The following is a 116,306-nucleotide window of genomic DNA, read 5'->3' as shown; positions in this document are numbered from 1 at the left end:
AAAAAAGCCAAAAGGACCAATTTCGAGATAAACCCTTAGTCCAGGGACTACTGGCGATATTTTTAAAGTCCAGGGACTATGAGCGAGATAAACCCATAGTCCAGGGACCATTTTTGTAGTTCACTCTTTTTTCTATATTGTTGATTGATGCAGTAGCATAGAGATGGATTTATTTGCTTATTCTGGAGTTAGATTGAAAAAAAAAATCCAAAGATGGATTTTTTACTTAATCGGCTGCGTAAAATTGAACAAAACAAATAATCAAAAGATGGATTTTTTGCTTAATCTGGAGTTGTATAATGTTGTGCCTGGTGTTTTGTTTATAGAGTTGGATTTTTTGCTTATTCTGGAGCATGGTAATCTGATTTTGTTGGTTGTTTTGTTACAAAAATGTAAGCACACGTTTGATTTTAGTACACATTTAGAAGTGCTTGTTTTAAGTGTTTTTGTTGCTTTGTACTATGTTGTAGATTGCTTGGTTAATCATTTAAATCAATTTGTTTGCTTATTCAAGATTGATATTTTGCTTATTCTAATGTTAGGAAGTGATGGGTGTCATTAAAAAGTATTTGTTTGCTTATTGAATATTCATTCTTTACTTATTCTAAAGTTAGAAAATGCTTGGTAACATTTTTGTTAAGTTTTTTTGTTCATTTAGAATAGCTTGTTTTAAGTGTTTTTGTTGCTTTATTCTATGATGTTGTTTGTTTGGGTGTCATTAAAATGTATGTATCAATGCTTGCTTATTTTGTTTGCTGGGTTGAAGATTCGTTTTTTTTCTGGGTTATTTAATTAAATTAATCGTACTAAGTTGCTGGATTGCATTTGTATGAATCGGTTTTTGCTTGGTTACTCTTCTGAAATACTGTATTGGATGCTTTGGTCTAGTTTATGGTTTGCTTTGTTCTATGTTGTTGTTTGCTTGGGTGTCATTAAAATGTACTATTTGTTTGCTTATTGAAGATTGATATTTTGCTTATTCTAATGTTAGGAAATGTTGGGTGTCATTAAAATGTATTGGTTTGCTTATTGAAGATTGATTCTTTGCTTATTCTAGAGTTAGAAAATGTTTGGTCTCATGACAAACCAAACGTTTTTGTTACGTTTTTTTTGGGCATTAAGAATTGCTTGTTTTTATTGTTTTGGTTGCTTTGTTCTATGTTGTTTTTTGCTTGGGTATCATTAAAATGTATGTGTTTGCTTATTGAAGATTGATATTTTGCTTATTCTAGAGTTAGGAAATGCTAGGTGTTATTAAATGTATTTGATTGCTTATTGAAGATTGATTCTTTGCTTATTCTAGAGTTTTAAAATGTTTGGTGTCATGATAGACCATGTTTCATTCATTTTGCTTCTTCCAGAGTCAAGAAATGCTGGCTGTTATTAAAATGTATTTGTTTGCTTATTGAAGATTGATTCGTTGCTTACGATTTTTTGGGCATTAAGAATTGCTTATTTATATTTTGTTGGTTGCTTGGTTCTTTGTTGTTGTTTACTTGGGTGTCAGTGCATTTTACATTTTTTCTTATTTATGGATGCATATTTGCTTGCTTTAAAGATAGTAAATGTTTTAGATCTCGTTTTCTTCTATTTTTTTACGCTTTCCTGTGAGGGGAACATTTTATTTAAGTCTATGTTGTTGTTTGATTGGGTGTTATCTCAGTTTATGTGTTTGTTTTTGCTTGTTTATGTATGACTATTTGCTTGTTTAAAAATAAGCATATGGTTGATCTTAAATTAGATCTTTGTTTGATTATTAGTTATTTTGGTTTTGCAACAGTGGAGTAAACTTATACGATGGTTAGAAATACCAAGACAATGGAAGAGGGAAGCCAAAGACAAGCTACTGATCATTTTATGACAGAACAAGAGGGTGGAGCAAGGAAAAAATCTGATGAAGACAAAGGTATTAGAGTCTGAGTGCTTAATTATGAATTATTGCTTGTTTACGTGTTAATTCGTGTTCATTTTATTCAATACTAATTGTTCCAAAAAGAAATTTCAATAAGTCGCGGAGGGAATGCTTTTCAGAAATTCGCCCAAAAATTTCAGCAATAAAAGCAATTTTATTGTCTTCCTTTTTCTCGCTATACTCTGTTATAGCCTACAAATTAAAGTGACAGATAGCTTAATTGTGTGTAGTATTATATATCGCATTACACCATAGTATTCTTTGCATTTATTATTAGTTGAACCGACGTGCTACTAATTTGGTATTTTCAGTTAGTGAGAAGAGGAAGTGAGTAGAAAATTTTTATTTCAACGAAAGACCTTCTGTGGTTCAAGTCCGAACACCGAAAGTGGTGAAGACCAAAGGTTCTGGCCAAAAATCGGCCAGCCATTTGGTGTTGTAAAAGAGAAGGCTATAAAGTTGCTAAGCAAACCATTGCGTAGATGTGCAAAATATCGGAAACTATGTCACCACGACTCTAGTAATTGCAACAAACAAATAGAAATAAAAATTGCCATTACTTATTTAGCAGTTAGTACCTGTATGTTTTCTTGGTTTAGTCGTTGTTACATTCCGTAGATTGCATAATTATGCATCGAATATTGCATTTTACTTTTATAGTATTTGCTTAGTAGTAAATTATTGTTTCCATTCAAATGTAGTTGTATTCTATTGCTGGCGTAAACAATATGACCACCAGATTGCAGAGTAATGCATTGGGTATTGCTTATTAATGCATTAGGTATTGCTTCTTAACGCATTGGATATTGCTTATTAATGCAATGGGTATTGCTTCTTAATGCATTGGATATTGCTTGTCATTGTTATATTAATTATACTAAAAATTATGAATAAATTTTAAACTACATTCACACTCACACTAATATGCAATTATATATACTTTGGAAAGCAAGGTCATTATACAAAATATAATGCAAATTCATATAGAGGAAAACTAATTATAATGTGAGGTTTTGAAAAGCAAGCAATTATTTCTGATATAATGCAAATTTGTATGAAGAAGCAAGCAAAATTTTAATTGTAATCTGCAAATCAAGAATGTAGCATCAATTGATCAACTTCCGTTATTTTACTTCTATAGTATTTGTTTAGTAGTAAATTGTTGTTTCCATTCCATATGTAATTGTTTTATGTTGTTGGCGTAAACAATATGACTACCAGATTGCAGATTGCAGAGTAATGCATTGAATATTGCTTGTTAATGAATTGGATATTGCTTGTTATTGTTATATTAACTATACTAAAAATTGTGAAAAAATTAAACCGCATTCACACTCACCGTAATATGCAATTATGTTTACTTTGGAAAGCAAGATCATTATACAAATTATAATGCAAATTCATATACATAGGAAAACTAATTATAATGTGAGGTTTTGAAAAGCAAGCAATTATTTCGAATAGAATGCAAATTCGTATGAAGAAGCAATTAAATTTTTAATTGTAATTTGCAAATCAAGAATGTAGCATCAAAAAGATTGATCAGCTTCCATTTGCCTACAGGCTTCTTCAAAACTACACCTACGACCTAAACAGAAGTGCCCTCTGAACCGCTATGGCTTTCATCAATAGAACCATTGTCATGTTCAAAACCTCGTCCATGTTCAACTTCCATTCTACTATATTTTGCCTCCCTTCCATCTAACTTTTGCGCGACATTTTGATTTTCTTGCCATTAAAGAAAATAACAGTGTGTTGCTAAATGAAAACAATTATTTGTGGAATTCAGAATAAAAAATGATGAACAATCTTATACACATAAAGCAAACAATTACTCCCTAATTATAAAGCAAGCAATTTCAAATCATAAAACAAGCAATTATCTAATAAAATTAACCCAAAAACCAGAATAGCAACAATTTCATAATTATCAAGCAATTACGAAGGGAGAAGCAAGCAGTTATCAAAATGAGAGCCAAGCAACTCAATATATACATTGTAAGCGCTAGTCATGCAATCCCTAATTATAGTCAAGCGCTTAATCAAAATAAAGTCAATGAATCAGTGATTTACATAACACCTCTTTCAAATTTAGCTATAACAACGATTAATAACAACATCATAAATCTAGAATAGATAACAAAATTGTGATAGTGATTCCACATACGTAAAACGCGAATAAAATCAGTGACAAATAAATCGAGTAATAGAGGAGTGGGGGAGAGAGAAATTCAGTTCCAATTCCAAATAAAATCAAAGAAATTCCAATTCCAATTCGTTTTCTATGGAGCGGGAACATCATTCTCCATAGATTGACCACTAACGGAATATTGAAGGAAGAATTACATAGAAGAGAATGCAAATAGCGCATAAGATTAAAATAATTGCATAAACTGAATATAGCGATGGCGGTTTTTGTCTAAAGATTTATGAGATTAATGCTGAGATTAAAATAATTGCATAAACTGAATATAGTGATGGCGGTTTTTGTCTAAAGATTTATGAGATTAATGCTGAAAATAGAAGAAAGAGAGAAGGAAGAAAGACCGTGATTTGCGTTTAGGCAGAAACGGGGTGCAATTGTGATTTCCAGTTATAGCCTTAAAGCATTTTTTTAATTCATTTTGTAAAAAAATCGTTTCTGCCAAATGGCATGCTAAAATTGCATCTTACCCAAAATCTAACGCCTCAGATTGGTGGCACAGTGTCATCCAAAAAACCGTTGTCATTTTAGCATTTCCCTACTACACAATCCTCATTTTTTCACTTTCTTTTAGTATCTTACTATTTGGTAGTATAATGTATTAAAAGGAAACAAAATTAATTGTAATTAAAATTTATAATTAATTACTCAAGTAATAGGCAAAATTGATGTTTACTCAGCTGTTTCACATCTTTTTGCTCTTCTACTTTTGGAAATCATTTAATTAACTGGTCTCATCATGCAACAGGGAAAATTTGCAGAATTAGAAGTAAGGAGTATATAATTAATGAAATACTCCTATTAAATATGGAAATAAGAATATAATTAATGAATTAAATTTCAACAAATTAAACTTGCTGCTGGAATCGACAACCTTACCTATGAAGGAAAGTCTGAAAGATCATACTATTAATTTAAACATATCTAGTTATCTACTATAATAAAATGATTGAGCAGTTGCAGTTGTATGTAAATTCAGTCGATTGTGGTCAAAGAAGCTAGTTAATTGATAGCACACTTTCAATTATGGATCATCTACCACAACATAAATGATTCATCTCATATCTCATTTCACTAATATTTACCAATACAATGGCCTTACTTATATCTCGAAAAGTTAATAACAATGATCAAAAAAACATAATTTCCAAGTAGATAAAGTACTAAAACTAACAAGGAAAGAGCAAGAAGTCAGGCTCTACATGTAATTTCCTATTCACAAAACTAATTGAACCTAGCTTGTTATTACACCATATCAATTGCTCCCTTGTCACTTTGGACATATTCAAAACTCTAGAAACTAACTTCATATCCACTTGAGAGAAAAAATACAGAACTTGGTCCGAATCATCTTCTTCCCTATACCTTCTGATCTTCCTTAAAATGCAATTCTCACTCCTCAGCACCTCCTTCAGCTTCCTCTCCTTCTGCATTCCGAGAAAACATGACGCGATAAGCAACGTTTTTCGACATAATACACGACATAAATAAAAAGGAGGAGAAGAAGACCTTGTGAAGATCTTTCCTGATCTCCACCAGCAACTTATGCTCCTCTTGGCTGGGAAGCTCGGGTGTTTTCTTGCTCGTCCCTGCAGCCGAACAATCCTTGTCCGCACGGACGAATCGCCAGAACGTTCGTATCGACTCCTCGACGATCTCCACAAGCATGTCGCTTGTAACAATGTACTCATCCATGTCTCTTTTCTCTGCCCTCCTCTTGTCTTTCAAGTTGTCCTCTGCAATGAAGCCATGTCATATTTAGCATTGTATAGTTAAAACTCGAGATTGATTAACTTCGTGTTCCCACCTCGTATGACGGGGACTTGAAGAAGGTTGCGGACAGCACACCGGGTCTTGACATAGTTCTGCACCCTCGGGCCTTGAAAGAGCTCGTCCTCGGTGAATCTGTTCATCAGCACTTGGAACTGCTGGAACTCGTTGGCGACCTCGTTGTACCTCCGCCTTCCACGGGGATCGGTGTCCCACAGGTCCCAGGCTTTCTCGTACTGCCAGTGCAAGAACTCCCACGAGAGGCACATCTGCCCGACGTACACTGCCTCAAGATCGCCCTGCAGCTCCTCCACGAACTTCTTCATCGGGTCGCTCCCGTGGATCTTGTGTTTCGACAGCCATAGGTTTTGGGACACGAGTGATTTGAGCGTTGGCGCCCGTTTCTGCTTCGATATCGACTGTAGAGGATCCTTTAGCTGCAGAAATCCTGCATTAAGCAATGTTTGAAACTATACTAAGAATCACAACTCACAAGATCAATGTAGCAATTTACAATATGTTCATGAAATTATTACTATACTACTAAAATCTAAATATCATAAACACAACATCGAATAAAGCATTTTTGCCATAGAAAAGGCTGCCTATTGACTTTATGAGTTTGACAGGGGAAAATTTTGGAAACTGGGAAAGAAAATTTGGTGTTTGAATTGAAGAGATTGTTAGGTCTCGTGATTCCACAACATTTATTGTGGTTGAGAAATTGGAATAGTCCAACAAAAAGCATTGGTTATTACATTGACTTTTTTTATATTTATTGCCTACTACCAACTACCTATTCAAATCTCCACCTCAAAAATGGTGTGTCATCGACTCATTCTTCCTATGCCTTCAACCAAACTAAGTCTCATGCTTTATCTGTTTCTAGACATTTCAACAAACAAGATCTCGTGGGGCCTCATTTTCATCCAAACACCAACAATATTCAAATCAATTCATCCATTTTCTTGCATAAACAAAGACACATTGCTGTTTAGACATACAATCAAGACAAGAATGTATTAACAACAAGCAAGATACTGCAAGAAAGAAGGCCGCAAACGGATAATGATCACATAAGGAAAAAACGGAGGGAGCAACGGGAACTAACCCATGGCATACATCTTCTGGTAGTTTATGATGTCGAATTTGCGCATTCTCTCCCTATAGCTCTTGTAGAACTTATGAAGCTCGCCTATGCAATCCTCTCGTTGGGACTCATCAATCCGCCATGGCTTCAAGTCGTCGCTTATCTTGGGGGACTCCGAATCCTCTAGAATGGTGGGGAGGCCAGTAGCCTTCACCTTCTTGAGCTCCATCTTCAGCTGCTCGATTAGCTCTTGATGCTCCCACAGCAACTCCAGCTTGCTCGGATCCTCAGAATCCAACACCGATGAATCCTTAGACGTGAACTTCTCATCATCATCATCATCACCATTGGTAGGAACAACATTGCCTACATTGCTATCATCAAAATCTTGTTCAAATCCATCAACATTGCTATCATCAAAATCTTGTTTCAATCCATCAACATTGCTACCATCATCTTCTAGCTTCTTTAACTCTTCCATTATATCACTATCTTCGTCATCAAATTCATCGGTTTCTTCGAAACCAGACACTTCACTCTCCGAATCCATCGCATCATCCACATCAAATCCTCCACCAAAATCTCCATCCGACAAGAATCCATCGCTGTAAGAATCCACCAAATGGTTCATAACCGAACGCAAATGATCAAAACTAGTCGACTCCGAATCACAATCCATAACCTCGGAACTTTTCTCCGAATCCAATCGACATTCCTCAACTAATTGCAACTTCTCAGAAAATCCCTCTTCCTCAATTTTCTCTCCATCACTGACCTCAATTTCCTTTCCTCTATCATCAACATGAACGCAACCTGTTTGATCAAAGTCCTCCTCCGAATTCCCAGCTTCAGAAGCCTCTGTTTTCTCAAACGAGCAGTCGATTTCACCCTCCTTAACCGGGAAAGTCTCAGCCTCGTCAATAAAAGCGCTGACGAAGCTCTTCCCAGATGAGAACTGATACATGTTAACAGTTGCACAAGGGACCACCTCCGAATTCAATGCATCACCACTTTCTTTACTGAGCCGGCTAAACTCATCGAATGTCGGAAACTTGAATTTTAAATGCTCCACCGTGTTCTCCTCCTCCTCTTCCTCTCCCTCCTCCGCCGCATCACCACCATCGACGTTTACACTCTCATCACCATTAATCTCATCTTTATCCTTCAAAAAATCCAGCCTCTCTGCTTCAACGAATTCTATTTTCTCGTCGCTCTTGTTCAAGGCACCACTCCCATCTCCTTGCAACCTGCGCAAAAAAAAAAAAAAAAAAAAAAAAAAAAAAAAGTGATTAACGGTTGAAATAATGAACGACCTAAAAAAAAACAGGGGAAATGAAGAAGCGGCGAAAACCTGAAAATAAAAGCGGAGATGAAGGTGAGAAGATAAAGGCGGATGAATAAGAAGAGCTTGTGAGGACTAAAACCGGCCATATCCAGAGAGAAACATCCGAATCGTATAAATTGAGTCGGAAGCAACGGAATCAATTTTGATGGGAGGTTTGAAAAAATCAACGAGGAAACCGACTCAACAGCTGCAAAAATAGTAGAATCAATCCGAGTCAGAAAGGAAGTTGAAATCCGACCTAATAGGAAGGGGAGATGAGATTTAGAGGGGGCAGATGGTTACGCGCCAGCGACTCGGTCTCCACGGTTACATGCAGCGACGCCTCAACCATAAAACTCACGCTACAAATATGGCTTTTTTGGGAGTTTCAGTGAAGATGGAGAGAGAAAGCAGAGAGACAAGTGTGAATGGAAGAGAAAATGAGAAACAGAGGAAGATAATTTTGATTTTTGACATTCAGAATTTTTGGACTTAAAAAGCTGTTTGTATTTAAAAATATAACTATAAGCTCCACGTGGGTCACTCCTTGCCTTTTTTATAAAATAAATTATTTTAAATTAGTAAAGTTTTTGGTTATTTTGTGCAATGTCAACTTTTTAAATGTTGAAAATATTTTTGTTGGTGAGCATTCCATTAAATGCTATACTAATAATAATAATTATATCCAACTCGGATTTGCCGAACTCGATGTTTAATTATTACTACAAGGGAAATATTTGTGCAATTTCGCTTTGATTTTTAATATATTTAATTAATTTTCCGTTCATGAAATAATTTCTCATTTTTTTTTTATTTCCATACAAATCAATTAATTTGGACAAAGAGATTATTTTTAATATTGTGTTAGAGCAAGACCAACAAATTTAAGACTGAGGAAGAACTAATAATTGGAAGTACCCTGTGTTCCACACAAATAAATATGGTAGACTTTAGTGCTTTTTCAAATTAGATTTAGGGAAATTATGGTACTTTTTGGAGTTGGTGTTGAAATGTGAATATTTAAGTGATAATATGTCACACCATCATGATTTATGAATTGATTTGTGATAGAGAATATGATTACAGAGATAGTAAAAAATTTTAACTAGTGGAGTAGTAATTAAATAATCTTAGATGTTTTCTCATCCAATATTTACTTCTCCAAAATCATAGTAAAAATCTCTCTCCTTTCCTTTCTTTGGTAACTACCGGATGCACGAATTAATACCTTCAATTACGTGCTAAAATAATGGTCTCTTTACTTTTCGCAAGATTTAATAATAATGTGATTTTCTAGTATTTGGTTAGTAGTTATAGACTTATAATGAGGTTGTACATTGTAATAATTGCGTGGATAATAATTTGCCGACTATTATAATAAGTCAAGGGGAATAATTAACCTTTGTTAACGTTATTGTACTATTGATATCAAATATCCCAGTCTAAAGATTAGGACTGTAGTATTTATTTACGAAATAAAAAGAACCTTCAAAGTGGACGAAGAATTTTCCAAGGACATTAAAATTTAAAAAAATTGGATCTCTAGAAAATTTATTAACATCTAGAAGGAATGCTGAATATTTAATCGTAGTTACACTTACACACACGCTTTGTTATAAATACTTTAATTTTGGAGTAATAATTAAATACTGCTCCCTCCGCAAAATAAGCAACTCATATTCCTTTTTGGAACATCCCAAGATAAGTAACTTATTTTCCTTCTTGGTACTCTATCTCTTTTTTTTCCTTACTTTAACTCTATTACTTTATTCACTTTCAACTTTAATAACAAAACTCCATTTCCTTAAATGTCGTGCTGAAAAGTTTGTGGTCACTTACCTTGGGATAGAGGAAGTATATATTTATGGATATAAATTTGCAGCCGTATTATTAAAAAAACATTCCCCACTTGTGATTGACGCAGTCAAAGTCCGTCTAAATTAGAGTCTATATATCTTTTAGCAATTTCTTTTATTTATTTATCTCGACATTCGTAAGTTATTTGGTGTAGTTTTTTTATTAAGATTTGGTATAAATTGTTATTAATATTTAGTTTTCACGAGCTTTGAGAAATACTAAAACTAGGGTTCTTCTAGAAATTGTATTTTTCCGATAGTTACCTTAAAAAAGAGATTAAAATTATTCATTTAATACCAGCATATATGGGTAGGCCAAATAGTAATAACTGTATGTCGACACGATGTAAAACGACGTCGTCCGCCCCCTACAACGGACAATAAATAGTCATGTCTAAAATCTGATTGGCTGTCTTGTTTATAATAGTTTTCAACCCACTAAATAATTTTGTCTACCATTCAACTATATTGCTGTTGGTAATTATTATTTCGCTCTCTAATATCTTGTCATTTATTATGATGTTGTTGTTTAGTAAATTTAATTTACATTGCCTTTTCATTCCTACCTGTATCCTTTTATAGTCATCTTGTATATTATTCTTGGTTGAAAACTAAATCCCACATATTTAACCATTTTAATGGATTTAATTTAGACTAGTGATGTACTGTCTTGCCAATTATCCCTTCAAATAGTTCGGGATAAAATAGTTAATGAATAAGAACAAATAGTTAAATAGTTAATGAATAAGAACAAAAGTTTTAGATTCGAGTCTATCGATATTTTATTCGTGATTATCAGTTATCCCATCTAAACATTGAACAGATTCCATTAGTCCACTAGATAGTGGTTTGGTGCCAAAACTATTCAGTTTTGAAAAATATAATTAATTAAGAAAAAAGAATAAAAATATTTGATATATATAGTAATTTGATTTGTATCACAAGAGACAAAGCCATGGTTGAAATCCCACGGCACAAAAACACACAAAAAGTTTTCAACGAAGTCAAACCATTGGAATGCCGCGTGGAATATGTTTTCGGAGTTTTTCAAATCATTTTTTATATAAGCGCTTTTGATACGACCAATTGCGCTTACTATGTAAATATTAACGCGCTTCTAATAAAGACAAAACGTTTTATAGGAGTATAAAAGGAGTAGGTACACTATTCATTTTCATAATTCACTCTTTTGCTATAGAAAAATGCAGTAAGGGGTTTGTCTTTTATAGATATTAAAATAAAATTCGAAATCAAGTTTTGAGTGTGTACTTTTGTTAGAATATTTGATTAATGCTTTTGAGGTAGATTGGAGTAATAAGTGTGAAAAGTCAATGTCCGGGTCAACAACTAAAATTTTACCACAAAAAAATGCCACAGAAAAAATTTAATTACTTGTATTAAGTTCAATAACGTCAATATATCATTAAAACCATCTATTGGTTTTTAGTGAATCCTATAATTTTTAAGTTAGAGATATAAAATACTAGTACTAACTTATCAGTTTTTTATAATTTTCTCATTATAGTCAAAATCAAATACAACGTGGCAACAAAACGCGTCATCTTGGATAAATCGATATTGTTTTAATTCACACTCAGAATAAAATACAGACGTTTTGTAATTACGGTCACAGTATCTGATTTTGTCATATTGGTTTTGAATTCAATCATGCTTGATAATTATGAAAAAATTGAAAATTTTGGAGTAGTAATTTTTTATTCTAGATTAAAAGTTAATAAAATTGAAAAACGAAATTATGTAATTTAAATGACAATTATTTAACTTTTTATGATGCTACTTGCCCCCTGGGCTATGGAATAGAAACAAAGAAGCATTGTGTACGCAAAGGAATTATTGCGACTGTGGGTTATCTATTAATGTTAGCAGAATTTAAAACGCAAGCATTGTCCTTTTTTTTCTGGATTAAGGCCCAACATTTGTTTGGGTTGCATTTTAGGTTATATATCTATAAAAAAAAAATTGTAACGTGCCTTTCTCATTTACTGACCCCTACTCATGTTTGTTAAATTAAGAAATAAATTGATAATTTTATACAACGAATTTTGAGTTTTCGACAATGATCTTATTCAATAAAGGGAATATATGGAAGCTCCTCACCAAGTAGTGTGTTAATCAAATATTTACTTAATTTATACATCAAAATGAATAAAAGGAGAATATGTAGTAGTATTTTTATGTGTTAATTACAAACACAATTTGAATAATTCTTTCCTAATTGATGTTTTGATCTTTTCCTGAATCTAGTGAGTCTAGTTCCAAATCCACGCATTTAATTTTGAGAAAATACAATATTTACACATAGATTTTTTTTTAGATTCCCAAAGGTATCTCTCCTACGATAGTTCAACGCTAAACAGTAGGGGACTGGTCATCGTTTCTATCGCTTTAATTGAGACGTCTCGAAAAGAAAAATGACTCACTTTAAATAGGACGAAGAGAGTATCATTGCACGAAAAGTGGGGTGTATTAGATTTTTTTTAGATTTGTTACGTTACTATAGAGTTGCAGAGTTGCGGTGGAGATGAGGGGCCCCAAAGACCATAGTCATTTTGGAACTAATGCAAATCAATCAACTCCATGCCCATCCTGTCTAAGCAATAAATCTGGTGAACACAATTCATCAATTTCGTAATCAGTTTTCTCATTCTTCTTTTCAAATATTATGGTCCTACTGCAAGACTTTTAAGGAAAATAATTAATTAAAAGGACTAGCTTGTCCTTGAAAATGGGAGAATGAATTGAAAACCACAAAAATAGAGAGATGGGAGGGAATGAATTGAAAACCACAAAAATAGAGAGATGGGAGGGAGGTTCGCAATTCATTAATACTAGTAAAATTAAACATATTTTTAAGAGCTTACAACATCAGTAACACGGTTCTTGTGGCTCGTCTTGAAGTGAGACGTGTTAGGACTGTGTTGCAAAGGGTGGGCGGGATGTGTGGTACGGAACGATGGGAAAGGGACGAGCTGGGCACTAGTATTCACCCTTCCCTTTCTGCTCCAACAGTGTGCGGAGTGATGGACTCTTGCATAAAAATAAAAATATAATTTGAGTTACATATGAATTAAATAAAAATAAGAATTTATTTAGGATATAGACTCAAAACTAGTACTCCCTCCGTCCCAGAGTATTAGACTCACTTCTTTTGGACACATGATTTAAGGAATTAATATTTAAATAGTTAAAGTGGAGAGAGTAAAGTATGAGAGAGGGAAAAAGTAGAGGAGAGAAGAGAGAAAAAAGTAGGTGGAGAATAAAATAAGATAGATGTTTTTTGCTAAAAAAGGAAACGAGTCTAATATGTTGGGACATCCCAAAAAGGAAAGTTGGTCTAATACCTTGGGACGGAGGGAGTACTAGTTAGCTAAATTAAACCAAGTATTAATCTAAATAACTAATAAATTATTAATTATCTTGGTAATCCATTAACCTTGTAAAATAGCATTCATTTAAATCTTTGAGATATACTCTTTGAGAAGTAGTATTATAAAATAAAAATGATTATCGTTTTTGACTTATCCTAGTGTAGGCCCAAAAACATGGTAATGGGCTGTATAACAACTCCGCTCAGTGCGCTTTAATTTTCAACCCAAGTACAACTGTACACATTTTAAAAAGTGGAATTCAATTTTTCCTTTTCCAATCTTATTTCTCCATCTCTATACAAAGAAAATAAAATTTTTGCTTCACCAAAAATGGAATTTGAAACCCAATAAATAGAATTTTGTAAGATCAAATATGCGCTAAAAGATTTTATGTACCGTGATATTGACGCTAGTTCAGTGTCCACATATTTTTATAATAATGAAAATAGTATTATTATTAATATTGTTATTTTTACTATTATTCCTATTTTTATATAGGCACATTAATTAGACAACTTCAGAATCAAGTAAGAAATTAATAAAGACAGAACTGAAATTACAGATGACAAAGCACATGATACATGATCATGTTTAAATCAAGAATGGACCATCAACAGTTAATGCTCTACATGTTCTTGCATCAATAATGGACCCATCAACACTTAATGCACTAATGTTCCTTCTGTGCCCATATAAAATATATATTTCACACATATCACACACATATCTATCTCAATATATTGTGAAATCGAAAAGTATTATTTTGTCCAAATATGAAAATAAAAATTGTTTTTCATGCATTCTTTAGATTTTAGTGCAAGAAAAATTATGGTATGCACTGATTTTGGACTGTATTGCTTAATGTACTATGTTATATTAGCTATTAAGATAAGACCAATATTAATGTATTTCCAATAGACGATCTTGATGGCGTTAAAAACATTGTTTAAAGGATGAATCTTTTTAATTATTTATAGAATTTATTTTTAATTTCAGTAATTTTTGTCTATGACATGTTTGCATCAAATATGCTAGTAGACTCTTTTGAACAATACAGTTCTTTTGATGATGACTTAGTAAAATAGTAATGTAGGGACTAATGAGTACTGACGAAGTTCGAATATCACCAATCTCTTATAAATTGAGCATGTCATAATTTTATTTGCTATTCTATATCAACAAGGTGCACACCTCAAATAGCATATCCATGCATTCTTGAAACAACATACAAACGCAAACCTACTACATATATGAACAAAGATTAAAAAATACTATAAAGAAAACTTATTATATATTTTGTTGTAATAAGTTTCAATTTTCGTTTAATAATCTTAGGACCATGTTGTAATCATGGCATTAATTAATAGAATTAGATTGGGATGATATTACAACATAACATAATGATCATCCCCGTGGATAAAGGGGTATAGTCGTTTCTAAGTAAGAATGATTACTAAATTAATTTTCGAATTAATTTATTAGCCAAGATAGAAAACATTCCATCCATGGGATGTAAATTAATTGATATGATACAGTGATACATGTTTTATGCCACAAAGTATAGTAATTACTCTTTTCGAGTACTATTCTAAATATAGATCCATCATTAATACTGAGTTATATCATAGACAGTAGTACATATATACCCCTCTATTCCGCCTTAATAAAAGCATTTTATATTCTATACTCATTTCGGAAAAATAATAATTTTATTTTTCACTTTGCTTTTTCTCTATTTTTATTATTTATTATTACTCCATTAATTATCCAAAATAAGACAGAAAACAAAACGCATCTATTAACATGAAACGAGGGGAGGGGATTATGATAATCATATGCCAATTGAAAAGCAATAGAATTATGTTAATAATTGTATTGTCAGTAAGGGTTATTGACTGATGCAATTTATGGATGCAGTAATTTAGCTTTATAGTCATAATATTGACAATATTGACAATCTTCACTTTTTCTGAAATTTTTGAAGAGGTACGCCTAACTAAGAGAAGAAACATGCAATAAGAGGTCCTTGACCAAACATAGAAATATGTTCCATCGATCACAATAGTACTACAAAGAACTTGAGAATATCAACCGAAAATGATGTGTTCCAGCATCTTGTCTTTTACTTCCATAAAATGCATGGATCATCTTCGATTCATTTAACCGAGCTCAGTGCAGGGCATGGTTATTCCAAGTCGTGGAGATAACATTCTCCAAATTTGTACTAAAATGCAAAACAAAGTTAGTGAGATAGAAACTATTAAAACGAAGGTTCCCAACGATACCATTCTCAAGTGAAGATTTCTTCGCCTAGTGAAAGTTTCATCCCATTCTCAATATTTCCTTTGTAACAATAATATATTTTCGGTATAAGAGTATTCACAATAGTGGAACATAATTCCGCGCTACAAATCCACCTATCTCCATTTTCTTATGCCACATTAACATTTTATCTCCAGCCCAAAAACCTGCAATAGCGCCCTATAAAAGTCTCCCCCTGTTTTCCACCTCACCACCATTTTTTATTTTTGTAATTTTGCTACGTTATCAAATAAATTTTTAAAATATCAAAATAATATAATATGAAAATGAGAGAATTGGAAAGAAGCTAGAGAAGTATGTTGTGAGAGAGAAGCGGGTGTGGGTGCAGATGAAATGAAATGGGAGAAGGTGCATTTATAGTGTGAATTTTGAAATTTAAAAACCGCGATCGGCAGTAGTCGCTCCAATAGGCGTCGATCGACCGCCAATCGCTGTTGGCACAGACGAGATGTCGTGCATTGGGGAGGGCCCGTGGATCGGCGGTCGTGATGCAATGGGGAACGATCAAATCACCGATCGATCAGCGGTGAGATCGTCCCCAATGCTCTAAGCTTTCAACATTGAAATATTTTTCCAAGTACAAAATGTGGAATTACTTCTTAGACGAACGTATTTATCGAACCGATATTAATTAAACACACTAATCTTTACTAGACTCTTGTAATTCCTACGTTTAACCACATTATAACTATTTAGTACTACTCCATCATTTAAGTTAAAACAGTAATACGCATGCAAGACTTAATTGCTTGATGTATGAATTCACCATTTAATAAGAGAGAGAAATTAGGGTTCATAATGTGGAGATATTGCAGAGAGAGAAGAGGAAAACGAAGGTCATTGAATGCCACGCGGTTTTGGTAAAGTAGAACAGACGAGGCAGCAACGCACGCAGCTGACTTCCATGGCCTCACTTAATGCTCTTGCTGTCACCTTTTGACCCCTTTCCTTTTTTCTATATATCCCCACTCTCCTTCACCACACACACACCCTCTCTCACCTCCAACACACACTCTTCACTCAACTCTAAATTAGGGCTAATGGGGAGGCCTCCTTGCTGCGACAAAATCGGTGTCAAGAAAGGCTCTTGGACTCCTGAAGAAGACATCATCCTTGTTTCCTATGTTCAAGAACACGGCCCAGGAAATTGGAGAGCTGTTCCTGCTACTACAGGTCTTTCAATTTCTCCTTTTTTTTAACCTAATTTTTGTGGGGTTTTTGAATTTTATGTTTTAACATTTTTGGGTTTTCAATTTCTAGGTTTGAGGAGATGTAGCAAGAGTTGCAGGCTTAGGTGGACTAACTACCTCCGCCCGGGGATTAAAAGAGGAAGCTTCACTCTTCAAGAAGAGAAGATGATTATTCAACTCCAAGCCCTTTTAGGAAACAAGTAAGAATTTTTTTTTTACCCTTTTATAGAATTAGGTTTATTTAGGTTAAACTATGTTAAACCTTAAATTTTTTTTATGAAGATGGGCTGCGATCGCGTCGTATCTCCCAGAGAGAACAGACAACGACATCAAGAACTACTGGAACACGCATTTGAAGAAGAAGCTCAAGAAGCTACAAAGCGCTTCAATCGTTGAAACCGACTCGAAATCACACTCGATTTCGAGGGGGCAGTGGGAGAAGAGGCTTCAAGACAATATCACCACAGCCAAACAAGCCCTTCGCGACGCGTTGTCGTCTGAGAACACCGCGGAGTCTCCCTCCTCCGCGGCCGTGTACGCCTCCAGCACGGAGAACATAGCTAGGTTGCTCAAGAACTGGGTTAAAACCGAGCCGAACGAGTCCAAATGCTCGAGCAATGTTTCAACGACTATCGATTCGGTGTGTAGCAAGGAAGAGGAGAGCACTGGGATGGATATGAACGGAGCTTTTGAGTCCATTTTCGGGTTGGAGAGTCTAGAAGCTTCGAATTCCGATGAGTTTTCGAGATCTGCTTCGCCTTTGGTTGCGAATTGTGAGATCAAACAAGAAGAGAATTCAACTTCTTTGTCAGTGTTGGAGAATTGGCTGCTTGATTTTGAGATGAAGGATTATTTGACTGATGTCTCGTTTGATGAGAATTTAGTTTAGTTTTTGGGTTTACAGAAATATTTATTTGGAGGTGGAATTTTTTATTCTTGGTTATTTCTAACACTAAGGATTTGTTTTTCATTTGTTGGGTTAAATTAAATCATCTCTTCTGATTTAGTTGTTTTACTATATCGATGTATATATTCTGTGCCCTTTATTTGTGTTCATTTCATTAAATGAAAGTAAGGTCCTATCTATTTCTTGCAATTTTTATGTCTGATGTTATTATATCATCTTCGATTTGATTTTTATGAGTGTGTCACGTAATATCACAATCAATATTGCTAATTCACATGTATTGAATAAGACTGGTGATGAAATTGCTTAATCGATGTTTCTAATAATTGTGGGAATTCATTTGCTACACAAATATTAAGATGGTGAATGCATCACAAGACTCTTTTTTATTTCGAGATATTTTGGTTTAATTTTAGGTACGTGCGGATAATTTTCGACCTTATAATGGATCAGGTCCGTGTCCGATGTAGTATTTCTCATTAACATAGTCTTTTCCAAATGTATTTGTTTCCATCAACTTTTATTTAACATTCACTACCAAAAAAAAAATATATTAAAAATATTTTAGTGCAATTAAGGATGCTAATTTATGTTTCATATATCAACGATTTAAAAAACGTCCTTAGAGCATTCACAATGGGAGCCGATCGCAAGGGCCGAGCAATCGGCCCCGATCGGCTCCCATTGTGGAGAGGGAACCAATAGCCACTCCCCATCGCCTCCGCCCCAAGGCTGCCCCATCGTCTTAGCTGATATGCAAATGGTTCTGCATCGGCCCTGCCATCGGCTCCCATTACCGGGCACCAAGGCTGATTTCATTTATTTTATTTTATTTATTAAATTTCTTCCCTTACTATAAATACCTCACAATACCATTCAATTCACACACCCACATCCTTCTCTACTCACATTTTTTTCTCACTAGAAATGTCTTTCAATTCCTCTTCTGATATTAAAAATAAAATAGTGCGGATGTGAAAATGAGATGTGCTTTGAGTTAAGCTTTGTGATGGGCTATCAATGCAGGGAGATAGGCTCTGATATGGGTCTGCTGACGTGGCATGAGAAAATGGTGATAGGCTCCGGAGATAGGACACCATTGTGAATGTCCTTATTGTTGATGTCCCAACTAAAATTAGAGGATGCAAATGAAAGCGTCTTTAGAAAAAACAGAAAATATAAATTAATTTATCTTTAATTTAGGGACACTTTCTTTTGCGTCCTAAATTATTACTACCTCCGTCCCTGAAAATTTGATACAGTTTACTATTTTGGTCCGTCCCTGAAAATTTGATACACTTTACTTTTATCATTTTTGATAGTGGACCCCATATTCCACTAACTCATTTCTATTTACATTTTATTATAAAACTAATACTTTAAAAGTAGGACCCATATCCCACCAACTTTTTCAACTCACTTTCCATTACATTTCTTAAAACCCGTGTCGGGTCAAAGTGTAGCAAATTTTAGGGGACAGAGGTAGTATTATTTTTTAAAACTTTCTAACGCAAGTAATTGCGTCTTAATTTTTGTGTATTTAAAAGATAAAGTTTTTTTTAGTGATTCATGTTACTGTGGTCATTATCTATGGATTTATTTAGGTTGATCCTTTTTATTTCTTTGAAAGTTTTGAATTCTCTTTGGTTTTATTTGCTTAATTGGTTACTTAAGACCTAATCAATGATCATTTAAATGAAAGGGCCTTGTTTTTATATTCGTTATACACACAATTATATCTGTATCCAATTAATGTCTAATTGTTTATTGATTGCAGTGCTGACTTTTCATTTCAAGTCGTCAACGCAAAATCAAATCTTAAGAAAACACATGTATATATCAAAATCTTTTAACGAGATCTGCAAATCCGATCTCCACCAATATTTGCTTGGCCGCCTCCTCAAATTTAATGTAATTGTAAACAAAGAATTAAATCCTAAATAATGCGTTTAATGACACATTAGATATGATATAAATAGCTTTTGAAAGTCTAATTAATATTGCTCTTCTCCCATAATGACATTAATTATAGTGTACTGTATTTCCACCAATTATTTAATAAACTTTTTCTACAACTTCTAGAAAACCACATTTAGGAATCCCATCTTAGAAAATTGCATTTAGAAAAAAGTCCTCATTTTTCTTAACGGCGCCTTCATAAAGATATGAAATATTTTTCACAATATTAACTCAATATATTCAAATTTCGTAAAATAAATTAGGAATTTTTATTAGGAATTTTGTTTTAATAAAAGGCGGTATGTTTTTTTTTATCATGTGAAAACTTAACATAGCAAATATACTTTTATTTTTTTTGGATTCAACTGACAAGATCATACATAAAATAAAGCAGACAAGATAGTAAGCACAGTACAAAAATTATGTGGAAATAATTCCTGGAGAGTCGCTTTAAAGAGCCCCAATAATATATAAGCAGATTCCTATTTGTGCAAGACTACATATATAATTATATACTAGCCAAATTGCCCATTAATAGTAGTAGCTATAATAATGATAGAAATAATAATTGACAACAACAATAATTAAAACAATACTACCTAAGACATTATTTTATACTACTCCTTAAATTTTGTATCCAAGGAAGTCAAATTTACTTCTCATTTGGTTAACACGAAATCAAATTGCTTCAATTTTCTTTGATTTTATGCACATTTTAAGTGATGTATACTCTGACGTGAATTAAACTGTAGCAATTTTTTGTACCGACTCAAATTAGTGGTAATTTAACGCCATGGATAATGTCTTTAGATAAAACTGACACAAGAACAAAGTTTGAAGTGAAAAAGGCACAAAATCAATTTCGCACAAACAAGTCAGGTGTAGGATAATAAATGACTACTCATCCATCTGTCATTTAAAACAATTTTGAATCGGCACAAGTTATATAAAATTGTTTAACTTTATTATAAAAGGAAATAGAGTGAAAAAATTTAGTGGAACATGAGTCTTATTTTTTATAATAATTATATAATAGAATGTGATTAGTGTGATAAGTTAGCGGAAATATGAGGTCCACTTATTAAAAAAAAAATCAATGATAAAAAGGTCAATGTCTTTAAATGGCGAACAATCTGAAATGACAAAATGTGTCAGGTTTTGGCAAACAGATGGATGAGTACGAGACTATTTGTTAATTATTTTAATTTATTACTAGTAAATTAAATATTGATGGGAAAAAAGTGAAAAGATGTGAAGTGGTTAAATCCCTTGGAAATCTTCTAAAGATTTGCCTTAAATGCGAGCATGTGAAGTGGTTAAATCCATTGGTGCGTAAAAGCTAGGCGTGGACATCATTTCCTTTATGTATATTAATTATCAAACATTTTGATATTCACTAGCACACCCAAATTTAATCGTGTCTACTCTGGTCATGTTAAAAAATGAATTTATACATGTACATGCATATAATATTTACGCATTATTTATGTTATTTAAAACAGAAATTTAGATAGGGGTAATTTATTATGATCACATGGGATTTGGGACCCTAGTGCAAATCGCAGTCGATGACTGTGCACACACATCTTCAGCACAGACAAATCCATGTGCACCCTTTGTTTCCCAATTCTAGTCCAACCGCTTCTATCTACACATCGCTGCTGGTGTCATATTTTATAATTTAATATCCAAAAAAGTTAAATCATATCATTACTCTTTGTTAATTTTAACAAAAGGGTCGAATGCTATATTATTATTTATAAGGAGAAAATGCTCGAATCAACATGAAAATAAGGCATTCGGCAAATTAGATATATCAATTAATGGCACAATAAGAAAATACTATCAATCAAAGACTATACTTTCTCCTTGCATTTCCTAGATCATCATAGGCTATAATGTCATTCAAAATTACAATCAAATATCCTAGTGGAAATAGGAATTAATTTGGGCTTTAGAAATGTTCTATAATAGACTCAACAAACGAGAATTTGAGTGGGCATGTTTTAATCAAATATGGGCTTTCTTTGGTTAGAGCCCAAACACGTCAAATAATATCGGTGTATATTTCGAGGAATTAGTATTTGCTAAAATATAAGCATCACTTTAAAATTTGGAACTCCACTAAAGATATGATGAATAAACTGTTGATTAGAATTAGAATAAACAAAGCAACAACCCAAGGCCTGGTAAGAGTCTCCTAAATTCCTAATTATATCCAATACCAATTAATATGTAAGATTTTCATTAATTAAGTAATAAGTATTTATTTAAATAATTCAGATAAGAAATGTTGCGGCTAAAGTCAAGACCACACAGTCATTATTTAACTTTTCAACAAAAGTGTATATAATTATGCACCTACTCACATGATTGCAACTGATTGTATTTTATAGTTATTTCGGAATTGCTTACTATAAGCAGCTAGGATTAATAATTACGAGAGCCTATTTCTGTATTAGCATAGCGGAATTAAGCACTGAATTATTGCTCAATAGTGTTTAATTAGTAGCCTTGCATACAATTTTAAAGTAATCATTATTAATCCATCGAAGTACATACTCGGCCGTCCGCGATATTAATTCGATAATACACTTTTACTTTTACAAATTAATGTACTCCATATATATAAATATTTTTGTTGCTTTTATAAAAATATTTTCTTCATTAAATATATATACAAAGAGAAATAATCAGAAAAGTTATTATAACAGAAGAAATAACTTACAATCAGAAAAGTTATTATAACAGAAGAAATAACTAACAAAGAGAAATAATTAGACAAGTTAAATATCCCCAATTCCCCATTCTACTAATACTTTCGGATTTATGTATCATCCTAAGATTTTTATTTTTATTTTTTGAAAAAATTCTCCAAACGTGTAGAGTACATCAAACTCATTAAGCATAAAAATTAAGCACACAATGTTCCTAAAATTGCTAATGATAATGTACTTATGATCATGTAATGTAACTATCCGTGAGCTTTGAGAAAGTTTGAAGTATGAAGATATTTGTATTGTTAAGTCCAAAAATAATTTTGTTTTGACATATCATTTCTCACTTAAAAAATAAGTGCCATGATTTTCTCATAAATTAGAATACTCTAGTATGTTAATTAAAGCACAAACGTAAATTCAAAACTATTTTCAAATTAATCAAAAGCCCAACAAGCTCAAAATGAACTTGTCAAAAATCTTTTACATGGGTGGAAATGCATATACATGAATCTCTTAGCTCAATTTTCTAGAAATAATATTACATTTGAAGCGATAGTTTTGAATTTTAGAAATTTTACATATAGGGGTGAGTTTTGAGGCAACGATGGCTCCCATTGCTACCGTTGCATCGCGCGCCACCATCGCCAGCATATTGGCGCACAACACTACCCCAAGACATATCACCTCCACCGCCCACTTGGCCGAGATCGAGAATTGCTTCTTGGTTAATTATAGACATTCTATTGTCGTTGAGTTGCTTTTGAAAGGAAGAGATTAAGATACTCAATGAGACATAATTACCTAAGTGATAAAAGTGCAACGTACTATTGTAATACATCAAAAGATAGGTACATTGTTTTAAAACATAATTTATGCAAATGGATGAATTAAGTTGCTTACACGAAATGAATTAGTATTAAATGAAAAATTAGAAGTACAAATTGTCAAGTTGCATCTGTCACACCAAATTTCCCAATTAACCTAAGCACTTCCAAAATTAAGCCCACCTTAATTATTGTCTTCTTTTAATGACATAGAAATGTGGGCTTTCTCTCTCCAAACTCAAATAGGAAAAATGTGTTAGTCCTTAGATGCTCTTACAAAGAATGGGCCCTACCGATTAATCTTTGCTTAAGATGGGTTGGGTTGGTAAGTAGCAAAGGCTCATCTTTCATTTTCCAACTTACAAATTAAATTAAAGCTTAGTCCCATCAAATCAACGTCCAAGACTAAATTAACTCATGGATTAAGTGGAGATTAGTGACTACTTAATACTAAAGAGGGTGTTTTATAAAGTCACTTTTTTGCCCTATTCTTTTCTTGATTTGACTTGTGTGCATATTATCACATTAGCACCAACTTCAAGCACTATAATTAGTCATAATCTCTTTTTTTATGGTGTTATTCGTAACATCTTTCATATCTAGTTGGGATATTAGTTAGGATCGTGGTTTAGGTGGTCATGATATTGGAAATTTGTTAATATGTGATAGTGAGATTTGAGCTAGATTCAAATGATCAATTGTTGGCATTAAAAAATATAAGTAAAAAGGTTAAAAAGGGTCTATTTACAATGACAAATGAATGGAAAGGGGTGAAATGGATTGGAAAAACTTGAAAATGACTAGTCTTGAATGAGCTCATAAAAGGTTTGAAGAAATTATTTGAAAAATAAAATAAAATAGAAACATAATACTCCACAAACAAACTAATGATATATTAAATTTATGAAATTGAAGGTGTTGATTAATGTTATAAAAATAAAGTAAGACTGAAGACAATACTTAAATTTTAAAATTTGATATGATCCTCTGACGGTTGATTGATGAAAATATCGATACCAATATAGCAAATTCAAGCTCTTCATTATTAACATAAAAAAATGTTGTGAAACTTTTCTTTCCCAACTCTTGTGATTAAATTTGTACTGTGCTTAATCTGTTCAATGGGGCCACTAGATGGATAAAACAGTGCGTCGCACTGCACCAACAATTAATCCTAATTAATTCATTTCCCAAAATTAGGAGGGTGAAATTAAATGGATGAATTTACTTTAGGGTAAATTTAATTGAAAGAGAAGACAGTAATGACTAATGACAGGTAAGATGGATTTTATGATTTTATCTAAGCAAATGTCCATGTTAAAAAAAAAAAAAAAAAGTATTTATAGAATTGGGCTGCCCCCATCCATGTGCACTGCACTAACTGTACAGGATTTCATTTAATTTAGACCACGAATTTAAATCATGTACTAGTACTATAATTACTGTGGTTAATAGGACACATCAAATTGATTTTGGTTGTTTTCTTTTTTAATTACCTTTTCTTTTCTTAGGATATATTGGCTATTTCCAATTCATTATTTTTTTTATAGGAGATTACATACTTACTATATATGGAAGGTGTCTAAAGAGTTATATATGTGTGTGTAGTGATCGATAGTGAAGCCTAAATATTGTAAAATTAAACTGAAACTCGATTTTATAAGGTGATTGTTAGGTTAAATGTTGAATTTTCCATTCAATAGACTTAGGCTGGAAATATACATGAAGTGAGAAGGAATTGACTCACACAATAAAGAACCACTTGAAGTTGCCTACTAATTTATACTGTCAAACAAGCTGCCTAATTTTCCCTCTTTACTAGGAATTATTTACGGTAATATACGCATCATATCTATAAATAATGAATTCATGGTGTATCTTCATTTTGTGCTTTAAATTGTGGCCCACTAATGAGAAATTAAATATATAAAAATTAAAACCGTACATTACAACTTTAAACATTCACCTTAATCGATATATTGGAACCGTACATTACAACTTGAAGCACTAGCTGACTGTCACCTTAATCTATACTTTTCAAATGGGTCAGCACGGCCTAGGCCAAATGAGACATGTTCGAGTTGAGCCCAAGTCGATCCAAACCTGTACTGAAGTGGGTTAGATTGAATTGGGCTATTATACTTTATATGTCTCAAGTTGCTTGTATTTTTTCTATTCTAACTCGTTCTAAACTACTTATACTATTTTAATTTTAAGTAAAATTTAGAGTATTTAATTAATATGTCTGAGTTAATTAAATGTTTCCTTATTAAGTGATCTCTCTCATTACACTAAAAATATATCTCAAATTTACTACCTAAAACGAGCTAATAGCATGGGATGAGATGGAGAGAGTAAATGTTAAGTCTAATCCAAAGTCTACTTGCTAAATGGACTTAAATGGGTTGGGAGTGATTGAATTTTTATTCAATTGACTTTTGTTGCTAAGTTGGTAATTAACTAGAGGTTAGTTTGACAAATTGACATCTAAGTCATAATTTTGATTGATTTTTGGTCAATGATGTTACTTCAGAACCATGCGAATCATAACTCTTCTATAGTTTGGTTGAGCCGTTCCATCAGAGAAATAGAACGGCCCAGCCTAACTCAGCATGGCCCGACTTTAGACCAAGCTAGATTGGGCTAGTCCGACCAAATTGACAACTACTAATAGTCATAAATTCTCAACAAAAGCAGACATGAACGATAGCAAAGAAGCCATATAGTTATTGTATTGAATATATAGATAGAGAATTGGACTAAGAAAATCTGATTTCTTGATGCAATCAATGGCGAGTCATACAGATTGTATGTGTGAACACTATTTGATAAACTTATGCGTAATACTCGGCGATCTTTACCATCCACACATTTATGTTCTTTATAAGTATTGATTTGAAATGACCTAATTAGAATGGAAAAATAATCATTTTGTTTTTAAGGTTCCCCCACAACTATTAAGGATCGCCAAAATTTCACGAAGATCAAAGTTATGGATTATGGAGTACTACTATATAATGTTTCAATATATGAATATATAAAATATCGCCATAACAATAAAACTAAACTTCGGCTACGTTGTTATCGTGAGAGTTGTGAATCATATCCTTGTCACGCCATTGAATACATGATAGGATCAGGAATAATTAGCCTTATTTAGGGATTGTTTCTAAGGAAAGTTGTGAAAAAATCTTCTGATCATATTCCAATCCTTACTTGTATATGCACGTGTGTGTGTGCCGATGAAGAAGATTCAATCGTAGAGACAAATCGTACAAAAAATATATTTTGCCAACCCATATTCAAACTTGTAATAATGGATGATCCTAGGTAGGGTTGAGTCGTCAATCGGGCGGGTTGGAGTCAATCCGACCGATCGACTCCAACGTTGAGTAATGCCGAAAAACTTATTTAATCAACCTTCGACACTACCACATCCCCGTCTCCGCCCCAACCCTTCTATTTCATGAAAATTGCAATTTCATGATTCAGGTAGCTACTTAATCATCTACCCTAAAATTCATACTCCCTCTGTTCATTGTTAATTGAGGCACTTCTTTACGTCACAGAGATTAAGAATAGAGTGTTAAGAAGATGGTGAATAAAATAAGATAGAATAAAGTAAGAGAGATGGAGAGATTTTTGCCAAAAATAGAAATGACTCTATTATGCTGGAATTTTTTAAAATAGAAAAATGACTCAATGAACCTGGAACGTAGGGAGTACAACTTTAATTTATCGGTCACCCTACCTTCCCTCTCCTTCTCCCGCTTGTGTATAGAGATATATTATCCTTATAGTTTTGTTCCAATCATTGATATTTATTCATAATATTTGAGCAATCTTTTATCGTTCAAAACGAGTCTCATATTAAATTTATAGCAATTAGCAGTACTACTATTTATTTTTGTTTGTGATTATAAACAATGACATTATGGATTAGTGTTTAACAAAATCACATATCCCCAAGAATTATTTGAAGAATAGGATTTGCTTGCAGGGGAGGAGAGACAACAACAAAAAGAAGAAATGCCTCCTTAGCCCAAACGACGGCAAACGATGCCTACAAGGCTACGATTTCTGACTACACGAGTTTCATTTTGTGGATCCGTTTATGTTTATAATATGTTACCATAAATAATTTCGTCGGCAATATAATTAGGTTTATCAACTTGCTGCTTAATTCAACCATGTTTTACTCATGAAACTGTTAAAAAAGTAGAGGCAGAGGTTAGACTATCTATACCCCAGCAATCCACGCCCACATTGAGAGTGGATACCATAAAATATTTTTCCAATAACAGGACAATAATTGAAAAATCTAATTTAGTGAGAACTAATCACAAACATCATTGTATTAGTCAAACTCTGTGTCTGTATGTCTATGTGGTTAGAGGTAGTTGAAGAAAAAAAAAACATCTTTAATCATAATGATCGTTGCTACAACATAAAAAAATAATAGAATATTGAAGCTAGCATGAAAATAAAAAGAAGCTTGGAGAAGACAAAAGCGACTTGGATACAGTTTTTGGCAATGTTAGTTATCAAATTCCACGTAGCTTTAGTTTTAGGGGCCACGGAATATTAGCTGACTCATTTAATTACTTTGTCAAAATAAAGCATGCAATTAAAGTATTTAATTGGTTAATGGGGTTCCCAATCGAGAATAACAGTGCCCTAATAAAAAAGATAATCCCTTTCCATCGTAAGCTAATTAGTTGTTAGGAAGTTGAGCCATCAATTCACAACAACCATGCCACAATTTTATTTATTTCTCACCTTGACATAAAGTACATCTCATGCAATATGTTTATCACTCCTATATCAAATAGTATGAAGAGAAGTGAAATTTATACTTTAATTGGTATACAATTTTATTAAATCTTAAAATTGTGTTGCTTGTATCATTATAAGATGATTGTATATTATAAAAATCACAACATAAATTAGGATGTTTCATACTCCTATTTCATTGATAAAAGAAATTAAATTTGGCAATTTATTCAACACCAATCATAATCCATGGATAGAAAAAGCTCCGAATATCATAGTCTATGTTGAACATTGCATTATACATTAATAAATTCAATCACAATCATGTAATTAGTCATGCATGAATTCATTATACATAACACCTATTAAAACCACAAAAAAGCACTTGACAAAAATGAAAAGAAATGGAAAGAAAATGAGGACGAATTAAATATCGAAACATCATCACCATCAATCTCTAGATTATTCCAATATAAAGCATGGTTCAAGAAAGATACAACGAATAGAGCCTCAAAATAAAATAAGCAAAATATGTGGAATACATATAAAGATTCGATGAATTTAGGCTAATATATACGGAAAAGCAGTAAATAAAATAACCATGTTTCCCAATATAGCATTAATCTCGAAAAAGGAGATTAGTAATTAAATTAGTAAAAGGTTAGTGGAGGTGTATAAATAGAGGGTCCTAGGGTTAGGGTTTGGCCCAACACCAATTCCGAATAACCTAGCTCACCTTTGCTTCTTTCCAAGCCTCTCTCTTTAATCCTAATCCTCAATCAAATTTCTCCCTAACATCTAATTACACATTCCTTAATTTCACAAAACCCCTCTTTTTCTTCTCTCTTTGTTTCCAATTTAATAGAGATGAAGAAGAGGCAAGTTGTCTACAAGAGAGGATGTGATCACCACAACTCCAGCAACTCCCCGAACTTGTCTTACGCGGTGAGGGTGGTGAGGTACGCGGAGTGCCAGAAGAACCACGCGGCCAACGTGGGGGGATACGCGGTGGACGGATGCAGGGAGTTCATGCCGTGTGGGGAGGAAGGGTCCGGAGGGGCCCTCACGTGCGCGGCATGTGGCTGCCACCGCAACTTCCACCGCCGGGAGGTTGAAGGGGAGGTGGCCGCCTGCGACGGCTCCTCCTCCCCGACCTCCTCCACCAACATGTAGTGAGATCAATAAGGTAAGAGAGGGTGTGGGACTGTGGTGAGGTGTCTTGTTTTTGTGAGTGTGTGTTTGTGTGTGTGTATGTGTTTGTGATGAGGTTTGGTGAAGGAGTGCATCAGGTTAATGCAATGGAGGAGAAAAAAAAGTTAGGCCTTTTGTTTTGTTTTGTTCTTTCTTTTTGGGGGGGTTTCTTTTTTGGATTTTTTTTTTTTTTGGTTTTGTAGGTAGATATGAGTGTTGGATCTTGGTGTACTTGTTTCTGATTTGGTTTGCTTCATATATATATATATGAAGAGATGTAAATTCCTATTGATGGTTTGTGTGTTTTTTTTTTTGGGTTTTGTGTGTGTTTGTATTAGTGCAATTGATGTCTAGTGTTTTTACTTATATGCATGTAAAACATGCTGCGGTAAATTCTTTCATCTCCTTCTCCTACTTCCTCCTCCTTTTTTATAGAGATCTTTTTCTTTGATTTTCAAAGAAAATAGGTCATTTTATGTAATTTTATCTCATCCCGAAAATGGATTTTTTGGGTTTCTTGATTTGACTTATTAGTTTGAACTAGTGTGTGTGGTGTGTGTAAACAAGCACAGACAAATTTGCTGGAAATAGTAAATGAAAGAAACCTAGTTAGTTCAAGTGATCGTATGGTAAATTTCATTTACTGCTTTCTATTTTCTACGAATATTACAAAAAAGGTGTTTTAGATGGAATTTGCCTATTTCATCTGATGCCAGACATATTTGCTAAAAAAGCAAGAAATATCAGAAAGCAAGAGATGGAAAAAAATTCAATCTTGATCTAAATTTGTTTATTAGCTACGTTGAAACTAGAAAATTCTTGCAAAATTTTTTACTTTTAATGTAGCTAGTTTAAAAAAAGCAGTTTTCATAGCTATGTTGGTCTATTGAACTGACTGATAAAGAACCCAAGGGAACATCACTAAAGCGAAATCTTGACCTAATTAATTATGTAGTGGAATTGACTGGATTAATTAGCTTCTTTAATTAATCTCCTCAGCCTTCCACTCATTTTCCTCTTTATTTTGGGACCTCTATCTCTAGAGTAGATTGGAAATTGTTTGGTCCATTTATTGTAATCGAGACGAAAATATGCAATAATGTGGCGACCGACCATAGGTGTATAATCATCGTGTTAATTTTGAAGATCGGAATGAGATAAGAAAAGATGGGAAACATTAAGGTGACAAAGTGATCATATTTATAGTAATCAAGAAAGAGGAATGCGACTGCACTTAACATTGTGCTTCTCCAAAACGATGCTCCATTTACTCTCATGTGCCATGAGATGCTCTCATTGTTAGGTATATGTTAATTGTTTTCAGGTATATGTCAAATCCACATCGTCACATATTTCATCGTTTTGGAATTTAGTCCCCATTTCCAGTTGGAATCGTAAAATTTTCAATTCTTGAAAGAATGGAAATTTTGCATCTAAAGAGAGGCCTCAAATCATCCATTTGGAGAGTGTGTGGATGAGGGTTTTTGTAAACTATATATGAATGTCACACTACTCAAATGCATAGAAAAACGTGTGATGGAGAGGTGGAATATTCACACACATATATATCATCGTATTAGTGAAGTGTTTGAAGATGTAATTGCGCTATCCAATCTGTCGCACAAAAATATGTGCATTGGTATAAGTGTGCGAGGACTGAGGACATTATACTTTAATGTTATAATGTGTTTGTGAACACAAAAAAGAAAAAGACTAAGAACATTTATATCAATTAAGTATGTTAATTTATGTTTTAATTACATACGCTTTAAAAATCATCATCAATTTTGGTGTTCCAACTAAAATTAATGAATAAAAATGAAAATGTCCTTATAGAGCAAAAAAATAACATTAAGATGATTTTATTTGCACACTAAATTTTGGCCATTTTTAAACTTACAAGAAAAGGTGTAACTATTAAAATAAAAGTTGATTATAGTTAGATCTATTTTGTGCCTACTTAGCTAAAAGCAAATAAGAAAAGGAATTTTACGTAAGAAAGAAAAAGGCAAAGCATGTTGAATGTGGATAGCAATGGCATGTTCACAGTGGATATTATTTATACGCATGGGCTTTAATAAATTTTAACTATATTATGTAAAGCTGTAGGGCTACGAGCTGATATAATGATTGTAAATATTTGGGCCTACTGTTGGGCCCTTTTTCCAGTTCAATTTCTTTCATGGACTAAATAGAACTACTGTTTGAGGCCCATCAAGGAATAGAGAAATTGATACGGAGTAATCAATTTCACGTTTAATCTAATTTCAAATTTTCTTGAATAATGAGTGTGAAACTCAAAAATGGTCGTAAAAACAAACTGTTTTTGGTGATAATGTGGAACTTGAATTTTTTTTTTTTTTAACGTATTGTGTTTAAAGGTGTTCCATTGATTCTTCGACCAAGAAAAGATAAAATGGAATAAGAAATATAATGTATCAATCTTAATATAGATATGTGTTGATCATGAGTATGTTATAAGATGATGCTATGATATTTAATTTGGTAAAAAGCATTTTGCAGAAGAAAATGTGGATCTTTCAAAATTTCAACCCAACAGAAATATTAAAATAGAGCAACAAGTCATCAAATAGAATTGATTAATTTCGACTTGAATTTAAATTCTTGTTAGTTTTTCAATTGGTGAACGGGGTTAGGATAGTATAAATTAATTAATTTGGAAGGAATAAGCAGATTCAATTTTTTGAAATGGCCACATTAATGTGGGAGAGTAATGAATTAATAGTATTGCAGAAATCATGTGTTGAGAGAGTGAGACTGACACATTTAAATCAGTAGATAGAACCATATCACAAATTTCTAATCTTTATGTTTTCCGAGTACTGTGGTCCAACCCTAACTTTGTCACACTTTAATATTGTTAGAGGCATTTATAACAAATCTTACCAAAATTTGGTTACGCTCTGACACTTCTTTTTTCACTCCATTAATTATTTCTCTAATTCGATAGCAACAATAATTAGGGTTTAGTCATGATGAATACAAGCATGCAAATTGCAACATGTTGAATTTCTTCAAACCAACCCAATTGGTGAAAAAATTAATTACTCCTTGATCTCTTAATTATAATTCATCTTTTTCTAACCTTCTGCTTGTAGTAGCTGTAGATATCTTGCCCAATTAAAATATAAAAAAACAAAACCTAAAGTTTGTTAATGAATGTCAAAGCCTAGGTGGCTACGAGGGAAATAGATATGATATAGTAATTCCTAGTAGTAATTGGACCACTAAATTTGAAAAAAAGAAAAAAAGAAAAAATTTCCATCATTTATGTATAAGAAGGTGTCTAATCGCAATATGCTTATGAATTTAATATCCTAAGAATTTGTATTTATCATAGGAATTTAATTACTAATGTAGCTTATTCAACAACCATATACTGAAATTAAAAAAGAGAATTTTCCCTTATCAATTTTAATAAATGTAAACTATATGATTATCTTAAAATTAATTAGTTTTGCAAGTGGGTTGTCACAAAAATAAGCACAAGAGAAATTGTGACCACTTTAAGGGGACCGCTTTCATAAACTTTTGGTCGAAATAATTTCCCACGAAAAGTCATTTTAAAAAAAAATGAAATTTAGCACCATTGTTTTTTTACTTATTTAAACCAAACACAATTATTTCACTCCAAATTTGTTTATCACCAAAAGAAATCCTTAACCACATGCCGTTGTAGTAAATAATTTCAATACCACATGCCTCCTTTGATGATGATAAAATCGCATCATGTTTTTATGGGCAAACAAATACAATCAATTCATTCATTCATCACATGGAACGCCCTAAATTGTTTCTCAAATACATATTTCATACCCCTTGTTTACCTTTTTATAATGAAATGATATATAAAATAAAATTTTGACACTAGATATTGTTCTCCCTCCTAAATCAAGCTTTTGTGTTGTCGACAACTATAAACATTTCACTTTAAATTTGGAATCACAAATTTTGGTTTATTGGGTTCAAAAATTATTTTTTGAAATGTGGATAGTTAAAATTTCTAGAGTCAAATGGGATAGTTAAAATGTATCGTTGCAAAACATAAACTTTCCAACCGTACTTTCATATAGACCACTAATATTTGGATTCATGTCAAAATCTAAAAGAATTAAAAATTTAATTTTATCTTTTAATTATAAATGAATAAAATTTATTAAAATTAATGCATTTAAATTTAGAGTGTAGAGGCTGCGGGCAACATGGCATGAGAAATTAATTAAGGCCGCCGCCCAATTAATTATTGTAACATTCCATTTTCTGCATACTTTGAAAATCCAACTCTTATCACATGTATCGATGTTGTAGGAATTTTTGGATTAAATACGGCAAAAAATTTATTGGGACGATTAATTAATGTATATACAGGAAAATTAGTATGGGTAAATATTTTATTAGCTAATAGTAAGACGCATAATTATTAGTGTAACATTTTTGTTAGGAGAAATATATTAAAATTAGATAATACCCCTAAAATATAAGAAAATTAGGAAACAAGCGCTAGAAGAAGGGTTTCAACGCTCTAACCAACTGAGCTATTCCAGCACTTAAATTAATTTATCTCTTCTACGTTTGTAACTTAAATTTGTTTAAAAACTTAAATTTTGATTTGAATTTTAATCTTATATTAACGCCAAGTACTACCACTAAAATTTAATGTTCAATAAAATCCACACGATCTTGAAGCATCGAGACAATCAATGGTTTTGATACTGTTTAATTAGTTTTTACTACTATTTGTGTGTAAATTCATATCGAGTATAGTTAGTTTTGGTAATGAAAATGAAATAGTAAAAAGTTGAATAATAAGTAAAGAAAAAAGTGAGAGACAAACACCCACCGAAAAGGAGATTAAAAAAAAATCCCTCCGGTCCGCTGAGAAGTCGCAATCGACCCCCATACCTGTTGGATCTAAAATCAATGCTCTCTCCCTTTCTTTTTTTCCCTTCACAATTTACATAAATTCAACTCCTAAACCACAATTATTTATGGAATATATTTATTTAATGTATATCTAGATTCTGGATAGCGGACTAAGACTGGAAATAGTACATTCGAAGCTCGGGGGTTCTGAAAAAAATAAACGAAAAAATAAGTCATTAAATGTTGGAAATTTGAATTGATAGTACTTTCAACTTTGCTTAAAAATTGAAAATAGATTGAAATCGTACGAATTAGTAGAATCCACCTGTATATAAGTGAATAGACCACTATTAAAAGATCAATCGTGCATGTGGTCCTCGCAGCTAAACTATAATGTGATGCTGCCAAATTTAAATTGGGAATTATCGAATTCAAGAAATCATTCCAATATAAATCATGTACTACAAGATGTATCGTGTGATGTTATTTGGAAACTAACAAGCAACAAGTATACTAATTATGATAGTACTATCATACATCATAATATATGGAAGTTTCAGCTTAAAATTAATAATTGAGATTGATATCATTTAAATTATATAGATAATCTCGTAACTTTTGAAACTCAACTCATAACTTAATTTTCTGCAATTGTCATACGATGGAATAAATTAATTAATTGCGGCAACAAAACCACGTTGTTACAGAGAATTCGCCAATTCGGTATTGTTTTATTTAACACTAAACAAATTGATGTTGTTTTCTTTTAAATTATATTTAAATTTGTCATATTAGTTCAATTTTGATCATTGTAGGACAATTGCGAATAATTGAAAAGTTATTATTTTCGAATATATTTTTTCTAAAGTTATACGATTGATTAGAAAGGCAATGAAAATTTATTATATTAGAATATATTTTTTCTAAATTTATACGATTGACTAGAAAGGCAATGAAAATTCATTATTTAAATAATAATTATCCCTTAATTATTTTGGAGGATGGGAAGGAACTTTAACATTAGCCTGAGAAAAAATGATTAGCTTTGATATTGCGTGATAACATAAGAGCATCCGCAATGGTGCTTAGGCCAGCCATAGACCAGCAATAGGCCAGACATTCTCTCCCCTGCCACGTCAGCAACACTAAAAAATCCACCTGCCACATCAGATTCCATAGGCCAGCCGCAATAAAAATAATTCAAAATATACTCCATTTACGGAATTAAAATTACGATTAAATTACGGAATTAAATTTACGACACATATACGGGAAAATTCATTAATTACATTTAAAAAAGTTACATAGATAAAAAAAAATTACATAATAAAAAAAAATCCGGGCTTCCACACACGAGCCACCGCCCCACTCTACTCCTCACTAATTTATTAAAATAATACATAAAAAATGTTAGTATGCCTTGAATTTGTGTTAGTTTTGCTAGTTAGGGGGCGCGAGAGGCCGAACGGCCCGACGGTATGACATGTTTCTGTTTTAGGTCTTAATTTTGTATTGGGCTAGTTGTTGTTGTCCATCGCTGGATGTTGCTCTTGTATATAAATTTAGAGATAGAGAAAATCGCGTTTATATAGTTTTTCAAAAATTAAAAAAAAGAATTAAATTTTTTTTAAAAAAAAAGATAAAACAAAAAACAAAATTCGGCGCTGGCCGATCGGGCCGCCACAATGGCGGCTAGCCGATCGGCAGCGCTTCGGCCAGCGAGCGATCGGCCAGCCCACGCCGATCCACTCGCCGAAATCGTCCTCGCCGATTGCAATGGTTCGGCTAGCCGATCGGCTAGCGCGACGAATCGGCTAGCCGGTCGCTAGCCGACCATTGCGGATGCTCTATAATAAGATAATACCAGTACATTAAACTTGATTGATGTCTTTTCCCAAAAATGCTGGACATTCTAACAAAATTATAAATAAAAAACATAAAAACAAACATGTACAATTTAACAATTTTATAGTATTAAGCATGTACAAAACCAAATTACTAGCATTTTCAATCAAATCCGTAGGTGCTTATATTTCCTTTTAAATTCTTTTTTTTTATAATTATTTATAATAATAATAAAAAATATTATTATTATATGTTACTTATCCCTCGTGACATCTATTGGGTATTCTAGCTAGCTAGAAAAGTACACTTTCTCTTTTCGGGTGTTTTTCCTTTTGGATTCATATTTTTATAGAATTCTCTCTTGTTTTTATACATTCAATCTTATGTCATGTGGAAGTATAGGCTAAAATCAAGCCACATTAATATATAGGAAAAAAAATCAGACTGTTATGAGCTGGCCATTGCGACGGTCAAAGGAATAATGAAATTAATGATTCTCCGAAGTTATTAAACTTTATGTGAAAGAGCTTCCCATTTTTATTTATTTATTTATTATTATATTTTTATATTTAGATAAGTTTCTCAATTCTATATTAACCCTTTTAATTAGGTAAGATAAAACTGGGCCAAGCCTAATACAATAAAACTGGGCTTCGTTACAACAGTTATTGCTTGTCGATTCATTGTTTATCTCCTTTTTAAATATTATTATTTCGAGTTCCACTAAATATTTGGATTTATTTTTATACAAAAGAGTCCATAGTAGTGTATTGTATCCAAAGCAAAAAAGGAAATTTAAAAAGGACCAAAAACATACTAATATTGTATAGTACATATAATTAATAAGATTATTTTTTCTTTTTAAGTACATCAATATTTTGAACTAGTAAAAAGTAAAACCAGTTGCATAACAATGTAAGTACACTAAAATGATTAAAGTGCACCGACACAGTAAGACATCCACAATTAACTTTATTTCGCAAGATATATATATATTTACTTTTTAATTGCATTAGAGATTGTGAATAAAATGCAGTTAGGTAAATTGAAGAATGTAATAAATCAAGGGACCACATGAGAAAGAAATAAAAAGTTAAAAGAAAAATTAAAAAGTGCAGAATCACAATTTATGCGATGAGGTGGTCCAGATTCGTGAATGATCTTAAATGTAAGATTATCTCAATCTGGAATTTTTCAAATGATGGATGCCTTCATTATTTCATTTTTGGGACGCGTATTTGACCTAATTAAGGAACCTACTCCTACTTTACCTCATTCTCTTTCATTGCGTCCAATATCCCATAAATAAATCATACCCCAAGTTAAATATATGGCTCCTAATTATGGCTCCACACTTTTAAATATATGTATTGTTTAAGTGATAATTGTGTTATAAAAAGAAAACATGTAATGTTATATACTAAAAAAATGGCCATAAATGATAAGAATGATATATAGAGTATATGTTTTAAGTGAATCAAAACACCCCACAGAAAATTTTTATAAAGTGTATATTTTTAATTATTTCAATCAACTAAGAGTCAAAATGTTTAAGTTAAGATATTTGGGAGAATTGAGAATAAGTGTAGAGTGGTGTGAATAACATTTATATTGGCAAAATTGTGTAGGGGCCGACGTATAAAAAGTTATTAGTCACATTTAAATTATTACTATTTCATGTATTTTTATCATTAGGTTAATAGATTATTATTGTCAACTAAAATCGGATCCTGATAAGATTTTTGTGTCATTTCTCCGGTGACAGTGTTATCATATGTTCATGTAATGTTAATTACTCCACTTAATTGCTTCCCACAATTCTTTTCTGCAGAAATATTTTATAAAAAAATAATTGAAGAGGTATACATTAAAACCCACTAATTATATTAATCTTGTAAAACGGTAATTAAAAAAAGCTACAAATATTTAGGCCTAGCATAAAATAGACTGAATTCGAATTGAATAATCATGTGGTGAAATTGGACCCATGTTTGGGCTAAGTATTTGAGGCTTTATTTTGTGGGCCCTCTCTCCCTCAGTAATTTAAATTTTATTGTACACGTCCTTAAATGTCCCTTTCAAGTCCCCACACTCCAATTGTTTTACTTTTGTCTCTCTCAATCTCCTTAAATAAATATTATAGGTACAAGTATTTGTTTTATATATTAGATAGCATTAGCCTTGTAAATTTACTGAATAATTGACACCAAAACTTATTATTGAGATAAAATGTTTGGAACTATTAGATTTCCGGCCCAAATAATGCCCGTTCGGTGATTAAAAAAAGAAAAAGAAAAAAATATTCACAAAATTGATCTTTGGACTTTTTGCTAATATTTTATTCTGTTCACTGATATTGGTCATATTTATTTCAGGATATATTAATTAAAACAAATACTATATATTCTAATTTTACTCTATAAAGAAAACAACTACATTAGAGTGTAAATATGTATCAATAGTTTGTTTTTCAATTACACATTGTAAATCGAGATACATATGTAAAAGGGACCATTGCAAGGCTAGTTCTGTAAATAGTCTTCATACTAGTTTTTTGAATCTTTATAAAAACATCTTATTATATGAATAAGTATATAATTTTATTTCAAACTTTTCAATATATACTTAACACAATTTCACTCTTTCAGAAAAAACTAGTTTCAAATTTTCAAATAAAACAATACAATGTCATCTTTTTCAATTTATGTTTTATCTATTCTAACTAGAGATAACGAAGACAAGTCTGTCTAAAATCAAATGACTATAGATTTCGGAGGATGCCACGTAAAGTTACGAAAAGTAAGTAAATGGACAATATTAACCATGAGGTTAAAAAAGTGAAAAAATCGTAGAAATATCTAAAGACAATGATAAAGGACCTCAAATATAATTGCTCCGTATATCTAGAGTATATAAGTATTTGTTAATAAAGTTTATTAGAAATTGTGACACTACAAACCCTAAGAGCACTCCCAATGGGTCGGCGTTAAATCCGGCGAAAAATCGCCGATTATCGCCGGATTATCGCCGGGCGTTGGAGTGAATTCGGCGATAATTTGGCGATAAAACTCCCTTATTATCGCCAACTCCCTTATTATCGCCGAATCATCGCCGCCCACTGTGGGCGCGATTCGGCGATAAATCGGCGATAATTTTTTTTTTTTTTAAATCTTTGTTTTTTAAATCTTTGTTTTTATGGTTTTTATTTGTAGTTTTTTTTTAAATATTTGTTTTTTAAATCTTTGTTTTTTTTGATTTTTATTTATAGTTTTTTTTAAATCTTTGTTTTTTTAAATCTTTGTTTTTTATGGTATTTATTTGTAGTTTTTTTTTTTTCTCGTTGTATTATATTTTCCAATGATTAATACAACGATGAATTGTTCATTATAAATCTATTTATTAAACACATTTGTAGGGAAAATTAAACAATATTAAAAATGATGATGTAAAAATGAAATGTTGAGTTAGGGAGAAATAAGGGAGAAACCATTGGAGCAGTTGGCTAAAAGTTGGCTAAAAACTGGGGATAAATTTTGGTGCTGATGTGGCGCTGATGTGACAAGAGTTAGGGAGAAATAAGGGAGTTTTTAGGGAGAGCATTGGGAGTGCTCTAAGGACTAGTTTCTTTAGAAAAATAAAAAGAATTCAAGAGTGGAGATATTATGCTCGAAATTGATCTTTGGGACTTTTTTGTCAATATTTTTATAGCATGCTACTCTTTATTTTGGGATATTATAGTAGTTAAAAACATAAAATAAAAAATAGATTAAAATTTTAATGTAACCAAGTTTTCTTCTTGATAATTTTATTTCAATTACATGTTGTACAAAGGGGCCATTTTTTGTGTAAATAATCTTCTAAGTGGCAATTTTAATCTTTTATGAATTTGATTATCTATTTAAACCTTGAGTAGTCAATTTTGGGAAGTACAGATTAACTCTAACCCTCATCCGTCCAATGTGTGCAAAAATCATACTATATTTTTCACTTTTCAAGTGAAAAAGTTCAACTTCTCTAATTAGCTCCAATTCCCAAATAAGTAAACACAATGTCGCCTCTTTTATTCGTGTTCATCTTCTCTAACTAAGGAAACATAGACGATTAAAAACGCAAATTCCACATATTTGTCCACCTAAAATCTGCGGATTTTTGTCGCAGACATAATGGCTAATTTAAGTGGTGTCACTGGTTAGGCCTCGCCCTTTGCCATTCCGTCGTCGAATGGAAAACTTTATTAACTACAATTAGTCGTCATTTCAAATTATCCGATTTTCAGTTTCTATACCTCGCCTCAGAGTAAACTCAATTTTTCCACTAACTTTCTAGACAACAACTACATATACTAATAAATAAGTGGTATTTTGTCTCCCACACAATAGTAAGTTCAAGTGGGATCGGTTGGCATTGCCTTTCGCTATACCGTCATAAAATGAAAATTTTCATTAACTGAAATTAGCCATTATTTCCAATTATTTGAATTCTAGTTTCAATACCTCGCCTTAGAGTTTACTCAATTTTTCCACCAACTTTCTAGGCAACAACCACATATTTTAATAAATCAACGGTTTTTTGTCGCCCACATAATGGTGCGTTTGAGTGGGATCAGTGGGTTGGCACCGCATTTTGGCATTCCGTCATAGAATGAAAAACTTTATTAACTAAAATTAGTCGTCATTTCCAGTTATTCAAATTCCAATTTTGATACCTCGCCTAAAAGTCAACTCAATTTTTCCACCAACTTTCTAGGCAACCACATATTCTAATAAATCAACGGGTTTTTGTCGCCCACATAATTGTGCGTTTAAGTGGAATCAGTGGGTTGGCACCGCATTTTGGCATTCCGTTAGAATGGAAAAATTCATTAATTAAAAATTAGTCGTCATTTCCAGTTATTCAAATTCCAACTTCGATACCTCGCCTAAGAGTCAACTCAATTTTTTCCACCAACTTTCTAGAGAGCAACTACATATACTAAAAATCAACGATTTTTAGTCGCCCACATAATGGCGGGTTCAAATGGGATTAGTGGGTTGGTACCGCCTTTTGGCATTCAATCATAGATAGGAAAACTTCATTAACTAAAATTAGTAAACATTTCCAATTCTTCGAATTTTAGTTTCAATACCATGTCTCAGAGTCAACTCAATTTTTTTACCCACTTTCTAAAGAACAATTACATATACTGATAAATCACCCGGTTTTTATCGCCCACATAATAGCGGGTTCAAGTGGGATATATCAGTGGGTTGGTGTCGCCTTTTGGCATTCCGTCATAGAATGGAAAACTTCATTAACTAAAATTAGTCGACATTTTCGATTCTTTGAACTCCAATATCTATATACCTCAGCCTCGGAGTCCACTCAGTTTTTTCACTAACTTTCCAAACTAGAACTACAAATACTTCAGGATATAACATTCACACATTACTTATTTCATCCAATGTGGAGTAGTAATAATAACATGTGACATGTAGGTGTAATAGGAGAAGCAATTAATAGTCGAGGAAGTGTACACAGGGGCTAAATCTCCTCAATTTAACTACAGATTTCTTCCAAAACTAAAGTACTTAAAATAGAGTAATTCAAAAATAATATAAAAGTGAATTTAGTGATGAGTACATGCATCATGATTCCCATACCAGGAAGAAACAATGATAAGTTGTAAGACTTGAAAGAGGCAAAGAAATTGCAATAATGAAGAAGTGTTAGGGGCTGCCAAAGTGTATTTACATAAACTTAGATAAAATCACAGAAAAAAAATCCAGCTATGTACCCATTGCCCACTCTCTTGAGAAGTTAATGAGAAAGGACTGTCCCACACCTTTGGTTGTTGAATCTCTCTCTCTCACTCTTACACACACACACAAGTGCCTTTGCACCCCTCAAACAAAACAAGATTACTGACTTCACCACCCAAACATAAACCCTCTCTCTCCCCAAAACCAAACACACACAGTTAGCAGAGGTGATGGACAAGACATTCCCAATTTGTCACCTTCCAATAATTACCCACACTCACACACACTCACTTAGACAGAATGTGCATCAAACAACAGATTAGCCTCAAGATTAACTTGTTAATTTGATTCAATGTAAAAAAAAATGATTAGTAATCACTTGATATGATACCTGTTTGATTGCATTTCGATTGTTTCTATTTAGAATTTGATGTTAGTTGATCGATTATTTATGTTCTTGAATTTGTTGTTGGTTAATTGATTGTCTTTGTTCTTGATTTAGATGTTAGGTTGATGAGAGGGCTTAAGGACAAAAGTGTCATTTTACACTTTAATCTTTGAAATAATCTAGACCACCAATCACCACACTTTTGTATCTATAGAATTTAATCAGATCTATCATCTATCAAATGACAATGTTTAACAGCAAAATTAATATAAGCTTGATAACTATCCCTATTGATTTATCTTAATTAGTAGCAACCGAGCCATTATAAAATCTATCATCCGTGCTTGTCTTGTAAGCAAAGTTTAACTAGTAAAGATTTCATTTATATTAACGTAAGATTAGCTAAGAAACCTTAATCTTAGCTACTAAGCCCATAATAATAACTTAGAGTTAGACAACAAATCTTGGTTTATTCTCTAAGCTATCATCATCATCATCGTCATCCCACACCAAATAAATATGCCAAAAAAGTAAAAATGCGACTTAGGACAATTAATTGTGAAATTTGAGGATGGAATTTCTTACAATAGGGAATCCCTATGCATAGATAGATAAAGATTAAATATATGGCATAAAGTAAAAGATGCAGGCAAACAAAAGGAGAAATGGCATCTAAAGCATCATTAAATTATGCAGTTAGGAATAATATTTTTAAAACCTTGAAGAAATCAGTATCTATCCATCTTCTTGCTGAAATAAAGAAGAAAGTATCTGAAGAAGATGCTAATTCAAAATTAAAAAAATTAGAGTAATAAATTAAAACAGCCTCAATTTATGCACACACCACCACTTTGTGCTGCTGCAAATTGGACACAACAACACCCTGTTTCATGCATGGCGATCGATTCAAATATTTGAAGGCGAATTGAACAAAAACCCTAAAAAAAAGATGCAATTGAGCAAAAATTCCAAATATGGTAATATAGCTAATAATCCTCCATTTCAATATGATCCTCAGAAATTTGATCATGGCTAGTCATATTAATAGCTAAAAGATGTAGAAAATCTAAAATGAAAGCAGAGATTAAGAAAACTAATCGACGATTGCTTGCAGCTGAGCCTGATCCTGATCCTGATCCCCGAATTTCGGTTTCCTTTTTTCCTTTTTTCCTCGCTATCTAAGATTATTTTATTGAATCATCATCCATCCATCGCGATTGAGATTCGATCAAGAAGAAGAAGATCCATTAGTGCCAAGGCCGTGAGCGTGGAGATGGAGCTGCTCCTCGTTCATGTCGCTGTAGCTCATGCCGTTTCCGTTGGCGGTGGTGGCGGCGGCGGCGGGGGAGGGAGATGTGGAGATTTCGGGGTTGGATAAATGCGGCATCAGCGGGGGAGGGGGATTGTTGTTTTCCTTTTTCCCGAATGTGTTTTTGTTGTTGTGCATCCAGACTTTGAAGACGCCCTTGTCGACTCCGATTTCGCCGCAGAAAGTGTTGGTCGCGTCTTCGTCGCGCTTCTGCATTTTCCAGTCGACTTTCTCCGCGAATTCCAGCATTTTCTCCTTTTGGAATTGGGTGAATTTGGTGCGGTAGCGCTTGCGGCTGCCGGAGCTCAGGTGCCCGGCGCCGGCGGAGATCGGGGAGGTGAGGCCGTGGCTGACGTCGGAGGGCGGCGCGGCGAGGCCGTGGCTGAGGGCGAGGAGCATGTGCGGCGCGGAGGGGTAGTAGGAGGACGAGATCGGCGGCGGGGACGGCGAATTGTTCGGGCTGGAGCCGCTCCGGGGAGGCGGCGGGTGGTGGCGGTGGTGCGGCTGGAACTCAATCGCCGGGACCGCGGCGGGGGGCGGCGCGTGCGAGGGCGGATCCTCCGGGTCGCGGCGGTGGAAATTGCGGTGGCAGTTGCAGGCGGCGCATTTTAGCGAGGTGGGGAGAGCCGGGTCGGAGGCCGGGGCGGGCATGAACTCGCCGCATCCGTCGACGGCGTGGCCCCCCAGCGCGGCGGCGTGGTTCTTCAGGCATTCCTTGTAGGTGACGACGACCGGGTGGTGGTGGTGGAGGAGCGGCGCGTGGCGCTTGAGGACGCCGTTGGTGAAGGCCGGAACCGATTTCGGGGCGGGCTGGATCCGGGTGGGAGTCTCGGAGTCGGCCTCCGGAGTTTTGACGGTGGAATTGGCTAAGTCCATGTCAGCTGAAAAAACATGTAAAAACACATGCGCAATTGGTGATCAATCAACAGTAATTGATTAGTAGAGGCGTAATTAGGGTTTGGGGAGACATGTAGAGAGAGAGAGAGAGAAAGGGGATTTAAGAGGAAGGAGAAGAAGGAGAAGATGATGAGACTGTAGATAATAAAAATCTGAGAGTCTGTGGTTGTGCTTCTTAACCACTTGTTTTGGGGGGTTTTTAACCTGAGTTGTAATCCCCTCTCTAGTTAAGTTTCCTTGCTGTAAATTACATGAATAAATAAATGCACCCCACCCTTCCCATCAACTGCTTTCTCATGTGAAATCATAAATACTATTTTCACTTGTACAAATCTACATAGCATTAGTATTAATGATATTGCATGACAACCTGCACTCACACGCCATTTTTTTTTAAGAAAAATACTTTTAATGGATAAATTATCATCCTAATGGTCGTCTTATTTCTTTGTGTCTGTGCTTAATTAGGCAGTCAAAGGTAAGCTAAAAAACATAGTGTTGGAATTTTAACACCATGCTTAGTTTAAGTAATGATTAAGGTTCCAACTAATGGCAAATCCTGTTAGGTACCTCACTCATAAATCGTACTATTAATCAAATTTTAATTATAATTAAGTACAGATTCATATTAAGAGAAAATAAACAATTCTTAATAAAACAAACTGGATTATAATTTCAAAATAAAGACATCGCTAACCCAATTTTAAACTCCCATTTTAACCATAAAGTATCTCATTTTGCAGGAAATAGACAGAAACATAACATGCCACATTTTGATTTTTATATTATGTTTATATATCTCATATTCTATTATTTAATATTTTCATATTTTATTTAAAATTTAATACTCTGCGTTTTCATTAATTTTTCCATCGCATCTTATTAAACTCGGGATAAGACAATGTTCAACGGTATCGGCTGAAAGAGTGTCATTAATGTAAAAGTCAAATAGGATCGGTTGGCAAAGATTGTCGATGCATTAAGGTCGCATAATGTAAACGCGGATTAACAAATGTAACTCGGGATAAAACAAAGCTCAACGGCATTAGCTGAACAGATCAGCGTATAAGAGCGTCATTAATGTAAATGTCAAATAGGATCGGTTAGAAAAGATTGTCAGTGCATTAAGGTCGCATAATGTAAACGCGGATTACCAAATGTAACTCGGGATAAGACAAAGTTCAACGGTAGCGACTGAACAGATCAGCGTATATGAGCGTCATTAATGTAAATGTCAAATAGAATCGGACGGCTAAGATTGACAGTGCATTAAGGTCGCGTAATGTAAACGCAAATTAACAAATGGCGAGTCGTGATACCAAAAATCATTAATGCCGCGTAATATTAACGCGGATTAACAAATGGCGAGGCATGGTACCAAATAGCTGCAAGTAGGAAACCATGTGCGATTTGCTGTCCGTCCAAGCAGTGGTTGCATTGGCGCGGAACCACTCTGCAACCAAATTCATTCATTTAAAAACTAATTTTTGTATTTTTTTTTTCAAATTTTCATTTATAAATACAATAAGTACCAAACATTTCAATTTTATAAATAAAACTCATCTTAATCACATAACTTTTTATATTTAACGAATGTAAATTCAGTAATCTAAATTATATATAATTTTTAACAAATAATTAATACTCCATAACTTAATTATATAGTATTAAAAAAGGAAAATTAATTGAATATATAATACGGAGAGTAATCAAGAAAAAGTACAGATTTTAACAAGTAATTGTATACTTTGGTATGATTGGTGGATGTTATGAAATTAATTTGATGACCTTAAATTATAATAGGGAGTGGAGTAGTAGTATAGTACTCCCTCCGTTCCATAGTAACAGAGGCGTTTCGTTTTGAGCACTAATTTTGAAAAAATAATAATAAATAGTTAAAGTAAGAAATAGTAAAGTAAGAGAGAGAATAATGTAGATAAGACTTTTCACTACATTATTATCTCTCTTACTTTACTCTTTCTTCACTTTAACTATTTATTATCATTTTTTCAAAACGAGAGCTCAAAACGAAATGCCTCTATTACTGTGTGGAACGGAAGGAGTAGTATTTAAAATAAATAAAAAAAGAGAATAAAATTATGAATAATAAAGCAGGAAAGTACAAGGTTGCGTGAGAGTCGCATATTATTTTTACCCTGATTGACGTAAAATAAAACAAGGCAGGCTCTGCTCTTCTGCTGCATTTACTGAACCCACCTTAATTTGTCAAAGTTACCTGACACCCCCCACCTACCCCCCTTCCACCCACCCCCCCTCTTCGTTCTTTCAACATCAAACCCCCAAATTGCCCATTCCACCTTACCTCAAAACAATATTTACTTTCTTATCCCTTCTTCCCATATTACCCTTCTTTACACACATTGCTTTCGAATATTTTCAGATCTAAAGTTGGAAATTCCGCACAAAACATTATTCTAAATCAATTAATAATTACATTTATTAGGCGTTAATATTGATTAGATTGAGAAAAAAAGTTTTAAGTTTTAATTAACGAAATTGATGGAGGGCAAAAGCGTAATATAGAATGGTTTATGAGGACCATCGGTTATGCGATGGCTACATCCCTAAATTTAAAAGCACTTTTGTCGGATTCCATAGAATTTTGAGACGTTGAGGGTTTTGTCCGATTAATATTGTAAACATGTTTATCTGTAACGCCTTAGTTTTTATTTATTTTTTAATCACAGATGATTTCATTTAAAAAAATTGAAAAGAAAAATTGAAGTGATCGTAATCCGTTTTTATTGATTTTTTATAGCTTAAAGTCCAAGTTTGGACGTATGATTTTTGGAGCTTACTGCATGACATGTTTAATAGTCGAATAAACTATGGTTAAGCTCCGCTAAATATTCTTAAATATAGCCACGTGTTCTAAACAACCCTCATGCTCCAACACGTGTAATTTTTATAATTGTACCTTTTTTTACAATAATTGATGCCTCTTTTTAAGGTGATCAACTTTAGGATTGACAGTTAATTAAGGTATTTAATATTTAATACTACTACAATGATTCTTTCAGGTTTAATTAATTGTACTTTATACATTGACTAAGGAATCAACTCATTCGACTTGTCTCTATTTGAGTGATCTTTTGGTAGAGTTCCATAGAACTTTTGTGGTATTTAGAGAAACTAAATGAAAATAATTCCATATTAGCTCTTTTTAATTGCAAATCAATGTTAGTTGATCACTAAAATGGTAAGACATTCTATGTTTACTATTTAAATCTAAGATCATTATATTATATACTCCATTCTTTAATTTTATGTGGATAAATGTTAAAGTAGTTAAATCATTATCCATAATTATGATTTCTCTATCTAGTAGTACTAAAAGTAAATCGAGCTTTATTTAACCTCACTATCAACGATAGGAATGGCGTGGTCAATGTAGTATTTAAATCCCTAATTAAATCATAGTAGCTTTTTTGAGTAAGTTTTTCTCTAAATACATGTCGAAAGTAAATATTACATCACGTACTCATCAATAGTGTATTCATACTTTTTGGGTGGGAATTTTCGCATTGGATTAAAGATAGTTGTAGAAAAGTTTTTTATAAAATTGAGCATTGTGTAAAAGCTTTATTAATCATATATAGTCAATACCCCTTCTATTTTATCGAAGATGATTCGTTTTTCTTTAGTTTATTTCAATTAAGATTATCTATTACTAAAAATGAAATAAATTTATTTTTATTTTATTTTTTTTAACTTCACTTTTATTATTTAATATACAACATAAAATTATATAAAATGACACTACCATCCAAAAAGATGTCCACTTCTTTCGAACAGAGGAAGTACAAATTGTGTATCAGAATAAAATTGTAATGTGAATTAGTCCCTCTAAAATTAAATAAGAACAAGTCATAATAGGATGCATAGGGGTGTAAGAAAATGCTCAAAATGGTACAATTGATGAGATCAGCCAACCAATCATGCACATCAGAGTCTCAAGATTATCTTCGGTAGATGTGTATTTAATTAAACCTCAATAATTTATTTAAAAAGAAAACGTTCAACAAATTATCCTAAAAAATGATATAATTATTACATGAAACATTTGAATTTTTATGACAGTAAGCTAGCAATTGTCAGTAAATTAATTGATGGCTTAGATAGGTAGATCTGAAAAATAAAGTCCAAATTAAGTAGTGGAGTACTCAAATTTACTCTGCAAAACACCAACCCCCCCACCTTTATTTTGAGAAATATTATCATTACAGTAGTATTGTGTGTACAGAAATTCACATCATTTTTTGTTCAAATGTTCATCAACCATATCCTCAAATCCGCAAGTAGCTAGACCAATTTACCACCTTTGAATTCTGAATATACCAAAAATGAATAAATTACTATTCCTGAAATTATATGTTCAAAATTTCAAATTAAAGATTTAGTAACTATTACTCCACATTTTGGTAAAAAAATCTGACACAAATATTTTTATTTAATAGAAACTCGGATTGAAACCAAGCGGTCGTCTCTGCATGAAATCTGCATCCATAAAAATATTCAAAGTCATAATTTCATAAGTCAAAATCCCAAAGAAAAGACAATATAAAAAAAAATATTGTGAATTGAATATTGAAGCAGAAATTTTGATGTAAGTGCCAAAAATATTACTATGACTGTTCACCCCCAGTCCATTCATAGTTTGAATACCATATTATTTTGAGACTGTTTATTTCTATTTTAATTTGGTGTATTAAACTGCAGTAAAATTACGTCATGGTTAAGGTTTTTACATCATTTTAAACAGCTTTTTGACCGGGAATGTCCATTCACTCAATCGCTATCAATTTGTGAAATCACCCAATAATTTTCCCACTGTCGTGTGTGGTTTTTCGTGATTATTTGTACTAGTACCATTTTTCTAATTAATTTCGTATTATGCATGGTTATAAATAGTTTACACCACCAAAATTTACTGTTTATGTTAATGATCATGGAATAGAATTGAATGCCACCTTATTTTAATAATGTGAAAATTTTTAGTAGTACTTAATAAATTGAGTTTTAATTTGTGAAATATTCTTAATGAACAATTTATGAAAAACGTATAAATTGCCCCTATAGCTCAGTGGTAGAGCGTCAGTCTTGTAAACTGAAGGTCTGTAGTTCGATCCTGCATGGGGGCATTTTTGTCTCTGTTTTATTATATTCCTAATTCCTAATTATTAATTACAGCTCAATATTAATTTTAATTAAATTATTTAAAAAAATTGAAAATGGCGTAGAATCTTTGTGATTTTAAGGCGTGAAGAGAAAGCGTTTTACACTTTTCACCTGCTTCGCCAAAAATAAAATCGTGTTGAGCTATGCCAGTACAAAAAAAGTAAAATAGTTAGGAAGCTTAAAAAAATAAAATGAAAATGAAAATACGTAGTTAGGAAAATGAGGTGGGTATGGGCCTAATAGAAAGAAATAATGAAAAAGGTAAAATAGGGCCCACCATTATAGAATGGATTACCAACCAAATACAGAAAAAGCCCACTACTTAACCCATAACTTCCCACATGCCTGTCTATTTCCCCTAACTGACAGCGTAATTTTCAAGTTTTTATTTAATCAATCATAATATTCTACTGTTTATAATTCAAGCAAACTTTGTACACTATTTTATTTTACATTAATTATTACTTTTGTTTGACATTAAACGTCGTTTTCATTGGTAAAGGGTATAATAAGAAAGATTTATGCAATTTTAAATTACTCTAAATACTTATTCAAAATATTATGTGAAAAAATTTAATAATAGAACACCTAACGACCCCACATATTTAATTTAACCTGTTCAAAGATTGACTATTTATTAATTCATGTACGGATAAGATTTCTTTGTCACCGTAAAAAGGGCAAAAGCACTATTCATATATGAGAAAATACAAACAAATAAACAAAATTGTAGTAATTGTCAATTAAGGTAACATCTACTATATTAAAGGAGTTGATCACGTTTTGATTAAAATATAGGCCAAACCAGCACTAAGATTTACTCATGTGTTTTAAAAATATTTTTTGCTTATTAAATTTGGAGAATTATGTGGAATGATAAAAATAGAACATTGAACTTAGTCTCATCGGCATATTATATTAATTATTAAACATACAACCCCACAAATAATAAAAAAATTGGACCAATCAACACTCTACATATTTTGTTAAATATTTTTTTTGAGATAAACCAATACACGACATGTTGCAATTTGGCAACAACCGTCTCTGGTTAAACTCATCTTACCTAAAGTAATTAATCATAATAAATTGTGATGTGAAGTACGATTTGTCATCTAATGTATATTAATCTGTGATTGGCCAACAATCTTTTAATTTTTCAATATGATTAGGCCTATAAGATCAAAAGTGGGGGCTACGGTAACGTAATTATTGTAATTAACAGTAACATTCTTGAAATAATGTCGGGTATCAACATCACTAAGAATGGTTGATTAGACTTATTAAAATGTATTAATGGTCGGATTTCATGATCTTAATAATTTGTGATTGATAGTGTATCAAAAAAAGCCTTTTTTTGCGTCCACGCATTTTACTGCGCCAACAACTCAAGTTGACTCGTTACCACAAAAGTTAAGTGAGTTTCCTATTTGGGGTAGTGATGCTACACTATGGTGTGATTTGATTTCAACTCAAGGTCAAAACCTAGAAAATTAAGAGAATAATTCGTGTGAAAAATACTCATGTTTCGTCTATATAGTATGTCTAATACTAGTATGTCTAATCGCTTCCCGGATCAAAAGATGTGAGGTAGTTCAAATTTTAAATTTAAAGATAATACAGTTTCGTATATCGTTTAATATAGTACTTCCTCCGTCCTATCGAAGATGACTCACTTTTCTTTTTAGTTTGTCTCATCCAAGATGCCTCATTACTAAAAATGGAAACTCATTTATCTCTACTTTATTTCTTCTCTCTTATTTTATTCTTTCCATCTAACATGGATGGATACACCATTCAGGAGATTTGATAAGAAAATTTGGAGCTCTCTTTTCTACGTGATCTCTTGGTCAATCTGGTGGCTCAGGAATAAAGTAATCTTCGAAAAAATGAAACCAAATTGGGATGTAGAGAAAAAACTACTCCTTTGGAGGCTTGGATTATGGATTAAAGGATGGTGTCCACATTTTCCTTACTCGCCCGAGCAAGTATGCGAAGACCTACCTAAAGCTAGAAGATGGTTGGGACACAAATGAAGTTTATCTGGTGAGTTGTGGGTTTTCATCTTTGGTGTGGATGTTTGGTACTATGCTGTAGTTTTTGGTTTGTCGTGTGTTCCTTTTGGGCTGGCTTTGTTTGCGGCGGTTGTTGGTTGTGATTGGTATGTTGTTTTGTGGCGTTTCTTTACTTTGGGGAGTTGTAGTTTTTGTTCAAGTTTTGTACTCCTTTGCTCACCATGTTGAATGGTTTTGAGCCTTTCTTTTTATCAAAAAAAAAAATCTAACACACAAAATAAAAGTGCATAAAATCTCGTGCCGTCCAAGGAAGGGGTCTATCTTCCTTGGGACGGAGGAAGTACTTATGCTATGCAATTTTGAATTTGTATATTTGTGGATTTAATATATTGGTCTAGGAATTTGCACTATAATAAACTTATCTTATAAGGATGTAAATTAGAAACACATGTACTTACGTTGAATTTTTTTTAAAATTTCCGGAAGTTGAGGGTGCAAAAAAAAAATGTCACCTTAAGCTTCTATTTTTTTTTTCTTAATTTTAGTTGAGGCATAACATTCATATTGACATTCGGCCTGTTGGGTGGATTTTAGTTCCCATATAAAAAAAAAAAAGTGAATATTAGCTCATTTCGTGAAAACCCATTTGTGCTCCAGTTTAATTTGCTTTTGTAGATTAAAAATTTAATTCTCTCTCTGCTGTCACTAAATATATTATTTTTGTTCGTCCATTTGCCAATAAATGTTATATTTCAATTTTATTATATTAAATAAGTGAATTCTATATTCCACTAACCTATTTCACTCACATTTTATTACTATAAAATTATTAATAATAGTATAATAAAGTAGGTCTAACGTTCTCCTAATTTTTTTTACACATTTTATTTTATAAAGTCAAACAATTTTTAAAACTCCAGTCATATTTGAGATATTTAATTATAAATGGAGGGAGTATAACATAAAATTATATGGACTAGAAATTGCAGCATCGGTATACAAGTACTGGTTAGTAAATTATCGAAATATACTACCGTAGTAGTACAAAATATTGTTTTAATTTGTAAAAGAAAACAAGAGTAAATACCCTTATTTTTGTTTTGAAGAGATTATGATGGTTAGATTTGTATGGATACAAATAATTAGAGACTTTCCCTTTGTGTCTTGAAAAGCCAAATTAACACAACGTTCATATCTACAAAAGGCAAATCAAAAGTATATGATAATAAACAGAAGGTGGGCTGACAAAATAAAACAAGTATAAATGTGTGGGATTGTTTGTTTGTACTCTTTTTCTTCGTGCCTAATGTGCCGTTAATGGAAATAAAACGTTCTTATGTTTGTTTACGACAAACTAATCATTTTTATAAGATTCTTACATTATTCTTCGAATAATGTGTGTAAATTAACCCTGAAATGTGATGCACTATGAAAATATAATTCTAAACGTAAATCAAAGCACAAACAAATTTTACACAAATAGATCCAATAAAGTATAAAAAACTGGATTATTATACTTAAGTAGAATAATTTGAGAAACCTGATTATTTGTTTCTTTTTAGAAATAAAAAATCATAATAGTAGTCAAAATAATAATAAAAAAAATAATAACATAATACTAATATAGCTAGGGCTTGAAGAAAGTTCGGACAATTATCTTTGGACCCTATTGCTATCATATAAATGGGCCCATGCCATTTTCTAAAGGAAAATAAGAAATATAATTACGTGAAGGCCCATTCTGAAAATGAAAAGGACTAAAGAAGATCTTCCAGAAAATATCAACCGTGATTGCAGGTACAATCATAATAAAGTTTTATGTTGTTTCAAAATTCATGCTAGATTAAATGGATTGTTCTATTTAGCTTAATCTAACCTCCCAACATGCGACAATTCTATAAAAGTATACGGATGATTAAATTTACAATTATTTTTTCATAACTTAATTTTAAATGCTTGATTGAGAATTCTATATTGATGGCTATGGTTATTTGCAGTCAAGGCCCATTCTTAATAAAGCCCAGTTTCGTTATCAACCCTTTAGTCTGACCCAACTCTCGGTTGTCTATTTGATTTTAAAAGTGTTGTGTATTTATTGTAGTCGTCCACTAAAATTGATTAAATTTTTGTGTAAAATATTTAATTTTTGGACCAGGCCATCTATAGTGATACAACTCAATAAATTATACATGTCACTTGTAGCGACACAAAAGAACTACTATTTCGTTTTTTTTGTAAAATTTATAGTTTGATTTGAGACTTGGAGTCTTTGAGTAGTATTTGGCCGGCCTATATCTTACTTCATATCATGTTATGATTTTGTATTCGAATTTATAAATTTTCCAGCAAAGAGAAACATTCGAAAAGGTTTACACATTGTGTCACGTTAGATTGATGGGTTAAGCGTGGATAAAGCCTTCGACTCTTAGCTCAACAATTTTTTAGCGTGTTTGATATAATTCTCGTTCTTGATTCAAGAATTGATAACAGATCAACTTGGAACGTGGCCGAAGTCTTGGTGTGGGTAGATGAATGACGCCACAAATAGAATGCATGAACGTTCTGATAAATCGTGGGTGGAATAATTTTCCTAACCTACATGATTTTCGAAAATTATTTGGTTAGTAGTTGCCGGAGAGGGAGGGTCGTTCCTTGTTGGCGTGACTTTGAAACGAATTTGATTGCCAGAATACTCAATACTAGTAATGTATCTAAATTAATTAGTGAATCTCAACTTAGCTTAATTAGTTGATCATTAACTAATTAATTAATTTTCACTTTAATCTGTCAGGGCCCTCAACTAATTACTCAATAACATTAATATAGCTTAGGTTACAAGTTGAATTGATCAGTAAATAATCAAACCCTACAATTAACGTATATGCAATCGTTAATTTGGGTTAACTAATAATAAAAAATTATATAATCACTATCAACAGGAAGAATAATTCAAATTTTTAAGAAGATCAACAAAAGTTAAGTAGTAACACATTTCTACCAAACACTTCGCGTATTTTTGTTAAGAGTGTTAATCATATTTATTCAATAACAAATACTTCATCCGTCTCCCAAATATTGTCCCACTTTGACCCAACACGGATTTTAAGAAATGTAATGAAAAGTGAGTTGAAAAAGTTAGTGGAATGTGAGTCCTACTTTTATGTAGAGTATTAGTTTTATAATAAAATGTGAGTAAAAATAAGTTAGTGGAATATTGGATCCACTATTAAAAATGATAAAAAGTGAAATGAAACAAATTTTGTGGGACGGACGGAAATGGAAAAATGAGACAAACTCTCAAGAACGGAGGGAGAAAGGAGTATAATTAACAACTAATCTTAATCAATATGTATTAGTTCGTATTTTGATTAATATCACCGTTTATTAAATTTGTTATATCTAGTTAAAGGTATACCAAACATAGCCCATGTTGTCACCTTTATAATTAATCTATTTCTCAATTACTTATAGTCTTCGACGGAAAATTTGAAAAAAACATTAATTTGTTTGGAGTTTGGACACAAGAACAATTACATAAAAAATTCTACATAAAAAACAATCTTTTAAAATAGAGGTAATAGCTACTTAATTTTTTTTTTCGATAAATCAAAAATCTCAAATCACCTAAAAGTGACGAGGTAGAGTACAACAACATTAGACGTACACAGATTGAAAAAAATGGAAGATAAAGCCAACAGAGCTGACAACACAACAAGTGCAAAATCAACAAAGCTAGAAACAAAAAGCAGTAATCGAAAGCAAGGCACACCACTAACTATCAAAGAGAAGGCAAACAACAGGAAGCTACCTCAGAGAAGATAGCGAGTAAGGAGCAAGAGGCAGCGCCGACCTATTTCGTATGTTTCTCAAGCCTTCAAACCTGGTGTCAACCCTCCCACTTTCTAATGACGTTCCAATCCTCCAGTATTTGCTCTAATGAGAATGGGAAGTGAGGGCACCATCCTCAAACCACGTGCCAATGAGCCAAGACAGTCGCATTTTCTTAAACTCCCAACTGGGTTGGAAGTTTTGAAACACGATCTTGTTACGGATATTCCAAATAGACCATTCAGTGACATAATTTATTCAAATTCTGATGAAGTTTTAATTTTTCTCAATCATTTTATTCATAATTATATCCTCTTTTAATAATATTTAAAGTGACATTGATTAAACTTTGGCCAAATTTTATGATATAAATATCAATTATCCTCATAAATTAAAAAACATAAATATTTATAATATTATACACAAGTTGTCAAGTACTAGATCGGACAGGCAATTTGAGGAAATGAACATGCAATGATCGGAAATGGATTTGTTGTTATGTTTTACAGCGAAGGGCACGCTATATTGTCCAAACAACCCTCACTTCATTCCCATGTGCCCACCACATGCATTGCACTATCCTCTCTCTATCCATTTCTATATTTTACTTTTATTCTTATTTTTCAGATTTCTCATGGATTCATCATTGAGGTATCCACTTTTAATTTATTATTGAATTGGTCCCACACCCCAACTTCCCTAACTAACGCCTCACATGCAATTAAATCTTTTCATCTCATCTTTCTTCACTTTCTAATAATAGGATATTTATATCTATTACCCCTATGTTGGTAGTATTTTGTATGTATTTATTTTGTTAATTATATATGGTGGTGTACGAATTAAACGAGTATACGCAGTGTTTACAACTCTCAAAGTTGGATAGAAATTTCTAATGGGTTGAGTTTATAGTAAAAAGATAGTGACAAAAGCAAAATAAAGCTCCAATTCCCATTAACAATCCATATTTTGATCACTATAGCCTTCATCATGTGAGAAAAAGGAGAAGAGGGGGATGCATGCAAAGTTAGTAAATCGATAGCTATAAAAAGAATTACCCACAAAAATAATCATGCCAAAAAATCTATCCACCCATCATGCAAAGCATACTAAAAATCCCAAGCTAAGTAGGCTTGACATACTTCGTTTGTTAATATATGTGTTACTTTAGTACTCCCTCCGTCCCATGTTACTTGCACTATTCCATTTTGAAATGTCACAAACTATTTACACTATTTCTAGTTTAAGTTAGAATTAATGTAATATGTGGGTTTAAGTTAAGAGCTCTTTTATTAAGTGATGTCTCATTACACTTAAAATTCTAATTTAATTATACTAAAAAATCAATCCCACATTTACGGCCTAAAATGAAAAGTGCGAGTAACATGGGACGGATGGAGTATTTAATTTCAGTAACAACAATCATATGAAATGTATGAATCACAGTGTTAGTTGGCCCAATCAATATATGTTGATTTCTTTAGTCCATATATAAAATTTCAAATTTTCCTTCTTCGTAAATAATTATATTACATGTTGCTAACTTTGAAAATAATATTTCAAAAACTCATTCTTCGAAAACTTAGTTCGTGGATTAATTAGGGGCGGTGCCCGTACTTATATTTTTTATCGAAAGAACTATGTGACGAGTTGAACAAAGTTAGAAGGTGGCCAGGAAGTAATCGAAGAGTCGACACTTTACTTGCTAGTTCATGATCAGTACCGCATATAGTCAGTGGAGGCTAGTATACACATAAACAATCTTGTTTAAATCAGAATTCATATTCCTTGTTGCATTTAATTATACGAGCCGTACTTATGCGCCAAATAAAATAATATTAGTAGTATTAATGATTCTATGTGTGAGGGACGTAATTAATGTCGGTAGGTGAGCGGCTCTAGTTTAGGAGTCCTGTTTAGAACTTAATTATCACTTTAATTAATTAATAATTTCATTAATGGTACATGCATGGTAGGAGTATTGAACGTGAAAAGTTTATTGATTAACTTTAGTACTAATACCAAAAACATTTCTTTTTCATTTCACGAAATTATTTATTTGAATAAATTAAATGAGTTGCGCAATTTACTTAATTCGATTTCAAAAGCAGTCGAGAAGCCAATCAATCGACTCTGATTGTGTAATATGAATGCGTTGAATAATTTCAAACCATTTTTGGAATTGTACAAATTTGATTTGAACGCATTGAATTATTTCAAACCATTTTACTCAATTGATTATATTCCTTGAAAATCGGGGCACATGCAATGAATTTAATAAATCTTTGTACTTATAAATAGACAATTGTGTTATAATGGTAATAAGCTAGTTACATTTTTATATAAAATTAGTGAATTCGCATTGACAAAATAAATATTCGAGTAAGAAGTGTTTGAATATATATGACCCAATGGTATATATAGCAATTATTGTTATATGTTGCTATAAATAGTCAATCAATTCTCCATCAACCAACCTGCAAAAACTTATGCTCTTGTGTATATACAGTACAGATCTAAACCATAACCACAAATTAAAATAGAGAAAATGGGGCCTTTTGTAGAGAGAGATGAAATTATGAAACTGTTCAAGGCATGTGCCTGATTAGCAAATATCTGTAAAATATCTCAAACTTTAAATCTTTTAATTTAAACTTTTCTTACAATAATCACATTAAAAGTAACTTTGTGAGATTCAAACAAGATCATGATTGTCTATCTTCAATACATGAATTTCGAGTGTACATTTTTATGTGGCTAGCTGTACATATTCAAATGAGTAATTGTATCGGTCGTTAAATAATCATGAAGATCTAAATTTATCTCATTCGTAGTTGAATGCGAGTATCGACTCGAAACCACGCATTACTAAATTTTGCATACTCCATCTACAAGAAATAGTTTTTTGTTTATTTTAGTTTGTTCATTAAAGTTAATCTTTATATATATAGTAAGTTTATTTTTTTAACAAGCTGGATCTCTTCACAATACTTTCACTTTTTTTTTTCTTTCAAAATTTACGTAGTTAGTACTATAAAAATAAAAAAATTTATGTTTTTTCAAAGAAATAGACAAGATTGGGCCTACAAAATGCAAGTGAAATAGGGGAGAGGTGATAAACTCACCCTCACCCAACCATCGTACTCCATCTATTTATAGCCCCCACAGATCCCCTCTTTAGTATTCCCACAACCCCTTTTGCTCTTTTGCTCTCTCTGCCTCACTCTAAACATGGCCAAGTACTTCGCCTTTCTCCTTCTCACTCTCCTCGCCATCACAATGCTGCAAATTCCTGTTAGTACTACTGTCTCTCTTTTTCAGATCAAATAATCTCATTTTGTTTGCAATTCACATTACTAATTTCTCATCCCCTTTTTTTGCATCACAGGTCATGGCCTCTCAATTTGAGGGACAATTGAGCAAGGTTAGATTCACACTCACTTGCATTTTTTTGCAACTTTTTTTTCCCCAAATTAGTACTCTAATTTTGCATTTATTTCCCTTTTTTTGATGAATTACAGAGTGGATATGGCCCTGGCAGCCTCAAGAGCTTCCGTGAGTGTTCAATTCTTCCATTTTTTACTGCAATTTTGTCTGAATCTGGGAATGTCCTGAATTTTTTATTACACACTCATAAAAAATGGAATGTCTGATCATACTTTAGAATATAGATCTGCGCATTTGACCATTGTTGAAATGGACTAACATAGTGTTGAAATGACCAGAATGCCCATCGCAGTGCACGAGGCGGTGCAGTAGGACACAGTATCACAAACCGTGCATGTTCTTCTGCCAAAAGTGCTGCAAAAAGTGTCTGTGTGTGCCTCCGGGGTATTATGGGAACAAAGCTGTTTGCCCTTGCTATAACAACTGGAAGACCCAGCAAGGAGGACCAAAATGCCCTTGAAGTCTCTTTTCACACACTTTTACTACTACTACTACTACCAAGTCTACCATCATAGACTATATATCTATTATTATCACTAGTATTATTAGTCTATGGTGATTTATGCTAACTAGAAATATATCATATGTTACTTCTGATTTCATATTTTGATGTTGGTTTAGGGAGTTTTCTCTACTCCTATTAAATTATACTATGTTGGTTTGTGTTTGTGCCACTCCATTTGAGGGCTTTTCCTCTTGAATGAGAGTTGGATGCCGACCCATCTTTATTTATGAACTTGTCTACTTTATTTTATCAACATCTATTGTTCCAATCTTACATTGCTTTCACACTGTGATTGCTAAATCAAGTCCATCTATGGGGTAAATGGAATTGTTGAATTATGACTATACCCACATTTATTGCAACAATAAATTTCCGTTGTGTGAAGAGGGATGTTGTAAAAATGATTTCCAATTCCATTATGTGATGACTGATGTGGGATATTAAAAGTGGTTTACAACTTACAAGAGCCTTGATAGTATTTCACATGACAAGTTGCTAGCTAAAAAGGGATACAAGCAAACAAAAGCTATCGAGATTCCGAAATCATATCTTATGCATACTCGATGTCGGTGGTAAATAAAGTTGGTACTTTTTGGTTTTTATTGAAACTTTATTTTCAATACAAATACATGAGCTTTGGAGTTTTCAATAATTTTTTCCATAAACAAAACATAATTGATATAGTGAATGTAATTTATATAGCAATCAAAACAATTTTAATAGGGGTAACAAAATTCCACAACGTAAGAAAGGAAGAAGAAAACAAAAGGTAGGGGTACTACATTTTTAAGTCTCATCTTATCATAAAAAAAAGAACAATGGATGTGAAAAAAATAAATCAAAAAGTAGTACTTAAATCATAAACAAATTCGTTTCCATCAAAAAGTTAAGTAAATGTACCTCTCTGTAAACGATGTCTTTGTTATGTACCAAGCAATAACATCGTTATGTTATGCCATTTTAAAAAAATTGAAATGAAGTTCACATAAATAGTTACTATACGATGAGTTATAATAAAAATTCAAGGAGACCAAAATAAGACAGCATGCGGCACATTTTTTGATAGACAATAATTTGCGTGTAAATATATAACTTTATGTTTAAATCGTTTAATTTCATTAAAATATAATCCATCGTTAAAGATGATATGGAAGAATCGTTTTGAATATTAATCCAAACATACATGAGATTAAATCAATTAACTTGTGAGCAAAACAGAGAGTGTGCTACAACTGTTGCATCCATTTTCTTGGATTGTAACCTATGATTAGACTAATATTTTGGGTTTACATTATAGTTCTGGCTCATGAAGGCTTCATAACAGTTGAGCAAATGAAAGGGTATGGTGACATAACAATTTCTAGAGGTCTGGAGAATCACATATTTTGGAGGAAATATTTGAGAAAAGAACGGATGGAATATATGGGAGGTCCGGAGAATCACATATGTTGGTGTAGTAATTTAGTTCGGAGGAAATATTTGAGAGGAGAATAGGTGGAATATATGGGAAATGAGGTGGAAAACTCTATTCTCAAACTTTCACAACTTGTGCAAAATGGTACAACTCTCTTATATTTATAGGCAATCCTAACTCATTTTAAAATTCTCTACTTAATTCTTTTATATTTTCTCTAGTTAATTCTATTCGAATATCTAGATATATCTAGTATAATATTTAGATATTTCTATTATAAATTAAATTTATTTATTAATATTCCAACATCAATCACAACTATTTATTTCAAAATGCTATATTTAAAAGGTACTTAAAAAGGAAAAGTATATTAAACTAAATATAGAAGATTATTATATTAATTAAAAAACCAAAAGTACCATAATTTAAATTCATAATATTACTTAACAGAACAAACTTCAGTGGTAAGGAACTTGAATTTCTTCAATTATATCTTGTTGAAGTTCTTGTTGAAGTTGACCATAAATTCATTCCTCATAAAAGTATGAATTCACACATAATCTCGAAATGAGATGGATCGGAGCCCCTTGGGTTAATGTACTATTGTTGGTAACTCCCGTGCTAGCGCGCGACCACTTTCTTCGCCAGTGTAAGTTGCATCATATATCTCCTTTTATCCCCAATTATCATGTTATGCAATAATAGAGATTTAAGTGGAGATAAATTAAGTTGGAGATAATAGGATTTAAGTATTGAGTATTGGTTAAATAGGACAATAATGAGTCTTCCGCAGCCATTCGACGCCACATCAAGCGCTTCCAAGCAAATCGAACAACAACTCCCTTCTTCCTCCGCATCGCACTTGAAGGACTTGTATCTCCTCATTCGACGTACTTGGGCAGGGCTTCGCAACCGCCTCTCGTATGGCTGTGGTGCACGCAAGGGAGAGGAAGATGGCGCCGGTTTCCTAATTTATGAGATAGTTGGTGTATTCTTTGTGGAAGGAAAGGTTGAATTTGATTTGGAGATGAGGAGTATTCATAATCCATGCTCGCCGTTGCAACAAATCAATACGTTTTTGGAGATTTTTGTGGTTTGAAGCTTTTATTTTTATAGTAGTTAATAATATATGATGTGATCCCTATTCCCTAATCCAACTCCAAATAGGAAACATTACCTTTAGATTAGTATTCCACTCCTTTTACATTTTTTTTGAACTAATTGAATTTGTATTAGTTAACTCGATTTATCATTACTTTTATTAGTTTTTTGGATTCTGTTTTATGTCGATATATACAATTATTCTAAAACTTTTTGGCTATACTTTTAAAACATTTCTCCTTAGGGCATTCAAATATTTTATGCAAAAATTTATTTTGAAAGAGTTTACCCATTTGTTTAATTTAGTATAATGCGATATTTTTTAAAAGATTATAAATCAAAATATATAAAACTTATAATCGGCAAAACTGATTTCATAACATATAAGCTTATTAGAGCACCAACTACTTTTAGAATACTGACAACTTCTTTACATTCATAAATCATACCCCCGGCCATACTGGTGTAGATGAAACTTGACACCATTATATTCACTACGAATTTTATAAATTAATATAGTACGTAATACTGATTTAATTGTAATTTAAAAACACACAAGAGCAATTAATAACTCTATCATTCTGATAATAAGAGTCTCGTTTACTTTTCAACGCAGAAAAATCAATGAATCTCATTCTTATATATGTTAATTTTATAATAAAATGTAAGTGAAATAGATTAATAAGTCGTGGGCATCTGGTAGCGGCAAAGCGGGCAATAGTGGCTCTTCCGCAGCCACTTCTTAATGCACCCGCGGTGAAACACATGCGAACACGGCATCCTCAACGCCACACCAAGCTCTTCCAAGCAAATCGAACAACACCTCTCCTCCTCCGCCACGTCGCACTCCTCCAGCATCCGTATCTCCTCCTCCGCCGCAGGAACCATGCCACTGCTGCCGTCGTCGTCGTCGCTCCTCTCCCCGTGAACGTAAAAGTACCTGGTAGACACAACCATGTCGAATTCCAATTGGACGTACTTGGGCAATGGTTGCACCGGGGATAAAACCCCGAGCAGGCGCTCCCACGCCAGCAAGATCGCGTGCCTGCGCTCGTAGGCGCGGAGGCTGTCGCCTATGGCTGCTCCCACTGCCTCTCGCACGTCGTCGAACGAGATGTGATCTCGGGCGACGATGAGGGCCGTGGTGGCGCTGCGGTGCGTGGAAGGGAGAGGGAGATGGCGATGGCCGGTTTCGGAGTTTATGAGGTAGTTGGCGTATTCTTTGTTGAGGGAAAGGTTGAATTTGATTTGGAGGTGAGGGAATATTGTGGGGCGGGCTGCCTTTTGGGTTATGGAGTAATTGGTGTGGTAATAGTATTCAGGATCCATGCTTGGTGATGCAACAGATCAATGGAATTTTTTGTGAGGCACAAAGGTTTAAAGCATTTATTTATAATGTGAGGAATTGTGAATCCAACTCCAATCAGGAAAGTAAGTAATTATCTCTACATCACCACTACTTAACTAATTTAATTACTTTCCTTTTAGATTTTTTGTGAACTTGTGTTATTTACTCGGTTTATTATTATTTTCAGATTTTTGGATTCTGTTTTTTTGTCGAATAATTCTTTTTAAACTTTTGGCTTTAATTACTTTAAAAATATTTGTCCTCTTATTTTATGCTATTTAAATATTTTGATAAGGTTTACCCATTTTTTAAAAAATTTAGTATATCGCAATTTTTTTAAAAAAAGATAAGAAATCAAAGCATATTAAAACTCACAATCGGAAAACTGATTTCGTAACATATAAGCTTATTAGCACCAACTACTTTTAGAATTCTGACAACTTTATATTCATAAATCGTAATCCCTATTTGTGTAAATGAAACTTGACACCATTATATTCACTACAAAAACTATGAACAAATATGTTGTATTAGTAATAATAGTGATTTCATTAAAATTTCAAAACACACCACCACAATTAATAACTCAATTTGTCTGATAATAAGAGTTACTATTTATTTTTAACACAGAGTTTTAATCAATATTGAATTCAACTTTTATAACAAAATATGTTTCACTTATTAAAGTGAAATGTGGCTTCCATATCAGCAGGCAAAAGGAATATAGTACTACCATGCACATATTCAACTAAAACTTACTCCCTCCATTCCAATGAGTAATGTGTAGTAGTATCTTTTTTATTAGCACGTCTCAAACTAAGTGATAGTTTTGATTTTTGGCAAAAAATTCTCTTATTTTCTTATTATTCCATTGTCATTCTTTCCCAGATTAACCCACAAAATATCATTTTTTCAATTCAGAAATACTATGAAATACTGTATATTTGCAAAATAATTAGGTCCATTATTTCCAAAGGTCACATGGGCCATTATTTACGATATAAGAACTATGGCCCAATATACTTAATCAACACAAAACTGGCCCAATTATCATTTGTAACGAAGATTTCACATTCCCGCCCAAATATTTCCACTGGTTTGAAATTCCACTCACCCCTTCTCTTCAATCTTCATCGCTTCTTCTACTGAATTCGGACACTCTCACACAAGTTTCCACAATTGCTTTGTTAACGGCCGTGCGAAGTGCAGAAGTGCTCACTGCTGAGTAGAGATCACGGACTCCAGTTGACGAAACATAATATACCTCACTTTTGTGGCTGAATATCTATCAATGGGGATAGATATGGAATCGACGACCACCGCCGCCGACTCCGTTCCCGAGCCAACTCGGAAGGCGACTCCACCTCCTAGGCTATTTATCCAGGAGATGGTGATGAAGAATTTCAAATCATATGCGGGCGAACAGCGCGTTGGCCCCTTTCACAAGGTTAGGGTTTCGTTTTTGTTGAAATTCTTTCAATTTTTGCTAACATTGTTGCTGGAGATAAGTGAAGTACGAGATTTCAGTTGTGTTTCTGCGCAATTCGTTGAGAGTGCTGTTTTTTATGTGCAGAATTTCTCCGCTGTAGTCGGTCCTAATGGAAGTGGGAAGAGCAACGTCATAGATGCGATGCTTTTTGTGTTTGGGAAGAGAGCTAAACAGGTGGATTTCTGAACTACTGGATTTATTTTTGAAAGCTGAAATACTGCATTTTGCGTAGTTATTTTAAATTTCGGTGTATGCAACATGCAGATGAGGCTAAATAAAGTTTCGGAGCTTATTCACAACTCTACAAATCACCAGAATTTGGAAAGTGCTGGTGTATCAGTTCACTTTCAGGAGATTATTGATTTGGTATAGCCTCTTTTGGGAGTTGTATTTTATTTCTGAAGGTGGTGCTTCAGGTTCTGTGGTACTGACTTTTACTTGCTTGTAGGATGATGGGAATTATGAAGTTGTCTCCGGAAGTGATTTCATAATTACACGTGTTGCATTTCGGGATAACTCCTCTAAGTATTATATCAACGACAGAGCAAGTAATTTCACAGAGGTGACCAAATTCTTAAGAGGGAAAGGTGTTGATTTGGATAACAACCGATTTCTGATTCTTCAGGTTCACACTTCACAATCTTTTAAGCTTATTCCTGCATATTCGGCATCCCCAAGTTTGTTATGTCACTAGTTGAGTGCTCTGTTTTTCGTCAGGGTGAGGTGGAACAAATATCACTTATGAAGCCAAAGGCACAGGGGCCTCATGATGAAGGATTTCTAGAGTATCTTGAGGATATTATTGGAACTAACAAATATGTAGAAAAGATTGATGAATCATTTAAGGAGTAAGTTATCAATTGCATCACGAAGAGTTGCTTGCTGTTTTCTTGCATACTATTTTTGCAGGCGCTTGTTAATTTTCAAAATTATTCATGTAATTTTGTGTTGCCACTCAGCAAAAGGTTTCTAATGTAGATGCGCTGACTGTTTTGTTAGCTAAAGTTCACATAAACAGTTTTCAACAATTTGTTTGTTAATATTTTGTTTCAACTCTTTAGGCTGGAAGCACTTAATGAAAAGAGAACTAGTGTGGTTCAAATGGTGAAGTTGGCTGAGAAAGAAACAGAGAGCCTGGAGGTGTGATTTTAATGTAAATTTTGTATACTTCTATTGATTCATGTATGTAGTTAGGGAATTTTCACATTATTATTAATGGCTCAATTTACCAGGGTGTCAAGAATGAAGCAGAAGAATACATGCTTAAAGAGCTGTCACTGTTGAAATGGCAAGAGAAAGCTACCAAGTTGGCTTCTGAAAATAATATCACTGAAATAGCAGATATTCAGGCAGCTATTTCTAGCCTAGAGGCAAATGTAAAGTCTGAAAGGTGATATTCTTCTCATGAGTTTAAACTTTAAACTCTTTGATACACTTTTTGACTTCTCCTGAAAGATATTTGTCCATGTTTTACAGGAATAAAATACAAGAAAATACCAAAACATTGAAAGAACTTGAAGCTTTGCATGTGAAGTACATGAAGAGACAAGAGGTTTAACTTTTAGCATTCTTTACACCATCATTTGTGGATGTTCTTGTTCATTTAAGCGTATGCCAAACCTTAGTTTAATATTTCATCATTTTTGGAAATTTCAGGAACTGGATAATGATCTCCGGCGCTCAAGAAATGATATAAAGGAATTTGAAAGGCAGAACCTGAAAGATCGAGAAGATTATGACCACTTGAAGAAAAAGATAAAAAAGCTGAATGACAAACTCGAAAGGGTATGAGAAACAATAGCACATGTTATGTATGGCATTTTTCTTACTTCACATATTGTTTGTATCTGACCAAATATTTCCTGAGTTTTCCTTAGGATGTGACCAAAATTGCAGACCTTACTAAAGAGTGCGAGGACTCTGTGATTGAGATTCCTAAGCTTGAGGAACAAATTTGTCAGTTGCAGAAACAGTTAGTGAACGAGGAGAAGATCTTGGAAGAAATAGAAGAAACTTCTAAAGGTGGCTCCTTCAACTTTTTGGTGTATTCTATAACTGGGAACTCGGAATGCTATATGGTGTATCATTCTTTCTCCGGGTGTTCGTCCTCATGTTTATATAATTTCATGGACTTTCTGTTGATCAATATATTTATTACTCCATTTATTTCTCACTGCCTAATAGATACATATGAACATGAAAAAACATGTGTGATTGTACACACATGCTTATCCTTGACAGCACTATGCAGGCTAACTGCTTATATTTAATACAACCTTAGGAACTTCTATTTGTCTTTTCTAAAGGCATTCATAATTCAGTGCAGCAAATTAATTTACTTCATGATTTCTATATGAGCATGGAATGCATCTATGAATTCACAGGCTTATGAAATAAGTTTATTAAGTACATCGCCATGCAATCTGCTTTTTTTCCAAGAAAAGGGCTTGTTTACCTTAATGGCATTATCACATCTTTTCTTTCTCCTTTTTTTTCGAATTTTTGCTTTTTGATTTTTTAAGTTTCCATTTTCTGAAGTAAGATCATATGAAAAAGTGATTGTTAATCTCATCTTTATATTCTCTTCTCTATTCCTTTTAGGTTCAGACTTGTTATCGGTGTTTAATAATTCTTATTTGGTCCTTTTCAAACAGCTGAAACCGAAGTTTTCCGTAGTGAGCTTGCTGATGTTCGTACTGAACTAGAACCCTGGGAAAAGCAAATGATTGATTGCAGAGGAAAACTTGAAGTTGCTTCTGCTGAAAAAGATCTCTTGAATAAAAAGGTGAGGCTGGTGATAAGGGCTGTCATTGCAATGTTTGTTAGTAGTAGGTATTTGCTGTATTTTTCTTTTTCTCCTCTATAATTTATGAAAATTGAACGTAGGCATCTTTTAGTGTGTCTGCTGCAATCACGTTTTTATATTGTTTTTGTGAATTTATTACTTGTCAATATGTGCATCGTTAAATACTATGATTTGCAGGGTAGTGAGGACTGCATATTTAGGGATGTCTCAACTATAGTGCATTGTTGGATTTGTTGTCTAAGTTAATTCTGCTGATCCCTATCCTGTCTTGATATTCCATGCTAAAAACAAATCTAAAAGGTATCCGTTTTTGGACCTTGGTAGCTAAGTTTCTTTGTTGATAATTGCTGATGATTAGTATCTGTATTACAGCATGAAGCTGGTTGTGCTGCATATGAAGATGCAAAGAAGAAGATAGTTGAAATTAATGCAACAATTGAGACAAAAACTTCAGCTGTTAAAGATATTGAAAATGAGCTAGTGAAGAAGAAATCTGAAGCATCTGAAGCTCGTAAAGTGGAGCAAGTAAGCTATTATAATGTTAACTTTCCTTTGATATTTTTTTTGTAATTCCTAGTTTTAAAAATCGGGGTGCTGATTGGGAAATTGCAGGCTTTGCTTGAAGAACAACACAAGTTAGTTCTTCTAGAACAGGCTGCTAGACAAAGGGTTGCTGAGCTTTCATCTACTATGGAGTCTGAAAGGAACCAAAATTCTGTTTTAAAAGCAATAATTCACGCTAAGGAAGCTAATATTATACCGGGAATATATGGCCGAATGGGAGATCTAGGGGCCATTGATGGTGAATACACATCCATTCTTTATGTTTTGCAGTATTTTAGTCTGAACTTGAATGTGACTAAATTTGACTGTGTCGGAGAACAACAAGGTTTTTATATTTTCTACGGTAAACTTGTTCCATGAACTGTCTGTTGTTTATGGTGTGCCTGCTATGGTTAATTGCTCATTTCTAGACTAGGATTATCTGTGTGAAAATGGAAAATGGAGTCTTAGTTTACATCTGAGTTCCCAGAAATGAATATATAGTGTGAACCTGAAGTGCCATATAAAACTAATGTATAATGCATGTAACGTATTTAGTAGTACTAATTATTTTTGGATCATATTCAGTGATATTCAGTTGTGTCTTGTTGATACTTTTCTGATCATTCATAACTTTTCTGCAGCAAAATATGATGTTGCTATATCAACTGCATGTGCTGGACTTGATTATATTGTTGTGGAGAAAACTTCTGCAGCCCAAGCATGCGTCGAGCTGCTGCGTAGCCAAAACCTTGGTGTTGCTACATTCATGATTCTGGTAGATAATTTTGTCCGCTTAGCTATTTTAACATCATTTGTATCAGGTGTAAGAGTCACGTGTTCTCTCAATATGTACTAATTAAGCAAAAAAATCATTTGAGACACATTTTTGTTGATGCTTTCTCATAACCTCTTCAGATATAGATAGTCTTCGTATAGTTTACATTTGTCCAGTTTACTAGATGAAAGAGCTTGATTTTTATTGCCAAGAATAATTTTGTAAAGAATATGGAGAAATTCTTTTTCTGAAACTCGAATTTACATTCATTGTTCTTTGCAGGAAAAGCAAACCAATCATCTACCTAGGTTAAGGGAGAAAGTTGTCACACCAGAGGGTGTTCCTCGCTTATTTGATCTCATCAAGGTTCAGGATGAGAGGATGAAACTTGCTTTTTTTGCAGCACTGGGGAACACCATTGTAGCTAAAGATATTGATCAGGTAGGCCTCATGCTGTTTTTCTTGTTAAATTTATTAAAGAAATGAAAATTAGCATCCATTCACTAATTTTGCATAAAAAATGTTGAAATATTTTTCATTTTCTCCATGTTACTGGTATCTGATTATGCTTGCAGATATCCTGCACTGCACTTTCCAAAATATTTCCATGTCACAAACACCTTTGTTTCCAACATACAGTATTAATTTATATCTTAAATCACTGGTTTCTTTCTTCTATGTTTATCCTGACATTACAGGCCACTCGAATCGCTTATGGTGGAAGGAATGGATCCTGGCGTGTCGTCACACTTGATGGTGCTCTTTTTGAAAAATCTGGTACAATGACTGGTGGAGGGAATCGGCCAAGTGGTGGCAAAATGGGGACCTCTATTCGTGCTAGTGTGTCTGGAGAGGCTGTGGCAACTGCTGAAAAGGAGCTATCAGATTTGGCTGAAAGGCTAAATAATATTAGGAACAGAATATCTGATGCTATTAGGAGTTACAGAGATTCAGAAAATGCGATTTCACCCTTGGAGATGAATTTAACAAAAACCTGGAAGGAGGTAGCTCAACAGCGTTAGATTGTTGGTTATATATTGTTCATATGCATATCAAGGATCATTAATCACATCAACTATACTTGACTTGACAGATAGAGAGTCTAAAGCTATTACTTGGAGATCTAGAAAAACAGCTGTCTTCACTGAAGGCAGGATCACAGGCATCAAAGGCAGAGCTGGCTAAGCTGCAAGAACTTGAACACATCATTTCCGAAGAAGAGAAAGAAATGAACAGGCTTCTCAAAGGTTCAGAACAACTAAAAAACAAGGTAACTGTATCACAAAATCTCTATGCCAATCTATCAGCTACATGATCCTGAAAAAGTTGCATGAAAAATATAAAATGCCTTGTACACCTGTTACTTCCTTTGTCCTTTTACAATTTGCTTTCTGAAAAAGCACAACTGAGATTTTCTCATTTAAAGGTAAGGATCTTAATCGTATGTGAGATTTCAAAGTTTGTTGCTACTGCAAGAGGATTAGTTCCATTTGCAAACTGAGGCTTAAAACTGAGCAAGGAAGTTATCATCTCATGTATACTTTTCCATTTTTGCAGGCTTTGGAGCTCCAGAACAAAATAGAAAATGCTGGAGGGGAAAGGCTGAAAAAGCAGAAAGCTAAAGTTAGCAAGATTCAGTCTGTAAGTAAAAGTCAATAATGCTGAACAGAACTTGAACACGTTACATTTCCTGATTTTGGCATTTTTACTTTTTTCATCCCACCAATTTTTAGGATATTGATAAAAACAGCACTAAGATCAACCGCGACAAAGTCCAGATTGAAACTGGCCAGAAGACAATTGAAAAATTGACAAAGGGGATTGAAGAGTCCAAAGTTGAGAAGGAAAGGCTATTGGGCGAAAAGGAGAAATTACATACCGCATCCAAGGAAACTGAAGAAAAAGCTATAAAAGTTATGGAGGATTCTGTTAAGATACAGGAGGCAAGCATTCATTTTTCTGTACATCAAATTTCTACTTATATTGTAATTTAAGCCAAATTGTAAGCAACTTGTTTAAGTTACTGGTGGTTGTGTTTGCAGGTAATTAATGAGCATAAGGAAGTTCTGGACCAAGCAAAATCAGACTATGAAAACCTTAAGAAAGTCATGGATACCTTACGAACATCTCAGGTCTGGTTTACTAGTTTCTTCTTCTTTATTTCGTTCTTAACTTGTAACTCTTTGTTAGCATCAACTATCTATTTAATCCAATAATATATGACACAGGTTGATGCTGAATACAAGCTACAAGATAAGAGGAAAGCATGCAAGGAGCTAGAAATTAAGGGGAAAGCTTACATGAAAAGGCTTGATGATCTTGAAATATCTATATCAAAGCACCTGGATCAGTAAGTGTTTGGTCTTGGTTAAAGTATCACAGTTTTCTTAATGATACCGTAACATCGCTATGTCTTCCTATTTGATTTTTCTATGTTTCAGAATTTCTGTATTTCATAAGCTGCTGGTTTTGGTAACCTTCTAAATTGAGCAGGATTCAGAAAGATTTGGTGGATCCGGTGAAGCTAGAGGTAGTTCTGACAGATGCAACTCTTGCTCAAACAAGTGACCTTAAGCAGGGTCTTGAGAAGGTGGCGCTCCTTGAAGCTCAATTGAAGGACATGAACCCAAACCTTGACTCAATCTCAGAGTATGCATTAACATTTTGGGGATCATAAGTTTAGAAAGGTGTATAGCTCTTTTTTATGTTTCTGAGCTTTTACTCTATTTTCTGTGATGAAGGTATCGGAAGAAAGTTAGTTTGTATAATGAGAGAGTTGCAGATCTTAATTTGGTCACTCAACAACGTGATGACATAAAGAAGCAATATGATGAATGGAGGAAGAAGAGGTGGGTAATTGATGGAAAAATTGAAAGTAATAATTCCTTATTATCATCCTCAGTTCTTTTAAACATTTTGCCATGTTTAACATGTTCAGGTTAGATGAATTCATGGCTGGTTTTAACACAATTTCGTTGAAACTAAAAGAAATGTATCAGGTTAAATACAATCTCTGTTCAATTCTCATTGCTTGATATGATTAGTCATTTGTTTAATTTCTTTTTCATTGTGATGCTGCCTTTGCAGATGATAACACTGGGAGGGGATGCTGAACTCGAGTTAGTGGACTCCTTAGATCCATTCTCAGAAGGTGTCGTCTTCAGTGTCAGACCACCGAAAAAGAGCTGGAAGAACATTGCCAACTTATCAGGAGGCGAAAAGGTACTTTTTCGACTACAACACACACACCTCTGACAATTTCTTGATTCCGCAGCAACATTTACTCACACACTAAAGCTTCTAATTGACTTCTTATGATGATATATCAGACCCTCAGCTCACTAGCCCTAGTATTTGCCCTCCACCATTACAAACCAACCCCACTTTACGTGATGGATGAGATCGATGCTGCTCTAGGTACACCTACCAGAAATTTTCTCAGTCATTTTCCCCCTTTTAAAACCCCGTCATCGCTTTTTAACAGCATCCCCACAAACTTCAATCTCTATGACAGATTTCAAGAACGTATCTATCGTGGGGCATTATGTTAAGGATCGTACAAAGGATGCACAATTCATCATCATAAGGTTGTGGTTGTAAATAAATTCGTGCTCCATTTTCGATTATGTTATGTAGTATGTAAATTTTTGTACTCACATAATTTTGTTTTCTACATGCAGCCTACGTAATAATATGTTCGAGTTGGCTGATCGACTTGTTGGAATATACAAAACCGATAATTGCACAAAGAGCATCACCATCAATCCTGAGAGCTTTGTTGTTTGTAAACAACAGCCTTCTTAAGATTCTCTGCAAAATCTGTCTTTTGCTTAAGTATTTCTGGAGAAATACTAATAGTAGTATGTAATTATAGAGACATTCACATACGAAACTCATTATATCTAATATTCATATTTTGACAACCATCTGTGGAACTGGAATGGTTTCGAATCAAAATCAAAATTTCCACAAATTTTGATGGATTGATTTCATTTCCACCATCCTTGGAATTGGAATCGCTACCTTATGGAGAATCTAATACTTAGTCGGTTAGTCCTGCTACATTGAGTTCCCATTACTTAATTAGATCTGCTTTTCTGAAGTACTTAAAAACTTTATTTTTTTGGTAGTATTATTGTAGTACATGCCAAAACATTACACATGGTTGAGATTTTAGTTTGGCAGCACATTGCTGTCAGTACTCCTCATACGACGGAGCTTGAACGACAGCGAGAGGGATGGGGTTATTGCAGCGGTAGGGTCGTCTGAGATACGAATAAAATTATAAGACCAAGCTCCACCTAATGTGCCACAAACAGGGCCTAGTAAATACACCCAAATGCCTTTGTAGTAGTTGCTTGCTAGTGCAGGGCCGATCGTCCTTGCCGGGTTCATCGATCCTCCAGATATCGGCCTGCATTATCAAAAGATGACTGAACATCAATATCATATCATACAATATCATATTTTACGGGATTCACTTACCCTGCTAAAATGGAAGTGATGCACACTGCAGACCCGACCGCGATCCCTGCAAGCTCCCCAATCTAATAACCAAAGACACAAAAACAGGATTAGTGGACATAGTAACATAAAAGTTTATTGGTTGGGAATGGGGAGATTCTTACAGCTTTGGTATCAGTAGCAACGGCAGAGGTGACGAACATCATAGAAAATGTAACTACTATTTCCATGATTAAGGCTTGAAGGTCTGTCCCAGAAGGAGAAGTTGTGCCCACATGTTTGATAGGTTGTAATAGAACACGTAGAGTGAATCCAGCACAAGTAGCACCTGTTATCTGTGCAGCTGCATAAAATGGTACCTGCATTTTTTTTCCAATCAATTTTCTTTTTTACTATTCCCCCATTCTTCTAAAATAAAGCTTTTGTGAACGACACACGTTTTACTATGGAATTAGTAAAGGAAAAGAGATACTAAAAAGTAAAAGTGGTTGCAAATAATGTCAGCAGATAATGAGACTTGCATTATTAGCAGTGTTTAGTCACGAAGCAGTTTTCAAGAGGACAAAAATGATAGTACTCCATCTCTTACCAAATGATAATGATGTAGATTTGGGTTTGTACAATTGTATATAAATAATGATTATTGGGGTGGAAATGGGTTGTTCTCCTATGTTTCCAGACAAAAAGATTCTATCGTTTGTTGTCAATAATATTATGATATATTTATTGAAAATATCGACAATTAAAGCCATGAAAAATAACGTCCACCCAAATTCTTGACTAGGATGGCCTCATCTCACATGTTATCATCAACACTGCCCACAAGCATGTCATGCAATAATACACCTCAGATGTGCACGTAATTAAGACACACTTGAAATACAATATTAATCCACTATCTAATTTGTTATTCTCATAAAAATATTTTTAATTAAATATATACCAGCTTGGTTTATTTTATTATTTTTAAAAATATCTTCAATCTAATATATATCAACTTGGTTTATATTAATATATAATAAGATCTTTTAATTTAATATAGTTATAATAGAAGTATGAAATGTCTAATTTGGAAAAAGTTTAGTGTGATAGTGAGTTCCAATTTTATATACACTAATTTAATAATGAAATGTGCGGGTAAAATATCGGACCTGATTCCACGGGAAGTGGCGGACGGCGGCGAAGGCGAGGGTGACGGCGGGGTTCATGTGGGCGCCGGAGATGTGGCCGACAGCGTAGATCATGACGGTGACGATGAGACCGCCCGCGATGGAGGCTCCGAGCCTCGAAATCTTGTGTTCATCGATACTACTTAGACCGGCCGTGCCACATGTCACAAACACCAATAGATATGTCGCTATTATTTCCGCAATTACCTGCACACCATTTTTCACTATTCTTATAACAAAAGTGGAATAACTACACTAAAATAGTGATACATGCAAGTTAATGGAAAGAAATACTCTGATATTAAGAGGGTGATTAATTACCTTTTTGAGAAAATCTGGCGGGTAATTATGTTTGAAGAAGGTGGGAATGTTGGTGGTTGCATCGTTCTCCATTTTTTGTTTTGTGGGAATTGGAGAAAGGTGAAGATCAAAGAGGACGAGTGAGTAGATGAGGAGCATGAAATTAGTGATGTTTATATGACCAGGTTTTTCATTATATATATTTACTTATATGGATATGGGTAGTTGGTTTATGGAGTTGGTCCCACTAATAAGGGGGTCTTTTTCTTGGTTTTTCATTATAATGGCAAGTGCATGGTTCCTACAATTACAATGTGTCTCAAGATTATTCATCCTACCCTCACTTCGTGACTAATTTAATTGAAGATAAAATCTCTTTTACTTATTATATATTGTATTTTCGTTTTATTTTGTCTGACATATAGAACATTACCTTAATATAAAATCAGTCTTATATTAGGAATTATAGTATATTCGATCTAATTTATTTACAAGGTTAAAATGAAAGAGGGCGACGCTATAATAATTTTGTGAACCGGCGGTCCAAATTTTTAAAATTTCCTAGTACTACTACTACTTTTTTGGATAGATTTATGGCCCAAGGTAGATCTTGACTACTACTGCGTTTATTTTTTTAATACTACTTTTTATAACTACTATTACTTTAATTTTGGTATAGAAGGCACATGTTGGATTTTTATTATCAAGTTGACCATTTAAAACTTTATATGATACGGTTGGTATAATCATATCCTACAGGCCTTAAGCACTACTGTATATTTTCACAAACAATTACACACAAATATTATACAGAAAGTTATAGCTAGTGTGGTGAATTGAGGTCCAAATGTGTTGCTCAAATTGAGATATTTTTGTACAAAACGATCGTTGTTTTTTATTTTTCAATAGTTATTTCTAAATTATATGATATTTTTGATTAAATGGATATGATTTTAGATTTAAAGTGACATCTATCCCTTTCTAATTCTAGTTACATTGAAGTAAACATATTCTATTTGTATTAACGAACCCAATAATCTTGTCGAATATCAGGACCTACTCTTTATAACCATAAGGTAGGACAAATTTAGAGACAAATTTATCTACCACTACAACATTTCATTATATTTGTCCCCTTCACCACTTTTCTCATTTATTGCGCGGAAGGTGTGAACCTCTATATTACTTTTATTTATATAGTAATTATCATATTTTCGATAGCGATTTTGCAATTGCTATTTGAAACTGTTGACATATAAATTTAATTTGGGAAAACAATAGCATAAGTCGTTACTTTCTTGTTTTTAATAGAATAAGAAGTAGTCATCATGTCCACAGCGTTTCTAATAAAATTAGCTTCAAACTGTAGCAAATTTTCAACTGTCTGTAACCCATTTTTAGCATAACTCACAACTCAGTTGATAAGATATTTTTCTTACCATAAACATTAAATTGGGAATTCAAATCATTATTGAAATCAACTAATTAAACACAACTCAATTAGGTAGATATCTTGCTTCTGGATTGGGCTCAATTTTTGGGCTGATGCTTGTGGAATTGGGCTTAGCGGGCTCCAATGTAAACATACCAACACAAAAGAAGTAAATCTATTATTTACTTAAATATAAGGAGAAAATATTACAGTCTGTATAAATTCACAAACATTATACAAAAAATTATAGCTAGTGTGGTGACTTGATGTCCAAAAGCGTTGCTGAAATTGAGATATTTATTATACAAAAAGCTCGATCATTATTTTTTATATTTAAATAGTACAGTACATGATATTTTTGATTAAATGGACATAATTTTAAATTTAAAGTGACATCTATCCCTTTTAAATTCTATTTACATTGAAGTAAACATATTCTATTTATCAATAAACTTGTCGAATATCAGGACCTACTCTTTATCACCATAAGGTAGGACAAATTTGGAGACAAATTTATCTACCACTACAATATTTCATTAAATTTGTTCCCTTAATCACTTTTCTCATTTATTGCGCGGAAAGTGTGGACTGCTAATTTACTTTTATATTATCATATTTTATATAACGATTATGCAATTGCTATTTGAAACTGTTCACATATAAATCTAATCTGAGAAAACAATAGTATAAATAGATCCTTTCTTATTTCTAATGGAATAAGAAATGGTCATGTGACTCATGTCCACAGCGTTTCTAATAGAATTTGATTCAAATTGAAGCAAAATTTCCACTGTCGTAATCCACTTTTAAACACAGCTCATAACTCAATTGAGAATCCATATAATTTTGAAATCGCTACAGTATTAATTATTAAACACAACAGTAAGATATTTTCATTTTATCAATCCACTTTTAAACATAATCATGATTCTATATTGAAACCTAGTGGGCCGGGTTGCTCTGGATTGGGCTCAATGTTTTGGGCTGATGCTTGTGGAGTTGGGCTTAGCTGGTTCTCATGAAAACATACCAACACAAAAAAAAAATGAAATAAAAGGAGATAGATAATGTAACAAGCTCAAATTAATTCTTTATTCAATAATGAAGATTTTTATTCCACACAGAAAAGTTTAAAGAAAAAAAGTAATATATCAAAGTTGTTTTATTACACTTTATTGTTAGTATTATTTTGGTTCAAAATTGCAGTGGCTAAATGTATAGAATCTCAAATATTTGTATGAAACATGTATAAGTACCAACAACTAGGATAAGAAGCCCCATTAACACAGTGCACCTAATGACCACCAACTCAAATCCTAGATCCACACAACCTCCACAAATCCTTAGGTAGCACAAACACGGCAGCAATATCGACCCTATAACCGTCGTAAAAGCTCCAATAAACGACATGAAAATTTCGTAGTAAGGTATGGTTAGGGCCACAAGGACAGTGCTGCATAGCAGCGCGCTTCCTGTGAATGCGCTGCCGATTCTTTTGCCATGCGCAGACAGCAGCCGGCTCTCTACTGCATCGACAATAGGCTTTAGAAACAGCGCGTATTTAGCTAGAGGGTTCACTAGAGCCGTATACGTTGCTACTTTAGCACTCAATGCATTTGTAGGAAGATTAAGAGTTATCTGAGACTTCAGCTGCGAACCGAACATTAGGTATCCCAAAATAGCCATTGATACGCAAACAGACGTAGTTATCACAAAACATACAACCAAAACCTGCAAAAAAAAGAACACCAATTAGCACTCACCTTTTACTCACAAAATCATCGTAGCAGATTTTCAATTTAGTCTTAGATGAATTTACCCATTTGAACTGTTTTCTGTTTCTCATCGAAGTATAAAGAGTAGGGAAGATTGGATGATTACAGTAACAGAGTGTGTACAAACTCAAACTAGTAGGTAGCCCACTCCAGTTGAGGAACACTCCTTTCTGATTAAATCCAACGCCATCAAACGCCCCGGACCAGACTACAGAACCTGCTATGACAACGGTAGCCACGATCCCAGTAGCAGATACATATGATAGAGTGGTGAGATTATCTATCCAAACAGTAGGCATGATTATAACTGCAGCTAACAGGATACATGTTTGATGCCCGTTGATCACGAACCCTTGCACGCTGACATGGAGATTCGGTACCAAACTGTGCAAGTTATCTGCAACTAGTATTAGGAAGCTTATGGCAATCAAGTAGAGTTCAAGATTAATGAAAATGGAGACGACGAGCCTCCCTCTAGCACCAAACGCCTTTTCACCTATGCCGGGAAAGGTTCTTATATTGGAATCGGCTTGCATACATTTCTCGATCAATAGGCCTGTGTAGCACGTTGCAGTTGGAATGATGAGGAGGAGAAGCAAGCTCGCCCAGCCTCCACACGACAGCGCGTATGGCACTGATAGAACTGCGATCCCTGGTGATAGTGAAAACATCGTTGTAATTGTTGCGTACGAAAAGAGAAATATAGGAGTATTATGAAAAGGAGAAAGAACATATATACCTAGAAGAGTATTTAGGCAATTGAAAGTCGTCTTGAAAAACGATGCAGTTCCTTTGCCACTATCAGCCAAGATCGGTACAGTTACAGAATCACAAGCATCCTGCATTGTTGTTATTGGCTTTCGAATTCAAGAAACATAAGATAAATTGTAATCCTACATACATACATATATATATGGAAGGCTTAGATTGAGTTAAAACATGTATTGTTATAGTTTCATATGAACATCGATCATTATGTGAGAAAAATTGCGCAAAGCTAAACTAATTCATTAATGGTGGATGGCAGATGTCATTACAAATTCAATACTACATGTCTGTTTGTGATGATATGTTTGAAATTACATGTCTATTTATGATTATATGTTTGAAATATTAATCTCGTACATGAGAATGTGGGGTTTGAGCAACTATAATTGATACTACCTCCGTCCCCTAAATATTGACACACTTTGACCTGACACGGGATTTAAGAAATGTAATGGAAAGTGAGTTGAAAAAGTTGGTTGAATGTGGATCCTACTTTTAAAGTATTAGTTTTATAATAAAATGTGAGGTGAAATATGAGGTCCACTGCCAAAAATGATAAAAAAAAAATGAAGTGTGTGAAATATGGGGTCACCTAAATCTGAATCACTTTGCGAAGACAAATGATGTGAAAACCCTAAACCCTAATCAAGACTTTTTGAAAATGTCAAATGATATTAAAAATCGTGATTGTTGAATAAGAAAGAAGAATAAAGAACAGACGTGCCAAGGAAAAACAAAATTAAGTACTACTACTACTACTATAATAATTTCAAATAACATGGCCAAATAAGAGCAAAATTTAATTAATCTATTAAGATAAACCCTTGATTAATTTGAATGGTTTTTTATCACTAAACTAAATGCAGGTATTCTGATTTTATACATATTCCTCTGAATATTGAATTATTAATACAGCTGTACGAACATATTTACTACTATTATTGATGTATAAATTTGAACACCTTGACCTTTTTTTTCCAAAGAATACTCCGTACATGTTTTTGTCATGCTACTTGATAGTACTCCAGGCAAACACGTTTGTTTAATTATATCTAAAATATCTTGATTGCTTATATAATTGTGTATATACCTAATCAAAATATTTTTTATTAGATTTATATTGTGTATATACCTTATTTAAACGCATATATATGAAGTCAACTGCTACTATATATTATTCTCCACATTTGTAAATATCTTCTTTGCATATACGTTCATACCTGGAGATGAGAAACAGTATCATATATACACATAACACACTAAAAGTGTCAAAGAGAAACTGCCGGTGAAGATACGACGCCGTTGAACGGAGACACCGTCGCCGTTATTCTTGGGCTTATTTTCTTGATTCCGGATTGGGCTCGATGCTTTGGGCTGAGATTGTGGAGTTGGGCTTGGCCGACCCAAAGGAGAAAATGTAACACGCTCAATTGTTATTTATTTCTACAACACTAATTCAAAATAAAGCGAAAATTGGCGTTCCAACAATCATGCCAGCATTAATTAATCAGCTTATTAGCAATCCCTCGTTTTGAATCTCAAATCATATTTTAATTCACTTTTTCAGGGATATATTTACGTGAGAACAAAAATGTACAATCATACTCTCTTTTTTCTAAAATAATTTTACAATTCAAAAACTTATTATCCAATATTCATAATCCGTAATCCATTTATTCATAATTTGACAACCCATTATCCAATATTCATGTTTCATAGCCTCTTTTATACCACCTTTTATAGTTCCATAAATCCACGCTTTTATACTTCATAAAAACCATTTTAAAAATAATATTAAATGTGTACTATAGGGGTGGTAACACCTAAAAAGACTCTCCCCACTATGGTAATTCTCTATTTTTCGAGAAAGCTTCTTCATTTTTAAAGTAAACCATCGTGTCCACATGGCTTTCCGTTTATCTTGAAAAACAAAACAATATAAAAATAGCATGACAAATTCATGTACTACTATTCTTTAACACTACAATCAAGAAAATAATGAATAAGAAGAGTCCAGGGTGTTCAAATCTATAAATCAATCACACTAAATATTTAAGAAGCTGTATTACTAATTCAATATTCAAAGAACATGTTAGACATAATTTAGTGATAAAAAACCATTCAAATTATTAAGGGTTAATTTTAAACTTGTATGACAATCTAATTATATACAAGTACTAACTTTGTTTTTCCTTGGCACGTCTGTTCTATATTCCTTTTCTTTATTGCACAACCATGGTTCTTCACATCATTTGTCATTTTCGCAATCGGAAAAGTCTTGATTGCTCCACAACGTGATTCTTATTTTGTTTTTTTAATAGTTGATCAAACGCTGTAATCACATGTAAGAGATTAATAATTCAAAAATATCACCACAAATATACATGTATTTTCAATGTTATGACTATTGACGACGTGTACTATTTTCGAATTTGTAAAGGTGCTGGTGACAACCATTAATATCACGGATTAATATAATAGTCATGTGATGATGCTCCGATGGAACTATAATACTACATGTTTTAACTAAATCTAAGCCTTCCATGTTTTAATCCATTGGATGAGATTAATTTGATTTTAGTTATACAGATTTCATCCTAACACAACCATGTATATATATGTATGTATGTAAAATTTATCTTACGTTTCTTGAATTTTAAAGCCAAAAGAACAATGCAGGAGGAGGCTTGTGATTCTGTAACTGTGCCAATCTTGGCTGATAGTAACAACGGAACTGCATCATTTTTCAAGACGACTTTCAATGGCCTAAATTCTCTTCTAGGTATGTTCTCTCTCCTTTTCTACTATGATTACTACCATCATATAGTTCTCTTTTCAACTACAATGATGTTACTATCACCAGGGATTGCAGTTCTATCAGTGCCATACGCGCTGTCGTGTGGAGGCTGGGCGAGCTTGCTCCTCCTGCTGGTCATTTCAAGTGCGACGTGCTACACAGGGATACTGATCAAGAAATGTATGGAAGCCGATCCCAACATAAGAACCTATCCCGGCATAGGTGAAAAGGCGTTTGGTGCCAGAGGGAGACTCGTCGTCTCCATTTTCATGAATCTTGAACTTTACTTGCTGTCCATAGGTTTCCTCATACTAGTTGCAGATAACTTGCACAATCTGTTACCTGATCTCCAAGTCAACGTGCAAGGGTGGTTCGTGATCAATGGGCGTCAAACATGTATTCTGTTAGCTGCGGTTATAATCATGCCCACTGTTTGGATAGATAATCTTACCACTCTATCATATGTATCTGCTACTGGGATCGTGGCTACCGTTGTCATAGCAGGTTCAGTTGTCTGGTCCGGGGCGTCTGATGGAGTTGGATTTAATCAGAAAGGAGTGTTCTTCAACTGGAGAGGGCTACCTACTAGTATGAGTTTATACACACTCTGTTACTGTAGTCATCCAATCTTCCCTACTCTCTATACTTCGATGAGAAACAGAAAACAGTTCAAATGGGTAATTCATCTAAGACTAAATCGTAAATCTGCTACAATGATTTTGTGAGTAAAAGGTGAGTGCTAATTGGTGTTCTTTTGCAGGTATTGATACTATGTTTTGTGATAGCTACGGCTGTTTGCGTAGCAATGGCCATTTTGGGATACCTAATGTTCGGTTCACAGCTGCAGTCTCAGATAACTCTTAACCTCCCTACAAATACACTGAGCTCTAAAGTAGCTACATATACTGTTCTAGTGAATCCTCTATCTAAATACGCGTTGTTTCTAAAGCCTCTTGTCGATGCAATAGAGAGTCAGCTGATGTCTACGCATGGCAAAAGAAGCTGCAGCGCATTCACAGGAAGCTTGCTGCTCTGCAGCACTGTCCTTGTAGCCCTTACCATACCTTACTACGAAATTTTCATGTCGCTTGTTGGAGCTTTCACGACGGTGATAGGGTCGATATTGCTGCCGTGCTTCTGCTACCTGAGGATTTGTGGAGCTTGTGTGGATCTAGGATTTGAGTTGGTGGTCATTAGGTCTACTGTGTTGATGGGGCTTATTATTCTAGTTGTTGGTACTTATACATGTCTGTTACAAATATTTGAGAATCTATACATGTAGCCAATTAGTGTATATCTATGTATTTGTGTATGAAGATGTAATAGGGCAAAACAGCTATAAAAATGCAGCACTACAATTTTGTGTCATCACTAATCCAAATATACAAACAAGGTTTTCACAACTTCTTGAGATATGTACCAGACTTTATATATACCCAATAAGACTCAATCTTATCTTATCTATCAAACCAAATACTCCTACCACCTTAATAGATCTACTACCGAACAGCAAGGGATGAAAATTTGATAATTATACTGTAGCGGATAAATGACATATGGTTAGGTTTAACCTGAACATTGAAATTTTATACCTAATTATTAGGCAATCTATTAGCTAACATAGATTACTGTAAACAATTTGGAGAGTAAAATTATCAATTAGATGTAACAGAGAAGAAAATGTATGAAACTACGCCTATAGTTCGGTATCAAATTTATTTTCGTATTCAAGTATGTTCAAAGTCAGCCTATACTCCTACAACAAAAATAATTGAATTCATCTTTCTCGTTCCAATTTCACATACAAACTTAAGATGCAAGTCAGAGAAAACGACATGCTTGATGTTTGTGGCATGGACAAATCTGAGAAGGGTGAATCAGTGAGCTACATTTCATCTGGAACAACCTCATTTTTCAAGACAACTTTCAACACTGTCAACACCCTTGCAGGTTTCTATCTCTCTCATGGTTTCTCTAACATAATGACAATATGTTTCCCTCTTGAGATTTGGAGATTTAACAAATAAACCACATTCTTTTCAGGGGTTGGGATTATGTCAATTCCATATGCCATATCATCTGGAGGTTGGTTAAGCCTTATACCTCTGTTCGTCATTGCTAGTGCGACCTTCTATACAGGCTTGTTGATTAAAAGATGTATGGACGCAGACCCGAGTGTAAGAAGCTATCCTGATATTGGTGATAAGGCTTTTGGTAGAAAGGGAAGAATACTTATCTCCGTTTCCATTCATCTCGAACTTTTCTTAATTGACGTAGGTTTTCTAATATTAGCCGGAGATAACTTGCATAAATTACTACCAAACCTGGAAACAAACATACATGGTATCCAAATTGGAGGACCACGGAGTTTCATCATATTAGTCGCCCTCGTGGTACTACCACTGATTTGGATTAATAAGATGACGACTCTCTCATACATATCTGCCACAGGTGTCTTAGCCTATATAGTCATACTAGGTTCAGTTTTATGGTCAGGCCTATTTGATGGTGTTGGATTTCATCAAAATGGAGTTCTTATAAACTGGAGCGGACTTCCTACGGCTTGCAGCTTATATACTATGTGCTATCATGCTCATTCAGTTTTTCCCACTCTGTACAACTCGAGCAGTAATCAAAGACAATTCCACTTGGTAAACTAAATTCTTCGAGATTTTATTCTTGATTCACTTGTTCGGTTAGGTTTTTTATAATGCTTTTGACAGGTTCTCCTCGTCGGCTTTGTGTTCAGTACAGCAACCTATGTTTCAATGGCAATTATCGGATACCTAATGTTCGGATCAGAAGTAAAATCGCAGATAACATTGAGTCTTCCAACAAACAGTTATAGCTCTAAAGTGGCAACTTTCACTGCTTTAATCAATCCTATAGCCAAATATCCATTGCTGTTAAAGCCAATAGTTGACACAATTGAAACCTATTTTAAACCTTACTGTGAGAGAAGATTCTACAGTTTACTGGTAAGAACTATCTTGGTCGGAGCCAGTGTTATCGTAGCTGTGGCCCTGCCGTATTTTGGATACCTAATGTCACTTATTGGAGCATTTTTTAGTGCAACAGCTTCAATATTGCTTCCATGCATATGCTACTTGAAGATCACACAGGCTTATAGGAAGTTTGGTTTCGAATTGGCTATCATCGGCTTCATCATGCCGATTGGCCTTGTTATCCTTGTTCTTGGTACTTATATTTCCATATTACAGATTATCCATAGCCTTTGATGGCAGTGTAGATTTGTTACAAATATTTATCATCATTAACAAAAAGTTACATGCTTTCATTCATTTGATGGCACACTATCAATCTCTACTTGAACTTAGATTTCAGCAATTATGGCTAAATCACATAACACATTTCAAATATGACAACACGTTTCATTCAAAACAGACCATCTTCATATGCAAGTTAAGTATTTTCAGCAGCAAGAATATATCATCCCAAGCAAAGCAAGAGTTGTCTCCGGATAAGAATCTAAAAGTGTTACCGGCTATCTCTATGCAGCTCTCTCCAGCTATCTTCTTCAACCCTTTGACTCTCATTTTGCTCCTGAGAGCACCTGCTTTCTCCCACAATCCAACTTCAGCATAGTTGTTTGCGATCATCACAAGGTTGCCGCTCCTCTTCGGTTCTAGCTCCATCAGCTTCTCCCTCGCCCTCTCACTCACACCGCTGTAGTCATTCATGTCATGAATGTGACAAGAGCTGAGCAACGCCCTCCACACAACACCATCAGCCTCAATAGGCATGCTCATCACAAACTCGTAACCCTCTTTAAGACGGCCAGCACGGCCCAACATGTCGACCATGGCGCAATAGTGTACCATCATGGGCTTGATCCCATGCACTTGTTCCATCTCTTTGAAATAACGCTGCCCGTCCTCTGTCAATCCACCATGGCTACACGCACTAAGAACTCCAAGAAAAGTCACGCGATTAGGCTTGACAGATTGATTCCTCATCTCCTGAAATATCTCGAGGGCTTGTCCAGCAAACCCGTGCTGCGCAAACCCAGTGATCATAGAGCTCCATGTCCAGACGTTTCGATGAACCATCCTATTAAAAACAAAACTAGCATAACCAACATTCCCACATTTCCCATACATGTCGACGAGAGCAGTTCCCAGCTGACAATTCACAACCATATCATTCTCAATCACCTGAGAATGCAACCACTTCCCCAAGCTCAAATTCCCAAGCTCCGCACAAGCAGAAAGCACAATCACCATGGTCGTCTCGTCCGCCACAAATCCAGCGCGTCTCATCTTAAGAAAAAGCTCCACCGATTCATAAAACCAACCGCACTCCACATTAGCATTCATCATCGAGTTCCAGGAAACAAGAGTTCTGTGGGACATTTCATCGAACACCCTGTAGGCATCCGTCAACTTCCTACAAGACCCATAGCAATGAATCATGGTGTTCTGCACATACACATTTAGATGCAAACCATGCTTCAACGCATCCCCATGAACCTGCCGCCCCTCACTGAAGCCGAGAAATGAAGCGCACGACTTAAACACATAAGGGAAAGTATGGCCGTCGGGTCCGACTCCCAACCGCCGCATATCGAGAAAAGCCCTCAAGGCCTCTCGCTGCGAGCCCGAATCGGAGGTGGCGTAGGCCCTTATCACACTGTTCCATGACGAAGAATCCAAGTTTTGATAGCAATTAGCAAGACGGTGAGCGTGATTTATGCAATCAATTTGATGTTTCGCCTTGAGTGAAGCGGAAGTGCACAGCTGGATGATCTCCTCAGCGAAGCAGGAGTTGCGATGGAGGCCAGATATTATTAACTGGACATGAATCTGCAACAGTTGTTTGAGCGAAGAAGAAGAGTGTAAGAGAGAGAAACATCGCTCCAGCAGCGGCTGAATTTCAGAGATCGTTGAAGCCGAAAATCGGACCATACCATTTCCGAGGTCAAGTTTTTTTATATGGAAGCGGCGTTTTGCTAAGATTATTTACAAATTATGAAAATTTGAATAATTGTGTATTATAAGTGAGATTTTATTTTCCATCATCCTCTTTGCCAAATCTTCCTTCTATTCATCCTTGACTGACTAGACCTATATGTTGAAGACAGCGCTAAAAAATGTGAGCTTTTCTTTGTAGATTATTTGTGATGATTCAATTCGATCAAATCCACTCAAGCTGCTTTAACAGTAGTATATTTTGAATGATAATGTCATAATTGTATGGAGTAAGTTGCAGGATCGAGTTCAAATATATTTATGTTATTTGGTGCCTCGCTTGCTATTCCAATTTCCAACATACTCTCCGTCGTTGTGACTAATTCCAACTAGCAATTGCCAATTGGAACGGATCGCCAATCGATCTAATTCATCTTGCTGTTTTGTTCATCGCACGTTTATAAATTCCCCATTTTTATGCACTCATGTTTCCTCATTGCTAGGATCCTTGATTGTGTTTTTGAGGCAAATGAATCGGTCATTGATTTCAATACTAGCCTCAAAATAGTTGGGGGAATTTCGTATTGTAATCTATCTGTGATTTCGAGCAATCGGTGCAATGAATGCGGGTGGGCCAGCCGGGATATAAAGCCGGAAACTGGTTTCATCCATTCAACATATCTTAATCCACCTCCAACCCAGGTGAGAGTAAGGTCACTATGCCACGGCAATCCTCTGTATCTACGCACACGAAATAAGGGGTTTTGAAAATTTCGAGTAAACAGGGCCGTGGTCCTGTCGATGATTTCTCAATTTTGAGGAAACAGAGAAAGACGAACTGATACAAGGAGAGATGTGAGTTGGGACATCGCAGTGCAGAACTACGAGGAAGTTCTTTTTGCTGCCATGTATCAGAGGTGAGATCTATGTCCTATCTTGCCACGCGACAACTACATTTTCTATTGATATGATAGAATAGGATAAGAGTAGTGTGACATTCAAATTAAGCATTTTATTACTAGTAGATAATAATAATAAGAAGCTGAGTAGCCTTACTCATTTCAATAATCTCAAACAAATCAAAGCGCTGCAACCAAGCCTCAAACTTACGCAATTTTTAAGTGTATGGAACTCGTCTATCTTGCTCGAAATTGAGACACGAATGGCCAGAGAGAAGTCCTGCAAACCCCTTCGACAAACAGCCCTCGACTGAACATACGGACTTGGCATAATCCAACTCTGGGAGATACATATTCCGTCTCTTGCAACTTGCATAGCTACTATTGCTCGTACATGAGTCCTGTCCTGCCTGCTCATTGTTGCCCCAGAACCTCCTCTTCGAACCGGGGTAGTTTTTCAAACCTGGCGTTTGTCCAGTAGTTTTACAAGGGAGAAATGGATTTTGAATGAGCAAAGACTAGTATCAATATATCGTTATGAGCAGTACCCGATGATGTGATCTCGCCTGGTTGGGCTTCCGCATCATTGCAGTTGCAGAATGAATCACCATGGCTTCCCCTAATCCTACGTCACATGGTATATCAATAATGTGAAGGGAAAATCATTTGTTAATGTATTCAAAAGACAAAATGGTTTCTCAAAGAATTTCATGATCAACATAGGGTAAATACATTGATTTTCTAACAATATGACTGACATTTTTAGCCCAATAAATCATTCAAGCTCAATTGGATTTGTGACAGTTTTAACATTACCCAACCTCAATATATTGGATTTGTGAAAATTTAGTCTGGATGTGATTTTCTGCATCAAAAAGCATAGTGGGCCATCGGAGAAGACATGTGACTGCCAAAGTCGATGCAAGAAATTTTAACAAATTGTCAGGCTAGATCTGTCAGAAATCATATTAGTACCATGGTTTATATGTTACTCCATGTTAAACCAATGTATTTCCCTTTAACACGAAACGACATCATTTCGTCTACATTGGCAACCACATGTCATCTTTGGTTGCCAGGAATCACTTCCGAGCTATATCACAAATCCAATTTATTGGGCTTGAACGACGTATTTATAACTTGTTGGGTTAAAATTGTAAAAAAAAGTGATAATATCAGTATATGCTAGCGTTTATACATATACTACTTATTTTGCAGTCATTGAGATGTTGTACCTGTACATGTATTCGACGAAGTCATCAATAAGTACCGGCCATGCTCCTGGTGAAGACAATTTTAAAGTGAGGACATTCAGATACATAATAACTTAAATTCCACAGTCACAATATTATATACTCCGTACTAAGTTTATATGAAGCCTCACTTCACTCGCCCACAATTTCTATTATCATTAACACATTCACAATTTCTCCTCTGAAAAGTAGTAGTAATAGGTATGACATATGAAGACAATACCTTCGGGGTCGTACCCTTCAAGATTTTCATGGACACATCGACTGAAAGCTAAAACTTGTCGCCACGTGTCCTCAGATATGTTATATCGTTGATTTTTCTGGAGATCAAGTGAGTAGCCCAAAAGGTCAATTTCGATAAACGCAGAAATTGCATCATACAAGCTTATATTGTAGTAGTAGTATACAAAAAGACCATAATTGCTAATCATTAATCAAAGTTGAAGCCCTAATACAAGAAACTTACCTCCACAAAGTTGCACCAATGATTAAGCAGACGAAACCTTCCAGATAAGACTAATCTCCACGCCATAATAGCCCTGCTTGCAGCTGGAAAACACTCATGTTATTATTAGTTGTGAAAAGTGTATTTATGTCACAGATTAAAATGCTAAAACCGGTCATCAACTTACTGATGTTTTTCTGGCCATTTTCCCGACAAATGAAGAACACAAAGTCATAAAAGCGTGAGAACTCAGAATACTCTGCCTGCGGGATAAAAGAGTACTGAGACGGACGCATCTAAAAATTGCCTTTTCGAGGAGCCAATGAGACGTTAGTAGCAAAAGATGGCACCTTACCCTCAAGTTTAGTCTTGACATCAGCTTGGACACTTCATCTAGAATCGAAACACTATAGCAGAATACGACACTTTTCAGTTCTCTTAATAGAATTCATTCCTGAAGTGTTCATTTAGAAGATCAAGCATTGAGAGGACCACAAACTGAGAGTATAGTTCTTTACAAGCAAGAACCAATGTGAAAGAAAGTAACTAAGTAGAAGAACAGGAAGTCATCCACATAGACATACAAACACCATGTTTTGTGATTGCTTCGAACTGCCAATATATGTCACAACATAATACTCTTTTTTGCATCACATTTCCTATCCAACTGAAACTATTCCACCACATTATCCTTCGGGAATAACATAAAACTGCTTAAAAACTTCACCTGTTTCAACTTTCAAAAATTCTTCTTTAAGCTGCAGCTTTCATATATGTATGCTAATATTACACATTTTTCAGATTAGACCTCAAATCTCATCTCCACGATCGAACGATTTAACTAAACTTAGTCATTTTTTCTAAATGGTTTCTCTTCACAAAATAGCTACTACTACCTTGTACTGACTTTTGGCTCCACCAATTTCCACAGCTGTGCCAATTCCTCTCTCAAGTCTCTTGTCCTCTGCAACTCTTCGTACGGACCATGATCTTCCGACTTATTTATAATAGCCCTCGATGTAATATCTGACACAAAATCATGATTCAAGAGAATCAGAACACAGTTCAAAACCTTAGCAAAATACCAACTGGAACATCAAATTTCCCCAATTTCACCTCAACTAATCTTTCCCAAAATCAAAATCTAGTCTTTGATCAAAACAACTTAATCCCTCCCCCCTCCCATCAAAACCATGAGCTAATTTAATCAACAAAATATGAAATCTTGCAAACCGACATAAACAGCCCATATTCTAAGAATTGAGAACTCATGGAAGAACATCTTAACGGTACACTAGTAAATACCAAAAAACAAAGATTCGTCAAATTCAATTCAACCAAAGTCTTACAACAAACACCCAGATTTAAAAAAAAGTAACAAAAAGAAATTGCGACGAAAAATTACCATAGTACTGACGGTAGATTTGGAAAACGTCGAAGGAAAAATCCATGGAGTAGTGGGGTTTCGCTGCGGAAACGAAATCCCAGGTTGCAAATTCACTGGGAGCGCGGTGGCAGCTGCAAACTTGAAGGATTTTGTGTTTTTAATTTTAGCAGTGTGAGATTTGATTAAACTCGAATATTCTTTAATTTGATTTTGTATTTTGGTGAATTCTTTAGGGGGTTAATAAATAGGCTTATTATAGTTTAACTTTAGCAAAAAATCTTTAATACCTTTACTTATTGGTGGCATAAATGATATTGACAGGATAAAATAGAATTGAGTTATTTTAAGCAGTACTATTTGTGTTTGGAGTGACCAATTTTTATGCAACATAAAATTTTCATAATTGTACATTAATGTAAGTAATCAATAAACGTACTCGTAAGTCGTAAGTATCCTTTTAAGAAAGTTATTTGAGATCAATTTAATTTGTGGTAGGACCGACCCCTATTGTGTACGAGAGCGAATAATTCATAGCTTTCACAACTTGGAGAAAAGTTTTATAGAAGAGAATAAATAATTAAGAGTTTTTGTTTGTGTATGATTTGAGAAAATGATACGATCATGTTTATAAATGAAGTTGAGTGGAATAAAATTAAAGAAATAGCACAAATTGGCGGTTTTTGCATAAAATCGCAAACTCTAGTAATAATTGAGTGTGGTCTTTACTATGTATAAAATCACAAAAAAATCCTAAATATTATTGCCATCAAAGATTAGAATAGTGGTGCACCGTTTTTTAGTTTCCTTTTCTTTCCAATTTCAATAGTTTGCTACTCTGAATCGATTTTACAATCATTGATAACAATTCATAGATTTATGAGACACATCAAAAGTTGGAATAAATTATTAGATTCAAGTTTTTGGACTAAGTTTTTACTTCTTTGTTTTCCTTCCACAATCACAACTCAAAATTGAAGAAGTTATGCATTAGAATATATTTTCGTCTTCCTTTTATATAGGAGTACATATTAAGCTTTATGTCAAGCTTGCATATTCTTTAACATTAGAATTTAATATATATGTACTTTGAACATTAGAATTTAATTTATATAGATAAAATTAAGATTTTATTATTAAATTTCTCATAAAGCATCTCCAATCATTTACTACAATAAACTCAAACTCATTTTTAGTGTAAATGTCACTAAACTCATACTTCACTTAAAACAAATAATCTATGGAGTAGTGTATTTTTTCTCACAAAATTCGGAAAAGTGATTTGAGTTTGTTTTAGTGTAAACCTAAAAATAGGTACTCTCTCCGTTCTAAGATCATCTCCAAGAATACACCAAAACTCAAAATAGGATAAGTATTTAGCTCAAATAGTACTAAAAAACCAATCTCATTTTTGGTTTTTGAGAAAAAAATACCTATTTTTAGGTTTACACTAAACTCAAACCAATTTTTTTTCAAATCTTGTGAGTAAAAAAAGCATAATAGAGAGAATATTCTTTTAAGTTTGAGTTTAGTGTAAATGGTTGGAGTAAAATCATATTTGATGTAACATTTACACTAAAATGAGTTTGGGTTAGTTTAAATGGTTGGAGATGCTCTAAGTAAGTTGGATCATTTCTTTTGGATACGGAAATTAAGAAATTTATATTGAATAAGTTAAATGATACTCCTTCCGCCCCCTAAAAGCATGAACTTTTGATTGGACACGAGTTTTAATGCAAAATTAGTATAGTAAGAGAAATATAGTGAGAAAAAGTGATTTAAGTATTGTTAGTGGAAAATGAGTCATGCCTCATTAAAGAGAAAATAATTTATAAAATTAGAATTTTATACATTTGTGGGATAGACTACAAAAGAAAATGTTATAGTAACACTCTTGTGGGACGAAGGGAATAATAAGATAAAAGAGAGAAAAAAATAAGGGAGATAAGAGAGAGTAAAGTATGTGATGAAGTAAAGTGGAGTAACACTTATCAGATGTTTTTTTTGTTAAAAAAAAGAAAGAAATAATTCAACTTTGTTGAGACGTCTCAAAAAGTATGACTCAACTTAGTTGAGACGAAGAGAGTGCTATTTGCTCAAAAACAAAAAAAAAGATTAATTATAGAGTATTATTGGAACTAATTCTCTATTCATTTTAAATTTTAGTGTACCATTAGAAATGGTCTTAGAAATGGTCTTAGATCACGTAGAAAAAATCTTGGCTCCAAACAAAGTAACTAGGATTTATAATTATATTAGTATAATAATTAGGGTATACTATACTTTTGTAAATTTTCAATCTATCTATTACAAGTAGAAATTCATCATATAATAGAGGAGTACTATATATTAAAAGTAACGAAATAAATAATAAGAAATTGCAGTAGAGTCCACGACATGGCTACTCAAGGTACAACAAATCAAGTGAGGCCAAACCACAACATCACTTCCACCTAAATTCCACAGTTTTCTAATCGAATCTTGGCTTACACTTCCACTACGTATGCCATGAATCACTTGCTCGTACCAAGCTACTTTGATAAGACGTAGACTTCTACCAAAATAAATTTAATATTTTGGTATTTTGCATACATTGCTCCCTCATTTCTGATAATGGATCACTTAAATCTGATTGGAGGATTTGAAGATAAAGATTGTAGAACCGGACAATTTGACTAAAATAAGGTTATGCATTTTAAATTGCTTCTAGTAAAATCTGTTAGAAAAATAACATAGTACAGAAAATCAAAGTGAACCGTACCTAAAATTACACTTCATTCTTTTTCTAAAAAACTCAATTTTTAATGAATGAAGTGTAATTTAATTTTGACATATGTGATTCAATACTAAAAATCTGTCATTAAACGCTACTAATGATGCATGTGGGATTTTTAACTAATATTACTTCATTCATTATCTATTACTCTATTTTAGAGGACAAAATGATAGTACTGATATTTTATTATATTATGATTTGAACAAGTATTTCTTTTATTTATTGTTTAAATTGTAAAAAGAAAAAATGAAGTGACAATCGTAAAGTCCAAAAATTTGTTTCAAACGTGCCAATAAAATGAGTTGAATTTGGTCATTAATCCATAGTTATGTATGTAATACTCGTTGTATTAAAGAAATACACTCCCCATCCAAATTCAAATGATTAAAATAATATTTGTTCACAAATTTCTAGAATATTCCACCGCCCTATTTACTAAACCCCGCCGTCGCGGGTCCCCACCCCCAAATATATAAAACCCGCCCCATTTACCCATTTTCCTTCTTACCAATTCCCCTCACTAAAATCAAATTCAAAAAGCAAAAATGTCTTCGTCAAATTCGGAGTCGTCGTCGGCGCCGCCGTCGCTGGAGGAGCTGAGCACCAGAGGCGCCACCGCGCTCCTCCTCCCCTGGATCCTCCGCATGGCCGCCGCCGCCGATTCCCCTCCCGGCGAGGTCGCCGTGTTCGTCCACCAGCCGACCCGATCGATAACCCTGGTGGAAGGCTCCCTCGACATGGAGTCCCTCCTCCGCGAGGTCCCCGGGAAGGAGGGGCCTCTGCCGGCGACGAAGGCCTCGATCGAGTCGCTGCCGGTGGTGCAGGTGTCGGAGGCCGGGGAGGAGTGCGCGATCTGCCTGGCGGAGTACGAGGAGGAGGAGGCGGAGGCGAAGGAGATGCCGTGCCGGCACCGGTTCCACGCGGATTGCATCGATCGGTGGCTGGGGATGCACGGATCGTGCCCGATTTGCAGATACGGGATGCCGGTGGAGGAGGGGAAGGAGGAGATGGGCGGGTGGAGGATCCATTTGTTTGTGGCGCGGGGCGGGAGGGGAGACGGGTCGGATTCGGATATGGATGTGGATATGGATATGGATATGGATATGGAAAGTGAGGAGGCGGGTCAGGGTCATGATGAGTCGCCAGCTCAGGATATGGAGATTTATGAAAGTGAATGATTTTTTTATTCTTTTTTTTTCATACATTTTTAATTTAGTGTATTAAGTTGGAGAGGTACTTGTACAATATACAAAGAAAAAAATTATTATTATTATTATTATAAAATTCACATTACGATTTGCCGATTGCAATCTTCCCACAATCAATTTTGTATGAATATAATGTAAAGGAGACAAGATTTCATTCCAGTTTTAACTTTTTAAGTCTACTTTGCTGCCCAATATGTTTGTGTAACGCTCATGCCACGTTTCAATTTGGTCATTGACAGCTCATACATACTCTATTAAATTAACTATGCAATTTAATTAATAACACAATAAATTTTTTTTTAAACACATAAGTAATATTCTAGCAATACACATCACTAAAATTCGAAAAATACGTACTTTAATAAATGACACATTATTAGCTTGTTGAATGAATGAAATAAGGTGATGAACATCATCATCGTCCGAATTGTTATCATCCTTATGTGTCCCATTCCCGGCGACGTGAGAGAGTATCCACGTTCTAAGCCATTTTGGTTTGCCATTTGTGTAGACATCATAAGCTAGTTTTTTTTATTTCCATTAACTTTCTTTTTGGAATTGGAAATTAACATGCGTATTAAATTTGTCAAATTTTTCTTATGAGAAACTTTTCATTATCTTCAACAAGCCAACAAATTATCGAGGTATACAAAGTTTTTGAAAAGGTAGTATAGATAAGGAGATTTCCTCTTTGGTTAGTTTTTCCTTTTGATATACAAAAGTAGCAATGGAATTTCACATCAATGATATTGAAGTGAAATACATACTTCTCTTTTTTCACATTTACTTTTATTAATCAATTTTTGAAAGTTATTTTCTTCCTCGTTTAGCTTTCTAGTTACATACTATGGTGAAAGACAGAAATGTGATATACACTATGAAATTTATTATTGGTACTTAGAACATGCGCAATGCCATGCGTTGAGTCTGTGCTGGCATGTTCAAACGTCGAAGGCTCGAAGCATAACACTAAGCATATTAGGGAAAAATGTTGCCATATGCTTGAGTGCGCATGCCATTTTCCTTCGCTAAATCAAGAGGTGAAACGTGACATTACATTATTTTATTATTTCGAAAATCACATTCTTAAAAAATATTGCCTAACGGCTATTACACTCCAACGACACTTTCCTTTTTTAATTTATTTTTGTCTATAAATACCCCACTTCCTCCTTTCACTCCCACCAAAATTCAATCCTTTTAAAATTTATCTCCAAAGTCTCCAACTTCTCTTTATATGTTAATTTTTTCTTTCAAATATTTTTCATTTTGATACATACGACAACGAAGGTAATTTCTCTGATAACAATAATCTGGATATTGAAATGAGCTACTATCTTGCAGACGACATTTATCTCACGTGACCGACTTATTATCGAGACCCAAAGAAAACCTGTTTTTCACTAAAGCATAGCATGCCAGAAAGAGATGTGGAATGTGCATTCAACGTGTCCAAGCATGATTCACAATCTTCAATAGGTTCGGAAACATGTGGTGCAAGTACTGCTAGTCAATTATCATGTTGCATGCATCATATTGCATGACGAAGGAGCCAACACCGCTAATTGGACAAACGAAGACATGACCGACTCCTTGACTATAAGCGATGCTCCATTTTTATGTGCTCCCACAAACTTGTGCAGCTCACCGTGAATAGACACACGATAAAGACCAATATGGTCGACTCTAGTCTCTAACATTATAGTTTAAAAAATCAAAGCATCCTTATGTCCCCCAATGATTAGGATTTTATTTCAATTGCTTCAAAAAAATCAATTTACTTGTAAAAGAAAAAGGATAAAAGAGTACTATTATATAAAACCTCTCTCAAATTTAAAAACGGATCATTTACAGGAAAACCCAAGATAAATACCGGGATGCAAACCCATCCAACTCTCTGGAAAAAGCAAGAAAGATTCATGACATGCTAGAAGTGTTTAAAAGCATCATTCATAACAGCAATAAATATTAGCAGCCAGCTATGTCTGTGACCATGATACACTATTCAAGAAAAGGAAAAACAAGGCAGATCAGTTCATAAATTTAAACCATTCTTTATTTGGGCAGTTTGTTCTTCCATAACCATGATCAGCTAACAGACACATTTCAGTAAGTAGCACCACTTGGCTTATCAAAATGTCTGAGGAAACATAGCATCATACACAATCTGATGTAGCAATGCTCGGCTCAACTTTAGTCACAACGCTCGTAATAGATGGCCTTAGATAGGACCATGGGAAAAAAGATATAGATACTATCAAGATGGTTACATGAAAAGTAGGCAAACAACAATCTTGTTGACATATAAATGCCAAAAACTGCTATGGACTTCGAGGGTCATTGCATAATGTTATCAGCTACGTAAATACGATTTCAAGAAAGCCAGTATCAGACATACAATGCTTACAAGATCATGAAGCTTCAATTACCAAAATCTAAATCGAGATCTCCATATGAAGGGGTGTATGATTCAAACCTCACTAAGAAGTTAACTATGATGACTTGAATAGCCGAAAGCAAAGCAAGACAAAATCATCTTTCGAATTCAAATGGCATCCAATTAGTAGCAACAAAATAATACATGGCACATTCCCAACACTCAAAGGGCATAATGATAAGTTCCAGTATATATTCCTCAATTAACCAATGTTCTTATTCAAATGAGCCGAATGAGCTTATTCAAATCTACAATGTTTAGATGAAGTCAACCAGGAAATAGATATGCTCATCATCATCATCAACATCATTCAAGTAACTTCCACCGTATAAAGATAAGCTATAATATCAAAGTAGATGAGCAATAAGTAAACAATATCAAGATTCAAGCCTACTTCTTTAGCTTCCGAGACAACCTCCTCGGCCCAAGAACCTCCATTCTCCCTACAGAGCATCCACACCTAGCTCGGAACACCAGCACCGCCCTCCCATTAGGTGGCGCCATCTTCTTGAGCTCGGCCTCCAGCTCCTTATGGTGATCACGAGGCAATTCGAAGAGACCCTTCTTCAACGAAGCCTCTGATAAACAACCACACTTCTTCAAACTCTCCTCTGCCTCCAATTGAATGTCGAATTCAGCAGCCTTGGTCAGGCCTCGACACCCCGGCTTCCCACACCTATTGTCCGTGCAGATGGCGATGGCGACGAGAGCCATCGCCGCGAACAGAATGCTGAGCCCTAAGCAGCCGAACACCATGGGCGCACGGACGATCTCCTCGCTCACCACGTCGACCACCTCCTCACCGAGTTCCATGGTTTTGTGGGCCAGGATTCGAGCATAGGGGTAAATTAGGAAGCCGCAGGAGGCGATTACAGCGATCAGGATCGCGACATCGATCACGGCGTAGCGAGATTGATCGCAGGCGGGGATGTTTAGCTGATTGAAGGAGATTGGATTTCTCCTACTCTTGTGCGAGTGGTGGTTGATTTGCTTGGATTTCGAACAAGGGTCGGCTGAATTAACAGATTTAGCCATACCTATGTGATGTTCAACCGAAATCGAGGTATCGAAACAGACCATTTGGATTGGGGGAAATCGGAATTGAGGGGCGGATGTCAAGATCGAAACTTTACCGACGCCCCCAAGGAAATTGGAATCGAATACCACACCTCTTCTCAAAATCACGAATTGGGGGACCGATTTCTTCACGCGCCAACGCAATCGAGAAGGGGAATGGGGAAACGAGGATGATTGGGGGATTTTGATGTGAAACAGAAGAGAGCTGGGAAGACTTATTTAGTGGGGAGTCATGATGCACGCGAACTGTTTGATTGATTAATTATATAATTGCTTAAGCTACGGCGTTCTAGAATCTGGTGATTGAATGATGAAATTTTCGTATTTGTGAATTGAATGCAGAGTCGGACACGGTGCGGAAATATTAGACCAAAGGCATAAAAATGAATAAACAAATTATCAAAATAAAAAATATATGAATAAAATATATATTCCTTTCTTGGGCTGACATTTAATGGGCCTTTCGATTTCAAATTTGTTGATTTCAATTATGATTTCAGTGTTTATGGGCTCGATTCCACAGATTTTCTCCATTTCTGGGTTGATGCAGTTTTTGGTTGGTGAATCTGTGTTCGACAACTGGCCATCATTTGACTTATTTAATCATCAATTAATTACAAGTACTAATTAGTTAATATATTCATTAATAAGCAAAATTTGCTTAAATCAGTGACTAATTGATTTGCAGAAAAGCATACCAATTAATTTACCTTATTTAATAATTAATTGATTAATTAACTAATTTGATTTCATTTATCATTAGTTAACTAATACTCAGTTTAGCTTGATTAATTATCAATCAATTCAGCATTATAAAAATGATAAGGGTACAAATGGCATTTTATCTTATTGGTAAATAATTTAGCCTAATAAACATTTCATTTATTTTAATGGAGTATCACTTTTTCTACCCGACCATTTTCTTTATCTTGAATTCGTGATTCATTTACCACCTTAAATGAATAAGTTTGAGACCAGAAAAAAATGTTTCAAAATACTGTTTTAGAACCACACAAGAAACTTTCAAAAGTCATCAATTCTAACAAATTCAGTAATCAAAGTTAATCATAAAAAAATAATTTAGATTTATCCAACTCACACGGCCACACAACAAAAACGTAATTAACCCATTAGCAAAATTACACACACACGACACAACAACACATCAAAAATAGGAGAAAGAGTAGTACTAATAGTTGACGTTTGACGACCGCAACTACTCTTTCTTGAATCCATGATTCATAAATTCTCCCTCCCAATTACATCATCAGTCATAAACAAAGATGGTATTACAACGACCAATTACCTAATTAACAAATACTATTCAACAGATTTGAATTTTGGAATGTAAAACAAACAATATTTGACATAAGCTCAAGAAATTCATTTTAGTCTATCTGGTGGTGGGCTTTTGAAGAACTGATAGCTTGAGGAAAAAACTTAATTTAATTATTTAGATTAAATAACTACCTATGTTTTGTTTCTTAGTTGCAATGAGTGTATTTAAAGTTAAGATTAATTTAAAATTGGATTCATGTTCAGTTATTACGTTGATCGGAATTGTCACATGATCAGCATATAGAAATTACTGATATCCTGAAAAGATTATGCCACTAATTATTTTAATTTTATAATATGACCTTACAGTTTACTCTATTTCAACCTTATTATTATAACCATCACATAATCACCTCTTAATTAATTACAAACGATACTTTTTTCCTAGTCATGTAATGATGTTACCTTAGATAATACTCCTTTTATTAATAAACTAATGATCAACTTATATTTAACACAAAATTAAAATAAAAGTAATTAAGAATCTTAGTCACGGACGGACCGAAATGCCACACCAAGACTCCAAATCATGGACGATGGGAATGAGTATAACAACTATTGCCCCAAATTATGTATTGAAATTTTCCGTAAGTATCGTGAGCTAGTCTACTCCGTCTAAATTTATGGTCTCGTTACATCCCCAAAAACACCAAAAAGAACAAACTATATTTGCTATTCTTTTTCTAGTAAAAGAAAAAATCCTCTCTAAAACTCACTTTTTATATACTTTAAAAAGGATATCTTTCTAAGATTCTTAAATATACTAAATAAAAGAAGAATATAGACCAAAGATATTATGATGATTTGATTAATGAATTTGGCATATTGATGCTCAAAAAGTAATTGTTTATAAAATTGAGTACGTTGCCACATCAAATGGATAAACACCTATATGGGTTTATTGGTTGATTACAAAGAAAAGGCCACATCAAATTATATGCGGTTCCAAGTGAAAGCAAAACAACAATTTAACGAAAAAGAACCTAAAAAGAGGGTGTAAAGGAAAAAAAAAGGAAGAAAGCATATAGTGATTATAACTCGAAAGAATGCAATCCATTATTCTAGTGGTCCAAAAAAAAGAACCATTTTTATGATCGTTCCATCATAACTCATAGGTCGAGTCACAAAATACATGTAAATCAAGCTAAATAATCATCAAATAAACTACTATTTTTTTTCAAATACCACATTAATAAACATAAATATTCCTTCTGTCCCATAAAATTAAACACTTTTGGGAAGAAAATATAATTGATTAAGTAAGAGAGATCAGAAGAAATCTGATAAAAAGTATTGTTCATGAAAAATGAGACTCGCCTTATTAAAAAGAGAAAATAAATCAAAATAGAAGTTACTCCCTCCATCCCCAACTAATTGGCATCATTTGACTGATACGAATTTTAAGAAAGAAATGTAGTGAAAAAGTGGATGAAAAAAGTTAATGGAACATTGGTCTTATTTTTATAATAAAATTTGAGTGAAATGAGATAGTGAAATGCAAAATCTATTACCAAAAATATTAAAAGTAGGAATGTCAATTGATTATGGACAGATAAAAAAGAAAATTAGTTTCAAGAGGCAGAGGGAATAACTAATTTTATGGAACAACTTAAAATGAAAAAATCATTTAAATTTATGGGAAGAAGGGAGGATCATTTTTTAGCTCTACCCTAATTTGAAAAGATTTCATATTGCTCAAATATGGATGGGGTAGCCAAAATCTTCAAAGATGGCTTCAAATTTAAAGTGCCACCTTTACTTTCCAACAACTTTTGCATGCTCTCTTGTCATCCACAAGAGTGAATATTTATAAAATGAAAAAACAATATTAGCAAAATTATTGTCATCCACAAGTGTGAATGCTTAATAAAATGGAAAAACCAAATTAGCAAACTGAAAAAGTTGAAAACCTTTTCCAAAGGAACTTTAAAGCACATCCAAACCATATTAAAAGATGGCATATCTATGCAATTAAAAGGACTAAAGAAAATTAGAAAAAAGTGACTATGAACGGTGGAGATTTTGTGTATACTTGCTTAGGTTAAATTGTCAAAAAAATTACGAAATTTGATCAGATCAAATTTCCGTCCTATCCTCTCATATTCAAAAAGTCTAGTAAAAGAAACTGAAATTTAGATTTATTTTTAATTGTCTCATGTTAAGTTTTTCTGGTTACTTTTTAAGCTGTAACCGAAATTCTTGTTGACGAACTTGATGAACTTCCTCTTTGACAATTTATTATTATTTAAATTGATTTGATCATTGTGAGGAGTGGAACAGGAGATGGTGTAGGAAAAAAATTAGGTGATTCGGATAATGATAGGAAAGCAAAACATGATCTAATTATTTAATTAGAGAAAAAGGAAGAATAAAACAAAGGAGAGAGTTAGAAAAATAAAAAAAAGGAAAAAAGGTGCAAAAAAGGCAAAGTGATGAGTCAGAAAAAAAAAAGAAGAATCAAAAGAAAAGGGAAAGAGAGGAAAAAGAGAACCACAGAAAATGTAAAGGCCACACACAATTTGTGGCTCAGAAAACACTCCCTTTTCCGACGTGGCAATTCATCAAACACCTTCTGGGCTCACACGTCAAACTGTAAACAGACGCTTCCTTAATCACATACACACACAATCACAAACTGAAAAAAGAAAACCTCTCAAAACCCCAAAATACGCGCAGTCGCACGCTGAGTGGGTGTCAGTCAGATCTGGTATTTCCTTTTTGTATTTCTATATTCATCTGTTTTGATAGTTTCGATGACAGAGAAGGATAATACGGTGTCCGAGGTGAGACTTTTTGGTAAGACTATTGAGCTGCCGGCGGCGGAGAATGGTGCACCTGTCTCAGCTAGGAGTTGCGACGCTGATCGCTCCAATCAGGAACCGCCGTGCTCCTCTGATTCTATGCTCCAAGATGGCGGCTTGAATGGAGATGCGGAGGACCAGGAATTTAGCGAGGTATGGTTTGAAATTCAAATTCGATTGGGTGTTTTGCGATCCTTGCTTTGATTGTGTTACGAAATTTTGTGATAAACTCTTAGGCTCAAAATTCATTGATAAAATGTTTCAGTTGAATTTGAAATTGTGTTTTATTGATCCTTTACTCTTTCACATGCAAATTGTCTGTTACTTTGTGTTGTGTGTGTGTCTTCCTTCTACGGTTACCAACCTTTTACTGTGTGTTATGCGTTTCTTTTGAAGGAAATTATCTGGATTCTCAGCAAACTTAATCGTCTGAATTTCACTTTAGGAATATGTTAATTTTCAACAGTAAATAACAATGGATTAAGGAGAGTTTTCTGTTCATTGAAATAAAAAACAAGAATTGAAGATACGATTAACTAGCTGAAATTCAGATTTGGAGAGACTCTTGGTTATAGAAGAATTTTGATGTTGTGATAGATTGTGCTGATGCATAAGAATGGAAGTTAAAGGAACAATTTTACTTAATCTGGTTAATAAACTGAAATAGAAAAGGTGAAAGAAGCATCTGATTGTTTATCAGATGTGATATTGCTGGCTGTTATAGTTCTTCTTGAGTGAAATTGGTATACAAAACTGTGCTATGAGAGTCGATGTTGTATATGTGATAAGTCGATAAGGCGTATGATTGAGTGACTTCATGATGTTATATGTTCAGTGTTGAAAACTATTGTAGCTTTGGACTTTGGATTTCTGATTTCTGAATGATGTATATGCAGAGTATGTCAAGTCCTAAACAAGATCATGCTAAAGACTCTGAGGAATTGATAGATTCCAGTGAGTATCGAGCCATAGCTGAGGATCCAAATCCACCCTCTGAGGCTGAAGCTGGATCAGAGAAGATGGTGACGGGCGATGATGACCAAAACGAGACAAGTAACTCACAGGAGAAAACCCTCAAGAAGCCTGACAAGATAATCCCGTGTCCTCGCTGCAATAGCATGGATACAAAGTTTTGTTACTTCAACAATTACAACGTGAACCAACCTAGGCATTTCTGCAAGAACTGCCAGAGATACTGGACAGCCGGAGGGACCATGAGGAACGTGCCTGTAGGTGCTGGTCGACGTAAGAACAAGAACTCTGTTCCCCAGTACGGCCATATCACTGTCCCGGAGGCCCTTCAGAGTGCTCACCACGCTGCTGTCAACCCCAACGGCACTCTTCTCACCTTCGACTCAGATTCACCCCTATGTGAATCCATGGCGTCGGTTTTGAACATTGTTGATAAAACAAACTCAAGAAACGGATTCCACAGACCCGAAGAGATGGAGATGTCTGTTCGGAGTAAGGAGAGCGGGGATGATTCTTCCACCACGGCTTCAAGTTCGAAGGACGAAGTAGGTAAGAAGCCCAAGATGATGCCAAACGGCCATCCCTTGCCTCATCAGGTGCCATGCTATCCGGGAGGCCCCTGGCCCTACCCGTGGAATCCCGTGCAGTGGAACTCTGCTGTATCTCCACCGAGCTTTCCTGTGCCGTTCTATGCTGCAGCACCACCACCTTATTGGGCTTGTGCAGTGCCTGGTGCTTGGAACGTCCCGTATGTTATGCAACAACCGCCAACTGCTCTCCAGACGCCTCCTAGCCCAAACTCCCCGACTTTGGGGAAGCATTTGAGAGAAGAAACCGCGCCAAAACCTGCAAATGCAGAGGAAGGGGAACCAAAGGAGAGCAATCTTGAGAGAAATCTATGGTTTCCAAAAACATTGAGGATTGACGATCCGGGAGAGGCTGCTAAGAGCTCGATATGGGCAACGTTGGGGATAAAGAACGAGAGAGCCGGAGCTGTGGGGGCCAGCGGTGGTGGCAGCGGCCTTTTCAAGGTCTTCCAACCACAATCTAAAGGTGATGAAAAGAGCCTCGGTTCAGAGGCCTCGACGGTGTTACAAGCGAATCCGGCAGCACTCTCCCGCTCGTTGAACTTCCATGAGAACTCCTAAGCCGAGGTATCGCGCAGTTTTTCTTGATGATCTCCATTGCCAAGTTGAGAAGTAGTTGTAGCCATGGACTGAGTGTGGGGGAAATGGTGCATTTCCATGATTCTTGACAAGATTTAGGATATGGTATCCTCCTTGTACATTAAATTTATGATAATGTCACTTGCTAAGATAGTGAGCTTGTGTAACAAACTCCACATGCCGTAAAAATAAGTGGGGAATATTTATGAGATTTTCCTTTTTTTGTTATTTGATCACAGCCTTTTTCTCTTTCAGACATGGTTTTGACTTTTAGGTTATTATTATGCCCACAAGAGAAATTTTCAATCTCATTTGCATATTTTTTGGATTTAATGGAAAATATTTTACTCTATTCATTAATTGGTTTTAGAATTTTATTTATTAATAATTCCGATCAATGTTTTTCAATCATAGCAGTAAATAATGATAATCATAAATCAATGAGCATAAACATGATGGAAAAAAAATTTAGATAAATTGTTTAAATCACTCGTACATTTAAAAAGTGTGTTTGCACTATCAAAAAAAAGGAAAAAAGAATTTATGACTTCAGATCTACTACAAGCTAAAACAAGCTCGTATGTAGTTGAAAATGTTTTGATCTTTTATTCCGAACAGTCATATGTGTTTAAATGTATATTAGTAAATATAAATTATTAAGAATTTGCATGTATAACGAAACTCCTAAAATGTAACGAAATCTATGTTAGAAACAGTGTATAAACTCTAGTCAATGTAGTACAACACAAATGAAATTGGAAGGAAAATTACAACTGAAATAGTCGAAACTACAAAACTGTAAGAAATAAGTTGAGTCGAGGAGTCTTCATTTTCGCAAGATGAGATACACTCTGGTAGTGTCCTCGGATTTGACATGTCGTTTCCAATGATGAAACGGCTTCGTCTCTAGTGATAGAAGAACAAAGCAGAGAGAGAAAGAGTGTGTATTGTTGGCACGTGAAATGCATGGAGTGACTACCCTATTTATGAGTTATACGTAGGTTATAATTCTACATATGGTAGTTAAAAGAGAAAAGAATTTAATAGTCGAAAAATAGGTTGATTGGGGGTAACACTAAACTAAATTATAAACATTTGGCATGGGAAATTAATAAATTATTTGGGCCGTAAAGTTGCTTCAATTTCACACTATTTTAGTATTTTTCAATCTGGTTGAAAAATACTAGTAATTGACTAATGAAGCGATTGAGTCGTATTAACCTATGCATTCTCCTCTGTCACTATCTTCCTCGTCAAGAATATTGACATCCAACAAAATGTATTTTAGTAGCATTCAATTTACTATTAAACACGCAAAAATGACAAACAACGCAATTACCCACGACAAGAATTTTAAATTCCCAATTTCTTTTCTTTACGATAACGACGGCTAAGACTGCCTTTTTGAATACGACTCAATGCAATTGATTATTTTTGTTAGTATATACTCCGAGTACTAGTTTTAAAAAATTTATTTATAAGTCAATGATGATTATGAAGTGAAAGATTCAATACGGCAGAAATTTGGAGCTATGAATGAGGCATGATAATTCTTCCAATTTAATAGGTAATACTTTATAATTTCCAAAATATAAAAGTGTCAAGGTAAAAACTTAATCGGACCACTTAACTAACAATTTTGTAACTTAATCGGACCACCATCATTTTTGAGATCATGTAAAACTATATGCATATATATGCATCACAGAAATATTCTAAATGTAACAATATAGTTTTAGTACTATAATTGTATAAATATTGGATACAAGAACATTAAAAAATTACATGGACAATTGTTAGAAAAAATTGTCGCCATAATTACGAAATTTTGATAGTTTAGCATATTTTTTAGTAAAATTAGAATAACAAATTATGAAATTTTGATTTTTCTTCGTTATCCTATAAAATCAAACGAGAAAAAAATATGACAAAAGAAAATGTTATGACAAACAAAATATGATCGTTTTAATCAAAACAATATTGTTTCAATAAAAAAATGACTCTGTTTTATTAAATGTAAAAGTTAAAATAATTTTAATCTTCTCTCACTTTTCTCTTTATGCTTAACGCGGCCTCAGATATATGTAAATTTTTATATAGTACCCTTATTACATTCTTTTAATTACATAAATATCTAGATCTTTACTTATTTTTTTTTTTCAAAAGAGGGTGAATAAATAGATATCTCTTTACTTTACTTTTATTAATGTTCCTTCAGATAAAAGAAAACAATGGTATTAATTAAATTCATCCAAAGACTTCATACCGAAGGAAGATCCCACAAGATATGGATATGGAAATTGATAATTAATCGCGAAATATATCTTATGGAATTTTGGATATACGCAATTATTGTTTCAATAGAAGTTAGTTCCCAGCGAAAAAAACCAAAAAAAAAATATTAGTATATGTTAGTTAATTTCATCATAATTGATTGTCTATATCTTTTAATTTTAAATATAAACTTGGTCAATTATATTTAATCTATGTTTTGGTTTCTTTAATATTAGCGAATAGAAGTAACCTTTTATATTTAAGTAAAATTATTATCTAAGTTCAAAAATAAAGAGTTAGAATCCTATATGAGATAGGGAAATTGGATACGATATAAATATAGCACAATTGATAGTAGAATTTACATTCAAATCTCTCTTCTGATCATCGTGGATTTGAGAACGCTCAAAGGAAGAACCTGAGTATAAAAGACGAAGGAGATTTTAAAAAATGTACGTTTCCTCCTAATCTTTTTACAAATTCGCATGTACTACATGTTTATACTTTATTTTATTTTTCGAAAAAGTCACCAAGCTGATATTAAACGGAGCACAGAGTATTATGATTTTTTTTCCCTCACAAGTAATATTGATCAAATTTCAATCCAAATACGCAAGTTAATTTAGTGTTTTCTTATGATCCAAATACACACAGTTTCATCTTTATCATATCGTAATTCTAACGTACTAGAACCATGTGAATAATATTCTTTCTGTTCCATAACATTAAACCACTTTTAAAACTATACTAGTCTTTATTTGAAATTGGTAAAGCTTATAAACGAAAGAAAAAACAATTGGAGTACTGTTTAAAAAATTAGCATAGAAAAAAGTTTTCATAAAATAAAAGTGGTTTATATTTTTGGGATATCCAAAAATGGCAAAAGTTGTCTATTGTCATAGGACAGAGAATAATAATAATATGTTAATTACTTATTTTAAAGCCAAATCGGTTGTAATTCAGTCGGAATTGCTCTTCGAGACAAAAATCTAAAGAAATATCAAGTTTGTGTATTTGGATCCAACAATAAAATTCATAAAGAAAAAATAGAAAAAGTCGAAAGTTCATCTGATTTTCTAAACCAAATAATTTTCAACTATATTGTAGGTAAATATGGGTAAAAGTAAAATAAAGATAAAAGTTAGGATCACCAAACACGACTCCAAGTCATGAATTTCCAAGAAGTTTCATCACATAAAAATTTCCATATAAAGTCAACCAAGACCACCTCTAATTCCACACTTGTCCACTTAAACTATAATATCCCCAAGATTTCCCACTCAATTAAGAAATTTCCTACACAATTAATTTCCTTTTCCATTTCCTGACCATTTCTGATAAATTTCTACGTCAATCGCTACCTGCACCACACAAGCAGCTTCCTCACACTCTCCAAATCCCCCCATCTCACACACAACAATTATACAAATGTATATATATATGTGGCTATCTCAGACATGAAAGCCATCATCTCCAACATCTTAGGATTTCATCTCCATTCACATGTGATCAATCCTTAAACATTCATCCCACCTTAAAACAATGTCTGTGGCTAATCTCAACGAGTTCCCACTTCACGAACTATCCACAAACATGAGCACCATCCGATTCTCTCTCCTCATCATCGGATTAATCAAATTCTTTATCGTGCAAATCCTCCTCCACAGGAAAAGAATCTCCCTCTTCTTCACCGCCGAATCCCACGCCGCCGCCGCCGATGATGACTCAAACACGAACATAAAAGTGGCCGAGATCAAATCCGATGATGAGAGCGTTTGCGAAGGAGAGCAGCTGGAGACGGTCATGGCGAGGCTAGGCATCTCCGGGCAAGGGAAGCTCCCCGCGAAGATGGGCGGGGACGAGATATTCGAGATGTTTGAGAAGAAGGAGCCGAGTTTGGGGGAAGTGAGGGAAGCATTCGATGTGTTTGATCAGAACGGGGATGGGTTTATCGACGAGATGGAGCTGCAGAGGGTTCTGTGTGGCTTGGGATTCAAGGAAGGGGTGGAGATTGAGAATTGTAGGAGGATGATTGGGGCTGTTGATGAAGCTGGAGAGGGGAGGATTGGTTTTGATCAGTTTGTCAAGTTCATGGAAAATAACTTTGCTTAGATTTTTTATTTTTTATTTTTAGTTTTTGGCTGCAAGAGAAATTGTTTAGAAGTTGGAGGAATTAATGCTTTATTTAATCTACTGATTTTTTTAATTAAATTGTCTCAGTTTTGGTACAAGTATATAAATTGCAATATGAAAAAGTTATATGTCTTACTTGCTTTATGGGCAAACTTGATGTTTTGATTATTTATACAAGTAGAGAGTTTTATTTTTTTTATTGAGTGATTAATAAATAATAATGATTCTCTCACAATCTGGACAGAGGAGAAGTGTTTTACGAATTAAATTATATTTTTCATTAAAGTGGTTTAAGATTCACACATTATGGAGTATTTTTATTTCTCAAGTAAAAGAGAGAGAATGTGTATTTGGTGTTCCGTCAAAATTAATGAAACAAGAAAAGTGTTTGAGTCAAAATTTTCCAATCGGAAAAAAGATTTCTACATTAATGTTAATTCCATGTTGCTTACTTTTATTTTTAAGATGGTCTTTTTCAAATGTCTGATTCCGTTGTGGAAAACAATTTATTTGCAGAATAAGTACTTACTAAACTTTGTAATTTAACTGGCCCAACGAATTGGGCCGACATCCATAAATACCACAGCCCACAATGGCCCATAAAATTTCTAATTCAAAATTAATTTGAAAATTTTGAGGGTTCGACACATACAGAGACAGTACATAAACTGTTGTCTCTCATGTTAGAATCACTATATATATAAACATCTACGAGGACATGTAAAAATGTCACAGTAGATAATAGGCAAAACACATTCTTAGGTCCTTATACTTTAGTTAAAATGTTAATTAGGTCCTTGTACAATTTTTTCGTTTTAATAGGTCCCTATACTTTTCACAATATTTTTATCAGGTCCTCGTACGATTTTTCGTTTTAGTAGGTCCTTATACTTTTATCATAACTTTCATTAGGTCCTTGTACAATCTTTTATTTTAGAGACTTTTTACATTTATCTTGGATAATAATCTAAATTTAATTAAACTTAATGAACTTTTTAATATTCCATTATTTAACTTAGCATAGTCTATAAAGATAATATCATCTTGTTATCCAATAATCTCAATAAGTTGTAGACAATAATAAAAAGATTAACCGTGATGATTGAAGATTAAAATCAAAGATTTTTTTAGAATAACTATCCGAATTTTCAATTGATTATTTATATTTATATTGAAAGATACGTTTCCCTGAATATTTATAATCATAAGATAAGTTAAATAATAAAATTAAAAGGTTAATTAAATTTAATTAATTAAATATAAATTATTATCTAAAATAAAAGTAAAAAAATATCTTAAAATAAAAATTTTTATAAGGACCTAATAAAATTTATAATCAAAGTATAAGGACCTATTAAAACGAAAAAAATGTACGAGGATGTGATGAAATTTATGAGAAAGGTATAAGGACCTATTAAAACGAAAAAATTGTATGAGGACCTAATAAATATTTTGATTAAAGTATAAGGACCTAATAATGTGTTTTGCCTAGATAATATTGAGATGAAATACTTATTTAAATACGAATGTATTCCAGCAATATTCTTTATTTTAATTACGTGTGCAATTATTTTTGGTAATTTTAATAATAAGAGTAATTAATACAGGTCGGTCTACAAACGTACAAACTGCTGACTCCACGTTCCTTGATCAACGTAATTATTCTTGTGGTTGAATATACTACTACAATAATTACTATGTACTCATAGGAAATAACTTTGGAATTATATTTTGATGATCATTATTGGTGATGAATGAATGAAGTTTCTTAATTACCAGTTGAGTAAGCCTCCCAAAAGTGTACATTTTATGGAGTACTTATTTTGTGGTCAAAGAAAGAATTCCCAATTAAATTGAACCACTGTATTGAAGGAATGGATCGACAAAATAATTCAGTCAATACATAAATGAGCAATAAATTAAGTGAGGATCTCCTTTTCTTCTAGCTTATTTTCGAGGTCAATTTTTATCCTCCTAATTAGTAATGAACCTCCTGTGGATGATGATTCTAATTGAATTAAGGTTCATTCTAATTTCTAATCATGTGATTAAATATTTTCATAATTGGATGTGTTCCTATATATATACTACCAATAAAACACTCTAGTAGTGAGTAAAATTTATAACTAACACTAAATTAAATTTATTATATATAATAAAAATGCCTCAATGATTCCATATCAACCATCAATTCCTAATTTTCATTAGTTTTTAAAATTCACCCTTCATTCAGCAAATCACATTAATTATTTTCTCAAAAGTTGTCATTGTTATCATGTTATGGGATGGACATATACATCAAAATATGAAGATAAAATCACCATCTTGGCCGTCTCAACATAGTGAATTGCATGCCTTTTTAAAAAAATTATGAGACATATCATATCATTAAAAAATAACTTGATGATCATATATATATTCATATTAAGGGATTCTAGCAGGAGGGGAGATGTAGCAAACTTGTACATGCTAATATAATTTACTTATTAATGAAACTAAAATCAAAAGAAATATAATAAAATTTGCAATAATCAATTTCATTAATTTAGAGAGGCGCCGATTAAACTAGAAATGTCTTCAAGACTTGCAAGTGCTCATATCATATAGATCCAACTCCAAGAAAATCTATGAATGTAGGCGTTTCCACACTCTCCTGATAACAGTGAGCATCTTGGTAGCGATCTGCAGCCGAAGTAGAAGACGATACTGGAGCAGCAAACGATATCTGTGACGTTGATCCCGGTGAGTATGAACTTCCTGCTGCAAACAAGCACACATTGACACAAATATGATCAATTCATTAATTCACTGGGTACTTGAATCGATAAAAGCTCGTTCGAGCTCGTTTAGTAAAGCTTGTTAGCTAAACAAATCAAGTTAGAGCTTTACAATATTAATCTCTTTAACTCGTGCGCAAATTCTTGTGAAGTGAGTTAGCTCTAAAGATACTAAGTGTACTAAATCTCAAACTATCCTATTTTTCACTCCCCAAATTCATGATGTAGCTCATCAACAGTCATCGTGTAATTTACTAGTATATTGACATAACACAAAACAACTATTGTTTTAAGCCATAATGCTTAAAAGAAAATCAGGACATGATTTTTTAAGTATTCGAGCACAAAATTAAATCAATTTTTATTATTAAACTGATAGTTTAGGGCTGGAATAAATACTTATAAGAGTTTGTTCTAGATCCATTTTTTTACAGTATGTATGATTTGACTTTTAAAGTGCTATTTACCCTAAAAATGATACAAATAGTTTAAACACTAATCTAATTTTGTAAAACTCAGATTAGGCTTGAATAAGCTCATGAGTTTCGAGGTATTTGGCTATTAAAAAAAGCTCAAGGCTTAACAAACTAAGCATGAGCTTGGTAGTATTTAGCTCAGTTCAATTTGATCACACCCCTATTTATAAATGTGTTGCAAATTTTATATAATTGAAAATGTTTGATGTTTCTAAAGTTAGAAAAATTCTAGGGTTTGTAATCTAGACACTAACAAATAGAAAGTGATTGAATACAGACATATAGCCAAATATAAAGAAAAATCAGACAAAGTAAAGATTAATTTGAGACAAGAAGTACCATGGTTGAAGTGTTGATAGTCGAATAAGCCATGTTCACCATAGTAATTCGGGGTGGTGGCAAGAGAGTTGTAGTTATAAGCTACAGACTCTTGCATTGTCGTCGTTCTTGTGCGATCTTCGAGAGGTGGAGTCTTCGAGCAAGCCCATTTCATCTTCATGTAAGTCTTGGGTTTGTCTCTGCTCCTCCTCGCCATCAGCACATGCCAATGGTTCTTCAACGAATTGTCCGTTCGACCTGGGAAAAGCCGGGAAATCAGAGCCCATTTGTTTCCATACATTCTGTGAGCCTCCATGAGTCTATCCTCCTCTTCATCCGTGAATGCCTTCTTGTTGATCTTAGGGTCTAGTTGATTATACCATCTCAATCTGCAGCTCTTTCCTACAAAATACGACAAGAAAACACATTTTAGGTCAGATAACTCTGTTATCGTGTATAGTACTATTATATAAAAAGTTGGAAACAGATTAACCTGATCTTCCTTCAAGTCTTTCTGCTATGAGGTTCCAATTTTGGGGACCATAGGCGGAGACGAGCTCTTTGAGCTTCGCGTCCTCTGAGGGTTTCCAGTGCCCTCTAGCACAAAATTTAGTGCCACCATTTTCCCTCCTTTTGGAGATCGAATTAGGGTTTTCCTCGTTTCTCTTAGCGTTTTTATAGGATGCTTCATCTTCCTCTTCCTCTTCCTCTTCGTGGTTGTTGGGGTCACTACTTTGAAACCCTAGAATGATCTGGTCCGGTCGATCATCCATAGGGTTTCCGGAAAACCCTAATGAAAACATGGGGCGGAGCAGCCTATCTATGAGGGAGGCGCCACCGGCCTTTTCGCGGTGGTGGTACATGGAAAACTGCGAATTCGAGAGAGGAATAGGGCAAGAACTTGAGCTTAAAAAGGGAAGAAAAAAAGGAAGTAGTATAGTTTTTATTTGGGAGATTAAATGGGATGATTTGTTTATTTATTTAGGATTGTAGGGGGAGGGCCTGGTGTGGCTAATAATGAAAGTGGGGATGACCCTCAATTTGACTTATTATTAACCTCCATTGATGGTTGCACAGTACAATTATCTTCACCAACTAAACATTTAACAGGTGCAGTTCTGATGAATTGATTATGCTCTATATTGAAACGCAGTTTTTACTAAAAACAGTACTACTTGCTCTCTTCAACCCTTCATTCTTGGAAGAAATTAATATGTTTGATTATTTAATTACAGAATTATTGAAAGATGTATGTGGCACACGTACATGGCAATCATGTTGATTATTTAATCTTCGAAATATAAATGCCAATTTTGACTGAGGAATAGATTCTAGTTTTGATTTTTTTAGTATAAGGGAAAATATTTATAAGTATTATAATAGGATAAATAAATAAACATTCTCCAATTAACTTAATATGATCATTTGTCATTTGTTGACGTCACAAATGGATGTGGAAGTTTGTTTGATAAGCCGGATAAAAGTAGTCTTGGTGATTTCTATAGTTCAAGAGTACTCAAGAGAGAAAATTTAGTCCTTATGGCCCAATAAGTTAGTTTTGTAATTAACGGTGAATAATCTTCACAATTAAGGTAGATGCATTGGGAAAATCAACAATTAATAGGACATAGGCCCCAAATTCGACTTGTGTTGTTAGTTAATGTACGTAGGTTGGTTGATATTTTCGTTAATTCTGAACTAATCTGTGCATCTTGTTGTAGGATAAATATTTCGACCGCACGACTTCTATAATAGTAATACATTAATTAGTTATTAGGCTATGTAGGTTAAACTGAATAGACTGATAAACAACCAAGTCAAAATAATATAGTACTACTTCCCTAATCGAAATAATGAATAACATATACTCTACAAAATTGATAAAATGAGTTTCACTTTCAACATTCCAAAAATAAGGTTGAAAAGGTATAACTTTTGCTATGTTTATATCCAACTCACTAAAACAAAAAAAAATGAGACAACAAAGTGCAAAATCACCATAATTGAAAAGTTCATGGTTTCTCCCCACAATAATATTTTGAATTAAAATTTAATTTACTACTTATGGTGATAGCCACTAATCATATGAACGCTAGCTAGAGACCTAGGTACCTTTGATTTCACAAACTCAATAATACGGCTAATATTAATATTTGATAATGATATTACATCATTCGAGTCTTCGATTTTCAATCATTGTCCCCCGCAATTAATTTTGTCACATTCCCACAAGGTTTTGCATAGTTTTGGTTTGTTTTTCTCTTGATATCTGTCTGATATAGCATCACACACATTTAATGTGAAATCCCCCTTCGTTATTTCGTTGATAAATGTACTAATTAATTTTAATTAGTTAATCAAGGGACAACCTTTTATCCATCTATTTTTACATATACCATATAGGATATGAATTAAATTCGTTATAAAAAATGATGAATTAAAAAAAACGCTAACCGTCTAATTTGAACCTACAACCACAAATTTATTCGGTAAAATGGTGAATTCACATAGATCTTCACAATTTAATAACTGAAATGATTTAGTTCTATATCTCAAAATAATTTTGATTTATTAATTCTCTTTGCATGACTCGCACTGAACCTATAAATTAATGAACTATATAAACAGCACACTTAGCAAATATAGTTAATATACACGAGTTTAATGTGAGCGGTACTTATAGATATTGCAATGCAAAACATTTCACATTCTAAACAATATTACTAGTACTAGAGATTTTACTTAATTTTTGTCCTATATATTAACTCTATAATGCACTTGAAATTGAAATTCCTCTTTTAGGTGAATACCCAACGAAAAAAATTAATTTAACACAATTGACAAGTAACAGCATTTGACAATGCATTTTCCGTTTTGATGTATAAATTAAATCGTGACTGTCTATAGGTAAACCTAATCTTTATCTTTGTTTTTAAGTTAGGCAAACCAAACCGAGCTACGCCTATTTAGACACTTGTCAGAAAAGAATGGAAAGTTAGTCATTTTTAAAGCTAAAATAACTAGTAGTACTGCTATTTGTATGAATATGAACTAATTTTATGCATTTCAGGTCATTTTCTGAATACATGTTATTTAAATTGAATCTAAGTTTGTAACTATTTTTTCTATTTCTTCTAATTTTATTGTCTTGCTTGGATATTCGGGAATAATTTTCATTACTTGATTGTTTAACATACAACTTGTGTTGAACTTGTTTTCTATTGCTTTTATTGTCAAGACTTCCGATCCTTTCTTTTGATAATATCGTTCTCTTATTTTTGCTTTTTAATTATTAGCAGTAATATATTGCTCCATATATAAACAAGAATAATATTAAATGTACTCCTTAATTAAGTAACTTGCAGCGATATCAGAATCTACAAATTTCGGCTTACCTTTAACAAATGGGCCTCTATTTTGATATTGGGCTAAGAAAACATCAATATATGGGCCCTACACAAACTTCGGTTCAATGTTTATCAAATCAATTGGGCCAAATCCTGTTTATAATATCACTTTGACATCTGATTTAGTTCCTACTGTATGATGAATAATAGGAGAATTTATTTTTTCAGAGACACAATTTTTCTCTGTCTCTCGAGTCAGTTTCTTACTTTTTTTTTCTTCTTTTTTTTTTTTCTTTTCTTTTCTTTCGTGATGACACAACACAGGTTTTCTTTTTCTCTCCAGTCTCTTAGAGATCATGATCCAAGAGTCAGTTTCTTTCTTCTTCTTTTTTCCGTAATGACACAACACAGGTTTTCTTTTTCTCTCCGTCTCTTAGAGATCATGATCCAAGAGTCATTTTCTTTCTTCTTCTTGTTTTCCATGATGACACAACAAAGGTTTTCTTTTTCTCTTCAGTCTCTTAGAGATCATAATCCAAAGTCCGTGACGATTTTTTTTATCACAATCGGTGATGATTTTATTTCTATCAAAATAGTAAGTGGCTATAAGGAAAACACGATTAGGCCA

At 33.8% G+C, this 116,306-nt stretch overlaps 16 protein-coding genes and 1 non-coding gene across 26 annotated transcripts; 9 read left to right on the top strand and 8 right to left on the bottom strand.

Annotated features, from left to right (window-relative positions):
* Positions 1 to 5,151: 5,151 nt before the first annotated feature.
* On the bottom strand, positions 5,152 to 8,760 carry LOC125208297. Its single transcript, XM_048107878.1, has 6 exons — positions 8,603 to 8,760; positions 8,327 to 8,507; positions 6,997 to 8,222; positions 5,923 to 6,333; positions 5,625 to 5,851; positions 5,152 to 5,542 (listed from the first exon to the last, which is right to left on the bottom strand). Exons 1-6 carry the CDS (start codon positions 8,649 to 8,651, stop codon positions 5,285 to 5,287), a joined length of 2,352 nt encoding a protein of 783 aa, XP_047963835.1. The 5' UTR covers positions 8,652 to 8,760; the 3' UTR covers positions 5,152 to 5,284.
* Positions 8,761 to 16,846: 8,086 nt separating this feature from the next.
* Positions 16,847 to 18,152, top strand: LOC125204043 (myb-related protein 306-like). Its single transcript, XM_048102583.1, has 3 exons — positions 16,847 to 17,039; positions 17,127 to 17,256; positions 17,339 to 18,152. Exons 1-3 carry the CDS (start codon positions 16,907 to 16,909, stop codon positions 17,943 to 17,945), a joined length of 870 nt encoding a protein of 289 aa, XP_047958540.1. The 5' UTR covers positions 16,847 to 16,906; the 3' UTR covers positions 17,946 to 18,152.
* Positions 18,153 to 28,933: 10,781 nt separating this feature from the next.
* On the top strand, positions 28,934 to 29,953 carry LOC125208026 (mini zinc finger protein 2-like). Its single transcript, XM_048107570.1, has one exon. It carries the CDS (start codon positions 29,107 to 29,109, stop codon positions 29,410 to 29,412), a length of 306 nt encoding a protein of 101 aa, XP_047963527.1. The 5' UTR covers positions 28,934 to 29,106; the 3' UTR covers positions 29,413 to 29,953.
* Positions 29,954 to 43,240: 13,287 nt separating this feature from the next.
* Positions 43,241 to 44,677, bottom strand: LOC125207808 (zinc-finger homeodomain protein 9). The gene has a single exon (XM_048107308.1). It carries the CDS (start codon positions 44,468 to 44,470, stop codon positions 43,514 to 43,516), a length of 957 nt encoding a protein of 318 aa, XP_047963265.1. The 5' UTR covers positions 44,471 to 44,677; the 3' UTR covers positions 43,241 to 43,513.
* Positions 44,678 to 49,581: 4,904 nt separating this feature from the next.
* On the top strand, positions 49,582 to 49,653 carry TRNAT-UGU. The gene has a single exon. It is a non-coding gene; the product is annotated as a tRNA-Thr (tRNA).
* Positions 49,654 to 58,679: 9,026 nt separating this feature from the next.
* On the top strand, positions 58,680 to 59,738 carry LOC125204303 (gibberellin-regulated protein 6-like). Its single transcript, XM_048102907.1, has 4 exons — positions 58,680 to 58,827; positions 58,922 to 58,957; positions 59,055 to 59,088; positions 59,259 to 59,738. Exons 1-4 carry the CDS (start codon positions 58,765 to 58,767, stop codon positions 59,438 to 59,440), a joined length of 315 nt encoding a protein of 104 aa, XP_047958864.1. The 5' UTR covers positions 58,680 to 58,764; the 3' UTR covers positions 59,441 to 59,738.
* Positions 59,739 to 64,463: 4,725 nt separating this feature from the next.
* LOC125207997 (structural maintenance of chromosomes protein 4-like) lies at positions 64,464 to 72,887 on the top strand. The gene is made up of 28 exons (XM_048107536.1): positions 64,464 to 64,795; positions 64,922 to 65,011; positions 65,102 to 65,203; positions 65,286 to 65,462; positions 65,555 to 65,685; positions 65,899 to 65,977; positions 66,070 to 66,227; positions 66,314 to 66,389; positions 66,494 to 66,622; positions 66,715 to 66,859; positions 67,492 to 67,622; positions 68,016 to 68,168; positions 68,256 to 68,445; positions 68,831 to 68,964; positions 69,247 to 69,405; positions 69,663 to 69,968; positions 70,058 to 70,234; positions 70,522 to 70,605; positions 70,698 to 70,907; positions 71,007 to 71,096; positions 71,193 to 71,314; positions 71,458 to 71,613; positions 71,706 to 71,813; positions 71,903 to 71,963; positions 72,052 to 72,186; positions 72,294 to 72,381; positions 72,479 to 72,551; positions 72,645 to 72,887. The coding sequence occupies exons 1-28, from the start codon at positions 64,640 to 64,642 to the stop codon at positions 72,766 to 72,768; spliced, it is 3,744 nt and encodes a 1,247-aa protein (XP_047963493.1). The 5' UTR covers positions 64,464 to 64,639; the 3' UTR covers positions 72,769 to 72,887.
* A 170-nt stretch (positions 72,888 to 73,057) lies between these two features.
* Positions 73,058 to 75,054, bottom strand: LOC125207998 (aquaporin NIP2-1-like). Its single transcript, XM_048107537.1, has 5 exons — positions 74,919 to 75,054; positions 74,580 to 74,804; positions 73,593 to 73,787; positions 73,450 to 73,511; positions 73,058 to 73,378 (listed from the first exon to the last, which is right to left on the bottom strand). The coding sequence occupies exons 1-5, from the start codon at positions 74,988 to 74,990 to the stop codon at positions 73,138 to 73,140; spliced, it is 795 nt and encodes a 264-aa protein (XP_047963494.1). The 5' UTR covers positions 74,991 to 75,054; the 3' UTR covers positions 73,058 to 73,137.
* Positions 75,055 to 77,538: 2,484 nt separating this feature from the next.
* LOC125206873 (amino acid transporter AVT1I-like) lies at positions 77,539 to 78,949 on the bottom strand. The gene is made up of 3 exons (XM_048106088.1): positions 78,844 to 78,949; positions 78,149 to 78,756; positions 77,539 to 78,060 (listed from the first exon to the last, which is right to left on the bottom strand). Exons 1-3 carry the CDS (start codon positions 78,947 to 78,949, stop codon positions 77,539 to 77,541), a joined length of 1,236 nt encoding a protein of 411 aa, XP_047962045.1.
* Positions 78,950 to 81,872: 2,923 nt separating this feature from the next.
* LOC125203667 (pentatricopeptide repeat-containing protein At2g36730) lies at positions 81,873 to 86,743 on the bottom strand. 5 transcript variants are annotated; one of them, XM_048102065.1, is made up of 3 exons: positions 85,172 to 86,742; positions 82,121 to 82,197; positions 81,873 to 82,011 (listed from the first exon to the last, which is right to left on the bottom strand). In XM_048102065.1, exons 1-3 carry the CDS (start codon positions 86,592 to 86,594, stop codon positions 81,976 to 81,978), a joined length of 1,536 nt encoding a protein of 511 aa, XP_047958022.1. In that variant the 5' UTR covers positions 86,595 to 86,742; the 3' UTR covers positions 81,873 to 81,975. The 5 variants fall into 5 exon arrangements, with proteins under 5 accessions (XP_047958022.1, XP_047958021.1, XP_047958024.1 ...); XM_048102064.1 differs by having other exon boundaries at positions 81,919 to 82,197; positions 85,172 to 86,743; XM_048102067.1 differs by lacking the exon at positions 81,873 to 82,011 and having other exon boundaries at positions 82,184 to 82,251; positions 85,172 to 86,739.
* LOC125203669 (amino acid transporter AVT1J-like) lies at positions 82,289 to 83,026 on the top strand. The gene has a single exon (XM_048102069.1). The coding sequence runs from the start codon at positions 82,475 to 82,477 to the stop codon at positions 82,949 to 82,951; it is 477 nt and encodes a 158-aa protein (XP_047958026.1). The 5' UTR covers positions 82,289 to 82,474; the 3' UTR covers positions 82,952 to 83,026.
* An 846-nt stretch (positions 86,744 to 87,589) lies between the features above and the next one.
* On the bottom strand, positions 87,590 to 90,773 carry LOC125203770 (defective in cullin neddylation protein AAR3). Of its 5 annotated transcripts, none has more exons than XM_048102211.1 (9): positions 90,600 to 90,773; positions 90,088 to 90,220; positions 89,550 to 89,601; positions 89,382 to 89,457; positions 89,216 to 89,298; positions 88,973 to 89,069; positions 88,732 to 88,777; positions 88,063 to 88,115; positions 87,590 to 87,959 (listed from the first exon to the last, which is right to left on the bottom strand). In XM_048102211.1, the coding sequence occupies exons 1-9, from the start codon at positions 90,643 to 90,645 to the stop codon at positions 87,715 to 87,717; spliced, it is 831 nt and encodes a 276-aa protein (XP_047958168.1). In that variant the 5' UTR covers positions 90,646 to 90,773; the 3' UTR covers positions 87,590 to 87,714. The 5 variants fall into 5 exon arrangements, with proteins under 5 accessions (XP_047958168.1, XP_047958167.1, XP_047958166.1 ...); XM_048102210.1 differs by having other exon boundaries at positions 88,063 to 88,121; positions 90,600 to 90,772; XM_048102209.1 differs by having other exon boundaries at positions 88,045 to 88,115; positions 90,600 to 90,770.
* Positions 90,774 to 93,848: 3,075 nt separating this feature from the next.
* LOC125207425 (E3 ubiquitin-protein ligase MPSR1-like) lies at positions 93,849 to 94,664 on the top strand. Its single transcript, XM_048106758.1, has one exon. The coding sequence runs from the start codon at positions 93,900 to 93,902 to the stop codon at positions 94,530 to 94,532; it is 633 nt and encodes a 210-aa protein (XP_047962715.1). The 5' UTR covers positions 93,849 to 93,899; the 3' UTR covers positions 94,533 to 94,664.
* A 2,433-nt stretch (positions 94,665 to 97,097) lies between these two features.
* On the bottom strand, positions 97,098 to 98,400 carry LOC125203795 (uncharacterized protein At5g19025-like). Its single transcript, XM_048102245.1, has one exon. It carries the CDS (start codon positions 98,077 to 98,079, stop codon positions 97,390 to 97,392), a length of 690 nt encoding a protein of 229 aa, XP_047958202.1. The 5' UTR covers positions 98,080 to 98,400; the 3' UTR covers positions 97,098 to 97,389.
* Positions 98,401 to 101,933: 3,533 nt separating this feature from the next.
* LOC125207423 (cyclic dof factor 2-like) lies at positions 101,934 to 104,581 on the top strand. The gene is made up of 2 exons (XM_048106756.1): positions 101,934 to 102,368; positions 103,112 to 104,581. Exons 1-2 carry the CDS (start codon positions 102,168 to 102,170, stop codon positions 104,333 to 104,335), a joined length of 1,425 nt encoding a protein of 474 aa, XP_047962713.1. The 5' UTR covers positions 101,934 to 102,167; the 3' UTR covers positions 104,336 to 104,581.
* A 3,426-nt stretch (positions 104,582 to 108,007) lies between these two features.
* Positions 108,008 to 108,838, top strand: LOC125204790 (probable calcium-binding protein CML46). Its single transcript, XM_048103524.1, has one exon. The coding sequence runs from the start codon at positions 108,170 to 108,172 to the stop codon at positions 108,737 to 108,739; it is 570 nt and encodes a 189-aa protein (XP_047959481.1). The 5' UTR covers positions 108,008 to 108,169; the 3' UTR covers positions 108,740 to 108,838.
* Positions 108,839 to 111,148: 2,310 nt separating this feature from the next.
* On the bottom strand, positions 111,149 to 113,205 carry LOC125208648 (transcription factor CSA-like). 2 transcript variants are annotated; one of them, XM_048108298.1, is made up of 3 exons: positions 112,825 to 113,205; positions 112,353 to 112,733; positions 111,149 to 111,520 (listed from the first exon to the last, which is right to left on the bottom strand). In XM_048108298.1, exons 1-3 carry the CDS (start codon positions 113,192 to 113,194, stop codon positions 111,360 to 111,362), a joined length of 912 nt encoding a protein of 303 aa, XP_047964255.1. In that variant the 5' UTR covers positions 113,195 to 113,205; the 3' UTR covers positions 111,149 to 111,359. The 2 variants fall into 2 exon arrangements, with proteins under 2 accessions (XP_047964255.1, XP_047964257.1); XM_048108300.1 differs by having other exon boundaries at positions 111,149 to 111,517.
* Between the last annotated feature and the right edge of the window lie 3,101 nt (positions 113,206 to 116,306).

This window comes from Salvia hispanica, chromosome 2 (genome assembly GCF_023119035.1).
Source record: "Salvia hispanica cultivar TCC Black 2014 chromosome 2, UniMelb_Shisp_WGS_1.0, whole genome shotgun sequence".
In the NCBI taxonomy this organism is placed as follows: domain Eukaryota; kingdom Viridiplantae; phylum Streptophyta; class Magnoliopsida; order Lamiales; family Lamiaceae; genus Salvia; species Salvia hispanica.
This window is presented reverse-complemented; position numbering and strand designations above follow the sequence as displayed.

Excerpts from the sequence above, each read along its gene's own strand:
- LOC125207808 (XM_048107308.1), bottom strand. The coding sequence starts at position 44,470 with ATGGACTTAGCCAATTCCACCGTCAAAACTCCGGAGGCCGACTCCGAG.
- LOC125208026 (XM_048107570.1), top strand. The coding sequence starts at position 29,107 with ATGAAGAAGAGGCAAGTTGTCTACAAGAGAGGATGTGATCACCACAAC.
- LOC125207423 (XM_048106756.1), top strand. The coding sequence starts at position 102,168 with ATGACAGAGAAGGATAATACGGTGTCCGAGGTGAGACTTTTTGGTAAG. Across the intron at positions 102,369-103,111 it reads AGGACCAGGAATTTAGCGAG|AGTATGTCAAGTCCTAAACA; the intron begins GTATGGTTTGAA and ends ATGTATATGCAG.
- LOC125207997 (XM_048107536.1), top strand. The coding sequence starts at position 64,640 with ATGGGGATAGATATGGAATCGACGACCACCGCCGCCGACTCCGTTCCC. Across the intron at positions 65,012-65,101 it reads TTGGGAAGAGAGCTAAACAG|ATGAGGCTAAATAAAGTTTC; the intron begins GTGGATTTCTGA and ends TGCAACATGCAG. Across the intron at positions 69,969-70,057 it reads TAACAAAAACCTGGAAGGAG|ATAGAGAGTCTAAAGCTATT; the intron begins GTAGCTCAACAG and ends TTGACTTGACAG.
- LOC125203770 (XM_048102207.1), bottom strand. The coding sequence starts at position 90,645 with ATGGATTTTTCCTTCGACGTTTTCCAAATCTACCGTCAGTACTATG. Across the intron at positions 88,122-88,731 it reads TTCGTCGAATACATGTACAG|GATTAGGGGAAGCCATGGTG; the intron begins GTACAACATCTC and ends CATGTGACGTAG. Across the intron at positions 87,960-88,044 it reads AGGCGAGATCACATCATCGG|GTTTGAAAAACTACCCCGGT; the intron begins GTACTGCTCATA and ends GACAAACGCCAG.
- LOC125203795 (XM_048102245.1), bottom strand. The coding sequence starts at position 98,079 with ATGGTCTGTTTCGATACCTCGATTTCGGTTGAACATCACATAGGTATG.
- LOC125203667 (XM_048102064.1), bottom strand. The coding sequence starts at position 86,594 with ATGGTCCGATTTTCGGCTTCAACGATCTCTGAAATTCAGCCGCTGCTG. Across the intron at positions 82,198-85,171 it reads GAGCTGCATAGAGATAGCCG|ACGCCCCGGACCAGACAACT; the intron begins GTAACACTTTTA and ends CAACTCCATCAG.
- LOC125207425 (XM_048106758.1), top strand. The coding sequence starts at position 93,900 with ATGTCTTCGTCAAATTCGGAGTCGTCGTCGGCGCCGCCGTCGCTGGAG.
- LOC125207998 (XM_048107537.1), bottom strand. The coding sequence starts at position 74,990 with ATGGAGAACGATGCAACCACCAACATTCCCACCTTCTTCAAACATAAT. Across the intron at positions 73,788-74,579 it reads GCCACTTCCCGTGGAATCAG|GTACCATTTTATGCAGCTGC; the intron begins GTCCGATATTTT and ends AAAAAAATGCAG. Across the intron at positions 73,512-73,592 it reads TTGCTACTGATACCAAAGCT|ATTGGGGAGCTTGCAGGGAT; the intron begins GTAAGAATCTCC and ends TTTGGTTATTAG.
- LOC125204043 (XM_048102583.1), top strand. The coding sequence starts at position 16,907 with ATGGGGAGGCCTCCTTGCTGCGACAAAATCGGTGTCAAGAAAGGCTCT. Across the intron at positions 17,040-17,126 it reads AGCTGTTCCTGCTACTACAG|GTTTGAGGAGATGTAGCAAG; the intron begins GTCTTTCAATTT and ends TTCAATTTCTAG. Across the intron at positions 17,257-17,338 it reads CAAGCCCTTTTAGGAAACAA|ATGGGCTGCGATCGCGTCGT; the intron begins GTAAGAATTTTT and ends TTTTTTATGAAG.
- LOC125208297 (XM_048107878.1), bottom strand. The coding sequence starts at position 8,651 with ATGGTTGAGGCGTCGCTGCATGTAACCGTGGAGACCGAGTCGCTGGCG. Across the intron at positions 8,223-8,326 it reads ATCTCCGCTTTTATTTTCAG|GTTGCAAGGAGATGGGAGTG; the intron begins GTTTTCGCCGCT and ends TTTTTTGCGCAG. Across the intron at positions 5,543-5,624 it reads TCAGGAAAGATCTTCACAAG|AAGGAGAGGAAGCTGAAGGA; the intron begins GTCTTCTTCTCC and ends CTCGGAATGCAG.
- LOC125208648 (XM_048108298.1), bottom strand. The coding sequence starts at position 113,194 with ATGTACCACCACCGCGAAAAGGCCGGTGGCGCCTCCCTCATAGATAGG. Across the intron at positions 112,734-112,824 it reads AAGACTTGAAGGAAGATCAG|GAAAGAGCTGCAGATTGAGA; the intron begins GTTAATCTGTTT and ends CGTATTTTGTAG. Across the intron at positions 111,521-112,352 it reads CTATCAACACTTCAACCATG|CAGGAAGTTCATACTCACCG; the intron begins GTACTTCTTGTC and ends GCTTGTTTGCAG.
- LOC125203669 (XM_048102069.1), top strand. The coding sequence starts at position 82,475 with ATGGCCATTTTGGGATACCTAATGTTCGGTTCACAGCTGCAGTCTCAG.
- LOC125204790 (XM_048103524.1), top strand. The coding sequence starts at position 108,170 with ATGTCTGTGGCTAATCTCAACGAGTTCCCACTTCACGAACTATCCACA.
- LOC125206873 (XM_048106088.1), bottom strand. The coding sequence starts at position 78,949 with ATGCAGGATGCTTGTGATTCTGTAACTGTACCGATCTTGGCTGATAGT. Across the intron at positions 78,757-78,843 it reads TTGCCTAAATACTCTTCTAG|GGATCGCAGTTCTATCAGTG; the intron begins GTATATATGTTC and ends CACTATCACCAG. Across the intron at positions 78,061-78,148 it reads ACAGAAAACAGTTCAAATGG|GTTTTGGTTGTATGTTTTGT; the intron begins GTAAATTCATCT and ends TTTTTTTTGCAG.
- LOC125204303 (XM_048102907.1), top strand. The coding sequence starts at position 58,765 with ATGGCCAAGTACTTCGCCTTTCTCCTTCTCACTCTCCTCGCCATCACA. Across the intron at positions 58,958-59,054 it reads TTGAGGGACAATTGAGCAAG|AGTGGATATGGCCCTGGCAG; the intron begins GTTAGATTCACA and ends GATGAATTACAG. Across the intron at positions 59,089-59,258 it reads TGGCAGCCTCAAGAGCTTCC|AATGCCCATCGCAGTGCACG; the intron begins GTGAGTGTTCAA and ends TGAAATGACCAG.